Source organism: Dunckerocampus dactyliophorus, chromosome 13 (assembly GCF_027744805.1).
Source record: "Dunckerocampus dactyliophorus isolate RoL2022-P2 chromosome 13, RoL_Ddac_1.1, whole genome shotgun sequence".
In the NCBI taxonomy this organism is placed as follows: Eukaryota; Metazoa; Chordata; class Actinopteri; order Syngnathiformes; family Syngnathidae; genus Dunckerocampus; species Dunckerocampus dactyliophorus.
This window is the reverse complement of record NC_072831.1, coordinates 23,257,366-23,400,140: the sequence shown is the minus strand read 5'-3', so window position 1 is coordinate 23,400,140 and position 142,775 is coordinate 23,257,366. Positions and strand designations below refer to the sequence as shown.

The following is a 142,775-nucleotide window of genomic DNA, read 5'->3' as shown; positions in this document are numbered from 1 at the left end:
TCACCCAAACAGAAAGTGGGAACTAATTAGACCAAAGGTTGAAACACAAGTTGGACAAACAAGGTCAAACCAGGAGCTGATTGCTTGGACACAGACGGAGGCGGCAGGCTGTCTAGACTAATAATATAAACTAATCTATAGTGTGATTGCAGCAGCAGGACAGAGCTCATGGGTCTTAGGATTTGTGTTCCGCTCAAACAAACATTGATCAGGGAAGGTGACTCCTGGGAAGCAAATGACGTTGTTGCATTGACGCTGGATGTGGAATAAGCACTGTGTCAGCATCATAAATGACAGTGATGGAAGCACGAGTATGAGCCGCCTGGGACGCAAACCGCCAAGGTCAACCCTATTCCAACAAATCTCTGTGGTACTAACAAGTCATAGCAGCACAAACTAGAATCTTTTATTGAGAAAGAGCTGATTTAACCCGTTTCTTTGACTGGACTTCAAATGGTTAAGGCCGCAGAAGATGAAAGATTCAATGAAATTGGGAGATGTATTCAACTATTAATGGAAGTGAGTCTATGAATGACTTGGATTGGAAATATCAGGGGCACAGTGCTCGTCAGTGCATACACTATAATTGTAAATGATCACAACCTGTTTCACATCAAAAACTGGAAATACTGCGACCTGAAAACATTTCCATATGGAAAGGCCCTTACTCTATTGCTAACCAAAACAGCAGCACCTACTGAGGTGCGGAAACAGTCTCTCTGATTTTTTGGATCTGTCTACTAAATTAAACAAGCTACAGTGCAGCTACTTATTAAAAAAGCGCAACATGGACCCCAATGTTCTGTCCAATTATAGGCCAATCTCTCTCTTTCTCTTTCATTCTAAGGTGTTAGAGAAAGTTGTACACTCTCAGATACAGCCTTACTTTAATACTGACGACATTTCTGAAAAATTTCAATCAGGTTTTAAATCGGAGCATCGCACTGAGACTGCTCTTTTAAGGGTTTTTAACAATCTTTTAACTACAGATTCTGCCAGCTCTGCTGCCCTTTAATTGATGGACTTAACGGCAGCCTTCGATACAGTGGCCCATGATATCCTCCTGTCACGTTTGGACCTATATGTAGGTCTAAAAAGAACTGTTCACCAGTGGTTTCGGTCCTGTTTATCTGCAAGGTCATTTTCTGTCACAATAGGCCACTTTAGTAATTCAAAAGGGGCTAGTTTTGATTCTGGTGTGCCTCAAGGCTCCATTTTGGGCCCAGCCTTGTTTGCACTGTATATGTTGCCTTTGGGGTCAATTATTTCAAAATACGTTACATTCCATTGTTTTGCAGATGATCTGCAAATCTATCTGCCTTTGAAATCAGGTACAGACTCCTTTTCTGCTTTATTGAACTGTCTGAGGGTATTAAGCAGTGGATGTCTTTCACCTTCCTCAGGCTTAATGAGAAAAAAAAATGAAATTCTTATTTTTGGCAATCTAGCTCTTTTAGATGGTGTGTAAGGTGCACTTGGCCCATTATCTTCATACTGTCAACCATATGTAAAAAACCTTGGTGTGCTTTTAGACGGTTCTTTTAAACTGTGTGAACAAGTGAGTGCTGTGGTCCAGTCTTGTTTTTTCCACCTGAGACAGCGAAGGTAAAACCTCACCTTCCCGCTGACGTCTTTGAGCATGTTGTTCATTTATTTGTTACTTGCTGATTGGACTACTCTAATTCCCTATAATGTGGTTTGGATCAGTCAGCCATACATTGTCTCCAGCTTGTTCAAAATGCAGCTGCCCACCTGTTAAATGCCACCAAGAGATGAGAACATATAACCCCAATCCTGGCATCTTTACACTGGTTACCTGTTAATTACAGGATCCAATTCAAAATTCTTCTCTTGGTTTTCGCTGAATGGTCTGGCTGCCTCATACTTACTGACTGTTTATGAGGTCCAGCTCACAGCTCCTTTTAACCACTCCCAGATCTAATCTTAAATCTCTGGTTGATAGAGCCTCCTCTGTCACTGGCCCGAGACTTTGGAATGGCCTGCCCCTAAGCATAGATCTGCACAATCACTGGAGCATTTTAAATCTTTATTGTAATCTTACTTTTATGGACCGTCTTTTAGCACAGGTTAACCTGGGCATTGCGTTATTGTTTTTTATTAATTGTTTTTATTGTTTTTACTGTTTTATTAGTGTCATTAATTTTGTCCATTGTTTTTAGCTTTTGGTTGTACAATTTACTAGGTGTGTTGTGTAGTTTTGCGTTGTGTACAGCACATTGGGCAGTTAACTGTTGGAAATGTGCTATATACAGTAAATACATTTGACCTTGACCTTGACGAGCATTTTAGTTGTCTCTGTGCTCGCTTGTGGTATACGTCAGCACGGCTGGCCCATTAGGCAATACAGGCAGTTGCTCGGGGGCGGCAAAAAAACACAAATGTAAAGCTGTGTCCAATTAATATTACTACAAATGATGACAAGTCTCATCATTTTTGTACATAATTTAGCATATAGTTGTATGTGGGTACTTTATATAGCTTCTCTATGTCGTTTTTGTATATAGTTATTGCATAGAGTATATGTAGCTTATGGATACAGTTATTGTGTGCAAACCGTGTGGTTATTTAAATTGTTTGATGTTGATTACCAATATTAGTTATTCCCTTATTTACAGGATTTTACAGGGCATTTCTATTTCTAATTTTAGTATTTATGTGTAATTTGTTAACATGTAAATTGGGTGACCCAATAGCTGGAAAATGCAAGACAACAGTAAAAACAAAGCCATTAAATTTTTTTGCAACCCATGCTAAATCGGCGATGGACGGGGGCGCCGTATAAAATCTCGATTATGGCGCCAATTTGGGTAGGGCTGGCTCTGTTATACATCCATGTTTATGTTCCTGGGAGGTACTCAACTTCAGACTGGTCTGCATTTCCTCATTCTTTTTACTTTAGTTGCTTTTAACCTGCAGTTTCACGCGACACATACTGTAACATAATATTATTTTAAACAAAGCATCCTTATTTATTAGTGCTAACAATTGAGAATGTCTTGATGGTATTTGAATGTCATCACTTTCTTTAAGATTTTGTTTTTAATGATAAGAAAGCACAGATGTAGACGCCGGATGTTGAATATTTAAACCATTCTCGTGAAGTGCGTTTGTGTCAAGACTTTAAGTGGCAACTTTTTCCAATTGATTATTTCCACAGGTGGTGCCTCATTGATTTTAATTTCCCCCGGCTAGTTATCAGCGTTCCCACCTTTGCGCAAAGCCAGAATATTAATGTGGAACCTTGTCTGTTATGGATGTCTGGTCCTGACGCCCAAATGCAAAATAGCAGCAGGAAGCAGTTACATGAAAAATTCAAAATGTAACCAAACTCAAACTTTGGTGGGGGTAAAAAAAACAACAACAACAATAAAAGTACACTAATGAAAAGTCATTTTTAACATTCTGACTCCAAACAGAGACTCAAGAGAATGCAAATAACAAGTAAAAGTTTTTAAGATGAACTTTAAAAGGAAGATCAGAGTTTAGAGGGTTGCGGATTTTGATGTGGATCAGGATCTTCGGTGTCAATAAGGCACTATAGAAAACAATTACAGTGGCAGGTGAACTGGGTGAAAAAGTGCTGATTTATTGACAGGCTGTCAGGCAGCCCTTAAGTAGGAAGATTGAGAGTAGAGGAAGGAAAGAAAGAAAACCATTGTCTGGAACGAAGCAGCATCGCCCAATAAACAAAAAGGGATGCAGATGCAGATTGAATGAAGCGGAAAAAGCAGCACTTTCTCCCCTTGCCTTTGTTTATGTACTACATGCATATGAAGATGCACCGTATGTGTCGTCTTATCTGTAAATACAACTTGGTTAACATTTGACAGTTGTTCTTCTTCGTCTGTTTGTCCTCATGCTAAATTGTCTCGCAGTGAAATGCTAACAGGCAATTTGCAGATTAAGAAAATGGCATTGGAACAATACTCCATAATGGGCTTGAGCTGTGTGCTGCCGATGGGGTGACACCCCCATTATACAGACAAGTGAAGCAAATCGCAGGGCTGTGTCAGCATGATAACACGGCTTGGAGGTATAGAACTGCCACGTAATTATATTGTGATTTGATTTGATTCCTCCTTTTTGGCTTTTTCAAATGCTGGTGAAAAAGAAATATTTGGGTCCTATTGCAATGTAGGTATTTCGATACTGCAATCAGTCATATTGTATATCATACATATCATAGATAACTTATGATTCATATATATTGAGGAGGCAATTTCCTGTTTTATGTGCAAAAATAGAACTGTGGATTAAAACACTGAAACAGGCTGCTGAATGAACTTTGTTTTCATGTCAAGTAACTATGACAACAGAGGAAAAGTAGCTTGGTGAGCAAGAAGCCAACAATTCATTTATGAAGACATAATCCTGCAGAATTGCGTCCTGTAAAGCAGACGTTATGGCCTCGGTTTAGTGCTTCATTGTAGAACCACGTGGAAATTGCGAAAAGAACACAGCATCAGTCGAAATCAAACTCGAACAAACAACAAGAATGGAGGAGAGTCTTCTGGATCTACTTCCCAGCCTGTGGCTGTGGGTAAGGAGACAAATTGGAGACAAAAGAGGACCACTGCAGAAAAGTGGATACTGTGGAGTTTAATACAGCAGCGTTAGCGTATCCAATCCATATCCACTAGGCATGCAGGGGTACAGGTAACTCACGATACGGTCTGCACCTCAGTTTTTGGGCTACTGTTTCAGCTTGCTTTAATATATCTCATTAGAAAGAACAAAAAACAAGCTGCTGGCCGAAAATGGCACGCTTTGGACACCACAGTTTGTTTTTCGGAGGGTACAAGTACAACGTTAGTTTAAAAGGGTGATGATTATTTAATTTCTAGTAAGGTTCTTCACCTGAAGTGCAGCGTTAATAGTTGCAGCATGCGACACGAACACTGAACGCTGACAATGGCAGAACACTGCTTTCCTCTTATGCACTCATCTTTGTCCGTTTACAGAGGGGAAGTGTTCAAAAACAGGTACACCGCACCTCGACAATGAGTCCAGGAGGCGGGGTGAGATGATCCGCCGGGTCCGAGATGCCTCTGCACAAACGGCTGCTGTTGCTTGTACTCTCCAATATATACTCTGTCGTTGAATGCCTTGCCTTTTTGTCAAGTTTTAGGCAGACTGTCCCTCACTTGAAATATGTACAGTGTAGCAAATGGAATATGACGACGGACAGGCACGCGTGTGCACACATGCACATTGCAAAATACACACACATTGCAAAATGCATTGAAAAACAGCGTTCATCAGGGCGGATTGTCCCAAGCAAGGGGGACCGAATGGTACATGGTTTTAGTGTGTACCGTACCATCCTGAATACGCACATGGTATTAGGTATTCCTCGTTCAGGATGAATGATCATAAACCAGAGAGGTTCTGACCACAGAACAGCTAATCAGAATTTCTAGTCTAATTTCTATACCACTTGTCCTCATTAGGGCCTGGTCCCAGCTGATTTCGGGAGAGAGGTGGGGTACAACCTAAACAGATCGCCAGTCAATCATAAGGCACATATAGACAAACACTCACAGTCACACCTTCAGACAATTTAGAGTCTTCAATTATCATAACATGCATATTTTGGGCATCAAAGAGGACCCGGAGAAACCCCCCCCACACACGAGGACATACAACATGCACCCCAGTGAATATACGAGCATGGATTTCCTGACTGCGCAGCCAACATGCTAACCACTAGGCCACCGTGCGTCGAATTTCTCGCTGATCAACATTAAATTCCAAAGATGTAACCAGCCAGACCTCCTGGCTTTCTGCTAAGTCCTTATTTGGCCTATTAAGTTGTGCACCAAAATGTGCTGCAGTATCTACAATCTTCTTACAAAACACATTCCTATAACGTCAAAGGTCTCCAGGTGCAGTACTTTCAAAGCAGATGCACTGAATTGCTAAAATGTCAAGCTGATACCGCGAACAACTAATAATGTGAAAAATGTGCAAAAACCAAATCTCAAGGACAGTTGTGGGTCCAAATGAAATTGCGTGTTTATATCAACAGTAGGCTCGGGATAGAAGACAGGGCTAGCTAACCCTTGCAAACGATAAGAGGAAAAACAAAGCCTATAAGCTTGAGATTTATCACATCCCCACCATGTAAGCATGTTGTATTATGGGCTTTGTGAAGCAGAACGGCCTCTGCATCCCATCATGAAAGTGTGTACAGTATGCTTGGGTGCGTTCGTTTGTTTTTTTGTTTTGGTGGCCATCCAACACATTTATGCCGGCTCTCCCGCTTCAAACACTATTAAGTCCTTCTGAGCGTAGCTATTCATCATTTGTACGATTTCCACGGGGTGTTTTTTTTTCCTTTTTACTTTTTAATCACGGGCCGGATCCAGTGCTAGGGGGATAATTCAGCCGTGAAACAAGGCCCTGACGTCCCGGGCTAACGATGCAACTCCCTAACAGACTCTGAAAAATGAGCTTGACGCGCACATCATGAGGAGAGGCGGCCGTAAAATGAAGGGACAGACGTGAGAGGGGGGAATGACGACAGACAAACACCATGAAGGTCCAAATGGACCAGCGTTATCACGACCGTACACCACTTTAATGTATCCCTGTTGTAGTGGAAGAACTCCTGCGGGAAATAGTTTATCTTTACAAGGCTCCACTGCTTCTTAATGTACAAATACGGCAGCTTCCAGTGACTTGGGTTCTATCTTTAATATTGGATTCATGTTTATTGTGACATCAGATGACTGGGATCGGAGCCATTTGTACCATGTCAAAATTAGGTGTGATTCCCACTCGCTTCCCTGCGCTCACTTTGCTCGATAACAAGGGTGTTCAAACTTTTTGGGGGGGTTTTTCCAACAATTTCAACTTTCTTCTTTCCCATAACTTTGTGACTTTATTCCCATATTATAACTTGTTCCCCAACCTAATTGTCCTAGTTTGTTTCTCATAATATTACGACTTTTCAAAAAAATATTTTTTTCTCTGCTACTGAAATGACCTTATCTTTCCTCATGCCATTATGCGTTTATTCTCTTAAAATTGCAAATTTTTTTGTCATTAGAATACGACTTTTTTTCTCTTGACATTTTTACTAACTTTTCCCATTTCTGCTATTGTTTTTTTTTCAACTATTTCAACTTTCTTCTTGTAATTGTTTGAAATGATGACTTTATTTCCATATTACTTTAGCAACCTTATTTTCCAAAAATGAGAACCTTATTACTTATTACGTTTTGTTTGTTGTTCATAATATTACGGCATTAAAAAAAATATATTTTTCTTTAATATTTCAGCTTTATACGACTAAAATGGCATTATTTTACCTCATAATATTACAGTTATAATTATAATTAAATATTATAATTATTCTTGTAAAATGATGACATGTTCTCGTTAGGTTACAATTTTTTTCACTTAATATTTGTACTTTACTCTTGTAAAACTACTGCTAATAATTTTTGCTGTTGATTTTTTCTTTCAGTTTTCTTGTAAAATTCTATTTTTAGAATGGTTTGGTTTGGTTTGGTTTAGTTTATTTGAACATGAGGGTTACAATGGAATACATCTCGTGAATCATTCTTTGACAGTTCCACATGTCCAAAAGGAGTAGGAAGAAGCAAAGCTTATTTAATCCTACCCCCCATCCATTCTACATCTAGTACAGTAAATTATAAAAAAAAAAAATATAAATAAATAAATAAATAAAAATAAATAAATAAAAAATAAAATTTAATTAAATAAATAAAAAATAAAATAAAATAAAATAAAATAAAATAGAAAATAAAAAAATAAATAAAATAAAATAACAAACCTGACAGAACAATCAGGACTCTTCTGCCTTGTATTTAGCAAACATCAACTGCTTGTATTGTTTTTTGAATTTGCTCATCTCTGTACATTGTTTGAGTTCTTTACTCAATCCGTTCCATAATTTAATTCCACACACGGAAATGCTGTGGGTTTTCAGCGTTGTTCTCGCATATAAATGTTTTAGGTTTAATTTTCCTCTAAGATCATATTTCTCCTCTCTGATTGAGAAATACTTGATTAGATTTTTGGGTAACGAGTTATTATTAACTTTATACATTATTCTAGCGGTTTGAAAGTGTACTAAATCTGCGAATTTTAATATCTGTGATTTTAAAAATAAAGGGTTTGTATGTTCTCTATTCTTGGCATTATGAATTATCCTCACAGATCTTTTTTGCAGTACAGTGAGTGAGTGAAGATTGCTTTTGTAATTATTTCCCCATATCTCCACACAATACGTTAGATATGGTAATACTAAGGAACAGTACAGAGTGTGGAGTGATTTTTGGTCAAGAAGATACTTTGCTTTATTCAATATAGAGATATTTCTCGCCACCTTTTGTTGTATATATTTAATATGAGATTTCCAACTCATTTTTTCATCTATTATAACCCCAAGGAATTTATATTCTTCCACTTTTTCAATATCCGTTCCATTAATTTGTATTTGGTCGTACGTGTCCTTTCTACCATTACCAAATAACATTATTTTAGTTTTACTTAAATTCAGAGATAATCTATTCTTGTCAAACCATGACTTTAATATGACCATTTCATCCTTGACCTTTTTAATGAGTTCTTGTGTGCTTTCACCAGAACAGAAAGCAGTGGTATCATCGGCGAATAAGACCAATTTTAAGTTGTTAGTTACTTTGCAAATGTCGTTAATGTACAAGTTAAACAGTTTTGGTCCCAGTATGGACCCCTGTGGTACTCCACACGTATTGTGTAGACTCCCAGATGTATATTCTCCTAGCTTTACAAATTGTTTCCTCTTAGAATGTGCTGCGGAACAATACAAAACAGCACCCCCGGCCGCACTTTGGACAACCGAGCTCTACTGCATTTGGACGCAACGCTATACTGCTGCATCTTTCCTGACTTTGTGGGTTACTGTGATATAATGATTTATTTCTATCACGCGAGGTGGCAGAAGGTTCAGATTACATTAATTATGTGACAAGTGCAGTACATTATGCATGTGCATGTGCCGTTTGTGAGCTAGCGTACAATGGACCACTGACTTTGCGGAATATTCACATATTTTTACATTTCTATACATGAAAGATGGTTGTTATCATTAATGAACGAATGAGCGATCACATTCATTTTCCGACAATGTTGCAGTCACACCAGTCAAATTCAGTATAAAGTGAGTGGACTACATTGGACTACATTATCCTTGGTTCATCACATCCTCCCCTTGCTAATGTTGCTGATCATCATTCTCATTTAATTATCTTCAGGGACTCTTCAGTTTTACTCTTCTCGTTTTACAACATACCGTGTTACAAACCCTCTCCCATAAATTATTAATACAGTCCAAAAAGAACAAGTGAACTAGTCAGAAGAATACATAGGCGGAATAATGTTTAGTTTCGCATTGCTACACTGAGGAAAGACAACGTTCTTTATGTCCTTTTTAGTGAACCTATAACCTTATGTACCCCAAGCATGAGGCAGACACTTCCGGGTGCAGCGCGTGAAAGAAAAGGAAAGTGAAGGTGAAAAGCAAAGTGAAATTAGACATGTAAAAATGAATGCTAAGTGAAGGAGTGGAGAAATAAACAATGGATGCAAGCCCGGGCAAAGTCAACCACTTTCAAGGATACCAATGGCATCTTTGAACGTGTGAAAAGGTCTCCTCCTATAAAACTGACAGTGACAACTACATACAGTAATAGTGACCTCTTTATCCTCCCAAGAATCCTGTCTCTCCCTTGCTGCGCCCCTTACAGTGTGCAAGACAACCACAGGGATAAAAGAAAGGAGTTTTTCTCATTTTTTTTATTACAATTTCATTGAATTCTTTGATTTAATCTTTGTATTACTATATATATATATATATATATATATATATATATATATATATATATATATATATTATACACACAGTATATTTATATATATAAAGTTCCGACCTACACTAAAACTCAACTTACACCACAGATGTAGGAAAGGAACTCATTCGTAACCGAAGGACCACAGGCGCACAATAGCAAAAACACAAGAATCTTCATAATGAATAATGTATATCGCAATATGACGGTGGTCGTGCCGCTCAAAGAACAAACCAAGACGCAGTCTTGAATCTTCAGTCTTTCAGGGATTCTACTCCTTTGAATGTTAAAGCATGTTTGGACCCATGCCTAACCCCAAACCATTTGAAAGCTTCCATAAGCCATTTCAAGTCCTGGAGAATCCTTGTGGATTTATAAGATCCAAAAGAAAACTCAAGACACTATCAGTCCTACAGCTTCAAAGGCTATCAGGCTGGCTTCAGGTAATTATGATAAAATTCCAAGATAGTCGAGTCATCATCATGTTGAGCTTGAAAAATGAAGTCCGGGCCTTCAGTGAATGCTGACCATTAGTTATTCTCTGATGCTGAACCGTCTTCCTCATGTAAAACTAACGACCAGTGAGACATTTTCAACTGGTTCGTTGAATGACTGCACAATCAGAACTGACTGCGAGAGAACAGCATCAAGGGCAGCTTCGTTTTATGCAGCTACAAAAGTACACATTACACATTTATGGCAAAAAATTGACCAATATATGGCTGAGATTGTTGCTTGGGCAGCCATCCACCAGTCACTTGGACTCTTAAGACGACAAGGAGCTATCCTGCTACTTAGGACGGCCGCTCCTATTTCGGTTTCACCCCTGAACACTTAGTATTCATTTAAACTGTGGTTGTGTTGATGTGGCAGTGCACGCTGTATTACCAGGTGCCTGACAGGAAATTAACATCTGTGGACATCCGCAAAGCAAAGAGACGACTGGCTTATTAAAAATGTTCTGCAGGTGGGGAGTCGTAATGGTGTCAGGCTGAACTGAACGGACTCCACAGTTACAGCATTTAAATGTTTGCCCACAACAATTCCACGGCACAGGATGCAGAGTATAATAAAAAATATGAGTGGGGGGGGTTGCCTGTCAAATCACTTATTGCAACAGTTTTGGGATCCAAAGACATATTTGGGTTACATTACGAGCTGGAACCACCTCAGGTGAAAACAGGTTTAAATATAAACCAGCCATTTTCAGTCATTGTGCACTTCATTTTTGGTAAGAGGCGTACGGGTATTGTTCAGTGTTTTTCAACAAAATAAAATTGGAATATTGAAGGTGTATGCTGTCAGTTATTTTTTAAAAATCGGAAATTGGCCCGCCAGGCTTTTTAGTGATCAGTGATCGGCCCTAAAACTGGAACCGGTAGAGCCCTATTTTGTAGGCTTCTTCTTTTATGTGCCTTCTCCAGTCTCACAACTTGAAACTGCCCTCAACTTGAACCTTTGACTGCTAGAAAATACTCTGTGTAGTTAACCTCTCGCTCTTTGGAAATGGCACAGAGATGAGGCAGGATTTTAAATGCTGACTCTCCCTAAGCTGCTGCCAGACCGATACATCACTCAGTCAATCAGTGCCTTAAATCAGTGCCTTAAATGTTACTATGGACAGCAACTGCCAAGGATGTGGCAGTAAGTGTGATGCTTTTATGATGTATTTTCTATATTTTTTACAATTTGCATTGGATGCTTAGGTGAAAAAAAAACCCTTCCTTGATATTCGAGGGAAAGGCTTCTTGAGACGTCATCTGTACTTCTGTGAAGAAGGTGTCAGACGTTTCGCTCCTCATCCGAAGAGCTTCGTCAGCGAACTAATAAGTGCTGGTCGCCTAGGCCTTAAATACAGTAAGAGTGGGCGGAATTGGTGTGCCAACACCCTCCTTCTATTGGGTCCTTACACTAAGCCTGGGCGGAGTAGTGGTATAATGCTCTCCAGCTATTAACACCTCCGATAAAAGGGAAGTGTCGCTCCCTGAGTTGGGTATGAACGACTCTGATACTGGCTCGTTAGCATCTATTGTTCTGGCTCGGCCCTGGCTTCACCTCATTTGCAAGACTAAGAGCTGTGGGTTTTGGTCTCAGTAACCTGCTGAACACAGGGTCCAAATTAAACCTCAAACCACCATTCCGATTCAATGATGGGTTCTGTTGTTTGACAAAAATAGCTTCCTTTACTCCTCTTTCAAACCATCTGTTTTCTTTGGCCAAAATCTTTACATCGCTGTCCTGAAAAGAGTGATTGGTTGCTTTAAGTTGTACACCTTAAAGCCTTTCCCTCGATGGACAACTCCTGTACGACTGAGAGCCTACACAGACGCTTCCTTGATATTATTAGAAATCCACATGCTGACGGTGTTGATTGAACTCTGGGAGAAAACAGACAATTTCTCAAAAAGGGATTTGTTGTCATGTTGATCTAGGATTAAGAATTGTCCTTAATTCAAATTCTACCGCTGCTAGTGACCTTAACAAGGACAAATGAGTGCTTTTAAGTCGAATTATATTGGTTTTTACTGTCTCATAAGGAGATGTCAGAGTACGGCTGCATAAAACCTGCTGCAGGCGCAAGTGGCAACACTAGACCAAATTATGCAGACCTCAGTTGCATCTCTTCATGAAATAATGACTAAACCACTTAATTACCCCTTAAATGAGGGGTGCCCAAAGTCCCGACTATCAGTTATGTGCAGTCTTACACACCAATGAAAACATGGAGATAAGAGCTGTAGGGGACCACAGCTACTGTATGCAACAAACACTTAAGATCCTCCCATTGGTGCTAGATGTACCTCCTACACTATTTGCAATCCACCTGACTCTAAAGCGACTGTGGTGACTCAAAAGCATCAGCGCGTGTATAGTACGTTGACTTGGTGAGATTTCACGCCCACACTGTCTTTATCATGATACGTTTCATTTTTATGGTGGGGAGGAGGGGGTCAGAGAGAAAGCTATCGCATTCCATTACAGGACACAATCCCATTAACGTGTGGAATTTGTCATTGTTTGTCAAACTTAAACTAAAGTACCTCTAAACTCATCTTAACACAATGAAATCAACGTTGATGATACATTCCCACTTTATTCTTGTCAAATTTCAAATTTTTTATTACCATTTTGTTCTTGTAATATGACAAAATTCCAGTAAAATTTCTAGTAATAAAAATTACAGTAAAACTGTAATGCGATTTTTTTTTTTTTTGCAATAGTACCACTTTATTCTTGTCAATTTACAATTTACAATACAATTTGTTCTTGTAGAATTTAGGGGGGGTCCCCTAATAATACTACGATATTAATGTAAAATGACAAATTGTTTTCTTATATTACAACAGAAAGTTACCACTTCTTTCTTGTAAAATTGTGTTGTTTTTCTCATGACACTCCGGCTTTATTTGCATGAAATACAGAAGGCATTTTAGTTTGCATGTTCTGCCCGTGTGTGCGTGGGTTTTCTCCGGGTACTCCGGTTTCCTCCCACATTCCAAAAACATGCATGTTAGGTTAATTGGCGACTCTAAATTGTCCATAGGTATGAATGTGAGTGTGAATGGTTGTTTGTCTATATGTGCCCTGCGATTGGCTGGCGACCAGTCCATGGTGTACCCCGCCTGTCGCCCGAACTCAGCTGGGATAGGCTCCAGCATGCCCCCGTGACCCTAAAAAGGAGAAGCGGTATAGAAAATGGATGGATGAACAGAAGGCATTTTGTAATATTGTGACTTCATTCTTCTAAATTTATGATTTTTTTCTTGTAATTTTTTTCCCCTTTTTTCCAAATGTAATATTAAAACTTCATTCCCATAAACTGGAAAAAAGCAACGTTTTAATTACAGGTTTTTCTTTATCCTTATGACAGTCCTGTGAATTAGCATTTTTTTTAACGTTTTACTGGCGTTATTAAAATCAATGTGTGTAGATTTTTTTCCTTAGAAAATTGCTGGTTTTCCCCTTCGTAACGATTTTATTTGTAGTAAAGACGTCAGAATATTACAACTTTATTATTATAAAATTACAAGGTTTTCCTTGGAATATTATAACATTAATCTCATAAAATTACCAAATTTTGCAATTTTTCCCCTTCAAAATATTCAAACATTTTTCACATAAAATGAAAAATTATATTCAAAATATATACAAAATTTTGATTTTTTTTCTCTTAATTTCATCAGTTTATTCTCACAATTACAGCTTGACTGCACCTATTTTCAAAAGCAGGGCGTACTCATGTCAATCTTAGGGTTTCGCAAAAGCAATGTCACTTCGGTGTTGATCAATCCCAGAAAGGAATCGCCAGTAGATTGAACACAGAACCGATCATTTCCTGTATTCGTGAATAAAAATAAAGATGCCTTTCAGTCTCTCTAATTGTATATGTGATGTTGGCTTGCTCACAGTCGACCGGCTTTACCACCGTGAATGGAATGGAAAAAATACTGCTATATTTTTTATAAATATCACATGAAATTGAAAGTGCTGCAAAAAAAACAGGAATTCAGGAATCAGCAGTGTGAATAATTGATTATTCACAAAACACGTGTATTCATTTCATTTTGACATGCACACGTGATCTTACATAGATTACTTTACTATAATCCCATTCATTATGAATGGTTGGAGGCTCTCGTCAAATGATTTAGCTTGGCTATTAAAACCTCTGCATATTTGAATACTTGCCATCACAGCAGAACAGACAAATAAGAAACTGTACTGAAATATATTCAGACATCCATTCCAGGATGCTGGCCGACCTCCGATTTGTTCCAGATCTTTTCCTTATTCAGTAAATGTTTTCAAATGTAAAAAAGTAAAAAAAATATTTTGTTATTTTATGACTTTATTCTTCCACATGTACGTTTTTTTCCACCTTGTAATGTTAGCATAATTTAGGTCATACTTTAGTCATCATAGAGCTCACGATCCCATGGGAGGATTCCACCAAAATTGGCCTACAAAAGAAATAAACTGCGCTACACAGACCTGGCAGCAGATGCACAACGATGAGGATGGAAAGCTGAGGTCTATCCAGCTGAAGTAGCATGTAGAAGTATTGTGGCTTCCGCTACCATCGGGCTCATGAAAGACCTTGGCATTCATGGAGAGGCTCTGTGACAGACAATAAGATCATAGTCTCTGAAGCGGCCGAAACAAGCAGCCAGTGGCTATGGACCCTTGCTGGGCTCAAAGCAGAGGGAGGCACACCCGGGACTCCAAGTGTTGCCGATTAGCTCCCTGGAGGTGTCATGGGCCTATCAGTGGGCCTATCATCGAAACACCAATGAAGGAGGTTGCCCACCTGACAACCCCAATGAAGTTTGAAACCACCTCCTCCCTTCCTGCCATTACCCAAGAAAAGGGTGTGGGGGCAAGGGAGGAGACTGAGTGGTCCCAGGTCAGGATCTCACTGCCTAAATCACAGCCCCCTCCCACCTCTCCCCCCACCTTCCAGGCGCTACTCTATTCATGATTGGGCATAGTTCACCTTATAGTTGAGGGTGTCTAGTGTGGAAAGGCCAAAACACCCACTGATTCAAAGGTACACTCCTGAAGATGTGTCCCAAAATTTACATCCTTCCCATGGCTGAGGTAAAGTTCCCACGCCACCCTCAACATCCACACCTCATGTGATCATTGGCACTAAGGACAGTTTCCATCATGTCCCGTGTATTTACAAACCAGGTTGTTAAGCATTTCTTAATAAGAAAATGTTGATATTTCTCTATACTTGCAACATTTTTTCTCATAATATTACATACAAAAAATGACCACTTATTTGTTGTAAAATGTAATACACCGTAAATGTGAACGGCAACCTGTGCTACTTTACAGAATTCTTACCGAGCAGCAAAAACATTTTATTACACTCCTATATTCTGTGCGAGTAAGTCTTTTAAATAGCACTCTGTGGACAATCTTAGCTGGGGGTGTGTTATGATGCTTTTGGGATGCGTTATGATGCTCATGTTATGTTGTCCTTTTTGCCCTCTGGAATGTTAGTGTCACTGAATCATGCATGAGCTCATAAAACATGCACAGCCTTATTTTTCTGTAAGTATAAACAGGATTGGCACAGTAAAGCGTGATAATACTTGAAGACAGTCTGAATGATTGAGTGGTTCGCACATGCCATCGTGCGCCAGCCATTCCTTTATAATACTAAAGTCTATCACAAAAAAATAAAAATATTTCATTGTGCGTGCGCTGCCAGTCTTCACAGTGTTGAAACACACTTTCTCTCCTTTTAGAACGCCTCCAGCATGATTTAATGACACTGCATGATATCTTACGAACCTACAGGACGCCAATGAACATTTTCAGCCCTGCAAACTACGCATGCAACAAAGCATCATCAATTGGCAAGCGTGTAAATGTTTTGGTTAATGTAAACTGAATGTGTGCTTGTCCACAAAGGTTGTGTTTTTTGCGTAATCCTGCTAACTAATCACTCAATGCTTGTGGGAATGTCAGATATGAGTTTGATTTATGGGAGGTGGTTAAGGGTGGAGGGGGATCATGGTTTCATGAATACATACACTTTGCAGTTTAAAAAATGTTCTTTTCAAGTCTATACGCTCACACTAGGCTATCCATGCCGTGACTGGCTAGTGTGATGCTCTGATCTGCATTCAAGCATGGTACACTGACCCTGGCAGACTGAGAGGAGGTGGCCCACGGCCCGGCATGATTGGTCATGCACGCCTACAACCAAGACAAGTCTTATAATTAATGTGATCGCTCCACCAACCAGTTATTAATGATAAATGCCAACTTGGATCATAAAAATAAAAAAGCAGGTTCAAAAACAGGAACGTTGCAGTAATCGTATTATTGCGCCTGTTGTCAGATCATTTAAACCTGCAACAAATGCCTGTTCTGGTAATCACGTCTGGTGCTTGTCTCACCGAACAATTACTAACACCTTGTGGCCAATGTAGAATACTACATTTACAATTATAATGCTTCTTCTGCCTTGTATTTGTATTTTAATTGTCATTTAGTTAATTTATTTAGCCATTTTTATGCTTGAAAATGCTTACTTTAGGCCAGTGCTTCTCAAATAGTGGGGTGGGCACACTTGGCGGGGCACGGTGAACTGTCTGGGGGGCTGTGAGGACTTTCAGTATTAGTGCAGACCTGCCAACATGTATTAATTTGTAGTACTCAGCATGCAAGTTGACTCTTGAATACGCTTGTATGGTTCACTGCTCTCCATTTTGTTGCATTTCGCTGGTTTCAGTTTCAAATTCAGTCTGTACAGTACAGATAAATAAATAGATATTGTCAGTTTAAGTTCAATTTGCTTAAATATGCATTTTTTTTTTACTAATAATCGGCCCTATTCAAACCACGAAACAGGAATTATTTATTAATTATCTCATTTTTGAAAAACTGTAAAAGAGTGAGGGCTTGATGTTGGAACCGCGATGTAGCGAGGGACGACTGTATTCTGATCACGAGACAAGTGGCCATCAGTTTTGAATCACTGTTCTGTATTTAATATAAAATATGTATTTGCAAAATAGCACCGTCTGATGGGGCTTCCCATAGCCCACTCAAGGAAATTTGTGATTGCCCGATTATGATGCCTCATTTCCACCGCTAATTATTCTTAAACACATCAATCCAAATCACACAAATGTCCTATTTCAAATATTTTGTTCACATGCGTGGCGCGTTTCATGTCACACCCCCAAGGATAAAAACAATCCAAGCCAAGTGAGACAAATTTATCATATTTTGGCTCTGATCAGTTTCTCTTCTCCCACTGCATTGCAAAACAAGTCACATACGCCAAGAGGGGAACGAGGAGAGAACACTGAGAGACGGCCCGAGAGAGACAGACAAGACGGCATGGTGCTAATGAGAATGTCAGAGGCAGGGAAGCAATTAGACAAGTTCTGCTAAGAGACCACCATCAGCAGCCATGATTAATGGTCTGAATTTGTTTTTCCTCTCACCTCATTGCTCTTCCCTCCCTCTTAACTCCCATCATGTCTACAGCTCAAATAAATAAGCCACTCCACACAAATCCAACAAGTCAGCAAGTGAGAACCACCGCGGCGCTGTGTTATTTAATTTAAGGCGCGCATTGTGCTGCTCCTCCAACACAAAAATCTTTTTGTGACATGAAATCAACAGCAGCTGCTTTCACAGGCTCTTACTGCGACCTATTATTCTGAATGAGTTGATTTTTCAGGGGGGTGAAAGACTTCATTAGTCACCCTGAGTGGGAAAACCAATTTCTCCACTTTCTATTGAACATACTACTCACATGGACATGCACTTATAGAGATATAGTACATCACGAAGACGGGGCCGCATACAAACAGCAGGTAGGGTGTCTAATACTTGCTGAAGGGCACGGAAGCCATCCAGAAATCAATTCCAATTTTGATAAACTGAAGTATTATGGACTGTGGGAGACAAAAGCTGTAATTTTTGCTTACACCGCAAAGAAGATGGGGCGTTAACTGGATGTGACCTCAAAAACATGGCTCTCTTTCGCCACGTGGTCATTTATCAATAAGTGTATCATACACTGCGGCAGCAACAGTATCAAAACAGATGTCCTCGTGTCAAAGTACGGAAGAATCTGACGCGGCGAATGGCATCTTTTGGAAATGTGAACAGGCTTACTCCATCATTTTTTGCTTTGCAACTTGTTTACTTTGAAATGTTGCACCATTGTTACCTACCTCATTTTGAGTGTTGAAAACACTATGCTCAGTCTGAAATCTTGCACGCTTGCTATTGTTATGACATATTGAGTATGGGATTGTTTACCTTCCCAAGCGAACACAGCGTTTTCATTGAACCCATGTGACAAACACTTCTATTTACTTAGCTGTGCTCGGAAGAGATGTGTCATTATTTTGCACTATTTATTTATTTTGTATCATTGATTGAACTGAAGGTTAAAACTTCTGCAGGAGGACAATCAACATTTTAAAGTGCATGCAAAGGTAGATAAAACTGCTGAATGCTGAGCACTGACGATACTTCAAATGCAGCTACTGCCGTTTTGCGGAGTTATTTATGTTTTTTGACCTTGCGGTAATTAAAGCTGTAACTGTTTTTGTAGACCATGTACAGACCATGAACAACTAAGACGTGACTAATTAGATGTTGCTATTAAACCCAAGTAACTCCTCTCCTATGATTTTTTTTTTGCAACCTACATATAAAAATCTTCTGCGATTCAGTTAAGTCAGTCAGCACATACTACTCCTCTCACACTGTGACATGGGATTCTGTCTAAGTCTCGCCTCAATGGACAAAAAAGACGTCAATTAGTGGCAGCACCACTACATGATAAGCACGTTACACCTGGTAAATAAATGTTATCTATAGGTTTTGGGGCTTCATGTTAGTTTACTATTATTACCGCATTTTTCAGACTATGAATATGAAGTCGCTACACAATATGAGTCAAAAGATGTGTCATGGAGAGGGGGAAAAAAAAAAGTCATGTTGGACTATAAGTTGCAATTATTCAGAAATGTATTTCACAAAACTAAAGACAGAGAACAGACATTTAATCTGGAATGGCAAGTTATTCAAGTGCACAATAACACGACAGGTTGAATAGGTGTCATATAGCATAAAGAACATACAGTACCTTAATAGGCTAAATTAACATAAACCAGCAGTCCAAAACAAAGCAAGTTCATCAAGCTGCCATATTGTCACAAGCCTACAGCGCCCTCTCACTATTGTCGACGATAATGTTCACGCCTTGGTTCATGTCAGTTAGTATGAATTAACATTTTAAAACATGTTGATATACAAGTCGGCAAACTATACTTACAGTCCAGAAAATGCGTTATTTTATTTTTACATTTTTAGTAACCTTTTATTTAAGTGAAGCTATAAAAAAAACAGGTCATAGTAATTTAGTGAAAAAAATGAACACATAGGTTATGCATAGAGATTTAGAAACAGTATTAATTATTTGAATATAAGCCTATCATATGACATTAATATAAAACATAATACATTGTTGCCCAACCCTTTTAGTACGTGTACCTGCTCCAAATAAGATTGTGTTCCTGGTATCTCAATTACAAGCTAAGCAAATCTACGGTCACACTAACACAGATAGTAACAGTGAAATGTTTATCTCCTGATGAAAACATCTTCTCACCACCTTGTCTCTGACTGACAGCAGCAAATAATATGAATTATATATTCCGCACTGTGTTTTGGTTGTTTTCAGATAAGGCCAATGGCAGGGGCGGGGAGGGAGAGATAAATAGCACAAGAGAAAGAGAACCATAAAAGACAATTACCTGCTCCGGTTTGTCCACGCTGCAGAGGAACAATACATCTATTCAAGACCCTGCCTGAATTCCTGGCTCTGTTGCTGATGATTAAAGTCTCCTCTCATGCCAGAAGAACACTTCTTTCTCTCTATACCACTCAGCAATACATCCAAGCACAATGGCACCTCTCTTTCTCCCTTACCTTGGTGTTTGCAGCGGCCTTTCATGCAAGGAAAGTACACCCTCAGTTGAGTTCTTAGTGAATGCTGTGCTGGGAAATAAAGTTCACTTTTTTAAACAGTTCACTTCCTCACCCAGACAGAAGTTTTGTGATTAAGTTCCTCCATGCCAAGGTTACTGAAGCCGTTGATGCCACTGTCCGCCTGTTGATTTGTCGACCTGTGAAATGATGACAGACTGCAGTGAGCTTGTTATGTTGACTCTTTCTGTCTTAGTAGTTCAGGCTATGGCCCATATGTTCTTTTTCAATGAACGCAATCCATATTACATGAACGTAACAAAAGAAAAGGTTTTGTAAGCAATCTGGTTATAGGTCACAGAAATATGACACGTTCTCCAAAACTGCAGAAATCTTTGCATTCCTCCTCTATAGCAGCGTTTACACTTGCACGCATTTTGCCTCCGCGCTGTCCTGCGTGTCATTTATTTATTTGTGGCACGTCTGAAAAGCATGAAAACTAATTTGCGCACTGTTTGCATTCTGTTTAAGCATAAATGACACACTTGGCACACAATTCATAACAGAAAATGGTGTACATTGGCATTAAATGACCACTCTCCCACACGACTTATTTACACCTTGTCAAGTACAGTTTACGTCTAGTGCACGGCGACCATAGTACGCGCGCCGCGCATTGTTCCTGCATGGGTATACATTATCACCACCACTTTCTGCATCCCTAAAGCAGTCGAGGCAATATTTGATCTCGCTGTGTCCCACGTGATGCCATGCAACAGCAGGGATCACCCCAAATAGCTTCATTAATTCCTCTATTTGAGATAAGATATTGAACTCCAGAGAAGGAGCTCATGCAAAAAATAAGTCTACATTTTCTCGCAGTGACAGATAGAGAACGTGCAAAGAGCAGGAAGGAGGCAATAAACCCAAAAAAAAAAAAAAAACAGGCACATACAGCGTGGGAGAGGGAATTGCTGACTAGAAGTCATGGCTTTGGGCATTATGATCACTTACTAACAGAAAAACACAAGGACGATCCAAGAAGCTACAGAAATTACTTGAGAATTCCCCCTGACTTGCTCCAAGAGTTGGTGGAATAGTTAACGCATTCATGTGAATGAAACACGCTTTGTTTGTCAAGTTTTATTTCCTGTCTTACAAGTGTTCAATGTGGCCACCACCTGCAGCACAGGGCAACATCAATGCGATAAGAGAATTCCTCCCAGACACATCTGCATATCACTATCCTCTGAGTTGATCGCAGTTGTTATTCGATTTTTAAGGTCATCGAGGTTAACGGGTAGCTGTGGAACATGAATGAGCTCTTTTACATATCCCCGCAAGAAGCAAATGACACACTATAAGATCTAGGGATGTCACAGGCCAAGCACAAAGAGCAAGGTCTTGGGGCCCCTTCCAACCAACATTGCCAGAGGAACGTCATGACTGCAGCGCCCCTGTGGCAGCCATTCAAAACGTAGAAACTCCTCTTTCAAATGGTCACTGACTTATTCCAAGACAATGCTTGCGAACTGGATAATATTGTATATTAATATTACTTTAATACATTTAATATAACAGAATAGTAGATTCTGTTATAGTACACCATAGCATAGTTGTACAAGTAAAATACAAGTAACAGTATATCTGGTTTATTATAATGGCAGAAATGTATATTCTACCACAGTATATACAGTATGCTTAATAGTATAATATGCTTTGCAAATTTTTTTACAGCATAGCATAGTATTGTACCGTGCATAATAAAGTAAAGTACAAATAATGATATTTAGTTTAGTACAGCTGCAGAAAATTATATTTCAATACAGTAACGTATGCTTTATTTTATAGTATTTTGATATATATGGCTTGGTATATTAGCAGAATAGCATAGTCCGTTATAGCAGTGGTTTTCAATTACTTTCTGTCATGCCCAGCCTGGGGGACAGAATATTTTTCTCATCCTCCCCAAAAAGAAATTTCAGGATAGTATAGTGTAGTATATCAGGGGTCACCAACACAGTGCCCGCGGGCACCAGGTAGCCCCCCCACGACCACATGAGGCGCCCGCAGGCCTGCTTTTCATTCAGGTTTTCAGTTAATAATATGAGAACACAAGAAAGAAATGTATTCTGAAACATAAAATGTGAGTTGTGGATACCAGCATTTTGTGAATGTTTTGGTAAAACAAGCATATTTGATTTGTTTGGGATGAAATAAGGTATGAAAATCATTTCTACAAAAATGAGTAGCCGGTGGCCATTTTCATTTTCTAAAAGTAGCTCTCGCAAGAAAAAACTTTGGTGACCCCTGTAGTATAGTATAGTCCCCATGACACCTCGCCATGCCCGCCCTGGGGGCCCACCCTCATTATTTAAGTAATAATAAATTTGTTGTTATTGTATTTGAGCCTTTTTGAGTACAGTCCTTAGAAAAACACTCCCGCATTCTGTATGATGCATTATCATCATCATATGGTATGGCATAGCATAGTATAGTATGTAGAATAGTTTATTGTCCAATTTTTGTTCCTGTTTATTACTCATACACTTACAGTGTACTACAATTTTGCTATGATAAATAGTTGTGTAATCCCGCCACCTAATAAAACAACAAACATCAGACGTATTGTAACGGTATATAAGAATAAATAATAATAAAATAATATTCTAGTCATGTGCACTTATATAAATAATTGAGTATATATCATGTGGCTAATTCTGAGGAAGGGTTTAATTCTATTGGATTGATTTGAACAAATCCAACAAATAACCTGCATGGTGCCTCTGTGTCATATACATTATTTAACAACACTGTTCTGTTGATGCGCTCACAGCTGACAGCTAAGCTCATCTTTTTCAAAGCCAAAGAAAAGAGCAGATCTTCTTAGTTTCTGACCTCAGGCATCACCGGCCTGCAGGGAGCTTGGCGGACCTAGTGTACTGTAGCTTCTCTCTTGGTCTTTGTGTTTGCTTGAGGAAGGAATCTCTGCGGGGCTCGACTGGCAGCGGTAGAAGCAGAAAGCAACTGATGATATAAATGAGGAAAGACGAAGAATCACTAACAATCAATCTGCGGTAGGTTATTCGAGTGGGATGTCTACATTCTGGCAGAATCCGTTCTGAGAGGTTGGTAGACATCAGTTTCTCTCATAGAAAATGATGAAAATTTAAATATCTGTTCCAGATGTTCACTGCAGACATCCTGCCCAACCTGATTTGACTCTTTCAACTTTGGATCTTTTTTTGTGGACTTTATTTTGTTGGTCTCACACAGCTTCTAGACTTTCCTATTAGTGGAGAGAGTCTGTGTCAGACAGTGTTGGTAGTATCGGCGATAAAAATAGTGCCGTTAGTAACACCGTAATTGTTTTCCATTACAGGGTCATCTAATTCATCACTGTTTGAAACCTTATAGGACAGGTGACAAGTGGTGGCAAGCTGTGGTGAACTGTGATCTTTATGCTCTTTTGCTGTGCTTTGGTCTGCATTAACATAGAAAAAATCAGCAAAATGCAACTAATGTTACACAAAAACGTAATAATTATAAATAATGATGGAAAAAAGGGCACAAAACGTACAGAAATCAATAAGGAAATTAATTAAATACAAGGCTGATTACTGAGCCAAATGGACATATGAGCACATATAGGAGGAGATTATGCGCAGAAAATGCACAGCAGCACAGAGCTAACATTATTAAACCTCACCTCTGTGCATTTACGCACAGCATTAAAGGGATAGTTCGGATGTTGTATGACATCCCCATCAGCAGTGTAGTCCATTATGAGGCAATTACCCCACACTTGGTCTCCTAAGTCCAATTCTGGTCAGATTTCTGTGATGAAGAACGTAGTTCCGCTTAGTTGCTGTGGACAATTAAGTAAAGAGTTTGGCTTCTCAAAACAATATGTGTTCAAAAGATTAATACATTTGCATCACAAAAATGCCTTCTCAACTTCACAAAATGCTTGCCGTTATGTTTGTCTCCCCCGTATCCCTGCGCACTGTCACATGTGCATTCATGGGTGTGTGACGAAGACACTCGCATCTTCTTCCGCTGTGGAACACACACGTAAACAAGATGGCTGCGGCGCTCCGTCGCAGAAGTAGATGCGAGCATCTTCGTCAGATACACAAGAATGCACAGGCGAAGGTGCGCAGGAATGCGGCCAGAGACAAATACTAAGCCGAGCGTTTTGTGAGATCTTTCTTTTTGTGATGCAAATGCATAATGTTTTCAAAGCACATTGTTTGGAGAAACCAAACTCTTTACTTAAATGTCCCCAGCAACTAAGCAGAACTACGTCTGTGTAGGCTCTCAGTCGTACAGGAGTTGTCCATCGAGGAAAAGGCTTCTTGAGACGTCATCTGTACTTCTGTGTAGAAGGTGTCGGACGTTTCGCTCCTCATCCGAAGAGCTTCGTCAGCAAACTAATAAGTGCTGGTAGCTTAGGCCTTAAATACAGTAAGAGTGGGCGGAATTGGTGTGCCAACACCCTCCTCCTATTGGTTCGTTACACTAAGCCTGGGCGGAGCAGTGGTATAATCCTATCCTGTTATTCACACCTACGATAAAAGGGAAGTGTCGCTCCCTGAATTGGGTATGAACGACTCTGATACTGGCTTGTTAGCATCTATTGTTCTGGCTCGGCCCTGCCTTCACCTCATTTGCAAGACTAAGAGCTGTGGGTTTTGGTCTCAGTAACCTGCTGAACACAGGGTCCAAATTAAACCTCAAACCACCATTCCGATTCAATGATGGGTTCTGTTGTTTGACAAAAATAGCTTCCTTTACTCCTCTTTCAAACCATCTGTTTTCTTTGGCCAAAATCTTTACCTCGCTGTCCTGAAAAGAGTGATTGGTAGCTTTCAGGTGTAGATGTACTGCTGATTGAGGACCACTAGCATTGTCCCTGCGATGTTGATAAAGCCTTTTTTGGAGCATTTGCTTAGTTTCCCCAATGTAGTGCTCTTTGCATTCCTCATCTTTACAGTGGATGGAATAGACCACATTGCTCTGTTTCTGGTTTGGAGCCTTGTCTTTAGGATGCACTAATTTTTGTCTCAGGGTATTTACTGGTTTGAAATAGGTAGGAATTTTGTGTTGCCATAAGATCCTCTGGAGTTTTTCGGAGACCCCCGCTACATAAGGGACTACCACTCCTCTCCTTTTTGCTTCTGTGGGCTTTTGGGTTTCTTTCCCTACTCTCTTCTTTTGACATTTGTTAAAAGCCCACCGTGGGTACCCACAGGTTGAGAGCGCTCTCTGGACATGTTGTGTCTCCTTTTTCTTTCCCTCAGCACTAGTTGGTATTTGTTCCGCTCTATGTTGGAGGGTCCTAATAACCCCTAGTTTATGTTGTAGTGGATGGTTTGATTCAAAAAGCAGGTATTGGTCAGTGTGTGTGGCCTTTCTAAAGACCTCTGTAAGTAGCTGTCTGTCCTTTCCTATAATTACCTTGCAGTCTAAGAAGGCTAGTTGGTTTTCTTTAGTGTCCTCGCGAGTAAATTTGATATTGGTGTCCACCGCATTGATGTGATCTGTGAAAGACTGAATTTCTTGTTTTTTGATTATGACAAAGGTGTCATCCACGTAACTAAACCAGTGCCTTGGTTTTGTCCCTGAGAAGGATGTGAGAGCCTGTTTCTCCATCTCTTCCATGTACAGATTCGCCACTATGGGTGAGACTGGTGAGCCCATAGCACAACCATGAATTTGTCTGTAGAATTTCCCTCTAAACTGAAAATATGTGGTGTTAAGGCAAATTTCCAGTAATTGGCAGATGTGGTCAGCACTAAGTTTTGTTCTCCGATGCAGAGTTGAGTCCTCGAGCAGTCTCTTCCTCACCACCGAGACTGCTGCTGAGGTGGGGACAGATGTGAAAAGTGAAGTCACATCATAAGACACCAAAGTTTCCTCTGGCTCCAATCTGAGGTCTTTGATGCTCGCCACAAACCCTTTTGTGTTCTCTATATGATGATCAGTGTTGCCTACCAATGGGGATAAGACTGTTTTTACATATTTCGCTACATTGTACGTGGTAGAGTCAATGCTACAGACAATGGGTCTGAGGGGAAACCCTTCCTTGTGGATTTTTGGAAGGCCATAGATACATGGTGTAGCCTCCCCAGGGTATAACCTATGATACATCTGTCTGTCAATTAGTTCTTCCTTCTCTAACTTTTGGAGACAGTGTATGATTTCTTTCTTATACCTACTGGATGGGTCCCTTTTAAGTTGCTCATATGTGTTGGCATCACTAATTAGACTTGTTATTTTTTCTTCGTAGTCCAATGTGTTGAGAACCACTGTGCATCTGCCCTTATCAGCTGGTAAGATGGTGATGCTCTCATCTTTCTGCAGAGCCGCTAATGCTTTCCTCTCACCTAACGTGATATTGGACGGTGGTGGTTTGGCACTACTGAGAAGGGCCGATATTCTCAGACGAAGGTCCCCTGCCTCTGTTCTAGAAAGGTTATTGTTCCTGATGGCCGATTCAGCTGCTGTGATATAGTCTACTGTGGGTATCGTTTTAGGAGTCACTGAGAAGTTGAGACCCTTGGTTAATACTGCCTTCTCTGTCTCCGAGAGGCTTCTGTCTGACAGATTTTTGATCCAATTTTCTTTAGTATTGGTCTGATTCCCCCCATCCTTAGTGTTTACGACAAGCTGTGGTCGATTTTCCAATAGAAGTTTCTGGAATTTTCCCTTATGCCTTTCTTTGGTTTTGCTATGGTGCTTCATATAACCTGATTTGGTAAATTCACAAACCTCCTGATAGGTTTCGTGCGTAAGCTTGGTTTGCAATCTCTGATAGAAGGTTTCTACTTCAGACTGTTTATTTTTTATCTCTATGTTAAGTCTCCTAATTCTCAAATTCTGTATTTTTCTGATGTAGTTTTGTTGCATTTTCCTTGCCAAGTGTCCTTGCTCAAGGGACGCTTGCCTCATGCATTTGGGGATTAACCTACTCTGCCTGCATCTAAGATTGAATCTGAGGTGGTTCCTTAAATCTGCTAATTTAAGAGTGGCCTTTTCTAAGCTACGTACCAGCAGAAGGATGTCTCTCCCAAAGTTGGTCGCAATGCGTCTGTGTAGGCTCTCAGTCGTACAGGAGTTGTCCATCGAGGAAAAGGCTTCTTGAGACGTCATCTGTACTTCTGTGTAGAAGGTGTCGGACGTTTCGCTCCTCATCCGAAGAGCTTCGTCAGCAAACTAATAAGTGCTGGTAGCTTAGGCCTTAAATACAGTAAGAGTGGGCGGAATTGGTGTGCCAACACCCTCCTCCTATTGGTTCGTTACACTAAGCCTGGGCGGAGCAGTGGTATAATCCTATCCTGTTATTCACACCTACGATAAAAGGGAAGTGTCGCTCCCTGAATTGGGTATGAACGACTCTGATACTGGCTTGTTAGCATCTTGTTAGCATCTATTGTTAGCATCTATTCTACCAATATCAAATTTACTCGCGAGGACACTAAAGAAAACCAACTAGCCTTCTTAGACTGCAAGGTAATTATAGGAAAGGACAGACAGCTACTTACAGAGGTCTTTAGAAAGGCCACACACACTGACCAATACCTGCTTTTTGAATCAAACCATCCACTACAACATAAACTAGGGGTTATTAGGACCCTCCAACATAGAGCGGAACAAATACCAACTAGTGCTGAGGGAAAGAAAAAGGAGACACAACATGTCCAGAGAGCGCTCTCAACCTGTGGGTACCCACGGTGGGCTTTTAACAAATGTCAAAAGAAGAGAGTAGGGAAAGAAACCCAAAAGCCCACAGAAGCAAAAAGGAGAGGAGTGGTAGTCCCTTATGTAGCGGGGGTCTCCGAAAAACTCCAGAGGATCTTATGGCAACACAAAATTCCTACCTATTTCAAACCAGTAAATACCCTGAGACAAAAATTAGTGCATCCTAAAGACAAGGCTCCAAACCAGAAACAGAGCAATGTGGTCTATTCCATCCACTGTAAAGATGAGGAATGCAAAGAGCACTACATTGGGGAAACTAAGCAAATGCTCCAAAAAAGGCTTTATCAACATCGCAGGGACAATGCTAGTGGTCCTCAATCAGCAGTACATCTACACCTGAAAGCTACCAATCACTCTTTTCAGGACAGCGAGGTAAAGATTTTGGCCAAAGAAAACAGATGGTTTGAAAGAGGAGTAAAGGAAGCTATTTTTGTCAAACAACAGAACCCATCATTGAATCGGAATGGTGGTTTGAGGTTTAATTTGGACCCTGTGTTCAGCAGGTTACTGAGACCAAAACCCACAGCTCTTAGTCTTGCAAATGAGGTGAAGGCAGGGCCGAGCCAGAACAATAGATGCTAACAAGCCAGTATCAGAGTCGTTCATACCCAATTCAGGGAGCGACACTTCCCTTTTATCGTAGGTGTGAATAACAGGATAGGATTATACCACTGCTCCGCCCAGGCTTAGTGTAACGAACCAATAGGAGGAGGGTGTTGGCACACCAATTCCGCCCACTCTTACTGTATTTAAGGCCTAAGCTACCAGCACTTATTAGTTTGCTGACGAAGCTCTTCGGATGAGGAGCGAAACGTCCGACACCTTCTACACAGAAGTACAGATGACGTCTCAAGAAGCCTTTTCCTCGATAAGCAGAACTACCTTCTTCATCACAGAAAACTGACCAGAACTGGACTTAGGAGACCAAGTGGGGGGTAAGTTGCTGTTGGAGTACAATGCTGATGGGGATGTCATACAACTTCATGTCAAAAAATCCGAACTATCCCTTTAACATTTGTGAACAAGGACGAGGTGAAAGGAAGAATCTGCAGTCAAAAGTCTCAATCTGCGTCACCCATGGTGTGTTCAAGGACCGCCGAACAAAGTGGCCACAAGTGGACTTCAACACTGCAGAAGCTGTTGAACTCTGATGGAAAAAAATCAGCCACCCACCAGAGCAAAGAGGTGACGCTGGGGGCACCAAGTGCAGGTAGAATTGCAAGGTTTATAGTGTGCGTGAAGCACTTAATGTGCGGTTCCAATCCTACCTCGCGCACTGCCACATTACGTGTAGTATCATTCACAGTAGCAACACCATGGCTCACAGCCTCATAGGCTTCTGGCTGCCCTCTTACCGCGAGACAGCTGTTCTGTTAAACGAAAAATATCGCTACATTTTCATCTCACAATACCCGTAAAATGAACTGTTTCTGAACCCCATGTACCCAGCGAGTCCAAAAGGTCCATGGTCTATGGAGCTGTTCTACTCACACAGGACTCGGAGCGGTGGCAGTTAGTCAAGACTCTAGCTGTAGTCTGTAACAGGAAAAACACACTTCATGAATTTTCAGTTACATCGGCTTATCTTCTGCTATCTTTTAAAAACAAATCCTCAATATTGCCTTATTTATCTCTCGGACTTCCTCAGTCCTTGCTCAACTAACTACCAACTTCAATGTCCCAGGGTGGTAATTGGACCCAACAGTGTTAAGAGGTTCTGCTAGAATTAATGGTGCATTTTGGAGACTTCATATAATTGGATCTTGGGGATGTATCCCATATTAGTCCTGCGGACTATCTGGTCTTTGGAAGAAGGCACTAAAAGTCTACTGTCCTGTTAAAAGCTCTCTATGTGTTCCCTCTGAGAAGGATTTAACAGCAGTCAGGACTGACTCTCGTCCTTATTCATTCATGCATTTATGCAAATCAACCCAGGTGAGAATGCAACCAACATCCACCTGCAAACACACTGTACACTGTACAGTTAGATAAAGAATTCCTCCTTGGAGGGAAATACAAGTACAGTACAGTATGTTCACGCTCTCTCTCACTTGTGCCCTTTATCTCTCTCTTCCTTCCAGTTTCTCCTCCTCGGAGGAATGAGGGAAGAGGACAGAGGGCAACGGGAGGGTTCTGGGAAGAAGAAGTGATTTATTCCCAGGCATTTCCAGGGAGTGTCATGAATAAATTTTAGAGTTAGGTAAGCTCTTACACATGGCTGTCTGATTGTTTCCTTTTGTGCCTGCGGAGAGGCGGAGGAGGAGGCGGGTCTGTTCATACCAGTACATGAATAATTTCTGGAGATTCTACCAGAGATTTTCCAGCTTGTATTGTGCAGTACGTCCAGTTTATCTGCCCAGCGAATTATGTATAGTATAGACCAGAGGTGTCCAATGCCCGGCCTGGCAACTACCGGTATTTGCGGCCGGTATTTGTTTGTTATTGGTCTGTGGCATATTCTAAATATAAAATTATACACACATATGTACATATATATCTGTGTATTAAATTACTAAGATGTATAGTTTTTTCTTGTACTTTGCAATGTACAGTTGCAGTGTGTCATACTGACAAATTCCACTAATATTCGATATGCAGAAATTCAAATCCCCATTCAGTAGTTGTACAACCAGTATTATAAACCCATTGTGATGGTATTATTTACAATATTGAGCATTATTATCTTTGTAAAAGCAGCATTTTCCATACAGATGCTGTATAGGATCTCATTAGATTGTGCACTTGAACCGACCTATTGAACGGCAATACCGTATTATAATGAGGCATTAAGTAGCTTGCGGAACATTCCAGGCTGCTTCCTCAGATGATGAAGGTGAAAGGAAAGATGACCATGCAGAAAAACAGATTACTTACTGTATGAGCAAAATGAGATAATTAGTTTGTGGGTGTGTGTAAAAGAACTTTGAATCAATTTTCATTACTGTAGTTCTTCAAGTCTTGAATAAACTTCTCAACACAAAACAAAACGGTGTCCTGACTGGTTCACTGATATTGCTTACCACTCAAGTAAGGGTACGCTTATCTGCTCATTACGAGTATTCAACATCTAAAAGGCATTTTGGAGGACAACTTACTAATTACTACATCTTCATCAAAGCCCATTCCAGTATGTTCATTTAGGACTGGCTTTCTGAAACTTTAAGATTGGTTTGGATATCGATTACAATATTTCTTAGCTGCTCCACAGTCGTTTGATGACACTATTACCTTAGAATTACCGCCTCTATTGTTTGCTGACTTGCCCAACCTTTGAGATACTTCTATTACTCGCAGGGCTCTGTGTTGTCACGTCGTGTGTGTCTGAGTGACAGGAAGAAAAGCTCTGACTTGTTTGAGAAGTTGTTTGGCGTCACCTGTTAGTTTGCATGTGACGCCAAACATAAGATGGCTTGTGTTTTTAAGACTTTTTTACAGAAAAAATAAGTCAATATGGTACTACAGTCGTCCCTCATTTATCGCGGATAATTAATTCCAGACCTGACTGCCATAGGTGAATTTATGCCAAGTACGATTCAATATTAATAAACAGAATATTTTCGTAGTTACAGCATAGAAAACCCGTTTAAGACCTTCTTAATATGTTTTTTTTTTATCATTATTAGAGCCCTGTAGACATGAAATAACACCGCTGTAGTCACCTTTACATTCCTATTATTCTTTGTTTACACGTTACATAACACGACAGGATCACTGCAGGGACGGACACAAGAGACAGTTACCACTCATAGCATATAGCAAGCTACCAAACGAACTAGTTAGCCTCCAATGTATTTGTTCTAAACTTAAGAAAGTGTTTCAAACGGAGTGGGGAAGGAGGACAAAGTAAGAAGGCAAAAACGTACCACAGAATGGGAGAACTTTTTTTCCACTCTATCATGTCGGACATGCCATGGCTGACTCCATGCACTGTTGTATCTAAGACACTGTAATGTCTCAGCAACGTAACATTACTGACGCCGAGTCACCAGAATACTACATATGACTTGTCTTTCAATATTGTTTGACTAATAACAGGCCATAATCAACCACGATACAGCGCTCATTATTTTTGAAAAACCATAACAGAGCGAAGGAACGATGTTTAGACCACGATGTAGCGAGGGACGACTGCATATGCTGTTTTAAAAGAACGGTCTTGGTATTGCACTATAATGCGTATTTCAAAAGCTCCTCAAGAGACTAAGGAAATTAAAAAAGATTCACATTTGAGAGGCTGAAATCAAAGGATATTTACATGTTTAAATGAAAAAAACAATAATCGATTACCAAAATAGCTGACGATAAATTGGATAATCGATTAACCACCGATTAATCAATGACTTGTTGCAGCTCTAGTTCAAACAACTCCAAACGTAACCTGGAACAGTTCATAATCTAACAACATGTAAAAAATATTGAATATTTTAAATAAAATACATTTACACACCACAAATGTCAATTTCTCCTCCTCGGTCAGCCACAGTTTTGCTCTGATCAACCAATCAGAGGATGGAAAAATGCTGATGTTATTGCAGGTTAACTAGCTGGCCTTGAGAGGCAAATTTGAAATCTGATTGGTTAAAAAAACAGCCCCATTGCTAATATGTATGTGACATGGGCCAGCAATCCTGATTTTGAAGGCGCTGGGGAGATTACGCTGATATGGAAACACCCAGAAGCTGGAATCTGATTTCTGAAACAAACGCATATGCTACAGGAAGCAGTGCAGCCAAGAGACACACTACTAAATGCATATAATAAACTGATGCATTGATGCACTGATGCAATGATGCATTCACATTTTTAGGTTATTCCAGTGTGGCCTCATCTGTAACGTGTATCTTTCTAACAGTGTCAATCAACATTATCTCTGCAAAGACAGCTCTTTTGGATTGGATTGGATCGCATTACATTATGCAGGCAAACCTCATGATCCATCTCGTGAACAAGGGAGAAAGCAAATGAAAAGCTGAGTTGTGCAAAAATGATCACCATTGTACCCAAATGAACTATAGTGCACTAAAAAAAAACTTGCATTAAACTTAAAATCATATTCATATAAGTCATAGCCTGCAGCAATGAGTTCCATTTTTGCAGAAATGTGGACTCATCGACATGAGGACAAATGGATTGAATTCGTAATAGTAAAGTATGTTCAGGGTGGAGGTCCATGCTAGCTTTGCAGTAAGAAGAGCAGTTCCGTGAGGTGGATGGTGTCAATGGGTTCACAGAGCAGAAGCACATAAGTAGAAATAACTCTCCAGCGGCCAAAGGTACGTGACTGTCTGAGGCTGCAGGGACATGAGCTGAGTGTATATCGGAGAATTGATTAATGGAGCCAGCGGGAACGTGGAGAAAAAAGGCGAGGCTCCACCAGTGATTTGACTACGGCATGTGCACCTCGACCATGTATATAAAAAAGACACCTTATATTTGCCCCGCCAGCTATCAATGACTGTCAAAAGCGAGGATTGCATATGACTGTGGACAACTCTGTATGCTGCGTTACAGGAGAGAAAATCAATAGTGAATGGCGAAGTGAGTGGATTTCATTAGAGCTTATCATGATCAATTTACACTTCTGGCCACACACATTCGCGCTTTCTTATCTGGTCTTAGATGTCACGTAGCTAAGACAGTAACAAATCAGGGAAACCTGCTGGAAAACAATCTTGCAAAAAAATTACAGTAATTTCAAATGCTTGCAGGTTGCTTTGTGGGTACTGTCCAAAATGATGTTGTAATGTTTAGGGGCAGCTTATAGTTTATGAGTACATCTGCTTGCTATTGACCAAACCAGCTACATTGTTCCTGGTGGATAGCATAAACCAATGCTAACTGCTTGCTCATCATCTTGATGTTGTTTTGTATGTGGCCCTCTGTGGAAAAAACCCCTGATACACTGTCTCTATATGCATCCAAACGTTAGTCATTAAAGTTGGGCTTTTCATTGTTTTAAGGACAAAATGAATCAACCAATTTTTGGATTACACCAGGGTTCAGCAACCTTTACTATCTAAAGAGCCATTTTGCCCTCTCATATACTAAAGAAAAATAGTCTGGAGCCGCAAACGTAATGCGAGTTTTAGTCGTTTTTTTATTTTACCGGTTACAACAACAGAATACAACAAACAGAAGTGCAATTTGCGAGTACTTCCCGTATAAATCTGTGTAAAATTTTAAAAAGCTTTACAGTTTTTCTCTATTTACTCTCGGGCATAGGGACGGCGGTCATGCACTTTCCAGCGCCATGTTGAAAAGAATTCCCCAGTTGGATGTAGGAAAGGTGAATATGAAGGCGAGTTTACAACAGAAAAACTTGGATGATTGGCAAACCAATTTTGGACCAACTGAGAGCGATGAAATCTTACATCATCCCATGTCACCATATAGCTTGCCTGATCTGGGCTGTCTTTATTTGGAGCAAGAATTCTTGAAGAGAATCCAGAAATGTCAGGATATGTGCCGTGTTATAGGGGCCAACTGTTACCATTATTAGTTATGGCGGCACACATGGTAACATTTCCACCACATTGGCCCTGGACATTGATAATTGCCCTCTAGCCGATGATATTTCTCCCTCTCAGCCTTGACTAGGTGAAGTTGAATCCCACCTCATCCTCATAGTTGCATTCATGCAGAATGAGGTGGGCATCCATCTCCAATATTCTCTGTATTACACGGACAAAGGACTAGACCAGGATATGCACAATACAATAGTCTGTTTCAGCAGTTTAAAGTCTGATGTACTGGCCCTGATATGTACATACCTCCACATTCTCATGTTGTAGGTTCTTGACTCTGTCACTGTCCTTTCAAATGCGACATTGTACAGCTGCTTCATTCGGAACTGATTCCTCTGGAGGATACAATATATGTATTGTTGAAAGACCCCCATCACCAATATTGTTGAATATGGTTTCATATTGCAAAATCTGATTTTGAATCTCACAGATTCTAATTGCGTTATATGCCAAAACCATATTTACAATTACGGTCTACTGCTCTTGTGACAATATACGACTTCGTCCTCCATGATACTGTTGTCTTTCCACTCTGGAAAACATACAGTGTAGTGGAGTACGTACATTGGATGTTTTGAGCTACAATATTTTACAGCTATGCAGAAATGGCTATTACTGTACATGTATATTAGTGTTGATTGCTGCACACCTGTTCTCGTTTCGAAAGTTTCGAATTATGGCTGCCACTGTAAATCGAGTTGGGTTGGACTCGGAGTCCAGCCTCTCTCACAGTCAAGCCATGATTGATGACATAGTCAATCAGAGTAGCCCTAATATCATCAGAGACTACTCTCCTTGGTTCCTCTCTTTCCCTTACTCCCCCAAGTCGTCCTCTTCCTCTTCCTGCTCCCCTTCCAAACCGCCGTCTTCCTCTTCCAAAGTGTCCTCCACAAACTCGAACTCCTCGCCATCCTCTGCGTCCTCCTCTGACTCCCCTGTCTCTCTCTGAATTGTTGTTATCCATTGTTCAAGACAGGTAACTTGACCCTTAGCCTGTTTATAGGCCAGTGGCAGGCAGTGTTTGGTTGGTGTTCAGTAAAGCAACTATTGCTTGCACATGTGAGGGAAGAGACTGAGGCATTGATGTGTCTGAAATAGGAAATCAAGTTACTTCCTGATAGTTTGTTGTGTGTTGGATAGAGAATTGTGTGTACTGTATGCAATAAGTTAAAAGCTAAATTGACAACTGTGTCAAGGCTGAGAATTAGCTTATGGTTTTGCTGATTTGATGTGGAGTTGTGAAGTTTGAGTGAAAGGTTTTAGAAATTGTGCGCTACATAAAAGGTTTTGTGTGTAAGCAATTGGAAAAAGTGACAGCTGTGTTGAAACAGTGTCTGAATTTTTCCTTCTTGCGTTCACTTTTTGAAAAATGTGTCCTATGAGTGAAACGTTTGTTGAAATGAGCAAAATACGTGTTCAGTCTTTTGTAAAAAGAGTGCAAGAGTTTTGCAAACTGTATGTAAAGCATGAATGGGGTTCAAGGTTTTGACACCAGAGTCCTGTTTTTGAGAAATGTGTGCAGTGAGATGGTGGCTGTGTGCAGTGAATGGAATTTTGTGTCTTATCAATCGAGAGAAACTGTAATAAAATAAAAAAAAAACTATATATATATATATAGTTGCACTTCAGCAGTTTTTGTTTCTTGACTGGTCTGAAATCAATGTTTTTTTCCCTGAAACATAGCTGTCATTTGTGACAGATATCGATGAATTATTTATTTTTTTGTGTATTCATGGTTAGCTTACCACGGCGATTGCACGTTCAAGAAGCCGCCTGCTGGTAAAGGCAAGGGCCATAGACGTGCATGTGACGCATATTTTAACTGACTACTTTTAAACATTAACATATAAACATAACATATAACATATAAAATAAACCACAGTAAAATAATACAGATAGAGAGATAGATAATAATTACACTAATACATTTTTTTCTTTTGTCATGTCAGGCTGAAGCGCCACACGTGGCACCTGGACTGGGCCCATTATTCCACCTAGATCTTAATTCTTCATTTTAAAACATGCTGTTTACATAGCACTGTAATTCAAAGTATTGGAATCTGCCTATGTTAATATCGCCATAGATAACCCAGAAACACATACTGAGCCCACCCGGCTACAGATATTGGAGCTACCATTCATGGCTGACTAGAGAACAGATGGCTTATGAAGATCATTATATACTATACAGTATATATGAAGGGACTGTCTTTAGATAACCAGCACACTCTGGAGGAATGTTGCAGCTCCATAGCTTGATCATAGAATTCCCTATCATGCATGTTGAGTGAACAGGGAGGGAATCACTCCATAATGTTATGAATGCATCCCTGCAATTCCACCACAATGCTGACACAAGGCCAACATATTACAAACAGAAAACCTGAGCAACGGAAATACGATGGTAAACGATAAACATAATACTACTGTAATGGAGTCATCTATTAATTCAGAATGTGTTTGGTTGTGATTATGGGGGTGTTATTTCATGAAGCTCTTTGTTGAAGCAATTGTTCGTTAAAGCGGAGTTCACTAGCAGAGGTCCTGTTGATTCAGTCTCAACTATTCTGGTGTCAAAAGAAGCGCAGCATGAGAGAAATTGGAAGTTGAGCTGCAGCCGTACCACAACATACGTGACCTCTCCAAACAATGGACCAGGTTCATAAAGACATGAACACGTAGAAATTGTGAGGGGGGTTTTAACAGTGGTACATATTTGCTGTACATTTTACCTGTATTGTCACGTATTTATCGTATCAACTTTTAGGGTGAATGAAATGTGTTTTCTGCAAAAAAGGCCTGTTTTTGAGGGAAAAAAAATTATATTTTTGAACAAAAATCTGTTAAAGTGCAGGGATTGACTGTATTCTTGTATAGGGACTGTATTCTTTTTTGAATAGTACACACAATAATCGCTGTAAGGTATTTTTTAATGATTGGCCAACAGTGGCCAAATTTGGATGGAGACTTTGGCCTTTCAAAATAAAAGACCTGTGATTATGCCACATAATGCATACATGGACTGGTGGAATCACTGAGAAAAACAAAGGTGTAGATTTGCCACAATAATCAATAAATCAATTTACAATAATGATAAATAACAACGAACACTATAATTTTGCCCGCTTCGATATATCGACATGTACACACGTGTTTGTTTTCCTCCAGAGTGCTGCCCTAGCTGTGTGCGTCGTTTGCTACACGATCGAATACTTTCATCGTGCCTGTGGTTTATCAAACATCATCTGATGTCAATTTCAGCATCTCCTTGTGCACCAAATGCATTTTGCTGCATCTAAAACATGTGCTTTGACCAAGGTGTCGTTCAACGTAAACAGCGTAGTCCACACAGAATTCTATGCAAATGAGCTGACGTCTGCATTGACTGACAATGTGAACTTCAGAGTATTTACGGGTTATTTCTTCGTTTTTGTGTCAATATTCAGAAAATAATGAAAGTGACACTGTTTCGAAATCAGAAATATGGTGTAGTGTCCATGATACGCATTGTTTCATTTTTTGACTGATCTATTTTTTTCTAATCAATACAATTTAGGGAACTATTGTCTTACATCATGTTTCCGTACTTGTTTATTTTATTTAAAAGCTCTTGACATTCAAATTGCAATGTTAAATACACTTGAGAAATTCAAGTTTATTGCTTTCCATATGGTGTGCTTGCATTATTATGGCATATATTATCACTATATTGATGAAAAAAGTGTCTCAAAATAATGTTGACAATAATATTGCTTATTGGCAATAATTTGTAGGACAATTGCCGTCCAGAAAAATTTGTTATCGTGACAGGCCTTCAATGGCGCATCTCCATTTACCTCCCACCATTACATAAACAGGACAAGAACATCCCTCAGTGATGCGCTTAACTCTTGAGTTGTGTAAAAAAAAAAAAGACAAAGGGACAAGAGAATTAATCAGGAGAATAAATTGAACACAATGTTCACCTTTGTCCTATGAGAGGCGAAAAGAGCTTTGCGTTCTCGCTTTTTTCTCTCATCATTGATTTTTTTGTGTGCATGCTTACAAGTTGGCCCGCAGCGCCATTGATTGTGCAGCCTGACTTTGCACATGGGTAGTGGGGTTATCAAAATGTATAGAGAGAGGCTATTTTCAATACAGCTCTTCGAGAAACGCTAAACAACTGCCGAGGATCGATCGTCGCTTGTGCATTCATACGAGCGTGTATTATAATTGAAAACGCAGAAACGCCCCAGAGGATCTGTCACTTTCCGTTCAAATAAAGCGGGCGGGATTCGAAAGCGTCAGCCCCGGAGCTACATGATGCTAATGCATTTCACATGGAGTTAACGCTCTCACACGAGGATTTCCTGATGCATTTTCACTCCCCATCAGCATAAACAGGCCTTTAAAACTGGCGCCTGTTCAACCACTTTAGTTTGTCTCCTTGCTACACACACACACACACACACACGCACACACACATCTCCACAGCTCAGCACGGAGGCCATTAAGGGCTTCGGATGCAGCCATCCACCTCTGAAGACACACTCACACACACAGTTTACCTCATCTGATGGAGGTCACCTAGAACAAATGCATCCCTAATGAATCGATTTGACTGTATTATAGATTGATTGTCGTTTTTCAAATGCAACTTTGCCTGTGTGAAATGGCCTATAATGAGACAGCAATCCCGCTGCGGTTCAGCTTTCATTACGGATTGATTAACTAAGTTCAGGGACAGATGCAAGTCAGGGAAAAAAATGGAAAAAGAATTTCAGTGTTGACCCAAATACAAGACGACCGTGAATAAAAGCCAACCACTCTTTTGCTTTTTCAAGACCTGCTTGCGGAAGAATGAAGAAATCATGTTTTGAAAACCAGTGCAATAACAGAGGCCTAACTTGTGCAAGAACACAAACTGTGCACATTCACCTACTGTAGCTACGTGAACAACATGTGCAAAATATCAGAAGATCAGTCTGTTCCAGTGCAGTATGTCACACTCACTCACAACGTTCCTCCTAATTTTTCAAGTGTCTGAGCATACAGTACAATTAAACGACCTGAGCATTCCTTGGACCTCTGTGAGCGCCATCAGACGTGCACACTGCAGCATCACACCTGTCCAGAACCTGAGACCTGAAGTAGAACTGAACTTCCATTCTGTGGTGTTTTGTGTATGTGTGGGTTCAAAAGGGAGGCAAGGCGTATTTCACAGTGTAGCTTTCTTAATTGTCAACCTCAGACGGAATAAGCCATGAAAAAATCTCATCCAATTAATGTTCTGAATCTTGTAGGAAACGCGTAGTTTATCATTTCATTTTTCATTTCTTTTCTTGTTTGCCATTGATTTTGTTAATTATGTATACTTTAACTTCGTTCTTTCTGTTTTGCAGCAGCTTGTTGTGGCACTATTTCATCCTGGAAATGTACCTGAAATTGATGCAATTTTTGTTGGTTACTTTTGTCTAAATAAAAAAAAAATTAATAAAAAAATGGCAACAGAAATTAAAAAAAAAAAAATCTTCCGGTGCCTTTGGCAAAACTCGGCATAAAACTTCCTGTATCTGATAAGTTTGGCCATCAAAATAAAAGCACGCCAGTGCTACATGCATGGTTAGGCCACACATTCAGGCAACACTTTTTACTCAGAAAACTGACTTGCTACTTCGGCTTTGCAGGAGGGATGTCCCGATCCGATCTTCAAGATCGGGATCGGCTGCCGATTTTTAAGATCGGATAATATCGGCTTCCGCCACGAGACCGGGCCGGTTGCCGTGTAACATTCGTAACTCAAGCATGGTAGGTGCAGTAATGCGCCTCAAAGCTGGTTGCCACTCGACTCCTGCCACCCGCAAGAAGAAGAACTGTTATGTATTTATTTTAAGGTTCCGGTTAGATTTGATTTTGTGCGCTGCATAGATTTGCTGTGCACTGAGAACATTGGAGAGGTGCGCAATTGCGCAGGCGCAGACCTTAGAGGGAACATTGCTCACTCGGTAAGATTATGTTTCTTAGCTACTGGACAGTTGTTTGATGACTCACTATTGATCACTATTATCTTAGCATTAGCAATTACAGTCGTCCCTTGTAGTATCGCGCTATTTTGCGTTTTTCCAGAAATGAATGAATTCATAAATGATCGCTGTTTCATGGTAGACTATGGTCTATTATTAGTATTGAAATACAAGTGATATCGCTAATTGGTTAGCTGGTTAGCGAGCGGCCGTCTCATAAGAGTTGCAATGTGGTGTAAACAATGAATAATAGGAGTGTAAAGGGGACTATAGGGGTGTTATTTCATGTTTACAGGGCTCTAATAATGTTAAAAACTGTATTTAGAAAGCCATAAACATGTTTCATATGCTCTAACTAAGAAAATATTCCATTTATTAACATTGAATCCTATATCATCCAGAAATCCATTTAACGTGGTTGAGTCTGGAGCCAATTAACCCCTATAAACGAGGGACGACTCTACCCTGTGTCTTTTGCTAACAATCTTTAGAGACAATACAAATGATAGAGGACAGATATTCAATAGAAATTACATAAATCGGGCCTGTGATAGATGATTTTAATTCTGGTTCTGGCAAAGGATCTACGAAGACTACATGGCAGGGACACAGCATCCCAGCCTCACCTTCACTTTGCTTATTGGGTGTCCTCTGGGAAGCTAACATAGAGGGCACATCATTCTCAAGCTCACATCATTCTCACTGCGTTATGCATCGCAAAGATGACGTTCCTCGTCGATTGGAAAAGTACAAGGCTCTTGGGTCCAGGGGGCCCTGCCAGTGGAGACGATGGGGTGCGGGATTGGGCGCTCTCCCCTCCCTCTTCTTTATAAAATGGTTACATTTTTATTGAATCTAGCGCATTGGTAAATCATTATTCATAGGTTATGGTTTCATCTGCTTTCAGCATTTTTTTAAATCAATAATTTCATTTCCTATTCATGTATTAATTCAAACTTTAGTTCTTTTATTTACCCTTATTATGTACGTAACCTATTGTTTATTTTTATTTGGTCTTTTATCCTTTTTTTTTCTTTTCTTTTCCTTTCTCACTGGACAAGTTATATTCCGTCAGTTTTTCCTATTCCCATTCGATTCTTTTGTAATTCATTTTTCCACCACTTTTATCACTGCATCCACACGCTTCACAATCTCGCTTCTTTTCTTGACTGATTTCAGAACGGTGACACCTAAACACAGGAAGTGAACAAACTTTTTAGTGACAAATTAAAAACACAAATAATTGTAAGTGTCAACATGTTAAACAAATGTAAGTGAATAATTGGGAATAGACATGGAGAAGGGGTGGGATTAAATAAGGTCTGCATCTTCCTACCCGTTTTTCGGCATATGATGTTCCACAATGTAACTCGTTAAGCAAATAAATAAACCATACCACAGACAAAGACTTTAAGTACTATGAAATTGCAAAGGGCAATAACGTAAAATGTCCAGTATTTATCCAGAAAGACGCTACGGAAGTATCTTTATGGTGGAAGACACGCTATCATGCAAGAAAATCAATAGAATGAATGAGAGCATGGATCATTTAGTGCGATGGTTATACTGTGTGAACACCTGAGGCTTTCATACGAGACAAAGTGCTTGTGAGACGTCATGAAAATGCTTGTAGTGTCATCACGTCTAAAGACGATAGAGACATTTCTCATTTCTGCCATTTGTGCATGGCGGCGGTGTTTTGGGAGCCGAAAAACACCAACGGAAAGAATATGAACTTCCTATCCTTCAAGGCACCCGTACGTCAGGTGAATGCTTCACACTGGTATTCATACATTGTCATTAATTAAAATGTACTGTGTGCATGCAAATGGGTGACATTTGGGAGATTTACATGCCATCATTATACACTCGCTGATTGGGTCTTAGACTGCGTAGTGTAACACACTATGAAAAATTCCTAATTTGAGACATAATTACATTTTAGGGTCGGTGATATTCAGTAAATGTCCTTGTTTGATTATTGGGAAAATAAACCATTTGGCTAATTGTTATTTTTTTAAGTATTTTTTTCAATTTTCACATTTGGAAGTAAACTACTTTATGTGTGCATGTGCATGCGTTAAAATTTCCCTATAATGCATAACCTTCTGCAAGCTCCTCCTTCACGCTCTCTCACTTCCTCCTTCCTGTCATGTATGTTGTTTCCATCCACACAATCTCTGCCGAGCTCTTATCAAATGCACTTTTGCCACCTTGTGGCCGTGTTTATGCCTTAAAATTGCTCGGAAGTGAAGTTCATTTAGCGTGGACTTGCGTCATCACCTCTTTTTGTCTCTCGCGCAAAAAAACATAAAGGGTGTATAAATATGTTGCTGGGATCGGGCATTCGGGTTTATAAAAACGTATAACTACGTCTTTGGTATTGAACGAGTTAACATTTTCTCAAGTAAAAAACATGGACAAGTAGCTCGTGATCGACCCCTGGTTTGAGTGCTCTCAGTGAGTTGGTACATGGCGCCTGCCAGTTTCTGTCTGTCAGCATGTCGTCAAAAATACAATGTTGCAGCAACAATTATTATACACTATGACTTTCTACAGCCCATGTAAAGTCTTTAATGTAAGTGTGACATCATTATTCTTGCTAATCAGACCATAAAATACGCAGAAGTGTCATACACTGAGGTGCTGCAGTACTCGCCTCATCCTGAAGGAATGGGGGCGTGCGTGAGCTAGAAAGTGCTTGTCTCTGCCGTCCTTCCATAGAGAGGAAAACCAGTGCTCACCAGCAAGTGAAATGCATTAAAGATATTTTTATGCTCTACTGAATGAATTAATGAATTTGTCTGCAAATATGAAGAATTATATGTCCAAACTCAACAGAAGGTGATCAGACATTTTACAAGTAAGTATCAGAACTTTTCCTGGAGAAGGACAGGGTGCACGAACTTCACCTTCTTTAGACAGCAAACTAGTTGAAACTGCGCCTCTGCTGGTTGCAGCCATTTTTGCATCAATTGTGTGAATCGCCAATCAATTCTACACAAAAGAGAGAATTGTTAAGCATCAATTAATCGGCTGACTGCTCAAAATTCCACGCATCCCTCGTTGAATGTATTATTTATAAAGTGCAAAGGCGATGATAGGTATTAATTTCCACATTCATGCTGACATGTGTGTCTTCCATATGGCTTCATTAAATAATTGAAGACCAATGTAAGTCATAGTAACCGTATTGCTAGAGTGAGTCACATGGCAGTATACTCAATGCTAACAATACTGCAATGGTATTTACTGCCACTGATTGTCATGTTTCATTTCATTCTTACACTTGTTATTTAGTCTTAGTCGCATGTGACAGGATTTGCTCTCTTGACACACTCCCCAGAGACGCACGTGGCCGACAGCATGTTTCTTTGTGAAGGTTGCACTCTCAAGGACACTTCTGGCGATCGCGCATGATGCCGATGCACACAAATACGTGTGACATTTCACAGAGCAGCTGATAATGGCTTGATTAGTGGTCCTCGAAGCAATCTTCTGCGCCTCGTGGAGGTGCCTCACTCACAGTCATTTTTTAAATCGTTTCAATTATGCTTGGAGGTCAAGGAAAATTAAACAAAGATACAAGCATGCACAACTCCGTGTCATGATTGCGTGCATAGACAAAGAAGAGGATTTCTACTATATTATCTTTGAGAAGACAACAGTGCCAGTCAATTGTTTTGACACACTTTCTCATTCTATTGAATGCTAAAATGTGTCCAAACTTTTGACTGGTCACAGCAAGGCAACTTTAAATGTAAAAAGTCTTGTTTTATTGTTTATTGTTCCATTTACTAATACTAAAACTACACTAATAACGAGTCACAGAGAGAAACGTACGAATTGCTAGTTTTGCTCTTACCTTTCCTTGTAAATGAAGTCCATATAGACAAAAATGTAGGAATAAACTAATACTTTTTGTTAAAATCTTGTTCTTCATTTAGGTTTAAAATTCCATCCATCTTAACGGTAATTATTACCAGCAAATGCATGTAATTGTTCGACGAAATGCTACTGCTAGCGTAGAAGAAGCGCGTCAGTGCAAGAATAAAGCTGTAGGGTTGATGGGCGCCCCCCTCAGTGATGTATAGGTACTGCCAGCCTCACAAGATGAAATACACTTGTGAAATATGATTCGACGATGAAAACGGAGTATACTGTATATAATGAAAGCTTTACAGCGAGAAATGACATATTTGTGAAGAGGTAATTTTATTTGCGGAGCAAGCTCTAAGCAATGTGATGTACTGTTCTAAATCTCACATGGAAAGCCTTATGTAAACATGTAGCATGTGCAGTTTACCATGTCACTCATTTTATATGCAGCTGGTAAACCTAATTGCTTTCCAGGTTGGTTGGACCACTGGTGGTTAAACTAAAGAGTTAAGCTTATTTTTAATAGTTCAAATTTCAGCAAGAGCACAAAATGAATACTGCCCTTCTGGAATACAGTTGTTTCAGCCCAACACATCGATTGCATCAAGCTATGAATTTATTCACAAGAGAGCCAATCGAAAAAACAGCATGTGCGTTTTATTACATATTTGATCAACTTAGCTTCTGTGGTATCTGCAGTGCGAAAAATCTGGCATATGACGGTCAATTTAAAATGTGTGCGAACTGTCCATCGATGGCAAATGAAGTGTAACACTGCCCTCTGTCGGCGAAGCATATGGGCAGACGGGTTCAAAACTTACTGCTACATCTTTTTAATACAAGTGTACACATGTATGGGGTCTTGAATTTATTTTTAGTAAATGTGAACGCCTGTATACATTGCACTGCACTGCTGTCACAAAGGACAACAAACTGAACCCTTTAATCTTTGTTGATCAAAGACAAACAATTTATAAACATCGACTTCGATTTATTAGACAATATGCTCAAACAAGAACTCCGTACTGTTTAAGAACATCTGTGTATTTTGCAATTTTGCTCTCGACGTTCTTCTCTGCCTGTTTGGTCAGCTTGATGGTGGTCTTTTTCTTGGCATAACGGAGCTTTGCCTTCTCTTTCCTCTTCTCTTCCAGTGTGGCTGTGATAGCCTGGTACTTCCAGCCCACCTCATGGGCCAAACGTCCAAGGAGGGCAAACTTTAGAGAGAAAATACCGGTAAAATCAAAATGAGGAGAAATGTCAAGTTCATAAGGAGGTGTACATTTTAGGCTTCAAAATGTAGGTACATGGTTCTTGACAACTCAGACCCGCAAAATGTGGCTTCATCAATGCATTGTCACATTTTGGGACACGAGTAATGTCTGATGTTGACTCACCTTACGAGTGGGCTTCAGACGCACAATCTTAAGAGCAGCTGGGACCACCACGCGCTTCCTCTGATTAAAAGAGAAGAACCCAAAAATCAGACACCAAAGAACCACACCATGCAGGTGCAAATATGAAGATGAGTCTCAGATGTTGTGTTTTTATTTCAAACCTTAGTCAAACAAGGCGGTAAGGTTAATGGCATCATTGACAAAGTATCGTAAAGTATACAATGTATCGGTCAAAATGTTGTGCAATGACATCACCTTGTCGTAGGGCGGGGGGATTCCATCAAACACCTTCAGCCTCTCCAGGGCAGCCTGGCCTCTCTTGGTTTTGTGGGGTAGCATGCCTAGTAAGTACAGTTCTAATTTAATAACCGTTCACACAAGAAGAATTACAGAATCACCACTACTGCAGAGCCAAGTTTCTCAGAGCACAAATTTGCATCCCATCTTAACTCAGAAGTCAGATCCGTAAAGAGTTTATCATCAATAGATGCTCAGATTCAGGATGTATAGAAGTCATCATTGCTGTTAAGAAGGGGCAAGATGTGCTTTGGTGAAATGAAAAGTTTCAGAAACCTTCTCTCCCAACAGATATTTTGTACCATTAAGGAAAAGGGACACCCACACCATGTACATTTCAGAAAAGGTCCTCCCATATTTGGCCTTCAGTCTCACCTCTGACAGTCCTCCAGAAGATCCTGCTGGGAGCTCTGAAGTGGTAAGGTCCACGAGAGGGGTTGGTGTTCATCCTCTTGCGCAGGAATGCCAGGTACTTCACTGCAAAGACAATGCTTTCACATCACTACAACAAAATGCCATTTAAAATCATAGCTCTGATGGTAGTGCATGTAAGGTTTTCTCATGGCCATTTAAAACTCAAAATACAGTTGTTCAATATCACAGAAATATGCTGCACTCCTTAATCTATTCACTCATGGCGGTTAAGATTGTCACCGATAATTTTCCCAAAGCCAGTTTAAGTTGCAACAAATGTGGGTAATGGAGTTGCAAAAAAGAAACAAAACAAAAACGTATGAACTAAGAAAACTCATCCTAAGCACCTGTCGAAAAAGGAACGCTTTTTTGTCAGATTGAAAAAAATAATTGGGTCCACACAATATCAAATCAGTAAATAGTCACATCCACACATGAATTTACTTCTGGGTGAAAACTACATGTGGCGCTGTAAACAGACAGCCACGTGACACCAAAATGAAGACATGCACAAGGTCCGTCTTCCCCTTGTCCAGCTTGTCTAGACATACAAGTGGAATTACTTCTGCGGGTCACTTTGGAGCAAAAAACAATGAGAATGTTGAAATATCGTAGCAGATTGTAGCGGCCTGCTTGTCCATACGGCAACAAGAGGGCAGTATAAAACTTTCCCACCCTGGAAGCCGTTTTCAAAAAAATAGCATTCCAGGGCATCCAGAATGCTGTTGCCATGTGGATGAAAGGCTGTAACACTGATACTTTACCAAATCGATCTGAAAATGTTCCCGTGTGAACAGTAAGATGTGGCACAGTATAGTATTTGGTGCATAGTATTTAGTTTGTTGCTCACCACACACGGTTTACTCATTCACTGTAGGAGCTATTACTACATATTGTTTTTACCATTAAATTATTTCTTTCATGCTTTCACCAGCCACAGAAATGCCGATTTATGAATGAGGTCATATCCTACTTACGTTTGTTACGGTAGAAGTTCCCAGAGATGTTGATACCTTCACATCTCACCACCACAACTTTGTGTCCTTGAATAAAATAAAATTTGACAATTAGAGAACCAGATAATAGATTTTAAAACTTAAAAAGCAAAGTCTCATTTGTAGTACTTTGTCTCAGATGGTAGTGCATGTGAGTTTTTTCATGGTCGTTAAACTCAAGCTTTGGTCAAGTAAATCATCAAGGACAATAAAGCAGATATCAAATCTTCAATGTCACATTCGTCTTGAAACATTCTGACACCTACCCAGCAAGGTCTGCTTAGCCACAATGGCAGCCAGCCGACCAAGCAGATGGCCCCTGCCATCCAGTAGCAGAACCTGCAACATTAAACACGGTTTAACCCAAAAGGTCTGAATATAAGACAAAGTGCAAAAGGGTTTAAAATGTAGACCAGCAAATCGCTTACGATTGCTTCGAGAAGACATGTAATGAGCACATGGCCGCTATGCCGGCAACATGTCAAGTTTTAAACCATGCTCCTGAAATATCCACTAGCACAGGCTGGCTTCAGTTGATAAATACTTATTGAAATATTTAGTGACTTTCCAACCATTAAAAAAAATTACTAACCCGAGACTTAAAATTTATGCAAGCTAGCTGTTAGCCATCAGAATTGGCTTCCTAGCAAAGCTGCCATGATGTCCACTCGGAGAAGCTAGCTAAAATCACAACGCGTTAAACTACATTTTAAAAGCAAACGTCGCCCCTGTTTTCACACTGTGGCCTAATGAAGTCATCGAGTACGTATTCACACACACGTATGCACGCAAAATCAGCGGACAATGGCTCAAATACGAATATATTCCCCCAACAGTTGCCCACCTTATTGAAGCGGTCCGCCATGGTGTGCGAAAAGAAAGATAAACGGGGACACCCGTGCTAAAAGGCAGGGGCGGACGGAAGTGACGCCACAGTTATAGCCTCGCTTGTTGGAGGTGTTGAAAATGTTATATCACCCCCTGCAGGCATTTATTATTAGCTACGCATGCATAATGCAATGTGAGAGGTAAATACGGTTTAAAAAAAGGCAAAAGTTATTTGTATAATAATTAAATTAATGGCCGCACGGTGGCCACACAGTCAGGAGATTAGGGTTCGAATCTCCGCTTGGGCATCTCTGTGTGGACTTCGCATATTATCCCCATGCGTGTGGGTTTTCCCCGGGTACTCCAGTTTCCTCCAACATTCCAAAAATATGCATGTTAGGCTACGTGGCGACTCTAAATTGTCCATAGGAGTGAATGAGAGGGTGAGTGGTTGTTTTGTCTATGCGTCCTACATTTTGGCTGGCAACCAGTCCAGGGTTCCAACTCACCTCTCGCCCAAAGTCAGCTGGGATAGGCTCCAGAATACCCCGTGACCCTAATGAGGATTAAGCAGCATAAAAAACAAATAAAATAAACAAAAAGCAAGGCTTTGCATTATCAGTTCCTTTATTTATCACACAAAGTGTTTATTTGCTGTATAAACATACAACAGTTCATACAAATCATGTCACACTGTTCCATGGAAACAACAATATTTTTGTGAACATTTTTAATTGCTTTTTAGCGTTTAAGCAACAATCCACCACACAATCATGCCTGGCCAGTTATGCAATCTTACTGCAGAAGAAAATTATTTTAAAAAAAAAAAGGAGCAGTGCATTTCTTTAGATGCAATAATACAGCAGTGATTAAAGATGCCTGGCGGAAGCTTGTTTCAAGTACTCTGAAGGTTTCTCTCAGTCGTCGTGCTTCAGCTTCCTGATCTTTCCCTTATGGCGGTCGATCTCTCGCTGCAGGCGTTCAATCTCCTTTTTGTGGTGGTCGATTTCCTCCTGGTGGTGTTGCTTGAGTGCAGCCAGCTGCTCCTGCTCCTTACGCCTTTTTATGCAGGTAAGGTGGTAAGCATACAACAGGTGAGGTGGGAGAGAACACTCGCAAAGGTCAATGCTGCAAAAAAAAAAAAACACACTTACTTGAAGTACATTTCCTCCTCTGCAGCCTGTTTCTTTCCCATTGCTCCACCTGCCTCACGGATGGACCCGCCGGCTCCTCCGCCTTTTCCTGCACCTTTGCCCAGCTCACCCAGCTGCAATGGAGAGGGGCCAGCCCAGAGGAAACAAAGTTGAATGACAACAATAGAAGGGAGTTAAACTAGCAGCCAAGTCGCAAGGACAAAGTAATTTATAATAAAATATAAATCATAGTCCTCATTATACCTTGCGTTTGTTGACAATAAGGTTATTATAGCGGGGATTTGCATTAAAAGTGTCCCCTCAGTTACTACTTTGATAAAAGTTACATGTTTATTAATCAGTCACACATGGCTAGCCAAATGTCAATTCATTATAATAGCAGCACCACAACGACAGAATCCACCTTAAATGTTAACGTGGGCCCGAGGGACACATTTTACCTGATCTGATGACATTCTCAGCTGTACGTTGAGCAAGCTGCGGATGTTAGGCCTTAAAAACCTCGCCATGCTAGCTAATGTCAGCGCAACACAACGACAGCAGCCTCTGTTGGTTTGCCCTTGTCCATAAATAAATACAAATAGAGGACGACGCCATTATTGGCAAAACGGCAGGGGTGCACAGACATCACCATGGGTTACGTGACTTCCGAAAACGTGGACAAATATCACAAACGCTACTTTGAATTTTACATAAGTCCATAAACTACTCAAAGTTATTGGCAGAATTTCTTTATCATATGTGCAGTCAGGGTTTATAGTAAAATACAGTCACCTCCTATCGACCAATGGAACGTCTCATACGTGCAAAGTGACGCTACACGTTTACGTACACTTTGACCTGACGTTTTTAAATTACGGTTTAAATTGATTTGTTATTAGAAAAAAATGTTTATTAGAAAAAAAAAGTTATTCAAAGATCTCATGTTATAAAATATAAAGAACATTTAAATAATTCACGTCTTCATATTTTTGGTCAATTTATATTTCTTTGTTAATTCTGATTGTTTTTGAAATATGTGACATGCTAAATGTACTAAAGACTTGATTTTTCTCATGGTCAATGTACTAAAGACTTTAATTTTTTTCGTTGTTTGATAAGGTGAAGTAGATACAGCATTGTTTTGTATCCCAATGCAAATGCATTTTTTCTGTTAATTTATGTGATGTGTTTTATGTTTTACAATACTTTCAAAATGTCTCTGTTTAAATGGTAGGCTTACTTATATTGTGTAAATATGAGCTATAATAAGGTGGAAGACCTAGATACTGTTTGACATTTTGCAAATATGTGACATGCAAAAATATAATGTAACTCCAATATTATTGGCATTAATACAAGACAACTCCGTGACCTTTGCATTTGATTTGTTGTAATCCTTATGAATAATGCATTACCTGGAAGAGATGCTTGAAATAATTTTATTAAGCAAAAAAAAAAGTTGACACTGTCTTTACAAGGAACATCGCAGACCCTCACCACCTCTAAAGTCCCCTATAAATACATTGCCATGCAACACTGGGCTTGTTCCAGCCTCCCAAAATTAAAAAAAACAAAAAACACTATCAACTTCAAAATTTAAACCTCATTCAATTTTTTTCCCCACAAGATGCTGGTTATCAGTTACATATGTACAGATACATTGGACCCCTGTTAGCAAACAGGTGCTTGAGCAGACACCGTCACCCATCCAAAAAAAAATACTTTCATTCGACTCCAAATGAAATTTCCAGCACTGCTGTGTCTCTAACAGGGTGAAGTATCAGAACAATGACAATTAAGAGGCACATTTTTTGATATGACACAGCAAGTACCAACGTTTCAGTATTGTTACTATTGTTGATCTGGTCAACAAATAAGAGGCAACAAAAGCAAAGAGGTGCGCTCTAAGAACTTGTATAGAGTATGTGGCTGTGTGTCTATGAAAAACAAAGACAGAAGTCATTTGCCACATCCATCTGTTGAACACACTTTGCCGTACACACGTACTGTTCCCAAACTGCGCTCACTCAATTCTTCTGTGCTCTTGCAGTTACGCAGGCTGCCTTGTGCTGATGTATTTGCCGTTTAAAACAACAAAGAAACATAAATCCTGTCATTAAATGAAGTTACTAAAACAAGAACGCAAGGAAGGAGACAAAAAGGGATGCGTCACAGGGCCAAGAGAGGTCTGCGGAGGCCCTTGGAAGGAGGAGGTAATGCTCGCCGCTCCCCCTTTCGGCCCCGTCAGTCCTGTTTGACGTTGCCCAGCGCTCTGAGGCGCTCCAGGAGGGGCGGGTGCGAGTAGTGCCACATGGAATACAACCAGTCGGCCACCGGGAAGCCCAGGTTGTCCTTGTTGAGCTTGATGAGGGCTGAGGAGAGCTCGGAGGCTTTGCCCATGTTGCGAGCAAAAGCGTCAGCCTGGAACTCGAATCGGCGGCTGAGGACAGTCAGGCAGAAGGACAGGAGCTGCAAACAAGGACATTTGTATAAGTCATGTGTCTGGAGTGGGGATTTCACTTCTAATAGCAGTACTTAGTGGCACATTGCAGTTTTTTGTAGTGTCGTGCCATGTGTACTAGATGTACAGTACATACGTCCAATGTTCCTAGTAATGTATTTAGTTGTAATGTGATATATTGCATTTTCTGAAAGCAGCTACCTTGTTACATAAAATTTACCTTAGTCCCTTGTATTAAGCCAATGTCTTGCATATTGTGATTATGCCTTACTTTGTTTGTAGTCAACTTTTTTTCCCCACTTTTTAATGTTTGCTTCAGCATTTGATTTTGAGCCGTTTGCAAATAGTGGCTGCAGATAAGTCATATTTACCAGCTATTGAAGTTCTAATTGATATTGGTAAGATGTTTTTGTGAAAAAGCCTTTTACAAACACATCATATTCATTTAAAAACACCTCACATGAGCCTGTGTATTATCACTTTCATAATTTAAAAACAGCTCACATTAGCTTTTGTATTATCACTTTCATAAACGCATCATATTCGTTTAAAAACACCTCACATGAGCCTGTGTATCATCACTTTCATAAACGCATCATATTCGTTTAAAAACAGCTCACGTTAGCCTGTGTATCATCACTTTCATAAACGCATCATATTCGTTTAAAAACAGCTCACGTTAGCCTGTGTATTATTGCTTTCAGCCCAATGCAGCCACTTGTTTTTTTTTTATTTAAAAATGATAAAACATTAGTATCACATTTTGGGCTAATTAGCAAAATGCACTAAATGTATACGTTTTCATTTGACTGGCAGAGGGGAAGAGTAAGGTGTGGAGGCGTTACGTTAGATGTAACGTACAGTGTGCAAGTTAGGCCAGGGTTCCAGCACCAGCAAAGCAAAGAACACTACGAACGGATGGCAACACCTAAAAGTAAACCACAAAGAGGCACGTCCTTATGTTGACCTTCTTACTAATGAAACTTCCTTGTTTTACTTTGGTAGTCTTCTGCTTCTTTGCATTGAATCATATTTTGAGTATTATAAGAACTGATGTTCATGTACAGCATATATCCTGTGTATATCAAAGCTCTTATTTTATATATCAGCTGATATATCGGTTATTGGCTTTTTTCAGCCCCCAATATCGGTATAGGCTCCAAAAATCCCATATCGGTCGGGCTCTATTTCCTTCTATTTCCTATGGGATGAATTGTATTGAAATTGGAAAAACTTAGAAGTCAACCAGTGTCACGGAAGGACTTTTGTGGAGGGTTGACTAAAATAAAGACAAAAAGTCACCTCATTGTATGGAGAAAAAATGAACTGGAATATAATCATCAAGCCAATGAGGGTGGGCTGGCTGTCGTTGAAGCCAAAAGCCACAAACAGCTCCTTACGTCCGATAAGGGCAGCAAATAGGGAGAAACACAGGAAAGAATTCATCTGCAGGGAGAATAAAGAGCAGATTTGAGTGCCACGCCAATAGAACAAAAATGAGCTAGGAGGTTCATTCATCACCTGACTGATGACAATGTTTTTGACCGTATGACCGAGCTTCCAGTGACCCAGCTCGTGACCCAAAACGGCAAGGATCTCAGGGTTGTTGCATCCTTGTTTCTTGATCTGTAATAAAACCCTATTCATTCATTCATTCATTCATTCATTACTTTACATATTCCTTGATGACCTCAGGTGTCATTCATATATGCAAGCCTTGTAACCTTGGGCTTGACTTTTGGTTCACTGTGAACGTCGTCGTTCTCTGCCTGCTCTGGCTTCGTCTCCTCAGCCTTGTTCAGGGGGGAGTAGTCCTCCAGCAGAGTGTCAAAGAGCACGATGCGTTTGTTCTTGAAGAAGCCATAGAAGTACGCGTTGCTGTGCGAAGAACGCTTGGAACCTGGAAACAAGGATGACTCTTAAAAACGACTTGTCAGACGCAAAAACATTGCCAATCACATAAACACTCAATGTCTGTCATCCATTTACCTTCAACAACATAAACCTTAGTGAGGGGGAAGTCTATACTTTTGGCCATGACCTCAATGTCTGTCTTGAGCACTCCTTCTGGCAAAGGAGTGAATTTGTCAAACAAGGGGGCAATGTAGTCAGCGTAGATGGTGACGAGTACCTAAGAGCAGAGAGAGAAAAGTGTTTTAAAAAACGTAATAAAAACGAAAAGTAAAAAATCCCTGTCCGAATGACTGCATAAAATAGGGGTGTAACTGTAAGCCGCCATCACAATGCGGTGTGTACCTCGGTTTTACGGTGACGGTCCGGTTCGTCTTCGGTTCAGTAACAGAACAAAATGTGTTGTGGTAACTGCAAACGAGCATTTTAAGATGCTTGCTGACATCATGCAAGCTCTGAGTGAAACACGTTTATTCTTGCTCCCTTTCCCATTCTCAACACACACACGCCTCCGACCTTCAAAATAAGAGTGCTGTTCACCATACAATAATTGTGTAAACAAAATAAGAGTGTCATAAAAAAATATTTTCCATTAATAACACAACTGGAATTTCATTGGTGACTACGTCTTCCTTAACCACAAGCACAAACATTAGAGTTTGTTCAGGGTTTTTATAAAAATGTGGGGGAGAGGCTGACATCCCATTAAAAAAAGTTAGTCAAGCTACATCAGTTTCTGAAATACTGGGAAAAATTGGCCAATGATGTATCGCATCAATAAATGAAAGGATTTTTGCATTTAATTCATGGACATTTTATTTACTGTCACAAAAGTACACACTCTATGCTGGTAAAAGCACTAAGAATTTTGGCATCACAGTCAAAGAAGCATCATGTGTTCATTTATTACACAAGATGGTGACCTGACAGTTTCAGAGGGAGTTGCTGCCTACATTACGTAGAGGGAATAAAGTGCTGGACAGCGTTTAAAATATACAATGTCTAGAAATGTATACATGCAAACCAACATGGGGCGCCAAAACAAGTTCTCCCCAAGGGAGTCAGCGCTTTTATGTTTTGATGCTAATTTTAAGATAATAGTGAATGAATGAACGAAGAAGCAGAAGTCATCAAACAACTTTTGAGCAACAAAGACATATGATATCCTGTTTACTGCAATCTACCAGTTGGTAAAACCTGATCAGAAAAATATATATATTTTTGCCTTTTTTGAGTTTGACGGCGTCTTAAGAATGTTTTCCCCAATTTTGAAAAAGGGTGGCTGTCTTAAATTATGGTCAATTTGTTGCATTAAAAACGACGGACTCACCAGAGAAACAGCAAAGGTGAAGAGCCAGGCGTAGATGAAAAAGTAGTCACCCCCGATCTTGATGATGTACAGGAGCAGCGATGTCACAGGCAGCAGAATGCACTGAGTCACCGCAAACTTCTTCACAGCATCTTTGATGAAGAATCCCAGCGTCTATGAGCAAAATCAAGCCATTAATACAGTCCAACTGCCATTAGGTGATAGAATTTGGTATATAGCTTATTTAAAGCTTACTTAATCCTACCCCTTCTCTGTTTCACATCAATTGCGCTGCATTTGTTCAATTCCTCTATTCCAAATGTACTCTTTGCCAATTTTAAAATACATAAAAAATGACAAGGCAGTATAACAATGTGGTACAATAGGAGTCAAGGTTTATAATCACTGTAAATAAAGTATATAACAGTCATAATAAATAATAATAAATATACAATTATAACTGGTGAAATGGTTAATAGTTGACAGAAACATAGTTGGATGATGAGTGAGTACAATGTAATACAGTAGTTGAAGAAGTCCTAAGAAATGAAGAGCTAGTAGTTAGTGCAAGAGTGGTTAGACATAACATTGTAAGTACACAGTGGTTCAGGACTCTTCGTCGTCGTGCTTTGTAAACATAAACTTCCTGTACTGTTTCTTGAAATCCCTCATTTTAGCATACACAAGGAGTATAGAAGAGTGTAATGTAGTAGAAATTATATTAGTAAATTATAGAATATATATTAGAATTTATTGCCATATTTTTTTCATTGTACTTTTCTTAAAAGTAAAGTTAAAATCTTGCCTCGTCACGTTCTCGTACACCCAATCTCGTGTATCATCTTGTCTCACGAACTGACTGTCTCGTGACCCCCCTAGTTATGTTACTCTTTTATTGTGTAAAACGCAATTTTCACACATTTTATGAGTTTGTCCTGTTTTTTTCTGTTGTTTTATATTAGCTTGGCTATATTGTAAATCACACCACTATCTCAACATACTTCTGAGTTAAAAATAGATAAATGAAATACATATTGTTTATGCTATGGAAGTATACCAGACTCATTAAGTGTAATAGCACAAAGTATTGGTATCAATCGGTGTTGCCGATACCAGCCTAAATTTTAGTCAGCATCCGATCTGAAGGGAAATCAGTGGCACTACACATAGCAAACTACTTGTGACGTTGTCAACAGCACCTCTAGTGGCTGCAGCTAAGTAGTGCACCACAGTTTGCCTTAATTGTCTCGCCCAGTTGTGCCCATGCAGCATTGATACTGTTTTGAAGTTTTTGTGCAGTGAGTGGTTCACTTATTTTTACGGTTGTATGACATATAAAAAGCTTACTTAAAACATTGCCTGTACAGTAAGTGTCCCAAAACGGAACAGTACCTGTTGGTTGAACCCATGCTTCTCCTCAATGACAAAGGTGTTGTACGCACTCCAGGGAAGGCCAGTTAAGGCACTGAACAGGGTGGCGAGGGTCAAAAAGACAAGCGACTGTGTGATCTCGTACTCTGGGCCAAATCCAAAGTGCTTTGTCACAGTACCGGCGACGCCCCACAGAAAAGGGATTCCACCCAGCAGCAGGATCAGCTTGATGGGAAAAAAAAATGCAGAAGCACAACATTCTTGTAAGTAATTAAGTAATATGCATACACACACATACACACGTATATGCATAAACATATATATGCAGATATATATAGACAGACAGACAATGTATAGATATAGTACATAATAAGTCTTACCGTTCCTTCTGTTTCGGAATAGAGTCCAGACCAAAAGCTGAAGTTGCTTTTATCCAGTTGATAAAGTCGTGACTTCTCAAAGGTTTCAGAGTCTATAATCTTTTCTAGCTCGTGAGGCACATGTGTCGTTGACCTGTATATCTTTCGCTGCAGGGGTGACAGAATTAATAATACCTGTAGGAAATATCTAATGCCCTATCATAGAAAAGGCTTAAATTACCAATGAAAATATCAACATATTTTCAACAGCGTTTTGTTGGTAAGGTGATTTGTATAGTTACAATAAAAACAGCACGCATTTTATTGATAACAAAATATAAACTCGTGTCTAAATGTCAATTGCACGTATGGATAAACAAGTAACTTACCTGTCTATGTGCAAGATAGTCCTCCCACAGATAAACCAACCCCGAAAACACCAAAACACCATAAAATATCTGCTTTTCCACGGGGAGGTCACTTATTATTTCAAACATATTTGCTTTTTCTTGGTATGATGGCTTGGATAAGGTCTCGCTAGCCTGGCAAGCTAACAGCTACGTTACCACTGCGACTCTCCTTTAGCCCTGGCTAGCTGCTAACGTGCTTCCGCGTTGCGCATTAAACTACGTGCTAGTTTAATCGACGGTTATAGACATAAAGCGACTAAAACATATACCACGATTTTTGTTCCGTTTGTCCTTTTAAAAACAAAAACAGGTTCTGCCACTAATGAGGTTCCATTCATAGAAACGAATCGGCCTATGCAACATCTATTATGTTCGGATAGCAACATGTTTCAAAACAATTGTTCCACATTTGGGTTTCCAAACACATGCATGGGGCGTAATAAAGCACTCATAATTATTTTATAATAATTAATGGTAGTATCAGTATGCTTTTATTATATGCGTTGTTGTGTTTGTAGTTTGTACAGGTGTAAAACTACACTGGACAATACCTGAGTACAACTCTACTAACCAAAATAATACAATATAATGTATTGTTTAATACCTCCGGAAGTGTCAATCAAACCTTGGCCGTTAGCCGTACTTTTTTTTTTTTTTTTTATCATTTTGAATAGTCATCTCTGCTCCTTATATGGCAAAACTACCAGCACATTTGTTCCAAAACGGCATTCTTTTTTGACACCACTTTTCTATTAATATAAATGAATGTTAAGTTTATATTTTAATTTGTCCACCAGATCGCACTTTTTTTCCCATTCAAAACATGCAGCGAAAGTTGGCACCTTGGTTTTCTGCAGTGTCTTTACTATAGAACTAAGTCGCTATTGATTTTGGTTAATGTTGTCAGGGTCGCTGTATGAAGGGGAAAAGTTAGGGGAAAAAAACATAGGTACTTGTGTAAAAAAAATTAAAAAAAAAAAAAGGGGTACCCAACATGATTTATTTGCAACAGTTTTCATTCTAGGGCAAAATATATGTTTACTTTCTTTGAAAACCAATACTTTTGCCAGTCATTGACTCATCTCAGGGTCAAATAACACAGTCGTCCCTCGCTCCATACCAGTTCGAAACAAAACTAATTAGTAAATGGTTGCTGTTTCATGGTTGACTACGGCCTTTAATTAGTCTTAAAATGGTTAAGCAAATGTTATGTATTCATGGCCTAAATTAAGCATTTCAAGCATAACAATGTTCAACTGTAATAGTTTAAAGCAATACAAGACTGAGCTGTAGTTTACACTGGCCACTCGGTGTCACGAGTAACACGCACCAGATCAGGGACAGGCGTTTATTATTTTATAATTATCTCAGGTGGAACATAATCATCATGAGCGTAAAGGTGACTTTCAGGGTGTTAATTCATGTCTAGAGGCCTCTTGTATTGGTAAAAATCTTAAAAAGTTAGAAAACAGGTTTCCTATGAAAATATTCAGTTTATTAATATTGAACCCTACTTTGCTGAAACTCACATCGCAGTCGGTTGTGGAATAAATTCAGTGCGATAAATGCATGCCAATATAAGGAAGTCTGGGCGGCACTGACGTCAATGGAACTGTTTAATAAAACCCTCTGTAAAACACAGCGTGCAGTGCCGTCTAAAACTGCTTTCAGGGCTCGCTTCCAAATGTGCAAACCTCATTATCTGACATGCTGGCATTGTTTAACACAAGAATACAACATTGTAATAACATTTATAGGTCAGAATAGGGGAGAAGCATAATAGGTCCCCTAAGGACTTCTTAAGGGTTTATCACAATTCCTCCAATAGAGTTACTGTACACTCCACAGCTTTCATGTCAGCCTGTTCCTTAGTTTATTTATGAAAGAACACTGTGTATGCCGATATTTAAAGACAAAACACTTTTAATACTTTTTACATTTATTAGAAAGTTACACACAGGTTTATCTACAGTAGCTCTGTCCACTGCAATGCCACGCTGATGTAATATGAACTTAGGTGAGAAAGTACCAAACATTCTTTGAGATTTTTCAGGGGTTTTTGTCCATCACATTTTCACACAGGCCATTTCTAACAATCTGTAAATCTGTACATGTATTGAAGCACTACTGTATATACACAAGCCAATACGATTTATAAGTGGAAGACTTCCTTAAAATAAAAAATCAAAACAATTTCTTGCATTTGATATGCAACACTGAAGCTTACATTTTATTGTGCTGCAAATCTGCAGGAGTCTTCCATTTGGCAACCTAAGCAACAAAAAATCATGACATTGTCAATTCAGAGAGGAAGAAAAACACTTGAACTTAATTTAAAAAAACAAGGTGGGCAGTTAAACTTTGCTTCCTAGAAGCAGTTTGCCGTTGTTGGGGTCTGATGTGAAGAGGTGAGGCAGGGTGGCAGTGCAAACAGGCTTACCCAGGACCACCACAGGTCTGAGGTACTGGAGCTGCTTAATGGCCAGATCCCCACACCCAGTGAGGGCTTTGTCCAGGATGGACTTCAAGTTTCTGACTGACGGCAAGTCCTTGGTAGTACCTTGGGACTTGTGCGATGAGGAATGACAGCGCTTGCTGCGGGTGAGCTTGATTCCCAGCTGGTTGTTCTCTTTGACAGAACAACTGTGTCTGAACGAGTCTCGCCGTTTTACGGTCGTCGGGCTTTTGTCTTTAGGGGTCGTCTCTTCGATGAACTTAAGGAATGACACCTCGAAGCCAATGGGCTTGTAAGTGGTGATGTCGAAAGATCGAGGAGAGGAGGAAAGCAGCTGGGGCTCTTTTACATTTGATGGCTGCACAGAGAGCTCATTTTTGCGTTTAAGAGGCTGCCGGACGGGCAGGGGCAAAGATGAAGACTCGTCTACAGTTTTACCAGCCTCTTTGCTGCTTGATGTGTCTTGGAGGCTGTCGGTGGTGGTCAGGAGTACAGAGCACGGCAGTGAGAGATCTATGGTAAGAGGACGAAGGAGGGCTTTGGTCTTGTCCAAGGACAACTTCTCCATTTGTGTGTGACCGCTCTGTGCTGCGACAACAGAGTCCTCAGCGTGACCGCCAGTACTCGGTTCTCCGTACAACACATCATCTGCCCCCACGAGGACACCATTTCTCTCAAGTGGTGGCGGCTCCTCCACCTCCTCTGGGAATGCCAGAGGATCAGGATGAGCAGCTTCCTTCTCCTCCTCCTCCTCCTCCTCCTCCTCCTGGGCCTTGACAGAGTGCAGGCTCACAGGCGCAGGCAACCCCTCTGACTTGTCCAGCTCTGGCTGATACTCCATTTTGCAAACTCCGTTAGGGTTCTCCGCTCCTGTGACCGTCGGCCTGGCTGACTTTCTCTGAATCAGTTCCTCCAGCTGCTCTGCATTGGAAAGGAGCTTATTGGTGTTTTCTTGGACATCTTTCCGACCTATGTGGTGGACGACTTCATAGTGGCGGATCAAGCTCCTCACGTACATGACGACAGAGTCACAGTCTTGAATCATGCACGGGTATGCCGCACGCAAACAGCGGTCCTGGCACATCTGTAGCGCTTCTTCGTGAGATTTGAAAACGCAAGTGCTCAACGGTTTTCTCTTTTTAGGCCTAGACTCTTTCTTTTCCGCTTTAACGTTCTTGGACGCTTCTTCTGATTTAGGTTGGGTACGTTTTGTCGCAGATGTTGGATGTGGAACCAGCTCTTTGACAGGATTTTTAGGTGTGACAATAAGCTTCTTTTGGCATCCTGTAACAGACTTCTTGTGGGTGCTCTGGAGCCGAACCACCAGCGAGTCGTAGTATTGGCAGTGTCGATAAAAGGTGTGTTTTCTCAGTGAATCGTTGCTGCCGAACACTTTTGTGCAGCCTTCATACTTGCACCTAATCATCCCCGGCATTTGAGAGTGCACCATGCGCGTGTGACGGGCCAGGCTGCTTTTGAGGTGGTAGGAGGCGTTGCATTTGGCAAATTGACATTTGAATTGAGGTTTAGGTTCATCCGAGTTTGAGTAAGGGCTGCTTTTCTTACTGTTCTCCTTTTTCACTTCAGGATTGTGCTGTTGCATTTCGAGATCTTTCTCCAACAAGAGCTGAGAACGTTTGTAGTGGTGCACGAGTTGCAGGTGGCGCACGAGACCTCCCTGTGTGGAAAAGGCTGCCTCGCAGTTTTTTGCCACACAATGAAAGGGTTTGCCTAACTTATCGAGTATGTAACAGAGATTACTTTTGGCTACCAAGCGTCTTGTTCTGAGCTGGGGTGTAGCCCCATCCTCACTTTCTCCCTTGTCTTCTTGAGTGCCATTCACAGCCAAAGATGGAGAAGCAATACATGGGTTTTGCTCACTGTCACTGTTTTTCTTCTCCTCACGTTCCAAACTCGGGACTTCTAGCTTGATCTTTGGGTTAAAGCTCTGTGGGACTGTGGATTTTGCAGATTTACTCTTTAATTTGTCCACCAAACTGGCACTGAGCTTATGAATGTGAATATAATGGGCCCTCAAGCCTTGTTTTTCTCGGTGACACTTGGAGCACAGCTGACATATAAAGGGCTTAAAGGATGTGCTCTTCAAACAAGTCATCGCTTTGGCCTGTTCCTGTGTGCGGCCATGTATGGAGACATAGTGGCGCAGCAAGCTGTAACTCTGCGCACTCCTGAACCTACACTTCCCAATCTCGCAAGTGTAGGGCTTAGCGTTGGCTAGTGTTTCCACGACAACACTTTCTACTTTGTGAGCAGCGCTATTTTCCGCTAAACTAGTTATATTTTCATTGGATGCTTTAGTAAGCAAAACAACAGGTTGATTTTCTACAACAGATCGGTGAAGGGATGCGTTTGCTTCTTGGGTGGACTGATACAGCTTATTTGGTACACTTGGCGGGGACAACGAATTGAGGTCTAGCTTATTGAACCTGATGAGAATGTCTTTCAGAAGATCATTTTTGGCCAGGCTTGTTTTGTTGTTTTTAGAGGGAGCATTCCCGTTTTCCACAGGCGAGCACTGAGCTGAGAGTTGGTTTTGATCTTCCTCGTTGTCCGACTCAATTTCAATCTTGATCTTTTTGGACTTGGAGCCCTGCTCCTTGTCGTGTTTGTGCTCTTTGTTCTCCAGTTTAAGGTGATCTGGGTGGGCATGCTTCAGGTGCCTTTGGACATCTCGAGCTCGAGAGAAAGTCATACCACACTTCTCAAATCCGCAGGTGAACTTGCTTCCATCGAAACACATTGCTACCAGAGTCACTACCGCTTTGGCCTCTGCGCTGGCAGATGGTTGATGGGAAGGAGTGCAACTACCCAAGGAAGTTTTCTGGGTATCTCCATTGACGCTGTCTTCTGTAATACCTGGCTTATTAGCCCAAGCTACCCTTTCCAAATCAGCCTGGAAGATCATTTGTTTTGCTTTCCTCTGAGCTTCGAAGTCTTTTTCAGAGAAAGTAATGTCATGTGTGGATAAATGCTCAATGAATTCCCTTTTGGAAAAGTAGAACTTTTTACATTTGGGGCTGGTGCATGTGAATGCAGCATCCCTGAAATGCTGTGCCTCATGGTGATAAAGTTGCCCCAGGTCAGAGTAAGCCAGGTAGCAACCTGTGAGCTCACACTGGAAGTTAAGCTGATAGCCGTGGACCTGTTTGTGCATCAAAAGTTCAGTGGAAGAACGAAATCGGGCGCCGCAATCCTTCATCACACACATGTAAGGGTGCTCGCCGTAGTGAATCTTTCGATGTTTGCGGTGATGGTATGCAGAGACAAAATGGCGCCGACAGAAGACACACTTCTCCCGCTTCTCTCTCATCTGATGAAAATGCGTCACATTCTCATCGCTTTTGTGGTGGGACTTTAAGTGCACGTATAAGTACTTGGAATGTTGAAAAACCTTAGTGCACCCGGTTGCGGGACAAAAGTACTCCTCGCGGTTCTGCAGACTGAAGTGTTGGGTCATGTAATCAAATGTGATGAACTCGTCCTCATCCACGTGCTTGTCTTGGACAGTTTTGGCCTGCTGCACGATGTGCTGCAGCACGTTGGGATCATGCGTGGATCTGTAATACAAGATTAAAGACGGGTCGATGGTGATCTCACCCGGTTCCATCTCGTCATCCTCATTCAGCGGTTTCTGCACCTCCTCGTTCTTTACAACGACACTATTGTTGTCAAGGAGCGTCTCGTTTTGAATGTGTTGTTTTAAGTGGGGAATAAGCTCCTTTCTGCTCTTCCACTTCTGCAAGCATATGGGGCACTGGTGTCTGTCGTCCACTATGTGCCTTTTAGAGTGGTGTATAATACGAGTTTCGCTAAATGACCTGTTACAAATTCGACAACAGAGCTTCATTCGTCTCAGGCCTGCTTCTCCTGAATCGAAGTGAGAAGGTTCCTTTTTGAGACCTCCGTTTAAAATGTTTCTGTGCTCAATTTCATCCACCAGTAGTTTCTCGCTTTCTTGATTGCCTGACGCCTCGTCCTCATCTTCAGACTCGGCCTTCAACCCAAGAAGGGAGATACAGTGATACTTAATGGCTTTCCAGTCCCAAAATTCAGGGTCAAAGGGCCAGTGGGCCTTCAGTGCTAAAAACAGTTCACAACGTAACGAGTTGGGAATGACGCCGTTCTCCTGGTCATACTTTTGATCTGGGCGAAGATAGAGGTCCTGGAGGCAGCTCAAGACCTGCTGGTTGGGGCCGAGTAGGAACTCTGTGAGTTGGCAGGCACGCAATACTTCCAGATCGTTGAGGAGGAGGCCCGACACCACTTTACAGATGCCGATTCTAGTTTCCGAGTCATCTTGCTTCGGAAGTCTGAGAGCTTTGACACTAAGCTCAACTGAAGCAGCAGTCCCCATTTCCTCTGCCTGAAACAGACAAAGGTGTGTGAAAAAAATTAGCACAACCTATGGCGTAAAGTCTTCCACTCCTGAATCGTTGCACACAAGAGTGAAAGATTTGAGCAAGATCGGTTGAAAAACATGACTGCCATCAAGCAACATCTGCAAGGTCACAGGCGAGACTTAGAAACCAATTGTCCTTAAGTCATTATGTCTTATGTTCCCCAAACTTTGGGTATATCTGTATTATATGTATGCTAGCATGTCTTCCAAAGCATTTTCGGCACAGATCTTACCTCTGTCTGAATAACACGAACAAGGTAAAGCAAATGTTGCACTGTTTTGGCAATGGCGCCAAGTTGAAGGCATCTTTCGATAAGAGACACAAGCGAGGGGTCGATCTTCCTCTGCAGTTTACTCCACACAAGAGTCAGCTCCCTTTGGATGAAATTAATAAACGCATTTAAATGGGAGGTTATCAGAAGCCAACACACGCACGTTCTCCCCAAAGGCCCGTTTTGACTCACCAGGACTGGTCAAGGCTGGCCTGCTGGAGCTGCTGTGTCAGGAACGTTGTGCACAAGATAAACCCCGTGTTCTCCTCCCCTTCAGTCTCTAGGTTTGACGTGATCTCAAGGACATCCTTACAGTTCAGCCGGGATATCTTTCAGAGGCATGAAGTGCAGTATTATTATCAGCAGAGGACGGTTGAAAGCAAACGAGGAGCTAACGGGACAGCTTCCCTTTAAGTTGCATAGGAAATTATGTGACAGAATGGAATGGAAACAAAAGGACTGGAGGTCACCAACGCCACAAAGACGGAGGTATTGATGAGCAGTAGAGGAAGCAAAAAAAAAACAAAAAACAAAACAAAACAGAAACAATGTCAGTTTGAAGCTAGTGGACAAGTGTTTGGGGATGACAATGGATGAGAAGAAGGGATCAGAGGCTTAAGGTAACTGCAGCTTGGGAAAAATGGAGAGAGCTGTCAGGAGGAAACTGTATAACACCATCATACAGTACGACCAATCCTTTGGTGTGGTGCAGTGTCATGGGCACTAGCTGGAAGGAAGGAAGAAAGGCTGTTGGAAGTAACTGAGATGAGGATGTTATGGGAATGAAAGGCAGAACACTGAGGGAGGAGGAGTGAAGACATTAGGAAGGTGTTAGGGGTTAATGACATAAATGAGAGCGTGAGCGAGGTCAGGATGGGGTGTTATGATGGGCATGTGATAAACATTGATGATGAAAACCCTGGGAAGGATGTAATGAACATCACTATAGAAGGTGAAAGACCAAAGAATTGGTGGAAAGAATGTTAAAAAAAACCAACACTTGGAGCACTTCACAACTGACACTGGAGGTAGCCATAAACCCCTTTTCCACCACAAGTCCAGGAACTTTTAGTTCCAATTAAATACAGTTCTTGGAACTAAAGCCGCACACGGTCTGGAACATGACAGCTGAGTATTGTTTTTTATTACCGTAATTTCCAGTGTATAAGCCTCTACTTTTTTCTCACGCTTTGAACCCTGCCGCTTGTACAGCTCATTGATGCGGCTCATTGATGGCTCAAAGAACGACAGTTTCCATGATGCTGAGAGTACAGCTTCAGGAAGTATTGAAGCGGATGAGTGAAGTGGACGATATTATTACGTTTTGAAGTCTTCGGGTTTTTATCTGACACATCTTAAGTAAGATTGATCAAGTGTAGAATTACTACAGCGTCTGTTTGCACTGCTCGGACCGCCAACCGTCCACTATCACCAACGGGTTCTGAAAGGCTGGACTACTGCGTGATGAACAGGATAGCTAATTTGCCTAGAGACAAAAGAGACACCGAGACAGACAATGAAAAAGAGAGAGAGAGAAAGAGAGAGAGAGACAGAGAGAGATAGACAGACAGACAGAGAGACTGACAAAGTCTGTGATGAAGGAATTATGAGGCTGTTCAATGGTGACGCTGAAGAAGATGGCTTTAATGGTTTTAGTTCACAAGGAGGATGAGGACGGTGGTGAATGACTTCTGGTAGGCTACTGTTTAACTAGCCATATTACACGCACTGTTCAGCACTGTTTGGAAAAAGGCATTTATTTAAATCAAAAGTTTAAAAGTATTTCTGTGTAACATCTTTCTGTACTAAATATCCTTTGTTATGACGTGGACACCTGCATCCTATATATGTACAAATCTTTTTTTCCTCTTTAAATTTAGTGGGTGCATCTTAGGACACGCTGGAGGGATTATGTCTCACAGCTGGCCTGGGAACGCCTTGGTGTCCTCCCGGTGGAGCTGGAGGAGGTGGCCGGGGACCGGGAAGTCTGTGCTTCCCTACTGAGACCGCTGCCCCCGTGACTCGGATAAGCGGAGGAAAATGGATGGATGGACGCATGGGTGCAGCTTACATACCGGAGTGCTCTATAACCCAGAAATTACGGTACTCTTATTTTCATAAGAGTTTTAATATTGTACTGACGAGCCACATGCATCTTTGTGTTGCAGTAAGTTTCATTTCCTGTTCTGTCGTTAAACAAAACACACACAAACAAAAACAAAAATAAACATCTACAATTAATACTTGAATACCAGGTTTTGGCAATTCAGGCTTGTTTTTCCAGAAAATATAGGTTAAACTTCACTGAACTGTATGACTTGAGGTGTTCAACGTTGAATATTCCACTTGTATTCATTGCTTGACCCAGTGGTCAGAAAGAGAGACATCATTCACATTGTAACTGTTGATTGATGGCTTGAGTGACTGACAGGAAACACACATTACAAAGTTAAGCAGAGCTCAATTTTAACTTCTATTTGCCGTGAAGTTGCTGTGTGTGAAAATAGGTTTCTTTGATTTTTTTTTTTGTTGCAAAATATATACATAGCTTCAGTTACCTCCATTATGGCTTCTTCATTGGGGAGCAGTTGGCAAAGCAGAGCGATGTATGTTTGGCGAAAGGTAGCTTGGTTGGAGATGGCACTGCATTCAGTGCATGCTTTGGCCAGCACCACAGCCTTGGCCACTTCGCCCATCTTCTCCAGGTGCTTCACTCGCATCTCCATGAAGCCGTCGCCCTCCAAGCTGATGTAGGTGTCAACTGAACAAAGAATAAACACAAGATGATCAAACTACAACAATAGGCAGGCACATATGATGCTAAAATGTCACTTTTGTGTAGTTTTAATAAAGGCTTTGATGAAAAAGTAACCTTCTTGTTGGACGGTGGGCTGGCCGGTGAGGAGGGCCGAGAGGACTGGATTGCTCCATGCTCCCCCCTCTCCTGTTATCTGAAGTAAAGCTTGGAGGTCTGTGCTCCCATACTCTAACAAAATATCATGAGCAATCTGAAAGGAAACAAATTGTAAGCATGACTTTTTAACCACAATTTACACAGAGTAAAAGTTCAGAGCACTTAACGATATTTCCTTAAATAAACGCTGCTTTAGTAGACACCGTTCCTTAATTGATAAATGCATGCCACACCCAAAAGACTTTATTTATTTGATTTTTGTGAGTAAATCCAAAATAGACAGTAATCCGGTCTACAATTGATGTCATTATGCACATTGCTAATAATTATATTATTGTGATTTACAATACATTTATAATATTTATTATACTGAATTTTGTTAGATATTTTTATCAATATTATCTCCTGGTGGAAAAGTATTTTATAACAGATACATATTACCATTATTAAATATAGCTTTAAAAAATGCATTTATGCCTCGCTGCTATTCTTACCCCGAATGAAAGCCTGGTACTTTCAGCAGTTTAGTAAATAAACAGCACTGGCCACGAGTCAAGGAAATACGCTATATACACTCACTGGTCAAACCATTAGGTACACCTGCGTAGGGCTGTCCACAGTGTGGCCCCCAAGGAATGCAAAAAAAAAAGTCAACATGAAACCATATGAAGCAGGATTAGGGACAAAATGAAAAGACAAAATGTTCTGAACACTAACATCATAAGTATTGAATGTTACAGTATGAAGTAAGTAACTCAGTTATTTTAAAAAATAAATAAAATAAAGAAAACTGAATAATTTCAAAAGTGGCGCCGACATCTTTTCATTTTCCTCTACGCGGGCCCTCTGCAAAAATATTTGGAACAATAAATCTGCTAATAAGCCACGCCAACTCCCTGCAAAAGCGCCCCGTCTTCTTACCTGAACTGAGTGGTGGAATTGAATCCAGGCTTCATATGGAATTTCATTATCAGGAACTGACAGGAATAGTTCAAAGCAGCTCCTGCGTGAAGAACAAGACAAGACTGGTGTAAATGATCGTAAAGAAGAACAGTAACACATGCATGCGTCATCAACTATTGCCATGCCACATAATCAAACTGAGTAGGGCTGGGCGATATGGAGTAAAACTCATATTTATGTTGAATATCAATATAGCTCTGAAGTTGTTTTGTAAAATTAAAAAAAAAAAAATCTTAGAGGAAAAATAGCTGCTAAAATAAAATAGTCAATTTTCTTCTTGAAACATAGAAAAAGTAAAATATAATCAATCTTCTTTATAGCAAACTTTTAGCTATGCTCAAATCCTCAGCTAAAACCAAAAGCACAAAAGATGAAATAAAGTGTCCCGTTTAAGAGGACATTTATTTAGTTTGTTCATTTAAAATTGCCCATCCATCTTCTATGCCGCTTATCCATTCTGGATGGGTCGCGGACAACAAGTCAAACACTTAATGAAAGGGAAAGTGTGGGTCCCAGGATGTGATAAGTTGAGAACCCCTGGTTTAGAGTATCACAAATAAGCTATTTCATGGCTTTTTAAGGGTGCGTCCATTCATCGTTTTTCGCCATGTTTTGTAACCCCCACAACTAGCGGGGAATGTACTGTTCCCTTAACAGTTACAAAGAAATGATACTTCATATTAAATGGGTTTCAACTGTGAAAATTTGAGCAGAGCAGTGGCGAGCAGTGAAAAAGGGGCACTACTTGTGCAGCCTAGAAGATAATATGCTCGAACACAATCACAACAACAGAAACTTTCTCCCCCCCCATTGGAACACTTGTACTCACAAAGCTAGTCTCTTCAAAACGAGTGTCACTTTGTCGGACTCCACGGTGAGGTGCGAGCGGGCCGCTGCAAAGCAGTTTATTGAAAGGCAGTAGACTTCGAGAAGAGGAAGTCCGTGGTCAATGGAGTTCCTGGTGCCAGCATAATGCATGAGTGCCTACAAACACACATAAGATCAGAGCTTTTTTTTCTTCTCCACAATTTGAGAGGTAGGATCAGGTGAGATGCACAGGGGCTTTTCCACTTGGGGGATGCAGAGGTGGGGCGCTGCACCTGAGTGATCCCACCTGACACTGTCTGGTTTGAGGTGATACTGATTGGGCGGGGGACTTGGCAGGACAAGAACACGGATTGTGATGAGCTGCAAACATGATTTCAATAGGGACAAATGTAATTCATACAGAATAGTTAACTTACCATGTCATAGGTAGACATTGAAATTAATGTACAGCCTTTAAAATGTGTGTCACATTCATTCCCAGCAGGTTGCCGAGCTCATTATATTATATCATCACGGCGCTATCAAACGTCCCAAGACACCTAAAGTGCCAGACACCTTTGCAGGTCGGGTCTCCACAGAGACCCTTGATTAATTCCCTTCAGTCTATTTACAGCACACTCAATTCGGGGGGGGGCATTTCAAAAAAGCACTTCCACCCATGAGACCCGTGTTGGTATACTAAATTACAGCTAGGCTACTATTGCATCATCTTAGCAATAAAATGAACTGATGTGTTAAGGTTTAAACTGACACTTTGTGTAATGACACTTGGTAGCACGCTGTTCCTCCGCCACTACTCCTCCCAGCTAGCTAGCTGGCTAAACCATTTAAACACACCTACATCGCCGCGCCCCTTGTCATTAACCACCACTGCTAAATGCTGTACAAACTATTGCAATCTTATTGGCGCGTCCACAACACAAAATAATCGACAATAATTTGTCTATTCTTTTGAGTGCAAATGCTGAACATGACAGCAACTGAAGCAGCTAATATAACACCCATTTATGCAGCGTTAGTATAATTTAGGATTGGTTGGAGGAAACGCACCAATATATATTTATGCACAAATTATGTTTTTAATTGCAGCCCATCCGTCAAAGGCTATCTTGCAGACTCAATAGGGCGAAAACAACCCTAGCCGAGCTGAGCTAACGTTATGCTAATAGTAGCACTAATGGTGCACGTACTCCTTACCTGACAGAAGTTGTCGCAGTACTCAGATGACGACGCTGCCGATAATTCTTGTTGCCTGAGCACGTCTTCGAAGGCTTTCAGTGTGGCCAGTAGGGTTTCCATTGCGACCAGTGTGTCCTCGGCCGTGTCCAGGCCCCGTTCGCTCCATTCGTGCTCTGGTTCGACATTACTCTCCGCCATCTTCCCTCTCCTCCACCGCGCGTATGCAGTGCAGACTGACGCCGCCTCTAAGTGTTGTCGGAATATTTAAAGAACACTGAGACGCTTTTCATGGACTGGCGAAATCAAATGACTTTAAGCGTCTCATATCAATATAAACAAACTATACTTAATGTGTAGATACAGTTGAGTGATTAGTCTGGCAATTTCTGCTATGAGTTTCAGTATTCTGACAAAAAAACAACTTAAACCTTTGCTATTTGAAGTAGGAGCGTCACAAAGACCACAGGTCATTTGTCGTCATGTGATCACCTGATTATCGCATTTAACAAAAAAAAACAAATAAATTAGATTTTTAGATTATATTCCACACATTGTAGAGGTAATGGGGATGCTTTTTATTTTAGAATCGATCGATGTTATTGTTTTGGTTTTGCTAATGTTTGGCGGTCTCTATAGGTAGTTAGTGGTACTGTACACTCTCGCCCCTTTCGCCTGACCCGGAAGTAGATTGGTCCTTCCGGGCTGCACATATCCGAGGTAAGCAAACACGATGCGACGAAAGCAAGGGGCAAATGAGTTGAATTGAAAAACGAAAAACGTTGCTGAGCGTTGTTTTTATGTTGTGTTATGAAGCAGTCGCCACCATGTAGCGTTTGGAAACTTGAAGGATGACGTGGTTTGAATTTACAGCCACAATAAATAACCCTTATTACTTCCAATCGCATCTGCTCAGTTTCTATATCCGTCATTGCAGCCCGTCGTCAAGTCTACCATGGGGAAGTCCAAACAAACAAGAAACCACAATAATGGCAGAAAGAAGAACATTGCAAAGACGTGGAAAACCAAGCGCAGGACCAAAGACCTAGACCAGATCCATTCAGATATGAAACCAGAGACTGCAGCCAAACTGCTCAATCAGGAAGTGGACTATGACGTAACAGGATGTGCCCAGCACTACTGTTTACACTGCGCGTAAGTTTACAACTATTGATACAGCTTGTGGACGGTTCCATTTAATTTGGCTGATGATAGAAAATGTACAGTGGTCAGTTGCATTTATTTACTTACTGCAGGTAGTGAGCAAGGTTTATTGGGGGTTGCTTTGATTATACTAATCCATACTTTTAGTAATTACATATTTTATACTTACTAAAACAACATTTCTCATCTTTCAGGAGATATTTTGTGGATATGAAATCTTTGAAAGACCACTTCAAGAGTAAAGTCCACAAGAAACGGTAAGGCAACAGTTTTGTGTACATTCATATAATAACAATAACGATATTTTGGACTCTTTCTTCAACCAGCTTGAAAGAGCTCAGGGAAGAACCCTACACCCAGGAAGAGGCGGAAAGAGCAGCAGGGATGGGCTCTTACATCCCTCCCAAAACAGTGGTGGTGAAGACGCAAGATGTGGAAGAAGACATGAGCTAAAAGCTGCATGAACTGACACATGATTAAAACAAAAAAAAACTACAATTCTCCAGGACTCAAATTTGGTCAGTCATTTTTTTTGTGGGACTAACATATTTTTGCAGCCAGTTGTTGCAAAAACTGGCTAATAATCAGGCACGTACTATATTATCCTGGATATAATGCAGTGTTGTTGCTAATAAACTCAGATTGTTTTTAAACAGGTAACAAGGAATTGATAAACCAGTCTTCTCTGTCACACGTTTTATCTGGATTGTAGCCTTGCCGCTAGTTCTGATCACACAAACAAAACACTGAAACACGAGTGTTTTTTTAACCATTGAATCCAATAGCCCACCTGGCAAGCTAACGTATAATTTAAGTTACTTTACAGAGATTCCTGAGGTGAAAAAAACTAAATACCCTTCCCCTTTAACATCAAAGAAAGGCTTTTGGAACACGTTTCCGGTTGTCACGATCAAAATAAAACTGTTTGGCTACGGGGGGCTATTGACGTTGCGGATGTAGCGACTTTTACTTTGAATCCATAAACGTGTAATTTCCGGGTTGCGCATTCACTTGATTTCTTGACATACTCGACCAGACTTACCATGGTGCGTTGCTTATTAGCTAGCGGTAGTCTAGGAATTCAAACCATCCAGATAAGGACGCCCCTCTCAGGCGTCTGAGATAGCACAACAGCCGGTAGTTAGCACTTGAAGAGACCAACTCGACATTGAATGAAGAGCGTGGGAGTGTTTTTCTGGACGAATATGTCTTCGTGTAAATAGAAGCGACGCCGAGACCGAGGATGGCGGCAGATGTGGACAAAAAGACCCGCCAGGAGGAGCGCAACGATGGGCAGAGCAGGCAGCAGGATCGGGGCTCTGAATCCTGTAGATCCACACGGATGTGCACCCTGCTCCTGGTCCTTGCTGTTCCACTTCTGGCTTGGGGGGTCAAGTATTATCAAGATGCACAGCTCCTGAAGCGTAATGTAAGATGTAACGTCAAAGTAATCTAGAGGAAAATGTATTTTTACTGGTAGTCACAATTAACGTGTGCCTAAAGCAAAGTAAACACTGTGCACATGTGAATGCAACGTAGTTTCAACCCCCAAAAAGGCACACATTTTCTCTAGCTCCAGCATTATGGGTTTACAAGCAGCCAGGGTGTGTCTTCAGTAGTTCCAGCTGTTCAAACTCCTCCTCGTCCCCGCCACCCATTGTCTAGCTGGCAGTCAGCATCTGTCTGGAACTGACTGGGTGGAACACATGCAATCTCTGGCCTCCAGGCACATCTTCTCCACAATTCCACAATGCATGCGGCGTGCCTGACACAAAAAGCACACACAAAAGCTTGTCTAATGGTTGTGCCCTCCCCGTTAGGAAGAATGCGTTCAAACTCTGGGTCCAGAAGGGCTTTTTCTCTTTTCCTCCTTGGACACCAACCATGATCTCTATCTCAGCCCAGATGAGTTTAAACCAATTGTGGAGAAACTCACAGGTAAATCAGGATGGACTCGGATGTTATACCTTGTAATGATCGATGACACCACCCTCTCTCCCTTTCCACAGGGGTTACTCCCCCAGGGGACTTTGATGAGAATGTGATTGAAGACCCCAATGGAGAGACTTTAACGCTAGAGGCCAAAATGGAGCCTCTACTTATGGACTCGATGACAAAAAGCAAGGATGGCTTCCTTGGGGTAAGAGACAATTACCGTAATCTACTAGAATATTTTTACTGATATGAACCCAGTTACTACTTGTTTTTCTTGAAATCAAATGTGTTTCAAAAATGGTGTACTGTAGTTTGACATGTTTATTCATGTAATGCACTTAATGCACCAAGCTAATTCAGTGTGTTTTTACCGGAGTAAATATCTACAGCCACAAAAAAAAAATCCCTGTAGATTAAATAGAATTCTGCCCAAAATTAAGGTAATATTAAAATATTGAGATGTATAAATAGATGAGAAATAGACCATTTCTTATTTTCATTAGTGTATATCTTGACTTGATAAATATCATTTAATTCTATTATATTTTATTTTATTCCCATTATTGATATGTTATATTCATATAGTTCTGACTATTTTAAATTAATTTCATTTTTAAAATATGTAACAGTCGAGAAAAAAAGTCTAGACTATATCAGAAAATATATTATTATTTATATTTTCATATTATTTTAAGATAAAATAAATTTTATTTCTTTAAATTATTCATTAGTATTTTATCACTTAAAAAGTAGTCACAAATATTGAAGTTCTAAAAACATGCAATGAAGTACACGCAAACATGATTTATTACGATTGCTAGAGATAAATTAAAGAAGCAGGGTCCTTGACGTGTGAAGGTTTGTTTACAAGGAGCATGTATGTTCTTGCAGGTCTCTCACAGCTGCCTGAGTGGTCTGCGCTCATGGAAGAGTCCAACCGTGCCTTCCTCGTCCTTCTTCGCTAGCCAGTTCAGGGTCTTCCTCCCCCCTAAGAGCAAGATGGAGGTTGGAGACACATGGTGGGTGATCCCCAGTGAGCTCAACATCTTCACGGGGTACCTGCCCAACAATCGCTACCACCCTCCCACACCGAAAGGCAAAGAGGTATCTAAAAAAAACATGATCCTCAACAAGGTAGACTGAATGTTATCAAGTGTCTTCTTCTCCCGATGCAGGTTTTCATCCACTCGCTGCTGAGTATGTTTCACCCCCGCCCCTTTATCAAGTCACGCTTTGCACCTCAGGGCACTGTTGCGTGCATTCGTGCCAGCAATGACTTTTATTACGACATCGTATTCAGGTGAAGAGACACCACGAACCTACAAATTCGACCTTTAAACCTGAGCTACTTTAGCTTTTTTTCGTGCAAATCTGTATCATCTTTTAATATTTACAGGATTCATGCAGAGTTTCAGCTCAATGACGTCCCAAACTTTCCCTTTTGGTTCACGCCGGGCCAATTCACCGGTAACGTTGTGATCTCTAAAGACGCCTCTCACGTGCGACACTTCCACCTCTACGTCCCTAGTGACAGGTAAACCCTCAATACTGTACTAACATGCCGAGTGGCGTACCACACCGAACAAAAGTTTGGATGCTCCTTCTCATTGAGTAACATGAGAAAGTGTCTATATACTTTTGACTGGTCCTGTAACATGCTGAGTGACGTATAGTACCGGTCAAAAGTTTGGACACACCTTCTCATTGAGTAACATGAGATAATGTCTCTTTACTTTTGACTGGCACCGTGTGGCGTTTGCATGTTCTCCCTGTGCGTGCGTGGGTTTTCTACTCCGGCTTCCTCCCACATTCCAAAAACATGCATGTTTGGTTAATTGGTGACTCTAAATTGTCCATTTGTATGAATGTGAGTGTGAATGCTTGTTTGTCTGTATGTGCCCTGCGATTGGCTGGCGACCAGTCCAGGTTGTACCCCGCCTCTCGCCCGAAGTCAGCTGGGATAGACTCCAGCATACCCCTCCCCCCGGATTCTAGTGCGGTCAAGCAGCTTAGAGGATGGATGGATGGATGGTACTGTAAGGCTGAGTGACATACAGTGCCGGTCAAAAGTTTGGACACACTTTCTCATTGGGTACCATGAGAAAGTGTCTCTATAAATTTGACTTATACAGTAACGTGCTGAGTGGCGCACAGTACAAGTCAAATGTTTGGACGCACCTTCTCATTGAGTAACATGAGAAAGTCTCTCTTTACTTTTTGACTGAGTGACGTACAGTACCAGTCAAAAGTTTGAGCGGTCATAATTCTGCACCTTCTCATGGAATAACATGAGAAAGTGTCTCTAGTCCATACTAGACTCATACTGGAACATGCTGTGGTGGGGTGCAGTACAAGTCAAATGTTTGGTTGCATCTTCTCAACGACTAACATGAGAAAGTGTCTCTTTTACTTTTGACTGCTATTGTGCGCAATTCAGCCTGTTAGCACAACAGTTCCAGTGGGACTTGTCTTTCCTTGGCGCAGGTCTCTGAATGTGGATATGGAGTGGCTGTACGGTGCCAGCGAGAGCAGCAACATGGAGGTGGACATTGGGTACCTACCGCAGGTCTTCTTGTCTTCTTGTTAACATCACATTTCCGCATGTTTACCTCTACTACAGTCTGACCTCTACCTGTGTGTTCCAGCTGGAGCTGCAGTCCACTGGCCCGTCGACTCCCTCCATCATCACGGACGAGGAGGGCAACATCATCGACAGCCGAGGCGGCAACACTGAACCCATCCAGTTCGTCTTTGAGGACATTATCTGGACCACAGAGATCAATCGTCCAGAAGCCGCACGTCGCCTGGAGGTCACCCTTTACCCCTTCAAGAAGGTAAATACAATGTTGCGTACATGAGCTCCACTCAACATGCTACAGACCTGATCAGTTTTCCCACCGTGTCCACAGGTATCCTACTTGCCTTTTTCTGAGGCCTTCCAGCGAGCCGAGGCAGAGAACAAGTTGGTGCACTCAATTCTGCTTTGGGGAGCATTAGATGACCAGTCCTGCTGAGGTGAGGGTACTGCATAAAAACACGGCATTGCCAGAAACACGAATGCTCGGATGTCATTCCTATCCTGCTAACAGCCCGTAGTAGAACAGAATTTAACCAAAATACACGCGCATCTCCACAAATGAGAATATCATGCCAACGTTTTTTGATAAGTTTCACTTTTTTGCAATAATTTTGCAAGATATTCAGTTTATTGAGACAGTATACCTCTAAAGCAGAGACTTTCAAGTCAGTCGTTTAGGATGTCGTGCGAGACCTCAGCAAGCATTCTGGGCGCGGGTTTGGCTTTGTCTTCGGCTTCTGAGGCGTTATTTTTGCACAGCAGGAATACACAGTAGCAGTCAAAGGTTTGGACACACCTTGTCATTGAGTAACATGCTTAAGTGTCGCCATACTTTTGCCTGTCACTGTACATGTGACGTCATGTGAAGCAATCGGAATTGTATTCAAAGCGGTGTCCGTCATGACCTCAAGTGTTAACTTCTTTTTCCACATGTATGACCATTAAAAAAAAAAAAGTTCCTGTATAATTTTAGAAAGGTGGCAACTGTTTAACCCTGGAACAGACGATTTGCCTTCTTTGAGAAATGTTCTATGGAAAAAAAATCCATGAAATAGCTTGGAGGTTGAGGAGCATCTGAACTGCTGATATCTGGGGATTACGACGATATGCTGTGATGTCAACTCAGCAACAGTCTCTTTGAGAATTCAGTTTTAGAGAAGTGCAGTTGGCTAGCTGACGGATCTCTGACGTGCGTCTCTTTCGTCTTGCAGGTTCCGGGCGAACTCTCCGGGAGACAGTCCTGGAAAGTTCGCCCGTACTGGCTCTGCTCAACCGGAGCTTTGTGAGCAGCTGGTCTCTGGTCAAAGAGCTGGAGAACATGCAGGTGGGAATACAGCCGGGAGAAGAAAGCAGATGATTTGAATAAAGCCACGTCTTCACTGCATTTAATTCAGTGCGTTTGCTTCTCCGATCCAGGCTGATGAGCGTCGCTCTGCACTGAGTGAAAAAGCTCGCTTGCACCTTGAGAAGTACACGTTCCCTGTGGAGATGATGGTTGCACTGCCAAATGGAACTATTGTAAGTCGAACCTTGGAGGACAAGTCATTTTTAGACATTTCCTGTCACCACTAGTTGGCACTTGGGGCACATGAATCTCTCCAGGGCAGGGCCGTCATCGCATACGAGACGTTCGGTTTAGAGCTGACCGCACGGGGCTGACTTATTTGAGTTTTATGCGGGTTTCTTTTGTCGTTTTTAGCGAGGCAAATTGTCACCACACTCCACGGCGAAAAGTCATTTCACAATTTAGTATCGCCACACGTGTCACATGTACGTGGTTCAAATCTGGGCACCTAGGCCCGGAATTGATCGAAACAACGTTCAACATGGCATCTGCTAAACCAAATGGCCGACTTCCTGTGTGTTTGCAGGCGTGGCTTCTCCAGACTGCAGAATAAAGTCGTTCCTTGCTGCATTGCAGTTCAAATTTTGCGGCCTCGCTCTACCACGGTTTTTCAAACATACAGTACATTAATAAACACATATAAGTAAATATATTATTAATTATTATTAATAAATAATGTTTTGTGGCTGAATACAGCCCATTATTTAAAAAAAAAAGCATATTTAAGCAAATTGTACATATTTTTTCAAGCATAAACATGACTAAATGAACTAAAATACAAATATAAGCCATTAAGAAGACCCAATCTAATTGTGAATGTAGTAAACTACATTGGTCACAAGGTGTCAGTCAAGCAGACTTTTATTGCAGGTTTAAATCATCTCACAACAGGCACAGTAATAACATAATAATAATAACTCATTCAATACCAAAGACGTAGTTTTACGTGTTTCTAAACCTGAACATCCGATCCCAGCAAACAAGGCTAAAGGAGATGGTGATGCAACTCCTCACCAATTGTTTTGGCTTGAGAGCAATTTTAACGCCATCAAAACGGCCACTAGGTGGCAGAAGTGCATCACGGGAGGAAGGAGAAACACATGACAGGAAGAGGAAGCCCTTGCATAAAGGCAGCTGTTACATTGCAGTACTGCACATTGTCAGGAAATTTTAAGGCATGCACACACGAACGCACACGTGCACACACACACACATGCACACACACAGTTCAATTCCTACTCACATGGTTTAGTTCCAAATGTTAAAATTCTTATTATTTTGATGTAAAATAAATAAGTTGTGGTATAATTGTTGAGATATTTTAGTTGTCACAAAAGCAAAAAATATTTGCGTCAAAGTTATGCTTGAAATGTATCTTTCTACAAAAAGCCGTTTTTGTCCTTCCTTTTATTGGGAACTGATATTTTCCTGAAACGTTCCTGTGATCTACTGCTGATTACTCAGAAACGAAAAAAAGGCAGAAACAAACTTTTTTTCTGATGAAAGACGGGAGTGTTATCTTTCCTTTGGTAGGTTCTATATCTGCTATCTTAGGTAATACAGATGTAAATGTGACTATAGTGGCGTTACTTCACGTTTAGAGAGTTCTAATAATGTTAAAAAAACGTATTTAGAAAATCGTAAACAGGTTTTCAATGTCGTAACTACAAACATATCCCATTTACAGAGAAGAAGATATCCTATTTCGTGAAATCAATTAACCATGATTACTCTACTTTTTCCTTGTACTGTTTTCAGGGGGCGCTATTGAGTTATGTTTTAGGAGGTTACGTTCCTTAACATACTGTACGTATATTTTCACCAGGATATTCGCACTTGGAAAATTTGCTGGCATTTTAAAGGTGACTCATCAGGACTGAAGGGAAATGTCAGGCTGCTTCTACCTTTCTGCTGCTTCTTTAGGTCCATCACATCAATGCTAACTTCTTCCTGGACCAGACGGCCATGAAGCCCGATGAAGAGGGGGAGGGAACCACTTTCAGCTTCTCTGGAGGGTTTGAAGATCCCTCGACGTCCACTTACATTAGCTTCCTGAAGGAGGGGCTGGAGAGGGCCAAGCAGTACCTGGCACAGTAGAGTGTCATTCCTGTGGCTATTGAACTGAGATAAGGGAAGAGAAGGCCTCCAAGACTTAAGTGGAGAGGCATGGAGAGCTGCTATTCATTTGGGTTATTACTATTATACAAGCACACATAAATGAGGAGCTATGACCTTTTCTGTGTATCTCACGCACCATTCCGCCATCTTTCCTACTGCGTCACCCAGTGGCGGGCCAGCCTCCTCCGGGGCGCGTCTCAGCCGTTTGTGACGGTTCTGTCTGAAAGCTCTCCCTGGGGCCGGGCAGCGCCTGATGATGATGATGATGATGATGATGTTGCTGATGAAGCGTCCTGGAGGAAACGCCCGCTTACGTTCAATCTCTGGGGGACAGAAGCAGCAGGAAATGTGTTTTTAATCGGTTTGCGGCGCACAAGCAAGAGCGTTAAATGTTGGAAGGTCGGTCGACCGTGAGAGTTCAGTGTAATGCGCATAAGCAAATGTTAAATAGAGCTCTCGCGGGCCACCGTAGTTTGTTGACTTGGAGGACAATGCACTACACCAAAGAATGCTTGTTATAATGCATAAGAGCTGATTTTGACTCCCAAGTGCAACAAGCTGCCTGCTTCAGCTAAAGGTAACACACTAGCTGTTGTCTTTGTTTTCTCTGTACGACGTGACAACTGCAATCTATGACAGTTCTAAACTACGTCATTTGTCATGAAACACTGTGATTCTGGTTTTTTTTTGTGTACAGGACAAAATAAAGGGTTTTTTTGACACATTTAACGTGCGATCTTTGACGCAACACACTGTTGGCTGTAATCATGTTACACCAGGGGCGTCCACAGTTTTCTAGCAAGGGCTACATACTGAAATATATATATATATATATATATATATATACACAGTATATATATACACATGTTTATATGTATATATATACATGTGTATATATATATATATATATATATATCAGATTTGTGATATAGGTAAAAAAAAAAAAGTGTAAATGATTTTTGCAATTTTTTTTTTTGGTTCCAAATATTTTAATTTTCTTAAATAATCCCTATCAGTTTTCTTCAATATTCTAACTTTTCCCCCAACCTAATTTTCCAAAAATTACGTTTGTTTCTCATAATATTCTTAACTTCTAAAAAAAATAAAAAATAGTATTCAATATTTCAACTCCATGCTCCTAAAATGGCATCATTTTTCCAAGTTTATTCTCATAAAATGGAAGCTTTTTTCTTGTTAGAATATGTTGTTTAGCTTTATATTCGTATTCATCTTTTTCAATGACTGCCATTCTGTCTTTCCATCATTCCTTTTCTCCAACATTTTTGACTTGCTTCCTGTAAACTTTCTTCTCTATATATTATGACTTTATTCCCATAATATTTTAACGTTATTCCCATATTACAACCTTTTCCCCCAACAAGTTTAATAAACTTTTTTTAGTTGACTTCTCACATTACAACATTAAAATGTCTTTCTTTCTGTAATATTTCAACTTTATGCAACTAAAATGACATTTTTCCTCGTAATAGTACGACTTTATTCTCGTAAAATTACAGCTTTTCTCATCAGCCTTTTTTCTCTTCATATTTTCTCTTTATTCTTGTAAAATCACTGCTGATTTGTCCATTTTTTTTTCTTGGTGTTCTTGTTAAATTGTATTTTTAGAATGTGCTGCGGGACGCCCCTGTATTACACATATTGGAGCGGACACTACATTAGGTACAGCTGAGAGATTCAGCTCAAATGCTGTATGAAAAATCATTTTCGGTAGAGAGGTGTTAACAGCTGACAGCGGTTATACCTTACATTTTGGAGAATATTTTAGGTGCATTTCTCTCTAAAAGGCAGAATTTGTACCAAATGCAGTACATTTGTTTTAGGAATTAATCCACAATAATATAGATTTTAGCAAGTGACCAATTAGTGCACTTGAAGATTAGTCTACACCCGTAAATGAAGACAAATGGGATCTATATTTGGTACAGATGATTATCAAGCGTCAAGCTTTATTGTATGCACATCCACTGTATTGATGACAAGCTGTCAAGAAGGCAGCAATAGCATACATGATACTCTGTATGCTAAATATAACACTATCTGTGAGTGTCTTTGCTAACTTCCTACAGGAAGGATGAGGATGCAGAGCTGTTCACATGCTAAATGACGACATCATCACCGATTCACAAATGAAGCAAAGTGCAAAAGTCTCTTGTGTTCACAGGAATCAATCACCCATTAAAACGTCCCTTCAGGCAGCGAGCGCTCCAAAGTCCGAATCGTCCAAGTCTGACCTGACCGGTACAGCGTGGAATCACGGCCGTGCTCGTTCAGTCCGACGCCACAGAGGCTCCCTCTCAGCTGAACGTCCACACTTCCAGCTCCATGATTCGGAAGTCGTCGGTTTCCGAAAGGGAACAGTTATTGAAGGTGTAACAGGGGCTGCTGCGGCCCAGGTACAGATTCTCATCCACCCACAGACCAAAGTGACCACTGTGGAGAAAGATGGTAACTCAGATAAATATTCATACCTTTTTTTTTTATAGCCTTTCTACAAAATAAAAAATAAATTAAAATATCAGAAAACACACATACCTGCAAGGGAGAAAATGTTAAAAAAATAAATAAATAAAAATGAAATATATAAGAAAAACTATATATACGCCTATAGCCACCCTTATACTTGTATTACTCAATAAAGTAGATATGATAACAGAAAATAAGACTCGTGCTTGTGTGTGTTGCTATAAATGTGTTCCTAAGGGGAGCAGAGTGAGTGGCAGACAGGAAGTGACATCGGTGGGTCTGAGTTGAGTTTCATCTTGCCGTGGGTTATGGCCGTGTTTTATAAGGGATTATTATGCCTGTTGTGAGATAATTCAATAATTTAATACAAGCCTGTTGTTCCGGTGAGCAAGGATGTGTTTGCGTGTGCGTGCGCGTGTGTGTGTGTGTCTCTCACCAACATTACAGTCACATTACTGACACCTAGAGACTAGTGTAGAATACTGCAATAGCGTCTTTGAATGCATCTTCTGAATGCTTTATATTTGTCTTATTTGAGGCAGCAGACCAGAAACCGGAAGGTCGGTTGTTCGATCCTCGCTTCCTCCACCCAGCCACTGTTGTTGTGACCCTGGGCAACACACTTCAACCACCTCGCCCCCAGTGCTGCCCACGCTGCCCCGTAGGCGTGAATCGGCAGTAACGTTTCCGTCGGTCTACCCCATGGCAGCTGTGGCTACAGATGTAGATAACCACCATCATCAGTGTGTGACTGAATAATGGGTTCACTTGAAATTGAATTGGATAACTTGAAAAGAGCTATAGAAAATCTAATCTATTATTATTATTTGGCTTCATTTAGCCATTTTTATGCTTGAAAATGCTTCATTTAGACAAGAATTTCAGAAAAACCTGATATTACATACAGTATCCAAAGTGCAGCCCGGGGGCCATTTACTGTCCGCAGTGTTTATTTATTGGCTCTCGGCACACAAGAATAAAAAATTTAAAAATGTAAAAAAAAAAACAACCCAGCATCAAATAGGAAAAGAAAGATTAGTAATTTCACAAGAATTACAAGAAAAAAAAAAAAGATGAATTGCCAGAAGAAAGATGCGGGCGTTTTCTTTAATATAAAAACCCTGTCAGCATATCTGCACGGGTCGGCATCTTTTCCGTATGCGGCCCCCTGTGGAAAAAGTTTGCGCACCCCTGCCTTGTGTTAATGATTTACTTTTGTCCTTTTATTTTTCAGATAAAAAGAAAACAAACGTGCTTTTGCCTGCTTGCGTGTCACTGAGCAGTGAAAAAAATGCATATCCATATGTGAAATATGTGAAAAAGTACGCTTCGTGACGGTGCAAGACATTTAAACCTTACCTCCCGCCACCAATGGCAAAGGAGTCCAGGTCCCCTTTAATGAAAAAGGAGTTCTCTCCAGTCCACCTGAAGCACTGTAGACGGAGGGACAGTAAAACCATTTTTGTGAGTGACAGGAAGAAAAGCTCCGACGCCTGACAACTGATTTTTTTCAGACTTTTTTCCGAGGGAAGAAATACCATCTGATAGCATATTTGGGTCAACACAGTCCATCATCCCATCACACAACATTCCTGAAGCATCCCTTTTGTTTGTCACCGACCTTGAATCGCGGATGCAACATGAAGAGAAAGGTTTCCCCCGTGCCGTAAAACGCCTCGCTGAGCCTCAGCGGGTGCGACAGGAATGCACCGAATATCTGAGGAAGGAAAGGTCGTTGGAAGGACACCTTGTAGGACAAGCGCCCACCGGCTCGGTTCTTACAAACTTTACCTCGTCCAGCGCATCCTTGATGACGACGAGCGCCGGCGAATCCGTAGCGCTCAGTTTTCGGTAAAGGGACTTGAGGCTGGCGCCGTGGCGGGACGTGCTGTACGCCGGCTGCCAGGTATGACCCACCGTCTTGGGGGGCAGCTCCTTGCATAGCTTTAAAGGAAAAGATACCTGTGCATGTCACGCCTCTCACCCTGTTCACCAATGTTGGTGGTGATTAAGTGATATTTTTGTGCCAATCTGGTAAGATTGTCTGTCAAATTTACAAACTTTTGGGCTCAATTAACACATTCAATCCCAGCCGTTTTTCAGAAGACAACCCCTTTTAAAAGGACACTCGTTTTAGATGATTTTGACCGATCTTTCAAGGCACACAGACTACTGTGTTCTACGGCTATATAAACACGGAACCTACCAAAAGAAACCAAAAGTTTCCACCTTTTTCCGTTCTTTACTCTTCAGGAAAATATCAGAAAAACAGCTTTTTGTGAAAAGATACATTTCAAGCATAACTTTCACTGACAGCTCAAATATCCAAGCGACTACAGTATACCACCATGTGAACAACACAAAAAAGAGACGGATTGGCTAAAAAGTAATAGCACCGTCAATGCAGTGGGTTTACATCGTTTTTTTTTTTGTTTTTTTTTACATTTCTGCATGCGATGGCTCAGGACGAGAAACAGTTACAAAACTGGTAAGCCGAAAACAGTAACGCAGTAATCCCTTGTTTATCGCGCTGAACTCGTTTCAGACACGACCGTGATAAGTGAATTTCAGTCGGATTAGATTGCTTTTTTATAAAAGGAATATTTTTGTAGTTAGAGCATAAAACACCTATTTACGGCCCTCTAAATAAGTTTTTAACATTATTAGAGCCCCGTAAACATGAAATAACACCCCTACAGTCACCTTTACAGTTGCACAATCATGCAATGTAGTAGACATAAAGAAGACATAATGTAGACTCCCACATGTTCGGAATGGGGGTGTTGCTTGTTGTTCTTTTTTTGCTTCTACTTCCTGCAGTGGCTATCGTCTCATCAGTGTAACATTACTGACACCTAGTGACCAGTGTAGTGGAGTGTAGTGTACATATCATCACAAAGTCTTTGAACGCCTCTTCTTGTATTTTAGTTGATTTAGCCATTTTCATGCTTGAAAATGCTTAATTTATGCAAAAAAAAACCCCATAAAAATTCCTTAAATATGCCCATTTTTGGACTCATCATAGGTCCTATTCAACCACTAAACAGTGATGATTCATGAATTAATATGTTTTGGAAAAATCATGATTGAGTGAATCTGTGAAGTTCAAAAAAGTGAAGGAGCAACGGTTTACTATTGATTACAAAAATCCCCAAAACGTTTAACCCACAAATGCTCATAATAAACATTTGTTGGATCATAAGACTTTATAAAAACCGACACGGCTACAGATGGGTGGGACTAAACCCTTTCGTCCCCCATGAAACTTGATTCTTCATTTTCGCAAGATATTTTGGACAATTTCATGCTTCCAGTGCCATGGGAACAGTTAGGGAAGGCCGTTTTTGGTGCATCAAAGGTATGATTGGAGGAGTCTTCTGTGGAAGAACTAACCTGAACCCCGTTAAACACCATCGGGATGTACGAGAGCAGAAATATGTGCTCTTGAATGCCCAGTGTGTCAGTGATATTTCACCTCACGCATGCCCACTGAATGGACGTAATTCGCAAACGTGTAAAAAGTCTACAACCAGGTGTCCCAATACCTTTGCCCACATATGAGTGAAAGGCGAGTCAAGGCTATGTGCTCCACTGACCTCTCTGACATGTGAAGCTTCCAAAATGTGGCTGTTCTCTACAATATTCTGTAGTCCTTCAGGGTCCTTGTCAGCAGTGAGCAGGGCTGGCTTGTCCCCACCGCTGTCCTCCATCAACACCATCTGCAATTGAACACTTCCACAAGGTCAAAGACGACTCCTGGCCTTCAAAGACTCTTCACAAACAAACCTCTCACCTCCCAGTCTTCCCCGGAGCTGTGCTGTTTCTCTGACACTTCCTCCTCTTCTTCCTCCACCTCCTCGTCTTTGTCCTCCACCAGTACGAACTCCTCTTCTTGGCGATCTCCTTCCACTTCTCCGCCCTTGAGTAGACACAAGTCTGGTCGCCGGTGCGTAAGGAAGGCATACAGCTCGTCGGAGCTGGCGGGAGGAGTAAAGAAAGCAGCCATTCAGGAATGTCTGAACGCACAAACAAGGCCTGCAGCTGCGTCAACACGCTGATCAGCCAGAGGGTAAATGGACAACCTGGCTCTTGAAAGCGCCACGTGATTGTCCTGGTGGTTATCTCATAAAGTAGAAGTAGTATTGATAGTACTGAGATACTAAATGTTAAACCTTGACATTTCGAGTACATTACAGTACAATTTGAAATACATTACGCTAAAATGCCACCTCGCATCATGACATAAAGGTAAGGAACAAAATTTGGAGGATGTGGCTCTTCCTCATTATTTTGGACAAAACATGTTTACTAGAAAGAATATGTGTTTCTGTGATGTGATGTGAGCAATACTAACATGAAGCCATCATGCATTATGACAAAACAGTGAAGATCGGCATCCTTCGGAGGTTTTGTTTCTCAAATTGTTGGAGGAACACAGGAATGCTAACCTAGCAAAATGCTTGAGCGCCATATTTAACAAGGGTGGATGTTCATTCATCTGCACAACGGAGGTGGGGACCAAATTTCACAACAAAAAGTGTTTAACAATTTTTAACAATACAATTTTTACTTCTTGCAGGAGTGAGAGCCCACTTCTGACACCAGATTCATCACATCTCGAGGTGGGCCCATGTCCAACACAGGTGCCCCGGTCCCAACGTTGTAGTCCTTTCTAGTACTGCCCAAGGGTCTTTCTATCCAGGCCACAGATGGCCTCTTGACGAACCATCCCATTTCCGACGCCATTTGTCAAAGAACACTTCATCATACCATCTCCTCCTTCCCGAGGTGGGTTCATGTCACCCATTTCTGACACCATTTGTCACAGAAATCTTTGGAGTAGTATGCTAGTGATCCGAGTGGCTTACCCATTTCTGGAGTCTATCACATAGGGGTCCACCTGTCCCAAGGGTTAGCCATCCCACTTCTGACACCGTTTGTCACACAACTTTAAGTAGTTGCCTCAACCCCGATTTCAAGAAACTCTATACAGTTGAAACACCTGTCCACTGACCACAACAAGAGTTGCATGATGGGAATTTATGCCCACAATGGGGCCGAAAAGCTAGTACAGTGGAACTCGCTTAAGCCACTTCCGTCTGCGTTGACAACTCATCTATGTAAACCAACTCATCAAATCCCGGTCTACCTTGTTGTTATTCCTAAAAAGTGCGACATACAAGCTTGACCGCTTTAGTCAACATAAAATATGAGAACCAAACGGCTCATTTCTATGAAAAATTGGACGTCAAATTAACGAATAACGAATTAACGTCATCATCATGGCTAAGCAGCTTGAAACGACAACAGCAACATAACTACTGCCTAGTTACACGGCATTAAAACGTGCACACAATAAGCAGTATGGCAGTATTAAAACGTATTCTACCACAGCAACTAACAAAATGCACCAATTTTTTAGTGCAACATTCGCACAATATGAAAGCTTTATTAACGCAATTAGCGCAGCAGCTCTGCTCGATAAAAGGATAAAATATCTTACGGAAACTGAAGACTCAAAATAAAAATATGCATAACTAGAGGAAAACATTGTTAACAAACTGCTATAGGTTCAAAAATCTTTTATCATCGCCCATTCTCCTTATGTCTCTGGCAAAGTCACAAGTAAATGTGCAAGCGACGGCTAGTTTTGGTTATGTCGACGCAAGTAAGCCATTCCCAGGGACGTCGGCTTAAACAGGTTCCGCTGTAAGTGGACTTTAAGGGAGTATTAAACTGTACCTCTCTTGTGAGAGGGCAAGCCAAGCTTCCCTTCTAGCTGCAGTGGCTTGGTTCATCCCAAACTGAAAGCCTCCTGCACTTTTTGTCTTTCCTGCAGGCGACTGAACCCGCAGACGCACAAACATGACACTTCCTGGACTTCCTGCTGACGACCTTCCAGGCACTGGAGATTTACAGAAAAAGAGAATTTATTATTTATGACGCAAAGTGTACACACACACACTACTGAAGACCATTTAGGTACCTGTAGTCGAACTCTCCACTGACTCTACACTCTTGACTTGATTTGTCAAATCTGAAGCTCCACAGCAGAAGGTGGCCGCCATGCCAAGAGCTCCTCCAGATGCTTCTGACAACACCTCATTCTGGCTGCTAGCAAACTCCTCCGACACCCTTGTGGTCGTCTTACTTCCCGCAGCCTCTTCTTTAAGACTCAGACTGGACAAAGCTGCAAGTGTCAAAGCGGAACCTGATTCCCCCTTTCTAGTTTTTAGCCTTTGGAAAATTTTCTTCCCTCTTCTCCTAAAAACGAAAGAAGTTCACATTAAGCTCTGACGGCGTTCACAAAAGTTGCTGCGTTTTCAAGCAGTGACCTCTGCTGGGAGTAGTGGGAGAAGTGAACGTGTGAGATGTCCGAGAAGAAGGAGAGCGACGCCAGGTTGTCCACGGAGCATGAGAGGAGGTACTCCTCACAGCCGTGTTCCTTCACTAGGGAGTGAGTCTTGCACGGATCAAAGAAGATCTTGTTTGTCGTCACCAGGAGGATACCAGAAACCACACCCTAAACAAGGACAAAGAAAATTAGTTTACAGTGGAACCGCAAAAATTAATAACCAGATTTTTCAAAAAAAAAAAAATCTTATGCCGAATTGCCATTAGAGAAGATTTTAACTCGCACTGACTCACATTCAAAGTCCAGGCACAGGAGGCATGGGAGTGAACCGCTAACATTAGCAGCAGGTGTATTGTGTCGTGAGTGAACAATAGCAATTGAAAAGAAAAAGGGAGGGTTCTGTAGCCGAATCTAATATAATTATTACACTTTTAAATAGTAGAGTCCTTCCTTGTTCATCACGGTGAATTGGTTGTAGACCTCACCGTGATAAGTGAATTCCCGTAAAGTAGGATGCAATATTAATAAATTGAATATTTTTGTAGTTAAGAGTATAGAAAACCTGTTTATGGCTTTCTAAATTTTTTGCCATTATTAGAGCCCTGTACACATGAAATAACATCCTTACGGTCACCTTTTCAGTCCTACTATTTATTTGTTTACAGCACATTGTTCAACTGTCACGCGCAGGCTACGCCGCTAGCATAGCAAGCTACCGAGCTAACTAGTTAGCCTCTCCAATTTACTTTTCTAAACTTGTGTGTTTCAAACAGACTGAGAAAAGAATAACAGAGCAAGGAGCCAAAAATGGACCACTTCCACACAGAATGGGAGGAGATCTGTCGGACATGCCGTGCACTATGAAGGTAATCTTACCTAATGTCATGTAACATTACTGACGCCCAGTGGCCAGAATACTCCATTGTTTTTCAATATTTTTTGACTAATAATAGTCCGTAGTCAAAAATGAAACATTAATTCGGAAAAAAAGGTTTATGATTTTAAGTGTGCAGGAGTAGGGGGTACATGGCTTCAGGTCAAATGTCCAAAGGGTTACGCCACTGTAAAAAGTTTGGGAACCACTGATCTACTGTATTCCCAACGGGAAATACTGTCAACCATGTGTACTTGTGAATGTTCTTCATCACCCCCACCTTGCGGTCAGTGATGTGGCGGCAGAACAATTTTAGGTAAGGTGTGGCATCTGGCCCCTCCCCCTCACAGCATTCCGGTGGAAGAGCCAAAAGGCAGAGCTGCCCATCAGGCATCGGTACCGCCTCCACATCCTGTTTGCATCAAAAAGACATTGCTCAGTGAATCTTTTGAAATCTTTAAACAGCCGCTTAGACATTTCACAGCAGATTATGCACCACATCATTTTACATTAGCAAGCTCATAGCATGCTTAACGTGAACCCTTACTGTGCTGCCTGTGTTATTATTTTTACATTATCACGATTATTATTATTAGTGTTATTGACTTGAGGTTTCTCACACTGCTCAATGCGCTCTACAAAAACACCCACGGTAACTTTAGGGTGCTTAGTCAAATCACCACAAAATTTGTCACACACCTTCAGGGGACTGAGTAGCACGTGAGTAAAATTTGACCGAGATTAGCTGAAAAACCACCATCTACTGAAACATCTTAGCAGGTGCGGAACAAAGCACCTAACTGTACAAAAGTCATTGACCGTTTATCTAATGATTATAAAACTTTGAGGATATCTGTATTACATGTTTGTTGGCATGTATTCCAATGCATTTTGAGCACGACCCACAGGGGGCGCCACAATTGTAATTTACTCTCAGGTGAAGAAAATGACAAATTTATGGTCAAAGACAACCATGATATATCACACCGGACACTTTCTGAGCAGCATTATGCATTTCAATGCACAAATGAACGTACAATTAACATTGCAGTGCTGCCTAGTGGCCAAGTTCTTAAATTCCAGTTTCACTGCCCATTTAGTGCAAGTATTAAGACTACAAAACAATGGGTATATTTACGTTCATGTCACTTTGCCTTATTTTTGTGAACCATCTCAAATTAAAGTAGAAAGTCCACATTTCAATCACATATTTTATGTTTTATTTCTACTTCACTTTATAGAGGGCAACAATTGCCAATGTCCAAAAAGTTGTGGTTTATTTTGGTTCACGAAGACATGTCTAACTCAGCCCGACTGTAGCATGTAAAAAAATACCACGAGTCATACCATTTCCTGCTTATTTGTGTCATTTATTACAGAGGTATTTTTCAATGTAATCATTTCCCTCACACTGATGAGCACTTTGTATTTGCTGTAATGCAATAAAACTCTATACAAATGCTGTCAGGCCTGCAGATGAACCTCCAAATATGTATTATAAAAGGTCCAAAAGTGTCTTATGAAATGTAAATACAGTCAATAGATGAAACAAGTACATTTGCAATATGACAATATAGGAAAAAGTACTATTTACCAGTAGTTTGTCGTATTCTGCTTCTGGCAAGGGTGACTGAGCCGGAGCTGAGATGAGATCCAAAGAATCTGCATCCATCTTCTGTCTACAATGATCTTGAAGTGATCCTTGTTCAGTAAACGTGTCCTTTCCTGCTCCAACCTGCTGCTGCTTCCAAACAGAGGCCATGTTAGGAGGACTGACATTGACTACAACCCAGCAACGGCAAAGCACTTCCTCTTTCGGCTTGCATTTCTCTTCCCTCCTGCCTCCTCCTCCTCTTTGTTTGTAGTCATATCTGAGGCCCGCGTGACACGTAAACGCCTGTGTGACACCGTTTTCACACATTCAAGCGACCATAAATGGAGAATGCATATACATTCGTGCATACGTCTGTTTCCACTTTCAATTCATGCATTCATATGAGCACATGCAGCTGCGGTCGCACACGTGTTGCTTTGCATGACAAATCATGTCACCAACAACAACATGTGTATCATGTGACAAGAGCTGAGTCGTACCTCTGTGTGGACCAAGGCAGCACACAAAGGTGATGATTGTGACGAGGAATGGGGAGCTGTGTCACTGCTGCTGAAGCGCGATGAGATGCTGAACACTGACTCATCCTGTGTGGGGTGGGAAAAAACAGCATTAGGTACATCTAGATAGATACGTTACAAAATGTGATGACAGATAGATATAAAAGTGTCATGATAAGCATAGAACAGAACATATTGACACAAAAATAACTGTTTTTTTTCCCTAGGAAAGAGTCGAAAAAAACACGAGTCGTCTTATATTGAGTGTAAAGGTTTAAAGGCGCACATGTGAAGAGATGCACCATGACAATACCATACAATACAATTGTACAATATGGGCAACACAATTATTTAAATATCAGTTAGCAACACAACTTTATTTTACCAGGCTGATACAATTAGCATATTGACCCCAATATACCATGACCACTCTTTTTGAAGACCAGTTCAAATTTAACCTGAAGATATTTAAATATATATATATATATAGATTAAATATTATACAATAAATAAATAAATAGAGTTTGAAATATATAAATTACATGTATCTTACAAAAATTATTTATAAAAACTTTTTCTCTAGCCCCCAAATATCAGACAACTCGCCTTTGTTTGACTGTTGCTAGGGAAAAAGTGTCTCATATTCGATACTTATGTCCATAATTTTCAGCGTGCAAGCTGCTATTTTTCTCATGCTTTAAACGCTACAGCTTATAGAGTGATGCGGCTAGTTTATGGCTAAAAGAACTACAGTTCCCATGATGCTTGGAGTGCAGCTTGTGGAAGTACTAAATTGGACGCTGATACCACAAATTGAAGCCTTGTGCAGTGATATCATGTTTTGATCTGGCAAATCTTAAGTACGATCAAGAGCAGAATTACTACAGCTTCTGCAGATGTTGAAAAAAAGCATCTCACGTCTCATCATCGGTGCTAACGAGTGACCCTGGCAGCATCGACTGGAGGTAAGATTGCAAGGTTTATAGTGTGTCAAAAAATTCCCTATCACCAAAGAGTTTCAAAAAGGCTGGACTACTGGCAGCGCCTCTGCTCTGTTCTCGTCAACAAAAGTGACAAGAGCGATAACGAAAGAGAGAGCGAGAGACTGACAAAGCGTGTGACGAAGGAATTATGAGGTTGTTCAATTCTGACGCTGAAGAGGACATCTTTAGTGGTTTTAGTTTCCAGGATGAGGATGAAGACGGCCATTGATGACTTTTCTGGTAGGCTACGGTTTAACTAGCCGTATTAGCATTGTTCAGTGCTGTTTGATATTTAATCAAAAGTTTAAAAAAAAATCTTTGTGTACTAAATATCTCATGTAACGACTCCTGCGGTTGTGCAAATCTTTTTTTCTCTTTCTGCCTGTCTTCAAACAACCAGAATTACAGCAATACCTACAAAGTGCCACGAGGTGCCGCTACAAACCATCCTGTTCCCTCTCCATTATGTATCTGGCAAGTAGTTTAATACTTTATTTTAGTTTCATATACAGTAGTTAACATCTCTTTACACTTAAAAATGTTAATTATAACACCGTCTATACATCAAGGCTTTATGGTAGCGACAGTTTGTGTAGGTTGTGCAGATGTACCCAACGGTTTGTCCTGACTATAAATAATGGATTTCCTTATCATGTGTGGTTTATGGTCAACGTTCTTATGAAGAATCCCTAGTTTTTCCCCTCAATAAAAGACCTATTTATCAACTTTAAAACAGGCAGAAATACAGAAATACTATGTTTCCGTGCAAAGGTCAATGCAGATCAGCCACGTCGCTGTTTAGTCTTAAAGACACAGAGAAAAACTTAATTCCCATTCAAGAGCTTTGCTTTCAATCAAAAACAGCATACCTTAGAATAAACACGAGATACATTCCTCCAGTTGGATTTGCTGTAGAGGCTTTGAAACAGATCCAGTTTACCCATGTTGAGTCAAACACTCAGATCTAAACTTTGGACCTTTAGACCTTCTTTCTTTATCAGTCCACAAGCGTACAAAGCTCCAATTAGCATACCATACACTTCGTATACATAAGAAAGCGTGCAACTGTGATAAACATTAAAAAGCCAGACAATCGCCCGTGACTGACCGTGCGGATTTTGCCATCATGCGATGCGTGTCGGCCCGTGTGCTCTTGTTTCACAGCAGTGTTCACATCCCATGAGGTTCCTGTGAGGGGGAACCAAAAAGTCAAGCCTTTAACATCATCCCCCTGCTAAAGAAAAAAAAAAACATAATATAGTAAATTTGACCTGCAGGATTGACATCACCAAGATTGTGAGAAACCGTGCCTCTGAAGTCGCACAAAATATTTGGAGCGTTCGTTATACATGATATCACACGCTTTTTGCAACACTTATTCCAAAAGATGGAGCAGTGAGAAGATTATATAAAAAAGAACTTTTCTTTTACATTTTGCTATTAACGGCGGTTAACTTCTTTTTACACTTGTTAACAATGTTAAAAAAAAATGTCACCTGTAAATTCAATAAAAGGTTTTATGATCATCTTTGTTTCCATTCATTCCGACGGGAAGAATTGTTTCAAAACACACTTGTGCAACATTTTTTTAATTTATTAACAGTTTTATGATGCCAACAGATGCATGACATCTAAGAATGTTAATGAAATGTCATTGATTCAGTCAATAAAAGTTTTAGGATTATTTTTATTTCCATTAATTGCTATGGGAAGAATTGCTTGAAAACATGAATGTTTACTCGCAACAGTGGTTAACTTCTTTTTACACTTGTGTGGCCGTGAAGTACATATTACTTAAAATATATATATTTAAACGGTTTTATGATGCCAACAGATTATTTCTATTTTCATTATTTCTTTGGGGAATTTTTTGGTTTTTTTAAACTGAATCAGTGATTTGTCCTTTTTGTGTGTCTTCCTATTAAGTGGTGAACTTCTTTTTGTACTTGCATGACAGTTAATAATGTTTTCATGTAAACAAAGTGTGTCCCCTGTACAGTCAATACAGCTTTTAGGATTATTTGTATTTCCATGAATTCCAATGGAAAGAATTGTTTGAAAACACAAACATTTACTACCAACAGTAGATAACTTCTTTTTACACTTGTGTGGCAGTTAAATCAAATATTTTTAAAAAGGTTATATGATGCCAACAGATGATTTCAATTTTCGTTATTTCCTACAGGGCTTTTTTTTTTTTTAAACCTGAACAACATAGTATTTTTCCATTTCTCTGTTTTATCATGAAGTGGTAACTTCTTTTTACACGTGTATGACAATTAACAATGTTAAAATGTGACTTTAAAAAGGGGTTTTATGATACCAGCAGATTGTTTTTTTTGTTTTTTTGTTTGTTTTGAAATGCAGTTTTGTTGTTTTAACAGTCTACATGGTTAACTTCTTTTTACACTTGTATGACTGTTAAAACATCGCTTGTGCAAGGCTTTATGAAGGCGTCCTTCCATTAACTCCACAGTACCTTGCAGGTAATACTGTCGCAGTATAGGGTTTCTGATGTGAGGGATGTGGTCCAGAGGTCGACCAAGGGGGGGTTGGTATTGATGATGACAATACTGTTGGTTGCTGGCTAAAGGCTCCTGTAAACCTCGGGCCTGAGGTTGAGTGTCCCAGGACCGCTTAGCAAACTGTGGCGGCTGAGACACACCGAGAGGCAGCTTGGAGCCCAGCCTGAAGACCACAAAGAACAAAATCTGTCATGTTGAAGCCCTTGAGGAACTATTTTGTAAACATGTCATATGTGACAACATGAATGAAGTAAAAACTGTATTTGGGTGATGTTACTAGTATTGTTTTTTTTTTTTAAATGTGCCAACAAATAGCATACAAACACAGTACCTTCCTGCCTATTATATATATTTGCAAATGTATTTCTCTGTTTGAAATTGTAAATTATTTTTAATGGAAAGTTAAATAAGCTCAATATCTGGCGACCAGTCCAGGGTGTACCCCGCCTGTCGCCCGAAGTCAGCTGGGATAGGCTCCAGCATGCCCCCCGCGACCCTAAAGAGGAGAAGCGGTATAGAAAATGGATGGATGGATGGATCTGCAGAGGCAAAAACAGTGCTGCAGCTACAAGTCCAACAGAGGATGCTGTTTCACACGTCATTCAATACTTTCCAGCAGGAAGATGCTTTGACAAGACATGATATTGTGTAACTGAATGTCTCTCAAGTACAATACTGCGTCGTGATGTGTAAAACTGAATTTTAAATGCATTTAATAACTGTCAGGGGCATCAAAAACATGCATTTTTATTGCTTTTTTTAATGTGTGTGTCCTTTGCTCGTGTTTTTTTCGCTATTCGCACGAGTTAAGTGTATGTCCTGATATTTTCGCATGACCATAAATAACATTCGTGGCGCCCCCTCTGGGTTGTACTCAAGATGCTTTGAAAGACATGTTAGCATGTACATGTACTATAGATGCGCTCAATGACTTACATGGACATTGAGTTGCTAAGTCCTCCCTGTGCTCCTGCAAAAACATTTTGTTTGATGGCAGCCAACCAATGTTACTCAAATTGTCAGTCCCTTAAAGGAGTCTACTAACATTTAAGCTAAAAACCTTCAAGGTACAGTGGGTGTCTCATAGAGCATGTTGAGCTTCCATCCATCCATCTATTTTCTATTCCGCTTCTCCTCATTAGGGTCGCGGAGGCATGCTGGAGCCTATCCCAGCTGACTTCGGGCAACAGGCGGGGTACACCCTGGACTGGTCGCCAGCCTTGTGTGAGAAATTTCAAGTCAATCTGATTTATGGGGTCAAACACTGATGTTTAATCTGACCGCCACCACTTTGTTCAACTGTACGTGAATACGAGCTTCCACAATATGAAATAAATCGTTCATGTTTTTAGTACAATACCGCATCTAAGATTGTTTACTTGTAGCGCAGCCGTCTAAAGGACCGCCATACTCTGTTGGAGAACATTCTGTGGTGAAAATGAGCATGTTTCGTGCTAAAAAACATTGTTTTTCATGCTCTAATCTGGCACAACTCCTTCTTTGTGTCGACCTAAATCTCCCTCCTCCTCTCTTCACATAAACAGGCATGAATGAAAGGCTCAATTGTGGCACATTTATATAAACCTGAGAGGCAAAAGGCAGCCAAGCGTGTCACATGTTGTGCTTTTATGTCCTTGCCAAGTATTCTCGCATACTGACCTGGACTTAACATTGCCAAAGTAGCCGGTTCGGCTCTTGTCCCTCTGAGGCTTGCAGTCCATGGTCCCGACAATGTCCATCCTCCTCACAGACTGAGCCATTCTCTCCGTGTCTTTAGTTTGATGCTGGCTGCGGTCTTGTTGCTGGTGATAAAGGGATGAGGGGCTCAATTGGCATCCTTCCTCCTTTTATTCCCCATGACTGTCTTTTGGCCCACTTTACAGCGTCTGCAGTTCAATACAAGGCATAAACTTAGCCATGGTGCAGAGGGGTCGGGTTGCATGCATGTATGGATTTCTGCATAGGAAAGGTGATCTTACTAGACTAATGGAGTCAGTTATCCAATCCAATAAGCATGTCAATCTGTCATTTCTATCACTAGCATAAAGGCCTGCATCCTTCCGGGTGGTGATTTGTTTGTTTATCTAATGGATTTGTATTAAGACGCTTGACAAGTAAATCACATTAATACAAATAGTCACAGTGTGCATACTAGAAGTGCTACTGAACGTGTATTGGCAGTGCTACCGGACGTGCATTCGTCTCCAAAGAGGAAGTACAATAATAGACAGTTTATCCATAAAGCAATGACCGGACGAATACAGCAGTTACTACGTAGGTGAAGTACTCGTATTAGCGGTGAGAGAGGCTTCACTTACCGGTCACTCGAGCAGGGATGCAGAAGGGCGCCGTCCTCTCATTGCAGTGTTATGATATCATCGCAAGACAGGTCAACATTGAAGCTCCGCCCAGTGGTTAATTCCCCCACGATGAATCTGAGCCACTTCCGCTCCATCAGGGGCGACGTCCTGTAAAGGCGGAAATAGATTAGGGGGACTCATCTTGACTCGTTCGACTCGCTCCGTTGTGTTTGTAAGTTTTTTTTTTTTTTTTTTTGTTTTAGTCCCAGGTGCTTAAATTTTAATTGGGATAATACCAACACGTTAGCCAAGGAAGTTATGTTTTCGTTCTGCGGGTAGGGCTTTTATTGTTTGTTTGTGTGCAACTTCCTGTTTACCGTATAGACTTACCTAAATACATTTTTTAAAGATCATAATGAAAATGTGGCCCGACAATTTAGCGGAATAGTCCTGCATTAAAGTGTTGAATGTGTGTTGGAATTTGGAATTTGGAAAAGGTCTTAATGTTGGTACATCTGCATTCTGCAACATTGAGTTCAAACTTTGGGGGCGCTGTGATACAAAACTCAACTCCAGACAGGTCACCGGTTTCCGGTTTCCGCTAAACAACGTCAACAGTGAAAGACGAAGAGGAGAAATACCTTCAATGGTATAAATCAGCGCGTCCATTGTTGTACTTCCTGTAAATTGTACTGTTTTATTTCTTTTAGTGTCTTTAAGTCTATAGGAAGCGCCCTGCGAATTGTGTTGAACAGTTTTGAGGGTCACACTCGGTGCTACCTAAGCTAACACCTGGCCTTGTGTGTTTATTTGATACTGTTAGCCGCCGGTGCTAATCATCACACCGCCGCTATTGATTGAGTGCAAGCATAATCTCGTACTTCATCTGGCCGGCCTTCGAAGTAACGTATTGACATAGTGTATTTAATTTCTGTTGGTGACGTCATGACTCGAAAAGGTTATCTTGACTTGTCTCATTGCACTGACTGGGAACTAATTTAATTGATTTTTGTTTTCGTTTTATCAAGCGTTAGAATTCAATAACCAAGTCGTTTATTCACATTAAACCATCGTTATTTTCGTTTGAGCCATTTCATCAAATTAATTGTTAAAGTTGATGGCTGAAGCGGTGATGTGACCAGTTTCTTTGTATTGTGTCTCCCCAGCAGATGCTCTGTGTAATCTCTAATTTACATCCCAAGAGTGACTTGTCAGATTAACGTGGCATCTGTTCAGTGAACTGCTCAGTCTTGAGCCACTACAGCACCATAGCAGTGGTGCTCCCCTGAACTGAGCCATCACCATGGAAACGGACACAGTAAGATGGCATTCTGTCCATTTTTTAAGACGCTATCAATTAACGCTGCAATTTTCTTACATGATTTTGCTGGCATGCACAGATTATACTACGTGGAGAGGTCTATGCATTTGTCTTTCATTTGTTACAGGATGTTATACCGATCTGGCAGAACAAGCCTCATGGGTCCACTCGGAGTGTTGTGAGAAGAATAGGCTCAACTCTTCCACTTAGACCTCCACAAAGAGCATGTTTTCAGGTATTATTCCCAAATAGTTCAAATATGAAATGGTTTCATACCATGTGATACATGAATTTAGTCTGTTATGTATCAGGAACTGCCAGGTCTACCGTCTCTTCGCCCTATGGATGGGCCCATGGTTCCCACCTTAGCAGATATCGCTTGGATTGTTGCGGATGAAGAGGAGACGTATGCCAGAGTGCGGTAAAGAAACCGTCCACCCTCAAATTGCAACACAATTTCTACATTGGGAATTGGGGTGATCGTACCAGTGAAAGTGAGCCTTTCTCACATAGGTAGGAGGACACAACTTTAAAAGAATTGTGTGTAATCACGCTTGTCCTTCCAGGAGTGATTCTCGCCCTCTTAAGCACGAATGGAGGCCCACGCCTCTACTGGTGCTCCACAGGAACTCATCCGTGCCCAACTTCCGCCGTGAGGGCAAGCGAGTGGAAGGGCTGAAGAAGCCTGGTGTGACGGCGCTCAACCGCACCACCGCCCTGCAGGATGAGCTGAGCAGGCTCCGAGCGCAGATCGCAAAGATTGTGGCCGGTGATACTGGTAAGTTCAATATACAGTAATGGTCAGGAATGTTGATAGCGAAAGTGTAACGTGCTGATTCTCTTAGAGCCCTTTAATGCTAAGTTGTGTCTTGGCATCAATTTGTGGGTCAGTGGCTAAAGCTAATCTACTCCTCAGTTGGGCTTTGGTTGTTTACATGCGTGTATAGACAGTATGGGGTGTCTGGTACAGATTTTGTTTGTAACATTTTATTAGATACGGCAGGAGTCATCTAATAAGATCCACTGCTGGAGAAGCTTGTATAAATAAAGTGTTGTAACAATATGTTTATGTATTATGGTTGTAGTTCGCATTGACGTACAACTGCTTTGCATCGTACCAAGAGGTACATGAGGGGGCTAAATATCACTAATACCTCTTATATGCAGTCCTGTTGGTAAATAAATACCTCTCAAAACTGATATCTTATCTACAGCTCTTGTATTGGATCTTCTTACAATGTGCAAGTGCACCTAATGTTGTGCAAACCAGCAGTGGGTTGTTGTATTCTTGGTTCTTTCCAGGCTCCAACCCTTTAACCCCTGACCTTCTTTCCCCCGACGACACCACCATGAGCTTCTCCATGGCGCCCTTCGAGACCGCCCCGTACCAACCAGCCGCCACGGCCGCCGCCTCTTTTGTCATCAGCGATGTCACCGAAGAAGAGGAGGAGGAAGAAGAAGACGAGGACAAGGACATGGTCTCCGTGGTGTCAGAGCTCGTCCCCGACCCAATGCCGCCGGTGTCGATGACGGCGTCGGCGACATTTGACCTGGACAGACCCAGCATGGACTACCGCGAGGCGGAAGAGGACACGGTGTCGCTGTCCAAGTCCACCAGCTTTGCAGATGTGATGGACATCCTGAAGGACATGAACCGCATGAAGATGAGCAAGGACAGGTACACGCTTTTTAGTGCATTTGCAGCTCTATTCCGATACCTTCAACGCTCGTTTACATTGGTGTAAGTCGGATCTTATACCTCAGGTATTCCGAAATTAACTCCTAAGTCGCTCACACTATACGCAGGACACATGAAGGACATACCAAATAAAGTAAAAGACACTAAATAAAAGTATTAAATGAAAGACTCATAAAAAAAAGAATTCCTTTTATCCGTGCGGTTGTCTTGCACACTGGATGGTGTTACATGGACTAAGAGACACACTTATTGTGTCAATACTGAGAGCACGACACTGCTTATGCTGTCATCACTGTCCATTTCATAGGAGCAGATCCTTTCACGTGTTCAACAATACCATCTATAAACTTAATGATTGTCGCTGCGTTTCAGCAGCTCGGACTTGGCATGCAGTCAAAGATGGTTTCTCCACTGAGCGTCTTACGATTTCTAATTTGACTTTCACTTTCACACGCTGCCACCAGACGAGTCTGCTTCACTTCCGCGGGAGTCACAATGAAGATTAAATTTCAATGGTTAACTAAAAAGAAATTAGCCTTCCTCTCAGTGTAGTCACACGACTACGTGTTACTCCGCCAGTCCACCAATGTATTCATCCGCCTACGTATTACTCCACCGCTCACGCGTTACGGGTTTTCCTTTTCTTTTTGCACAATATTAATAAAGAATGACTGAGCACGTAACCACACAACGGCGAAACTCGGAACACCGTAAACCGAGGCCCACCTGTACTCTGTCAAACTGTCGCCATTATAAAACATTAATACACTGTAGAAAATGTTTTAAATTAACATAACATCCTTTACTCAAGTTTAAAAATAAGTTAACCACTGTGTAATTAAACAACGACACCCTTTCATGACACCTGACATATGCGTTGCATTTAAGAAGTGGAAACTGAGCATCTTTTTACATTAACACTCAAAAACAGCTGACTTTGAGGTGTACACTTTATTTTTATTATGGACTTGGTCACTTCAGCCATTTTGCATTGAGCAGCCAAGACCAAGATGTGTGTGCCACTTTCACTGCCATTTCCTGTTCTGTAGCTATTGTTTTCTCCCCGTTTTTCCCCTGACATTTAGTAGGCTTCCAAATGGAGTTCACCATTCATCACTCTCAGCTTGTTTTCATGCATGTCAGGTACAACAGAGGCTGCACATCGCTGAGAGAGGAGGACTCCGCCTCTCTGATCTCAGAAGCTCTGAGGAAAAAGTTTGTCCTAAAGGAAGAAGACACCTTGTCCGTGAAGCGGAAGTAGCCTGCCTTCCCACGTTCATCCTCACCTTACTACCCCATGTAAGTCATTAGGCATGTTTTCATCCACGTGTTATACAAACTAACATTGTCCACATACTTAGTGGTTCTTTCTCCTTCTCTCTTTCTGGTTATTTTTAGGCCTTTCCCATGAACTATCATGGACCACAACCTTGCTCCTCAGACCTCAGTGCAGTAGTGGCCTGCCAGACTTAGAAACAGAAAACACATGTGAACTGTATCACATAATATATTTATCTTTTTTTTACATTTCAGTGTGTACAGAATGGACCGGTTCATCTGAGGACTGACTAAACGGCCCTTTAAGAAGCATTTTTACCCCTCCAGCTTTGAAAAGGAGCCTTTTTGCATTTTGTTGAAGGGTTTTTAATTGGGAAATTCAGTTCTGTACCATACTTGAAAATGACAACACTACGGGCATGCACTGCATCTCGTGTTAACACAAGCTATATTAAGATTTGAAGAGTGTGATATCTTCGGCCTGTGTGAGTTACATAGTATGCAACAGATTTAAGCTTGTGCCAGCCTATGACATGAAGAAAAGTCAGCTGTATGTGTGTTTTACATCATTTTGTACAGTAACCTGCAAGTTGCGACTTTGAATATTCCTAGTGACGCCTTACCGCACGTCTGTTGCCTGATTTTACTCCCCCTACTGTGCCATGGCTTTTCATTTTAATCAGTCCACCCCTCGTTGCCTAACATTTTAGGTTCCCATTCTCAATGTATCACATTTGCCATTGAGCAAAATTAGCATCTCTTGCTTTGAAAAACAATGGGTTACCTTTGTCCTTCTTAAAAGTCTCCTTTTTTCCAGTCATTCGCTTGCTTATTGTTGGAAAGACAAGATGAATTCCGTTATGTTGGAAAAAACCTTTCCACAGATTTTTGTCTTTACCTCGTAGGGTTGAACCCAGCACTGCATTGTATCACTTGTAAGGTTTTTTTTTTGTCATGTAAGGATTTGTAAATAAAGTTGGACAGATGTTTTGAAACAGCGTCAATTAACGGCGTATTTGCGCCCCATGCAGTGTGAGATGTTGCCACAAGGAGGCACTGTTACATAAATTCCCAGTTACACTTTAATAAATGACCTGTTCCCTTTCCAAATTAGAGATAATCTACTGCGCCTAACGCATATTTCAAAGATCATTGTTAATATACCTTTCCCTCTTTTGTTTCCCCAATTGATGCTGTCCCTAAGTGAGCCAAAGTCTATTTTCTGAGAGAGTCCTTGGCCTACTTCATCCACACCATTGTCTGTGGAGGCTTTCATTAATAAGACTTCCTGTCAAAATTAGGTTCAGGTTAAATATAGACTAGGACGGCACACTTTCCTCTGATGAGACTGGTTTAGTTAATGGACTGATGCACCACTTTTGTATTGTGTGTTAAATGACCTGACCTGATCACCCCTGCAGTTTCAATTGCTTTACCTGTTAGGATTACGCCCCTGTGTCGTTTCACATTACCTGCGAGGATTACCCACCTATTTCAATTGTTCTACCCATGGTTTTCACACTTGAGTCGCCTTATTGACCTGTGTTGATTTTCCTGCCTTTGTCTGCTTGTGTTGATGACCCTTGTGATGATTTTGACGTTGATGTCACTTACCACTATCTTTGCGGATTACCCCACCTGTTTCACTTTCCTCCGCGACTGTATGTTGACTGCGATGTCCCCCGCCCCCCACCTGTCATTTGCCACGACTTGTGTTGATTACCACGTCATTTTCAACTGAATCACCTACAGTAATTAATTTTCCCACCTGTTTCAGTTGCTCTGTATGTGTTGATTACCTCACTCGTGTCGATCGCCTTGCCTCGGTGTCATGATCACTCCCACATGTTCCAATTGCCTTACCTGTGCTTACGGTCCACCTGTTTCCCTTTCTCTACCAGTGGTTTTTACCGCACCTGTGTCGATTACCTTACCCACGCTGATTTTTCGCACTTGTTTTAATTGCTCTACCTATGTCACTTACCCAATCACCTGTGTCGATAGCTTTACCTTACAAGTGTCACTTGCCTTACTTTAGTTGCTCTACCTTTTTATTGCGTCACTGCCGCTGTGTTGATTATCCCACTCGTGGGTCACTTACCACTACCAGAGCTGATTACCTTCCTCGATTAGTTTTGCCCCACCTGTGTCCATTGCATGACTTTATTTACTCTTACGACGTTTCCTTGTGCGCTTCCAGGCACACTGTACAGTGATTATATGTATTTTTGATTTATTTGGCCCGTAGTATTTGCTGATGTGCTTCACTGTTGCTTTGTTTCACCCAATTCTGCACAACCGCAGCGCAAAAGCAAAGCTAAGCGAAGACAAATCATTCCAGCAGCTGTCGGACTGCAAATCCTTCCACAGTTAAAGGTCTTGAATGCAGCATTTACCCTCCTGGGTTGCGAAAAGAAATATCTTAGCTCTTGGGTCCTAACATTGCTTATACATTTCCAGCCCAAACAAGAAACGAAATGTTAGGAAATGAAACAGAAGGACAAGCTGCGAGATTAAGTGAAAATGTGAAATATCTTGGCACCAGGTAGTGACTCACATTTCCAGGCTGAGTAACCTTCCACTTTGGAAAAAAAAGGCAAAGGAAATACCAGAGCAGAGTGCTCCATTGATCCGACCAGGCAGCTCTCAAAGTCTGCATGAAGCTTGTGACAACATGACATGCTGTCATGCAGTCATAGGTAATACATGTCAGTGCAGTGTGTTAGTTTGATTGTCATCTCCCATTTTGTATCGTAGCAACAGCCATCTGATTTAAGTTGAGCGAATGACAAAGGGAGTGGGGGGGGCATGCCCTAATCACCCACTCCACACACCCAGATGTCGCCCACGCATCCGCCCGCGTCATCCAGACACAAAAGTAACACATGACTCACACACAATAAGATTGGCGACTGGATTGAATTGGCTTTCTATTTTTGCCTCGGTAGTGATTGTGGTTTATTAGTAGTGGGGCGGCCACCCCCCCGAAAGCACGGTTACTTTCTGATGCAAAGTAAATTACGTGCACAAGTGGGGCTGTTAATAGCACTTAAGTGGCGCTCGGTATTGTCGCGCTCTCTCGAGGTGAAAGTGTGTTCAGCAGCTGTGCCCCAGCCTTCCATGGGTGGCCTTTGTTAAAGACAGATGCATAATTAAATGTTGCACCGCCTCACATTGCGAATTCGCCAAGGTAGAGCGTTAGATTAGCGTAAAAGACCCGTCAAGTGTGACAAAATCCCATTTGTTAATCCTTATAAAACATAACAAATACATTTTTCATCTGCAAGGTACTACTAAGTGCTTCTCGAATAGTTCTATGTTATAACAGTTATATGTTTGTGCTTCACAGCTCTCCCATTTTGTTGAATTTTCCTGTTTTCGGTTTCGAGTTCACTCTGTAGAGTACAGATAAATAGATATCAGCCTCTCAACAGTATTTCAAATAGGGGTGGGGCGTGACAAAATAATTGAGAAGCACTGATTTAGAGCAACAGTAGTACTCCTACTTATTGTTCCTGGTTACGCCACGTCTGCCTGATCACTTGTGGGCACCGAAAAAAACGGGAAGTGAATGACTTGGAACTAAAACAATCACTTTTAAAATACGGCACATAAGGACACACATTTTTTATGACATTGTTTTTTAAAATTATTATTCAAATATGTTTTATTATTATTACTTGTATATTACTGTCGTCCCTTAATTGCCACAGCGCGGTTTGAATTAGGCGGATTCACTCTCACGATTTTTCAAACATATATTAATAAATTATGCTGTTTTGTGGTTGAATAAGACCTATTATTAGAAAAAAAAATGCATATTTAAGCACATTTTTCTGCCTAAACTCAGCATTTTCAAGCATTAAAAATGGCTAAATGAGCTAAAATACAAATACACAGCACATTCAAATTGTGAATGCAGTATTCTACACTGGTCACTAGGTGTCAGTAATTGTTCAGTGAGACAATCACCAGACTTGATCGCCGGAACAGGCTTTTGTTGCAGGTTGAAACGATCTCACAACAGGCACAATAATAATAACTTTATCATGATAATAAGACGGGCTACTGTTGCGGCCATAACCCACGACAAGCTAAAACTCAACTTTGAACCCTTAACGTCACTTCTTGTCCGCCACCAATTCTGCTCCCCTACTAGCATTGGAACCCATTTACTGCGACACACATGAGTTTTATTCATGTCTTAAATGGCTTAGGAATCCTACTTAGCGGAAAATCACTCATCATGGACGGGCCTGGAGCCAAAAAGGAGGGATTACGGTATTTTTATTTTTGCAATTATATCACTGCTCTGTATTAAATATAAAATAAACATCGCTGGGGGAAAAAGACGTTAATGGACGCAACACAGCCTGCCAATCTGTACATACAGTATATGAATAAATAAATAAATATTGGCTTAAAGTGATAAAATAAATAAAAGCTTTCCTCGGACAAAAAAATGATCATGAAGCTTAAAGTCCTTTTTTAAATTTATTTCATAGTTTTGTCTCTGTACTGTAAAGAGTTGTGTAAAACTATCACACTACTGTATATGTATTGCTTTCCATACTGTATATATTTGTGCCGTTATTAGGAAGTGCATTGATTATTTCCACAGTACACATACAGCATAGAAAGCAAAGCGGCCATACTGCCATTCAGTGGATTAGGAGCCCTGTTGGAAGCCATCTTTAATAAATCAGACTCATGCTATGAATAAAACATCAACATGTGCACTTAAGAGCAGTAAGTATGAATGTAATTTCAGTTGTTTTTAATTAGAACGTGTCGATAATTATCATTAGCTTTCTTTGCTGTATGTTATCCATCCAACTTTTTGGTTCCTCAACCTTCTGGAGCAGGAACCAAGTTGGACAAAAAAGCAGACTTAAATGAAGCTAATTGGACGCAAAAGCCGTCTGCTTACCGACCTGAGTGCTGCTCGCAGAGTGGCCGGCTACTCACCCGGCGGCTTTTTTTAGCCACCGTCGTCGCAGCCTCATTAGTGCCTACCGCCACACGCCGAGGGTCCGAGATGACCAGCTGGAGACCAGTTAAGGGTTGCAAGCGGGGTCAGCAGCATCACTCCATCAAATAGGAAACGCCATGAAAGATTGATGCACTCACTTTTGAGCGTCGGCGTGCTCCAGTCACTGCAGGAGGAAAGTGTTTGGCATTTCAATCAGTTTTTTACACCTTTGGAGTGTGACATTCGGATATGTGCTTAAGATTCATGAATTAGTTGAGAGAAGTCGGCTCACAAGAATGATCATCACTGTGCAGTGGTGTGATTATAAGTGAACCACCACAGCACATTTGAAATAAAACAACCAGCATGTGATTCTGCCAAATATGCAAACAAACATATTACAGTGGTGCCTCGTCACATCACGCTTCAAATTTCGCGGCTTCACTCGATCACGGTTTTTCAAAAATATATTAATTAATGAGTCATGCTGTAAACGGCATCATTTCTCAGATTCAGTGGTTATTAGCAGCTGTCAAACCTCAATGGTGACACTTTGCGTTAGATACTAAAACATTTAGGAGGTACAAATGCTGCTGCGTCAACGTCAGATAGTAGCGGATGTTGACTCTTCAAATTAAGAGCAGCCCATTTGTTGAGTTTCTGACATGACGCTATTTACTTATAGGACAAGCAGTGCACACAAGTGAAAGAATCCGATGTATGGCTAATCAGTGTATTTCCTTTCGAGTACCGGTACTCAAAGAGATGTTTCCAGCAACACTAGCTTGGACCGGATGTTAGCATTTTATTTCCAAAAGACGAGCCGAGCAACCGTCACCGATCATTGAAAACTTTTTCCTGTAGTTATAATATCACTTTCTACCTCAACTGTTGTGCAGGAAGGGATGCGAAAATGCTGAGGATGGAAATTAAATGACTCATTTCCAACCAATTTTTGTTATGTGGAGGCAAGCTGTTACCGGAAGTGTGCATGGTACCGTAGCTTCACATAATTTAGAACTTTAAACGCAAACGTAACAAAAGCAAAGGTTTCAATAGCATTGCGTTATCTTGCAAAAGTCATTGCGTTATCTCGAAAAAAATATGCTTATTTATGCAAAGTTTAAGCATTTTTTTTTGCCTAAATTAAGCATTTTCAAGCATAAAAACAGCTAAATGAGCTAAAATACAAATATAAGGCATTCAGAAAACGCGTTCAAAAATGTGATGATATGTAGTCAGCAATGTTATATTGATGAGACAATAGCCTAAGATAAAAAAGGAACAACAAGGAACTCTCCTAATGCTAACGTGTGAGTGGACGCTATGTCTTATTTTGTCTTATTATGTCTGCTGTATTGGGTAATGTGAGTGTAAAGGTGACTATGGGGTGTTATGTCATGTCTAGAGGGCTCTCACGTTTAAAAAAAAAACGTACTAAGAAGGTTGTAAACAGGTTTTCAATGTTCTAACTACGAAAATATTCCATTTAGAAATAAGGAATCCTACTTTGCAGAAATGTACGCATCACGGTCGGGTTTGGAATCAATTGACTGCGATAAAGTGCGATTACTGAAACTTCAAATTAAAACCATACCACAGTCAAACTTGGGTTTTTGTGTGCCCTACTTTTTGGACAGTTTGGTTTTCGTACAGCCAAACATTGCACATAGCAAACGAGTCCATTTGCCAAACTCGAGTGCCCAAACAAAGCATCTGACGCATCTCGTTTGTTTCGTGTTGAGTGGGCATCACCCAGCGTGTTCATCCAAAACTTTGTGTCATCTATTAGGGTGTTTTAAAATTGTTTCTATTGAGTGCGACTGCTAAACGACCCACCGTGAGGCCAAAGAAAGTTATGAGTTCCAGCACTTGGTGAGAAAACACCATTGAGTTCAAGAAAGAACTCGTAGCACAGCACAAAAGTGGCGTAGGTGTGGCACAGGAAGTCCGCATTAACGATTTCCTTCTTTATCACCAACAAGAGTCTGTCAAGTGATGTTAAATTTATTATAAATGTACGTGTATTTCGCATTGTCTTCTATATGTAAAACTACAATTATTCTCTATAAAATGTATTTTCTTTGTTCATCTATGGGTGTCTGGAACTGATTGATTAGATTTAAATTAACACTTTTGGAAAAAATTGCTTCTGTTTTTGTCAGACTTTTAGGAACGGATTACTAATGAAAACCGAGGTTTGACTGACAAAATTTGGACATTTTCATTTTCATACTCACTTTTGTTGCCAGCGGTTTAGACATTAATGGCTGCATTTTGAGTTATTTTGAGGGGGCAGTCGATTCAAGCTGTACACTGACTACTTTACTATGTGGAGTCAAAGTGACATTTCTGCAGTATTGTCCCATGAAAAGATATAATATTTGCAGAAATGTGGGCCTGCTAGAGCAATTTTTCTCTTGAGTACTACGGGTGGTACACACAGGAACAGATTTTCTTTCAATTAAAAAAAAAAAATTATATTAGAAATATATATTTAAAAAATATGTATAAACTATTTGTACAAATACAAAGGTATCAACCAAAAAAATTGCTGTAATTTTATTTAAATTGCATTTTCCTTTTATATTATGCTATTTTATTACTACATGATGTAAATGGTATAAACTCTCGTCATACGCCGCATTAGAGAGTACAAAAAATCAAAAAAAGCTAAATCGTCAGTACAAAAACTTTGAGAACCACTGTGAGAACATTGTTTTTAAAAACAAAACCCAAGAGGAGCCATCATAATCTATCATGACACATTGTATAATATTTTTGCCTTAATGTAGTCTGATCCCTTTTTTTTTCCCCATCACAACGCACATTTGCTGGATCTGGTGATGCACGTGCTCCTGTGCCCTTCATGTAATATCATCACTGTGAACTCGAAAAAAAACATTACGTAGCATTCTGTGCAAAGGTTAAAGGTGCAGAAGGAAACCTCATGGGTCCTGGCGTTTAATTCAGCAACCATAATATGTTGAACACACACACACACACACACACATGCAAAAGAACCTCTCATTACTTTGTCACATGCCCTGCAGAGACTATTCCTAGGACAACATATAATAAGATCGCCTAATTAGCCTTGGTTCTTAGGGAATCTATTTGCCCATTGCTGTAACACATGCTCTGTGTGGGTGTGTGTGTGTGTGTGTGTGTGTGTGTGTGTGTGTAGTCCACAGTAACCTGCAATTCTTCTACAGCAGCGCAACAGACTTCAACCCTTCACTAGTGTAAAATTATACTATGTTTGAGGTCCCGTTTTAGCGTCATACACTATGATGTACTGTATGTGGACAAGTCAAATCTTTCGACTGTAGAGGTTACACTGTACCATACGTCATCTCATTAAACTCCCCAAATGCTTTTTGTTTAGCTTTAACACATAAATTCTAGCAGTAAGGACTACAGATGGAAATGAGCTGAATGCGGAATCTGGTGCATCCATGGATTCTATGTTAATAATGTAGTAGTAATAAAGTGGTAGTAAAGTGCACACTGTCCTTTTATAGAACTTGCTCTGCAAACTGTCAGGCGTCTTCCAAGGGTGAGTAGTTTTACTTTATGTTACTTGTATTGTACAAGTGGTTTGTTTCACTCTATGATGCGTATAAAAACGGAGCTTTTGGAAAACTCCGGCTTCAGCGTATGTGTGTGGACGGCGAAGATGGAGCTTTTGGCTTGTCGCGCCGACAGATGACTTAACAATTACTTGTGGTCATTTCCACGCCGGATAAGTATACAGTCGTCCCTCGCAATATTGGAGTTTGATTATCGCTTCCTCACTATGTGGCGTTTTTTCAGAAATTAGTGAATGAATGATCGCTGTTTTGTGGCAGACTATGGTCTATTGTGAGTCAAAACATATTGAAATGCAAGTGATATGTGGTATTCTGGCCATGAGGCAGCAGTAAATGTGTGTTTTTGAAAATGTCCGCGCTCATGTGGACGTGGTTTAAAACCGCACAAACGTGGGTGAGTAGTTTCACTTGATTTTAGTTGGTTTACTTCTCTTTATACATTTGAATGGCAGTGAGGAATGTTCAAAGTTACAACACTGGATGTGTGTACAGTCATCCCTCGTTTGTCGTTTATTAATTGATTCCTGACCGTGAAAAGGATTCAATGTTAATAAATGGAACATTTACGTAGATAGAGCATAGAAAACCTTCTTATGACTTTCTAAATACAATCTTTACCATTATTAGAGCCCTGTAGACATGAAATAACACCCCTACAGTCACCGTGACACTCCTTTTACCCTTTTTTTCTAACACATTGCTCACCTGTAATGCGCTGTCTACGGGATCACTGCAAGGACACAAGGGATGGCCTTGGCTTTAATCATCAGCAAGCTAGCAAGCTAACTAGGTAGCCTCCGCTTTATTCACTGTATTCTAAACTTAAGAAAAGGGTTAAAGCGGAGTGAGGAAGAAGGACAAAGACGGCAAAAACTTAGCACTTCCACACGGAATGGGAGGAGAACTTCTTTTCACTCTACCACGTCGGACATGCTATGGAGACGGTGAGACGGTAATCTAACGCCATGTCTCGAAAATGGAACATTACTGACGCCTAGTGGCCAGAATACTACATATACCGTACCTTTGTCTTCCAATAGTTTTGACTAATAATACACCATAGTCAACCACAAAACAGTGATCATTTATTAATTAGTAAACTGTTGAAAAACAACGATGGAGCGATAATCAAGCTGCGATATTGTGAGGGACGACTGTCCTGTAGAATTAATTAAGGTTTTAAGATGCCGACGGTTTGACCCTGGAACAGATGGACTGACCTTGCATGATGATAATATTTACCACCATCAAGAATGCATTTTCTTCAACTTGAAAATGATACTTTCTCATTCAATTCATTCCCATGTTCCGAAACGAACACTCCAGTTTTGTCTTCCAAGGATCCGCTAACAATCCATCCCACCGATTTTTTTTTTTTTTACACACTGATTTCAACATCTGGAGGAGTCCAAAGATAGCAGGCTGTGACGTCACTGTGAACAAAACAATGTGTAAGGCGGTTGGATATATAAAAAAAAGAGGATCCTTAGTCACACACTTCCCAAAATACACAGCGTCATCTACGCATCTGCGGACGGGGAAAAATGTGTGAATTCCGGGTGTCAATCTAAAATTCATTGTGTTGTTTTGTTAAAGTCTATTTGGCGCGGTCGCCTGTTCATGTTTCCTCATCATATTGTCCCGGGGACAATATGACCACGTGACCCTCCACCCCCACGCCCCATGGGAACAATTAGCAAGGCTGGAATATTCTTTCTTTTTTGTTTTTCCACTCATTGCCGTATTTGCTACAGACCGCTGTGCTCATATCTCTCCAGTCTAAGGAATTAGTCATTGTAAGGGGGGGGGGGGGGGGGGGGGGGGGGGGGGGGCACAGCATGTGTGATGAAACCTTCCATTTGGAACAAATAACCCCTTGTTGCTCCTGCCCTCTCATCCGTATTTTTTTTTTAAATATCCCCCCCTTTTTCCACTGTAGCCAAAGAAGAAAAAAATAAGACAATTTCTGTCTCTCGCACGTGCGCCCTCGCCTCCTTTCTGACTCAAGCGCTCGTCCTTTTTCGCCGACACTATTAACACGCTGACACAACATCACACATGCTGTACATGCAACATTGACTCACTCCATGTTTTTTTTTTTTTTTTTTGTCGACTGCTGGCGTGATGACGGCTCACGCTTTTCTTTTGTCACATTTCACTTTGTCTTGAAGACTGCATGTGCACGTTATTTGGAAATGTCAGTTGCTATTCGCCTACTTGGGATCATCGTTTACAGCCGTTTTTTGCTACTGTACTGTATGTCTTCTCAAGGCAAAATACTATAGAAATGAAACTTTAGAGTAGTCAATGTTCAGCAGGGGTGTCCATACTTGGATGCGTGGGCCAACACGTGTAGATAGGCTAAGAAGTTCTATATATTTCAAGGAAAAAAATGCATCTCAGTTTTGTGAGACAGGTGAAAAAGCGTATTATTAGTATGAATTTCAGTCTTTGCTCTTTTTTCCCAATTTGTGCTGTTTTTTTTTTTAAACATTTCCATTTATTCGAACGTTCTTCTTAAATAATGTTTATAAATGTTGTTCTTGTAATAGTATGAGTTTACTCACATAGTATTGTAACTTAGTTTTCTTGTTAAATTCTATTATTAGAATGTGCAGCGGGCCAAGTCACAAACGAACACCCTGTTTTTGTATCAATCCAAACGTACGACGTTCTGTAAAATCAAATAGGATTCTTGCTGACAATGAACAGTAATCAAAATGTTTTACCTAAACAGGCAGTTGTCTCTGACATCTTCAGTGTAACTTCCTTCAAAGCCCACAGGGTTCTTTCTCTGACACAGAACAAAAACACAAAATGTTTTAAAATGATTTTAGAACGGTGATTGGCGGAGCACTGACAAGAAATATCTACTTCCTGGTCTTCAGCTTAGACATACTCGGTGTTAAAATCACTAGCGTTCTTGATCTGTCAATCAAGAAAATGAGTAGAGAACATTGCGTCTTGGCAGAATGTTAACAAGGCACATTCATGTGTGCATCACATCACACCTTGGGTATTATGTCATTTATAATATGAGGGGAATCCCTGGAAACTGAACAGAATGCCACTGTGTTGGTGGGTGTTTGAATCCTCATCAGAGTGAGGAGGCTGCAGTCTGGCACCTTCCTCCTCCACCTCCTCCTCCTCCTGTGTCCCACAATGCAACTTCAAGGACATTGCATCACAGGGGGGGAGCCTGTGCAGCGTGACGTCTTATTCCAACGGACGGGTCTTGGGTTTATTCTTGGGAATAACATACACTTGTCAATTTAGGACATATTTTGTATGACAGTTTAGAGTGGTTGTGCTGTCATTCACAGAGAATAGCAGTAGAAGTAGTACTTATTATATTATTACAGCCATAAAGGGGCTTATTTACATATATCATATCATATATACCTTACCATGCCATCATTAGAATAGAATTAGAATATCGTACCATATTAACATCATGTCATAATATCGTCACATAATACCGTTATTATAGTATACCATGTAATATACAGTGGTATATTATTTGACGATATTTTTTTGCATGTTTTTCAAACTTAAATGTTTCAGATCATCAAACAAATTTAAATATTAGTCAATGACAACACAACTGAACACAAAATTCAGTTTTTAAATGAAGCTTTTTATTATTAAGAGAGAAAAAAATCAGTCTGGAAAAGGTTATAAAGCCATTTCTAAAGCTTTGGGACTCCAGCGAACCACGGTGAGAGCCATTATCCACAAATGGCGAAAACATGGAACAGTGGTGAACCTTCCCAGGAGTGGCCGGCCGACCAAAATTACCCCAAGAGCGCAGCGACGACCCATCCAGGAGGTCACAAAAGACCCCACAACAACATCCAAAGAACTGCAGGCCTCACTTGCCTCCGTTAAGGTCAGTGTTCATGACTCCACCATAAGAAAGACACTGTGCAAAAAACGGCCTGCATGGCAGAGTTCCAAGACAAAAACCATTGCTGAACAAAAAGAAGGCTCATCTGAAACACCTTTATGATCCCCAAGACCAGACCCAAGAAGATATCATACACTATTTTATTGTACAACACAATCATAGCCTATCATCCAGTATCATCTAATCATGCCGTATTATCTTCTCATATCAGAGTATACCATATCTTTCACTCACATCATATGTGTGTGTAGCCACTTTTTGCTAGGCAGAATCTACCGGGCTCAATCATGACTGCCCCATAGGCCAATTAAAAAAATAAAATGATGCTATACTGGAACAAAGAAGGAAATTACAGGCCAAACTGCACTATAAGCATTAACAGACATTCATTTTATCATCGAGTCACTGCTCTGTATGGGATATAAAATAAGAATGGGAAAACGGAGCCACCAGCTGGATCTGGCACAAAACTGACTGTATGACCGAAAAGATCCTCCCATCTCCTCCCTCCCTCTTGTCCTCCCTCTCTTCCTCATGGTGGCGCGAAGGCAGCGTGCATGTGGAGGAGTCTGCTCTTCCAGCACAAAGGAAGAAGACTCTCTCTCAAGCAGCCCTCCACAGTTTTTCCCTTCACTTTCAGTTTGGACTTGTTGAAGACACCTTCTTTTGTGTTCCAATGAGATTTTGACCTCCTCCTCCTCCTCAGACGTTCTGGATGACTTGGCAGAACTTGCCCAGGTCACGGTGACTTTCAAGGCATGGACACGATGTAAACATTGGAAGATAAGACTGAGGGGAAGAAGAAAGAAGAGGAGGAGGAAACAAAGTCTACTTGTTATTTTTAGAGATAGACACAGGATGATCCCACCAGCCAACACTCAGGCTCAGGATGAAAGTGGGGGGAAAGAGGAAGAGCGGGACCAGAATGAGACTCCCAAATCTCCAACCAGCACCACCAACCAGGAGACCAAGGTAAGGAAGGTCAGGGTTCCCAACCAAAGATTCTTGAAAAATGCAAGAATGTTTAGAGAAAGTGATTTAAAGTGTTGAAAATTGTAATTCTGTGTTTTGACTACTTATACTTAATTAACGATTTATTTTGTATTTATTAAATATATTTGTATATTTCTTATCTATGAAATATATTAGTGCTTATTTAAAATAATTTTTGAAGACATAATTATTTTTTTTGGAAACAAAACTTGTGTATTTTTTTAAAACAATGGTTTCATTAATAGGATGACTTTGATATGATGAAGTAAAATAATATAGATTTTTAATTTTAGCTGTAGGTTGCTATAATGCTTATAAAGTGAGCTTGAAAATTCTTCAAAAGTGCTTTCATACACGCCCTCGGAGCTGCTTTCTTATTTTTCTGCACAAATAACCAACATCCTTACACCTACATTATCATAAAAAAGTGCATTATTGTACTCTACTGCACTTGTACCATTGATACTTAATAGGAGTATAACAATTAGCACTGTTGGGTGCATTAGTGTAGACGCTCGGTCAGAAATGGACTCCAACTCCCTGTTAATGTGGTAACCAAAATACAATACATTTTTATTATGACCCAAAACGGGTCCTGAACCTCACTTTGGGAACACCGGCGCGAAAGCAATATAGCATCAGGGGTAGCTTTACCTCTTTGCAAGGCTGTATGTCATAGATATGGGGTTACACTGTCCGAAAAGGTTCCCTTTGTAGAGACATGAAGTAAAGCTGTATTTGTTTTGTTTTTTAATCCTTCCTGTAAGACTGTGAGGCCCGAACACCCCAAACGGAAGGTGAGGCGTCATACTTGTGCATGTTGTAGCAGATTATTTGATGCATTGCAACATATTACATGACATACTGTATAAGAAACCTCTTTGGTATAGTAAATGTGATCAGCCATTGCAATGCATTGGCTATTACTGTAATAAGGGCTTATGTTGATTTGTTTGTGTGTCGGCACCTGCAGGATTATTAATTACATTTTATTTAATTCATTCATTTAATTGATTTTGCATTGCCTGGGTGATTTGTCATGAAGCTTCCATGCTTGACATATACAGAGCTGCACTTTGTGTCATTTAGTTCATTTAATAATCATTTAAGGGCTTTTGTAGATAAGATTATTTTTTTAAATTGTATTTAATTGTATTTATTTATTGTAATTTCATTCAATAATTTTTTAAAATGTCATTTAATTTTTATTTGATTTTATTTCATATTTGTATTGATTATTATTAAGGGCTTTTGTAGCTTACGTGTTGCATGTCTGCACCGACAGGTTTTGCATTCTATTTGATTTTATTTGTCATGCTTTATATAGCATATACTATAAAACTGCATTTGTCTATATACAGAAAAAAATGTACTTCTTATATCCAGTACATACTAACACTTCAGGGCTCATCTAAAACCAATTGTTTAGTATTAATAATATGTTTTTTCACTGGTAAAAGTGTGTGTGTGCAAGTGAAGTAAATTGAGGACAATATGTTGTGTATGTGTGTGTGCCAAATCGATTATTTGTGACCCACACAGCTTATTGATCGTCACCAACCCCAACACTGCAATAAAAGCAGTCAAATAGTTTGTTAGTTGCAGTATTAACAGGCAAAAATAATCATTTACATGAAAACATGAGCGACCATCTTCTGTGTATACGTTTGGAGAGCGGTTTGTGCAGCCTAAGTAGGACATAAAGACTCATTAGGACTTCTCCTCCACTCTTCAATTGCTTCAGAACAGAATCAATTCCCCACATAAGAGCCCTTACAGTGTTATTACAGCACCGCTGGGATTCTTTAGAGCGAGTGCAGGAGGATGAGATGAAATGAGAGGTTGTCAATGTTGGACGTAATGAGATTGATCGATGCTGTGGCTGGGAAGCAGGCAGTGGGCATCTCACTGTGTGACAAATAGTACTGATGCGATGATGTCACCTGCACAGCACATCTTCCAGGTGGGGGACTATAGACCTCACACAAAAGACATCAATGCATAAGGCAATTAATGATGCTGATGCATGTGCTCCATATGGACAAAAGTACCGGACGGTACCGGCAGGGGGTGAAAGTGGAAGAAAATATGGAGCAAAGGCAACTATTCTGTAAAGAATAGCAAGTTTTGACTTTTGATCCAGAAGGACATTTGTGTGGCAAGCAGTCACTGATGTTGGACCTGGGGTTAAGTTCTTCCACAATAAAACTCATCCAAGCCTTTATGGGCCTCCTGGACACTGGAAGCTTCCCCAAAACTGTTATCAACTAATTGGACACATAGAATTAACATCCAGGGGGTACCTAAAGAGTCAAGGCCAACCCCTGATTGATTGAATTATTGTGGAAACCCAAAAGTTGAACACAATTCATTCCAACAATTTTGCCATAGGAAACAATGGAAAGAGAAGTCATCTTTACCAATGCTGAACTGTCCCCATCATAAAACCTTGATGAACAGTTTTAAGTAACATTTTAGCATTCTTTGTCATGCAAGGGTAAACAGACGTTAGCCACTGTTGCTAGTTAAAGGTAAAAACGAAGTCTTAACTTAAATGACAAATTTGAAATGAGTTTTGTCACAGATGCTCGTCGTGGTTCACACTTGAAAACATTCTTAGTTGTGATACGAGTGTAAGAAGAAGTTAAACACTGAATAGTAGAAATCACCGCTCAATGACAAGCAGCGACCCAAATTGTGGAATTCTTTTCAACTCAAACTTCTCACATATCTTATATTTAAATGGTTTAAAGGTTCCACTCCAATTGACTGACCAAGACTTGTGTTTCCGTTTCTTTCAGCTACAGAAGCTCAAGCGCTCTTTGTCCTTCAAGACCAAGAGCATCCGCAGCAAGAGCGCCGACAACTTCTTCCGGAGCAGTGGCGAAAACAAGACCGAGCTGCTCTCCGACGTGAGCAGCAGCACGGGCCACCTCTACAACATCGGGATGGCGCCGCCGCACACCACCAGTCTGCCCATCCCGCCTGTGCCTCCCGCCATCCCCTGCGCTCCTCCTCCCACGTCACGCTCACAGACGCGCAACCCTCTGCAGGTGGACTCGGCCGGGCACTGCTTCATGGAGCACATCTTCAAGAAGCCCACCTTCTGTGACGTCTGCAATCACATGATCGTAGGTACGGGGTTGATGTGTGTGTCTGTGATAGGCTTTTATTGTTACTAGGACTTCTAAAGGGGCACAAAAGTTACATTTGAACATCCGTCGTACATCCAGCCAGTAAAACGTGCAAGTGAGCATCCAAAGCACACCAAAGGAGAGTGCTTTACTTTATCTTAGGTTTCCACAACATCAAATGTACCAGTCATGGCCAAGAGGAAAAACATGATAATGCTGGAACAGATTCATTCAATTTCCACTATTTCCCTTGATAAAAATGTATTGTAAAGATGAATAAATTGGGGTAGACCAGAGTCCTGCTACGGAGTGTGTTTGACCTTCACGGTTCCACTGTATGTCCTTATACTTACTAAACAGTGGTGCCCCAAGGTCGTATAATGTGGAATTTAACCAAAGTTTTAGAAAAATATGCTTCAAAACTCATCATAATGCAATTCCGTGGGCATTCAAAGGAATAGCTCCATAAGTGTGTTTTGCTCTTTCGGAGTGTGCCGACACAGAAGGGTACCGGTGATGACAGAGTGAAAAATTGAGAAGAAATTAGACTGCTTTACCCGAGAACAGATTCGTCGAATGACATTGAATGACGTGTTTTCAGCGTAAAAAAGGCCCATTTCGGAAGAAAAAAATTTTTTTTTACCAAAAATCCCTGAAATCGCAAAGCCGTGAATATGCGGGGATCCACTGTTCAACACCCAAAAGAAGGTGAAATTCGGACTTTGACGGATTAAATGAATCAAAAGTCACACTCAAGTCGCCAAACCACCGTAAATGTGGTCAATAAATGGTTTGCTTTTTTTTTTTAAATGGCATCACCACAAAAGGGTACCGATGACAATGGAGAGGAAAATTGTACAACGACAGATTCTCTTAGTATGACACCAGTTTGAATCTGGAGCACATTAATTCAGATTAAGTTTCAAATGGGAAATTCTAAATTTGAACAAATCTTGGGCAATTGTAGGGAAGCCTGTTTCCGCTACTGAAAGAAAACAAATATCCCAGTTGTGAGTCATAATTATGAGCTAAAATGTCAAAATTATGAGATAAAAATTTAATATTATGAGCTAAAAAGCCAAAATTCTGAGAAAAAAAATGCCATAATTATGAGATAAGAAAGTCATAATTATGAGATAAAAGTCTGCCACACACCTAGTGGTTAGCATGTTGGCCACACAGTCAGGAGATCGGGAAGATCTGGGTTCAAATCGCCGTTGGGCATCTCTGTGTGGAGTTTGCATGTTCACGTGGGTTTTCTCCGGGTACTCCGGTTTCCTCCCACATTCCAAAAACATGCATGTTAGGTTAATTGGCGACTCTAAATTGTCCATAGGTATGAATGTGAGCGTGAATGGTTGTTTGTCTATATCTTTCCTGCGATTGGCTGGCGACCAATCCAGGGTGTACCTCGCCTCTCGCCCGGAGTCAGCTGGGATCGGCTCCAGCATACCCCCGCGACCCTAATGAGGATAAGCGGCATAGAAAATGGATGGATGGATGGATGGAAAGTCCAAATTATGAGTTAAAGTCATGAGTATGGGATAAAAAGTCGAAATGATGAAGTAGAAAGTTATAATTATGGGATAAGAAGACAAAATTATGCGATAAGAAAGTCATAATTATGACATAAAAAGTTGAAAGTTGAAATTATGAAATAAAAATTTTGAATTATGAGATAATAAGTAGAAATTATGGGAAAAGAAAGTCATAATTATGAAATTAAAAGTCACAATTATGAGATAGGAAAGTCATAATTATTACATAAAAAGTTGAAATGATGAGACAAAAATGTGCCGAGTGCCATGTGACAAAGGCGCCAGTAAAGAAGGCGGCCTCTCATAACTATGACTTTTTATCTCATAATTATGACTTTTTATCTCATCATTTCAACTTTTTATCTCGGAATTCTGACTTAGCATTGGGATATTTTCTTTCTTTCAGCAGTAGAAACGGGCTTCCATGCAATTGGCAAATCCTACTTGTCAAACCTTTTTTCTCTTCACTATTTGAGGCATGTGTCATCATCATCATCATCAACCGTATACGAATCATTATTAATTCAGTCAACATTCTGTTACAAGATGCAGACGGGCGACACTAAACACCCACGTGCTTCTTGCATCATTGTATGAAATGTCTGATGTGCCAGCCGTACTGTACAAACAGGCTTGAGTTATATTGCAGCACATGCACTCTTTCATGAAATAAACAAGAGGAAAGCTAAATCAAAAGTATAAACATTTAAAGTCATTTAAAGAGACACTGCACATGCCTGAGCATTACTCTTTTTTTACTCAAGCTTCTGGAGAATGTAAACCGGTGCTTTATAAAAGTGAATTAGATTCAGTGGTATATAAAAATACCTGTGCGCCGACTGTGTTGGTGATTGCAGCGAGTTGCTAATTAAGTAAACACCTACGTGGGCGAAAGGAAGCGTGTCTGACAGAGGGTGAAATGTAATTTACACTTGGAAAAAGAGTATTTTAACAGCTTCCGGTGTAATAAATGTCCTAAATTTGTCTTTTTAAAAAGTTTTTTTTAGTTATCAGTGACTTGAATAAGATGAAAGGTACTGCTTTTGTACTTTGGACACTTTTCAGGATAAAAGACATACAAGGTTAATCTGGCCCTGTAATTCAGTCCTATTACAGTAATTCGCCTAATGGGGAGTATTTGTGGCTTTGTATTTTAATAGCAAACCTGATGTGTTTGAAAGTCTGCTGCAAAGGTCAGAGTGTAAATAGAGGAGGAGGCGGAGGAGTTATTGTCAGGAAGTAAGGACGTGTAGACTCAATTAGTGGATCAATGTGTAGCTATTCTAAGAGGAAATGAATAGAGGTTTGTTTAGAGGGTTATCCAAGACCGTTCCCGAAAGAGCAGTAACCTCACAGATGTGTCACTGTGTAGTAGAAAGACACCTACACACACACACACACACACACGTCAGCGCCCGCCATTGCCCAACTGTCAGTTTGTGATGCGCTAAGCTGCTAGTATGGAGGCGTCCCATTCTGCTCCCTACGTTGGAGTGAGTCAGACCAAACGAGTCGATGGACAGCAGCTTGAGAAGGACATTAGCGTGTGTGTGCAGTGAGACAGAACTGGACATTAGTTACAGTCGTTAACTAGAATGACACTCACTAGAGCGTAGCAAATGACATAAATGACATAGTGCTGTGTTTGTTTGATGGTATCGTGGCCAGGTTCCGCAACCAGCAGCCTGTGTTCTGACAAGAACGAGGCAGTAGTTGGCATTGGATTAAGGAAAATGCAACATAAGTCAAAAGACATATTTCAACATAAGCAATAGCAAATCCAGCTCAGTCCATGTGTGAGGATGCGTCAAGTATCGGAGTACGTCGATATAGGCATTATTCTGCTTTGATGAAATCATCTTGTTTGTTGATTGGCTGGAATTAATCATGTGTTCCTTTTGCCGACTGTTTTGTAAACCCACTGAAGTCACCCAAAATGGATCCCCATAAAAAGCTACTTTTGTGTGCAGTTTCTCCCTTGCATGCTAGCTGTCAACTTTAATGAAAGAGGTCAGTCTGTTGCTCAGCGCTGTCAGCTTTGCTTCTCTATTGATTGGTCAGTAAACACATGCTGTGGCCCCGCCCACACTGTGTGCATGTGAAAATGTGCAAAAGAGCCATTGATTACTGGGGTCTGTTTAGTAGAACAAGGATGGGCCATCTTTTTTCTATTATTAGCCAGTTCTTGTAATGTCCTTCAAGGGCCATGCTAAAATTATGAAAAAAAAAAGGTTTTTAGATTGAATGTAATTTTTTTTTTTTTCTTTGAGGATTTTTTTGTTTTATACTTGCATTGCAGGCTGGATTAAATGCTCTTGCACGGCCCATAGAAAGAAGAATTGACAAAGCAGGAGCAGTAAATGTGAAACCACCTGGGAACACCTGATCCTTGAACATGACAGCAAACCCAAGCAGACGCTGTGTACTTAAGACTTTCTCTACACGTGTGGAGTGTAATGGGAGCCAATACTGGAAGCTGGAACTTGACCCATTGGTTACAGTGAGAGGGTAAAACGTGAGAAACGTGATCTTGACCCAAACCTCGTCGAGCGGCCGCAGATCACCATGACAGAGTATCAGCATCATTAAAGGGAGAACCCGATATGCTCCTTTAACTTGATTTAGATCTCGCTTTGTATTATCAACCACGCAACGACAAAAAGGTATTGTTATGTGTGTAGCTCGCTAGCAGGATTCAGAAAAAACTACGCAGCTGATTCACGTAAAACGTCCCAGGAATATTGGGGTGTCAATGGAATCATCTATTGTAGTAATTCTCAACTGGTTTGGCTGCGGGACCCACCATCACCCTTCAATGACACGTGGCAACCCAAATTGTGGAATTTTTTTCGACTCACATTTCTCGTCTTATAGTTAAATGGAATGTTTGCAACACAACATGAGCTGCAGCGGTGAGACGCTGTCCTCTCTTTATGGCGTGCTGTTCTCCAGCAGATGTCTGTAACTGTGTGTCGGATGGATAGCACGTTAAAGCCCCACTCAATTTCTTTGCCCTCTCACTCAAATTGGACAAAGTCACCCATACAGTAAATACGGCACGAACCCTGTGGCGGCGTAGCAAGCGAACAGCACAGACAAGAACGTGAGGTGCATTCACGGACATTGGGTCATTACATATATATATTTTTTTCCCAGGCATAGACCCGCGACCCACTTTGGGGTCCTGACCCACCAATTGAGAATGACTGATCTATGGAGTTCAGAAAATAAGGCACCGTCCATCCATTAGTTATTTCTTACGCCATCCTCCCCCTGAAGCAAGAAGTAGCTCACTAACTAACAGTCAAGTCTTAGGGACATCTCTTGAGGTGAACAACTTTAAAGTCTCTTTCAAGTGAAACGTCTTTTTTCTGTTAAAGCCAAGCGTGATTGGTCAAAATAACACCACATAAAACACACTGCTCGCAGCCCCCCAGGGACATAATATCTTGGGAGGGTTTTTCTCAGAACGTTTCTACATAATAAGATAATAGTAATAATAATAATAGTAATGATAATCAGAATTATGAGTGCCACACATGACGTTGCCGCTAGTCCAATCATTTTCAATGGAACGTATGTGACAGGGCGATTATCGCAAGTATCTGTCCTGGCACGCAACAAGCAAAATTTTGTGCTCGTGCATGTCATCGTGCACATCCGAGGAAATTGAAAAATGTTCAACTTTTCATCGCCGTCGCCCAGACGAGGACCAATCAGCGGGAGTTCCATTGACCGACCAATGAGTGGACAGGATACTATTCAGTATTCTCTCGCAGGTAAACATGAAGGAAAAAATAACACTTGCCGTCAGATTTCCCGGAGCTAAAGTATTTCACATTTCTAAAAAAAGGATATAGAGCTATAAAGAAAAAAGCAGCAGCATGAGAACATGGGAACAGTATCTTCAGTACTAGCAAGATTGGGTACTAGCACACAAGTACACAATCAACAATGGCCGCTTTTCCGCCTCTGAACTGCTTTGATACCCCCAAATTCCCTCCACATCTGATAGATAATCAAAACCGTGGGCGACTCGTAATTCACTGCGTATGTGAGGGCGTCGCTCACCAGTGTAGCTGGCCAGAGCCGCTCGTCGCCTCCTGTGTGCAGGGCTCGCTACGCGTTGGCGATGAGTTTCGCCATTCACAGTCATTTGTTGCGTCCTGTGTGTGGGCCCCATTAAAGACTACGTGCTGGAAAAATAGGAAAATGAGTGGCAGGAAACAAACGTTGATGTACTTTGTGGTTTGTATCTACCAATCTTCAGTAAAGACTAGGAAAACTGTTACCTGGATTCTAGTATCTATCTTTTTCTTTTAGTAAATAGTTGATTTACGAACAATACACACAATCAGAGATTGGACCTTTTGGTTTAATTGAGATAGGCCTTTGTTTTTGGATTCATTTTTTTTTGCCCTGCGATTGGCTGGTGACCAGTCCAGGGTGTACCTTACCTTTCGCCTGAAGTCAGCTGGGATAGGCTCCAGCATACCCCTGCGACCCTCGTGAGGACAAGCAGCATGGAAAATGAATGAATGACGGATAAATATATTTTTTTTTGTCGCAATCTGTTACATGTTGAGCATATAAATAAAGCAATATAAATAATTATATTTTTTTATATTAAAGGTTTTTTTAACACAATACTTTTCCAAGATGTCGCAAAACTTTCTAAACTATGTGAAGCCACCACCAAGCGTTGGTGGTGGTGGTGGTATAAAGTGATATTGTTTTTAATGATCCGTGATGGTTGTTTGGCTCGTCTTTTGAAAAAACATGCCAGCCAAATCCTAGCTAGTGTAAAAATCTCTTTGAGTACCGGTACTCGAAAGGAAATACGTTGATTAGCCATACATCGTATTCTCTCACTTGTGTGCACTGCTTGTCTATACTGTAAGTAAACATTGTCATGTCAGAAACTCCCTGCTCCTAATGTGAAGATTCCACACAAGCATCCGCTACTAGCTGACATTGACGCAGCAGCATTTTAATCACAATTTTTCCTTTCAACCAAATGTTATAGCATGTAATGTAATTCCTGATCAAAGTGTCACCATTGAGGTTTAACAGCTGATAATGGCCACTGAATCTGAGAAATTATGTTTCTTAGAGCATGGCTTCCTGTTTGTGATGCATGGCGGAAGTCCATGACCAATTTTGGTTGCAAAAGTTATTGCGTTATATAAAATGTGCCTTTTTTTTTAACCCATCCAAATTATTTTCATACCCATGCCATCCTAGTGAGGACAAGCGCCATAGAAAATGAATGAAAATTATTTTCACACACGTCCCCTCCGGGGCTCCATACAAAAGAACCCTTAAAAGATGAAATTCCCATCACAACTAATGCATTTTACAGTTTGGCCATTTTGGTCTGTGTGCAGCTGAGTAACGTTCCAGTGACCTTAGCGTGGGTTTTATGCTGAACTAGCCATGAAAGTGTGAATTGTGGTGATTTCAATGTAAAATTGTTTTGAGGCAGCATGTTGTTTTACGTTGTTACCCAATGATATCAGCCGTTATTACATTTACGCATACTGTATGTCTTCACATAAGTCCACAAGGCCTGCGAAAACACAGATAAAAAATGTGACGTACAATACGCAAAAAATATTTGAAGTCTTTGTATGTATACCAGGTACCACAGCCAAGCACGTGGTGTTCCTGGCGGGCAACACGGCGAAGCACGGCCTGCGCTGCAAAGCCTGCAAGATGAGCCTCCACCACAAATGTGAGAACGGCGTGGGACAGCAGCGCTGCATGGGCAAACTGGTGAGCACCTTCCTCGTGCAAAGCTGAGATTGTGTTGTCTAGGCCATGTCCTTCCTCTGTGGGACAGACAGCTAACTACTTTAGTCTGAATCAGTAGTCACATCCAAGTAGTGCACTCCATCATTTGTTTCAAGACCCGATTACTCACCACTCAATTCCACATAATCAACCAAATTCTTTATAATGGACAGTTAAGGATTTGCCACCAGAATGCGCTTATTCAGATATCACACTCTACTGTGAGTGTGAGTGTGTCAGTACATCTGTGACTCTCTCTAGCCACCCGTCCTCGTCATCCTCCTCCTCCTCCTCCTCCCCCTCCTCCTCATCATCATTATATCATTCCCCTGCCCGTCAGTCGGCTAACTAATTGTCACACAGCACGCCACTGATAAAAATAACACTGACCTCCGCCTTGGATTGCTGTCACCATGAGCCTATGACGGCTGCAGGATCGATAGGCTTGCAAGCGGCTTTGTTAGAGTCATGTGATTATGACACGGCAACAGATATGTTGGCCTCATTCTAGAGGGTCATTTGCAATTTTACAATGCCAACTGTAGCATTCATAAAAGAGAAGCAAAACATTTTAATATGCATTGAATAGGAAATATCATTGTGGGTTTTCTTTTGTTGTTTTTCTGTGGGCTAAGAACAATTTAATAATTTAAGTGATCAATATTTACAATTAATCCTGAACTATATATATGATATTATTATGATAATATTATATTTTGTACATTTGTAAATAATAATAAATCCTTTTAATTGTAGTCCTATGAATCCATCTTTATGTGGCACTGGAGAATATAGTCGAACATGGGAAATTAAGCAAAATTTTGTTGTGTAACTTCACCATTATAAAGACCAATATACAGTACCGTGTGTAGGATGAGCCTTTGGAATGTTCCTGGAACCTTGTTTATCTCACCTACTATTGTGTGCATGGGGTGTCTAAAATACAGCCCGGGGGCTGTTTATGGCCCTTTATTCTTTATTTATTTCTAAAAATATAATTTCACAATAAAACAAAAAAAAACATCAAAACAACAACAAAAATGAAAAAATTCAGCAGTCATTTTATAAAAATAAAGTCTAAATATGAAGAGAAAAAAGTGGTAATCTAACAAGGAAAAGTTGTAATTTTACATAAATAACGTCATAATATCATGAGGAAAAATAATGTCATTTTAGCAGCATAAAGTTTAGATTTTAAAGAGAACAGATGTTATTTTAAGTCGTAATATTACAAGAAACAAAAAAATGAATAAAGTTGTAATTTTGGGAAAATTAGGCTCCAGAAAATGTCTAAATATTATGGGAATAAAGTCATAATTACAAGAAGAACTTTTACAAAAAGGAAGTTGAAATAGTTGGAAAATTAAAAAGCAGAAATGGAAAAAACAGATGAAGAAAACAAAAACAAGCAAAAATTTTAAAAAACAGCAGGAATTTTACGAGAATAAAGCCAAAATATCAAGACAAAAAAGTTGGATTCTATATTATGAAGAAAAATAATGTCATTTTAGTAGTGTAGTGGTGAAATATTAAAGAAAAAAACATAAAAGTCATAATATTATGAGAAACAAAACAAATAAAGTTGTAATTTTTGAAAAATTAGGTTGGGGAACAAGTTAGAATATGATGGGAATAAAGTGAAAATATTATGGGAATAAAGCCATAATATTATGAAAAGAAAAAAGTTGAAATATTTGGAAAATAAAAAACAAAAACAGCAAATATATGAAAAAAAGAGCAAAGAGCAAAAGTAATGGACTTTTTCCACCTATCACAAATATAAGATGCAGTTTTTTCTTGAACTACAGTATATATTACTTCTTAGCATATCTTAGGTACATGTGTCACTTTACAAAATAAAGTGGCAAAGTTGCATGCTTTCATTTTTCAGTATGTGACCCTCGGTAGAAGAATTTTGGACACCCCTGCACTAAAGGTTAATAATTGCAATTATATCAGTGGAATTATTATTATTATTTTAATCATTTTTTTAAAGTTCATTCATGGCAAAAGAAGTGATACTCGCTGATCCAGTATATCCTGTCAAGACATCTCTCCAGTAAAGTGATGAGCGGAAGGGCCCTATGATGTGATCGGCTCTCAGGAGTGGAAAATGAGGTCGAGAGGTCAGAGCTGACAAAAATTTCCCCAGTGGGACGCAGCTCTAAATTCAACTCTAAACTTGGACGCATCTGCAGGCATGCTTGTTACTCTTCTGCCTGAGAACCCTCCCCGTCATTACACTCCACAGGCCACAACATGAAGTACACCTGCAACAAGCTAATGAGCTCCAACGCGAGACACATTGGTGCAGGAAAACACTGCATCATAATGAGAGCTGTTTCTACAGCAACCACAGCATGAAGCGTATGGTAATACAATAACCCAAATGAAACAGCTGACAAATCTGTCATCATTGTTGTTCACTATGATTCTAGCTATGGAAGCTGCTGCCAAAACACATGCACTGATATGACCCCAGCTACTCAGATATCAAACACGTAAATAATAGATGAAAACCTTGACTAAAGACATGAAAAAGGATCCCGACCCTCAGTCGCAACTTTAGTCTCCCACTTTTTCCACTGCTGAATGTCATCCGTGGAATAAGCTGATGATTTATGACGGTCATGCATGATTTAAGACCGTAATCGCTCTCATTCTTTTAATTCAGATGTAAAGCAATTTCAGGAGGTGGAATTCTGTGTGCTCATCCACATCATTTTTCCATTATCTTGCTCAGTAAGTGAGACTATTTCTATGACTACATTTGCACCGTGGTCTTGGTGTGCAGCTATACCCATTAGTGAAGAGTTAAGGCGTGCTCTGTTTGTCTCTGTTGCTCTTTGTTTTAGTTACAGTTGACTTTTTCTGACCCGAACAAATCTCTCATCTCTGAAAAGTCACAGCAACTTAACACAGCAACAAGGTATACCTAATAAATATACATACATGTACCAATATGAGTTTAAAATGAAAATATGTATATTTTAAAGTGTTCCCATAATGCATTGCGTCTGAGCAAAGCATTCCATTGGACAACAAGCAGCATAGAAAATGGATGGATGGATGGATTGATGGTGCTGCAAAGGTGCCTCTGTCCACCAGAGGGAGCCAGAGGAGCCGAGAGCCCAGATGGAAGCTGACGTTATTGCAGTGCCCTGGAAGACACCAATGAATGCATTGCTCGGACGCACTGCAGGATGGGAAAACTTTAAAAGACTTGAGTTTTTAAAATGTTAAACTCATATTGGTACATGTTTGTATAATTCTAAGGTATAATTTTTGAGTGTTAAGTTGTCGTGAGTGCACTTACAGCTCGTGATTGGCTCCTGCCAAAGAAAGAGCTACCTTTTCCTCATTGACTTGTGAGCGCCACAGTATTTAAACAATACAAATAGTTCTGAAGTAAAGGAGATGTCACGCTCACAAGATTAGAACTTAGCTATGAATAAGCCGCACCGCTGTATAAACTGCAGGGATCAAAGTTTGAGAAAAAAGTAGCGGCTTATACAAAGGGAATGATGGTACTTTTGTAAGTAATCTGCTTCACGGTGGTACTGTCTTAGGCTCCACAGTTACAAAGTCTGAGAGGCCACACCGGTCAACTCTCGAGCATGCAGAAGAATTTGGAGTAAATTTGCATAAACTATTTACTTTCCACTCAATCACCACCAAAGTTGATGCACAGTTGGTGGGGTGACACACACAAGCCTGTAATGTTTGAGCAAGATCGGTCAAGAAATACAGCAGCCATCCACCAAAACATCACACAGTAACCAGTTACACTTCTTCCAATTATCCAAAACTTGAAGGCTAGACACTCAACATGTGATCCTAACCTGTCCTCCAAAGATTGCCACTCATTTTCTCGCTGTTTCTCCATGTCGTCTTAGCCAAAAGGATTTAGGCGCTACTACAGCTCCCCATTACTGATCCAGGAACAGTACGGCTGCATCAAAGAAGTCATGCCCATTGGTGAGTAGCTTCATTCTTTCCAATACCTTACATGTCCAGTATTAACATGGCTGTCTCCCCAGCCTTTATCATTTTTGTGCTCCCCTACAGCTTGTGGCAATAAGGTGGACCCCGTCTATGAAGCCCTGAGGTTCGGGACGTCGTTGGCTCAGAAGGCCAAGAGGGCCAGTGGCTCGGACTCTCCCCAAAGAAATTCAGTAAGAACGGACTCCAAGTTTGTCTTTTGCAATGAAATTCAGACATTTTGTGTTGATTTTCAAAAAAGAAGTTAGTTTGAAGTTGCTAACTTGTTCCTTCCAAGATAACTAATGATTACCGTAAATGCCGGTGTGTAAGCCGCACCGGAATATGAGCCGCACATGTCCACTTCATAAAATGGCATATTGTGGCGCGAGTCCGTGAGGACCAGACAGCTCTTTTGACAGGAGCTAATCATGAGATATGAAAAAAAACTTGCAACAGGCTAGTCACCCCCCCCAAGACTAGCTCGGACAACTCAAGTCTGAGGGAATGGCGCAACCTATCTCCCTACCCACCTACCTTAGAGGATAAATCTTTGGATCCTGCACCATCCCCTCGGACTAGAGCTGTCCTGTCTAGTCATGAGCATGAACTGATGAAGCCTGCTCTGATGAGAGGCGAAACGTCTCAACCCAACCTCAACAATTCAGTTGCGATCGATTCAATGCCCCGAGCATACATTTACCTGGATGAATGACAATATTTGCATTCGCATCTGTCGCAAAACACTTTTGTTTTACGCCTTTGTCATTAAAGGCAAGACTGTTTTGTTTTAAAGTCTTTGTAATGGCAATTTTGCTGCATTGCTACGCTGAATAAAACTGGAAAACACCAAAGCATTGTCTTTATGGATTTAATCTTGCACTAGAAGAGAAAGAAGCACTGATTTCATGAGGTTCGTACAAACTGGTTACTTAGTTAACTCATACTGGGGATCAAAAAAATTTCCATTACAGTCTTACAATAATCTTCTGATCCAAATCCACACAAATCAGATATGTTACCTTTCATCTGCCCTTTCAATTTACCAAATAAGCATTCCAAATGCATGCCAGAGAACACATCTCCACTCAGTGTGGAGCATTAAACTCCAGGTAGCACGTCCATGGACTCATAATGCTACACATACCACAGTACAATTATGTCATATGTTGTTATTAAACATCCCATTTGTCCTTCTACTAACCTAACACTACGATCTCGAGCCCCCATACATCCGACTGTTGGTCCACCTTGGACACTTTGTTTATTTGGTCCCGCTGTCTCTGACATGTTGTAGCTGATGGAGCAAATAGATACCAACTCTGCCGAGCCATAAACACTACCAATAAAGGCATTCTGGTCCAAGCAGTCAAGAAGGGAGCCGTTGTGCAAACGCTCATGTTACAACCTTCAAGATGAATTGGACTGATTATAAGAGCTGTGCACTCTCAGGCCACTTCTGCATCTCTGCATTCGACGGTGGCATGTTTATATGAAAGAGCACTAATCACTTTGGATGGTACACACCGGTAAAACTTGGTTTGATGTGCTTTTTAAAATCTTTTTCTCTTGCACAGACAACACAAATATAGCACAGCCCTGCTTTTCACGCAGTTACCGTCTGGGACCACCAGTGAATGGTGAAAATTCCCAAGTAATTGAGACGCCCTACCCCTATAAACCGTTCTGCTAGCTTGATGTGGGCATTCTCCTCTGATTTCAGATCAACATTTGCAATATGAGTGACGGTGGTAATTATTAGATTGGATTCAGCTCTAGAATCCTCATCTTCTCTCTCTTCAATATGCCTCACACACTTAGCATTTACAATAATGAAATGTATAGGTACTCACAACTAATGACAGATAACGTAAGATGATCGATGAACAAAATGGCGTCTCACAGCAACTATGGTGCATTCAAGGACCGCCTTAGTGAAAATCTCAACACTTGATGAAAAAACATTATGAGTGAAGCATTTTTAAATGTAGGCTGCACATTGTACCTGTATTATCAGGGACCTGGGGTGAATGGGAATATTTTTGGTGAAAAAAGAAAAAAAAAGATCAAATTTGCAGGGCCGTGAATGCTGAATCGTGAATGTGCGGGGATCTACTGTAATAATAAAACATCCGTTCAACAGAATTGCTTGTATTCTTTTTCCTGTTGCTGTCAGGCTTTTGTTGCTAGGCAGATTTCAAAGGATTCAAGTATAACTGCCAAATAGAGTAATGAAAATGATCTTTGACATCCCACCTTTATTGTGGGGAAATGTTTTCTTTGTGTGGACATTTTTGCTTGTGCACACATGCGAAATGATAGGATGAATTGCTTTTGTACTGTTACCCTGTATGTGTGTACATGTGTCAAAATGCTTTGGACGACATGCTAACATGTAATATAGATAACCTCAAAGTTTTATAATCATTAGACAAATGGTCAAAGACTCATGGACAGTTACTTGCTAAGTCCCGACCATGCCCGTGCAAAGACACCTTGCTTGATGGCAGCCATCTTTTTCAACCAATCCTGCTCAAATTTTACATTTTTGCAAAATTTTGAAATTTAGCTTGTCGGTCCTCTAAAGCAGGGGTCCCCAACCACCAGGATGGGAAACTTTCAGGTGCAATATAAAAAAAATAAATAAATACACAAAAAAAAAAGTAAATAATTACATCAAATTTTCTGTAAATATACATTTTGGAAATATATGAGGCATTATTTTATTCAAAACATAATATACAGTTAGAAATCCCACAGTTTTTGCATGTTTATGTTTTGTTTTATTGTGTTTCAGAGAGCGGCGACCTGTCCCACTTTGTTCGACTGTCCTTGAATGCACCATAGTTGTGCGCGTGCTACCTTTCTCCCACGCTGCACAGATAAGACTACTATACTGTATTTTTTCCCGTTTTTCTTTCACTTCATATTTGGTCCCAAATGCTGATACTGTTTGGAAATGCATAAATAAGGTTTGATTACGTTATTGAGTGCTAATGTGCATATTTGTTCTGTGTACATAAATTCATGCTAGTGTGGATGTGTGTGCTGCTACCACACACATCGACGTTATCATCTTCTCTTTGAAAAACAAACTCCAAGCTCATACATGAGCCGGTCTGTGGGTCTAAAGCGGTTGGGGACCACTGCTCTAAAGTTCTGTACCAAATTTTGTCGTGATTCGGCTAAACACCCTGAAGATACAGTGGGTGTTTTGTAAAGTGCTTTGAGCTGTGTGAGAAATTTCAAGTCAAGTCAAGGGTCAAGCTCTGGGATTTAATTACAGCGCCACCAGGTGGGATATTTGGCAGAAAAATAATAGCACAGGAAACACAGTATAGGGACACGTTTTGACAATTTGTTACCCTTTTGTGTGTAGCCGCTCAGAAGTAGAAGAGTCCTACCTTACGCACACAAATTCTTATTTCTGTCTGTCTTTGTGTGGAGATTTTTGGCTTCATACCTGTTTTTTTTCTTTTTGCCGTGCCTTTGCAGACCAGTGACTTGGATAATGTTCCAGAGGAAGCGGTGGCTCACAGCAGCAGACAGGAGCTGTCAAGAAAGCACAGTGATGATGGTGAGTCGCCGTTGGGTCTGAGCCATGTAGTGACACAGCGGCGAAAAACTTCCCACAAGGAGTTGTATGATCCATCAAACAAGCGTTTTCCCTTTTCTTTTTTTTTTTCTCCCACTGAGCTGAATATGTAACATTTTTGGTTGGTGGTGCGAATGTGAAAAACGGGGAAAAACTAAAAATACAGATCGACTGCTCACAGCCATGTTGTCAGAGAAGTGCCTTTTTGCCTAGGAAATAATGTAAATCCACTGAGCCCGTTTCAGACACCCACATTTATTAACAAAAAGCACATTTTATAGAGACTATTAAAAGCTTTACATGCAGAAAACAATGTGAAATAATTACTTAATAATTACTTACTGTTGATGCGCACTTTCCGTACATCCTGGAAAGACTGAATTCTAGAGTGTTTTCCACCTTCTTTCTCAAAGTGCTGGCACTTGCAACTTTCTTTGACCCCATGGCGGCTTATTTAGTAGTCGCACCTAATAAGAAATAAACGGACAGTGATTCAGCAACACACAGGGTGTTTTGTTTGGGCATACAATTTCACGGAACGATACAGTACAAGGCAAACAGACTAGTTTGTTATGTGAAATACTGCACAACAACCAAGACAGAGGCAAATTTTTTTGTGAAAATCTATGAAAACCGAAAACTGCGGTGTAGGTTTGACTGTGTCGATTTAATTTAGTTTTGTATTTATTTTCCCTCAGTTTTCACGGTTATGGAGAACGGGGCAGAGCATTACCACCAACCTGAGAGAACGTCCCACAACTCTGAGGTGAGAAACATTTGGAGATATGATCTATTGTTTGGTTTTATGCCGACAGACTTTGCCAGTTGGATACTGTTGTTGTAAATGCTTTAAATGCCCGGTGCCATTACCGCTTCAGTTCCCAGGAATTGGAAGGAAAACTTCTTTTTTTCCTGCAGGAATAAATCAAATTGGAGCTGACATAAGCACTGGCCTGCACTGATAGAGCCAAGCCTTGACCTCACTGTTTGGATCTCTGCTGCTATTCTCTCTCTTCAGAGAACTAAAGTAAGACAGGAAAAAAAAGGTTGAATCTCGATTATCCAAAATCACCCTTTTCTGCTTAATGGAATTCATGTACGAGATTCTACGAAAGCACAGATTTTGCTTACTTTTTTAGTTCAACATGTTTATCTCTGTGGTCTGTGAGAAAATAGACCACAGATACTAGGACAAACACCAACCACCCGAACAAATAACCATACAAGGCAAGTACACAACTCTCTACTCTCCTCTCCTCGGGCAGGCGATGGAGCAGTGCAGCTGTCAAAATGGGAAGTGACTTTAATGCATCACGTTGCAGCGTTTAGTGGGTCGAGCACAGCTGGCGGCGGAGCTGTTAACGTGTCCTCCGACAGGTTTATTAGCTCCGCCTAATGGACAGACTGATGGAGCTCGCTGCAGGAAAAAACAACAGACATGGGGGCGCTCAATTTCAGAGTCAAGTGGGAACCCCGGATATCAAATAAACTGTGATTACACTCACCCAATCAGCAAAGAAAAACAATAAGATTGAAAATATATATATACTGTATATATTTTCTTTCTGCCTGTGTGTACAGCATTTAGAGGTGAAAACAACGTGAAAGCCAGAGAGCTGTCTATAAACAAACAATTGTGAATTTGAAAGCAGATAAAAAAAAAAAAAAATCAATGGTTGATGAGACAGTAGCCACTGCAAGAAGTACACTAACGCTAACACTTGAGTCTGGTCTGTGTTTTATTTATGTCTAATATGGCTTATTTTCTGTTATTATGTCTACCATATTGGGTAATACGAGCGTAAAGGTGACTGTAGCGGTGTAATTTCATGTCTAGAGGGCTCTAATGATGTTAAAATACATATTTAGAAGGTTGTAAACAGGTTTTCTATCCTCTAATTATGAAAATATTCAATTTATAAATAAGGAATTCCACTTCTTCCTAGGCAAAACCAGACACTACTTAAACGTAGGCCACAACCGGACGTACGATTTTTTTGGCCATGTGATTTTTGGTGTTCCCCAATTTGCAGTGTTATTTTGTTTGGAGAGAACATAGTTGAGGTGACCAGGAAGGAGTACGATCTCGACACGCATGGAGGACATACAAAATAACTGAACGTGCATTGGCTGCACTAATTACGTATGTGGGGTGTACGTGTGGTGCATGTGTGGTGCATGACACACATAGGAGTCCGCAAGTGCGACGTAGAAAAAAAGTGACATTTTTCCCATGCATAACACAAGCAAAACATACAAAAGACACACGTTGGCCGTATGGATGATGCACAAAGACATAGGAAGTGCGTAAGTATGTCTTGCAACCTGAAAAAAACATAAGCGCCCATATACAGTAGTTTGTTTGACATGACAAAGAGACCTCTGCGGCCGGTCTGCAGACCATGGCTCTACAATCAACACGTCACACGCGTGCCATCGGGGCGTTTCTTGTGTTTTTTTGCACGTAGACCGGCCGTAGGAGCTCGTACGACCAGTTGTGGCCTAGGCTTTAAAGGAAAACTACGCTTTTAAAAACAAAGTGCCCATCTTCCACAATTTTTATGTGACACGTGAACACACGTCTCTCTTTTCTGCACGTTCTAAATAAAGAAAAACTGCTAACACAAGGCAGCTAACAATGCAGGTAATGGGGTTCACCTATTCCGCCTAAAAAGCCCTCTATTAAAACACCTTCAAGTACCTGCAACAATATTTTATCTTTATATACACATGCTGTGACCATGTAGTAACAGGCACATTTACGACAACGTGCAATACTTAAAATATTTTGCCGTATTTCGTTCATTTTAAGCATTACTGCAACTTCCTTCCCGGGCACATTGATTTCACAGAGTCCAACGAACGCGACTTCCTTCAACAACAGCAGCATAGAGAGATTTGTTACCACTAATCATGGCAGACTTTTTCAGAGCCGACAACTACTACCACTACTTTTTACTTTTTAGTCCCTCCAGGCAGAGAATATCGTTGCTGCGATCCAGCTGTACTGAAACACTAAGCCATTCTCACAGCATTATCATGTAGCACTAGTGCTAAACGTTTCAAAACAGTCACTTGCGATGTCTGCTCTCACTGGGATGCCCACTGATGCGATGGATGTATCTTTCACTACAAGACCCGTGCTGCCCGTTGAGCTGGTAAAATCAGCATCGTCCTCGGGTAAGAAATGCTGAGAGCAAACAATCGTTGAGCTGAGTCTTCCTAGCGATGTCGTCAGGTCTGAGTCGAGAGCCAGTATCCACTGCTTCAGTCTGTTTAGTTGGTGCCGCGTGGAATCCCAAAGTCGACCAACTTGTCATCTTATTGCCACAACCTTCTACAATAACACGTGAGGCGTAATTCTTACCTAGCATTAACTTTTCCAAACTCACAGGCGATGCAGCTCCAGGAGCTAACGTTACCTCTCAGCTGTGAACGAGGTCACTACGAGCTGTCACTGCACCAGAAAAATAGTTCTTCTGTGTTTGCTTCTGCAATAACAATGCCGCTGTAGCTTGGTTAATATGCAGGTCACGTTATGTAAAAGGAACATTGTTGAACATGTGGAACATTGTTGAACATAGATTTTCTTTTTTTTTTTTTAGTAGGCTTTATAGTCAAAATAGGCAAGTCCCATTACTTGCATCGTTAGCTGCCTCGCGCCAGCTGTTTTTCTTGCAGAAAAGGGAAAGACGTGTGTTCATGTCTCATAAGTATTGTGGATGATGGGCAAAATTCCCCAAAAAGTGCAGTTTTCCTTTAAGCAGATTCGTCTGGCAGATCCGTCTGGCTTTGTAACATTTGAATTAACGACATATACACACATGCCAACGTTAGCTTATTAGCTTAGCTTATTATTATATTATGTTATACTCCAGCTTCCATTTTGCTGCAGCGAGTTTTCTTGCTGCCTTCAGTCGCCTCTTGAATATTTCTTCTCCATTGTTGTTGTTGTTTTTTAGCATGTCTCGTAGCGTGGATTTCGCAGTTCTGTGAGGTGCTATTTTGAAGTGGAGAACTGAGCTAAAATGAGGCAAATAGTCTATAGGAGAGTCAGAAAAGTGGCACAAGTACTGATCAATGTTGCTAGCAGTGTTCAGACTTCAAGAGCATCACTTTGTTACTTGTAATAAATTATCGCCATTTTTATTTTTGTCCCCAAAGGCCCACAAAGGCAGTCCTTGTGGATGGTTTCATTACAACACGACGGCTTGAAAAATGCAGGCTTGTGTATTTTCTAAATTCAACAGCCATGTCCTCGAGGAAAAACTTTCCCTGCAAGGAGTGTGATATGTAGCAAGCAGGATCCACACGCAAACTGACAAAAAAAGGACACCCACCAGTTTTGGCGCCAACACTTCTCCATCAACTTCCCGTTTTAACTTCAGCGGTGAAACCCGGACCCCGTTTTTCACACTTTTGTTGATAGTGGATTCAAAGGAACAGATTGCAGTTCAACTTTCGCAGCTCCTCGGTTTATTGGCGGAGCGTAAACAAGACGCTGTGTGCTTTGTCGGAATGCCAAGGCTATATTTACATTTGGAAAAATCACGATATAAAGGCATTCAGAAGGTTGGGATTTCAACAGTGTGGGTTTGTTGAAAGAATAACTTAATACAGGGTTTCCCCAATTTAGGTTCGGGATCCACAATGAGTCACAGCTCAACTGAGTCAATTAGGAGCAGGATGTTGTGTATTATTGACATTCTTGGCACATTACTTTCGGATTTATTTTTATGTTTGTTGTTATAAATTCATGTGTTCTGATTTGTACATCGTTAGTTGATAGCAGGGGTGTCCCAAGTGTGACCCGGGGTAAATTTTGACCTGCGGCTGTTATTTTTTATTGGCCTCCTGCACATTCATACAATTTAAAATACAATTTATTGAAATAATAATAAATGTTGGCCACAGTCAGGAGATATGGAAGATCTGGTTTGAATCGCCGCTCCACATCGTTGTGTGGAGTTTGCATGTTCTCCCGGTGCGTGGGCACATAAATTCAGAGTAGTTACTGAGGAACTAATGCAGAACTAATAAAGACCTAATGAGGAACTAATGGCTAAGGCACATCAATTTAGACTTGTTACTGAGCAACTAATGCAGAACTAATAAAGAATTAATGAGGAACTAATGACTAAGGCACATAAATGTAGAGTAGTTACTGAGGAACTGAGGCACATAAATTCAGAGTAGTTACTGAGGAACTAAGGCAGAACGAATAAAGACCTAATGAGGAACTAATGACTAAGGCACATCAATTCAGACTTGTTACTGAGGAACTAATGCAGAACTAATAAAGAACTAATGAGGAATTAATTACTAAAGCACATAAATTTAGACTAGTTACTGAGGAACTAATGAAGAACTAATGAGGAACTAATGAGTGGAGTAGTTGCTGAGGAACTAATGCAGAACTAATAAAGACCTAATGAGGAACTAAGGACTAAGGCACATAAATTTAGACTAGCTACTGAGGAACTAATAAAGACCTAATGAGGAACTAATGACTAAGGCACATACATTTAGACTAGTTACTGAGGAACTAATAAAGACCGAATGAGGAACTAATGACTAAGGCACATACATTTAGACTAGTTACTGAGGAACTAATAAAGACCTAATGAGGAACTAATGACTAAAGCACATAAATGTAGACCAGTTACTGAGGAACTAATGAGTAGAGTAATTACTGAGGAACCGAGGCACATAAATTCAGAGTAGTTACTGAGGAACTAATGAACTAATGAGTAGTGGTTAGTGTTAGGTAGGTTCGTTCCTCGTTAACTACTGTAATTTTGCATACCTTATTGTAAAGTGTTTCCATATTATGTTTAATAATCTTGATGTTTCGTAATCAGTGATATCTTTAAAATGTCTGTCAGGTCAACAGATCAATCCAAGTATAGATCAGTCGCCTGAGAAAAATCAAGCTAAACTGTTTTTAAAACCTACTAAGCAAAGTCATATTTAAAGGCAAAAATAAAACATTTTTAGTTCCTACAGTAAGAGCATAAACACAGTCTGGGATGTGCAGAGAACTCACAAATATATGCTCCAGAAAAAAAAATTTCGGGAGTAGGGGAGGCCCCAACTGTATTTGTGAGTGGAAGCTCACCGTGCCGCACGTTGAAGATTTCTGAGCTATTAGGCTTAAGACTAGACCGGTCTCATGTTGTGGTCGTGTTCCATGGAGTGCTGCGTTGAAATCACCTCTAAAAGCAAACTGCCGTGTTGTTTGTTTGTGTTCGCCGTCTAGCTGGAGGAGAGCCAGCTTCACAAAAATGCACTCAAGCTCAACACCTACGTGGCCTTGTACAGCTTCACTCCTCAAGAGAGCCATGACCTGGAGATGAGGTTAGTTTGCAAACACAACAAACACCAACACACCCACAGTGGGCTCCCATAATGACAATACACGGTGCCATTAGCACGTGCAGCAGCTGCACCGGGGCTGCAGATGACGCTCAGGTTGAGCCAGGCTGACCTACATTTACTTCTATGGTTGTTTTGTTTTGCAAACAAGCTTGATGGTTTGTCCGATTGATTATTGTGGCTCTCATCAGATAATCAGCCCGCAAATATTTGGTTAGTAGTTTTGCAAAATCGGCTGCAGGCTGTTTTCACAAGGATTTGGCATATAAGGCAAGTGTTTTTTTCCGTAGAAAAAAAGTCTCTCCCTAAGCTTGCTTTTCTTCCTGTCACTCATATAAAAGTGTCTTAAAAAGGCATTTTCAAGTTAGCAAAAAACAAAGTAAGAGTTATGATGCTAATTTTAAGATAACGGTGAAAAATTAAACCTGATTGGACGTTATTAGATGCATTCAATGACGCAGATTCGGTGGGAAAATATGTTGTCTTGCTGGAAATTACATAACAATCACGTTAGTTGAATACTTTGAATGTGGGACACATTTTGCTCAGCACACTCACGGAAAATCTCAAGTATTTTCAAGTCATCAGACTAAAGTCCAAGTCGAGCTGCAAGTCTTTGACGATATTGTTAATTCGATCCAAAGTCATCAAAATTGTGACTCAATTGTGACCGGAATCCACACTTCTGATTATCAGGGAAGCATAAAGACGTATCAGGGAAGCATAAAGACATAAACACGTAAAAATTGTGAACTTTCTAACAGTGGTACATGTATGCTGCACATTTTACCGTACCTGTATTATCACCCATCCATCTTCTTCCGCTTATCCGAGGTCAGGCCATGGGGGCAGCAGCCTTCCCTCTCCCCGGCGACTTCGTCCAGCTCGTCCCGGTGGATCCCGGGGCGTTCTCAGGCCAGTTGAGAGACCCAGTCTCTCCAACGTACCCTGAGTTTTCCCTAAGGCCTCCTACCGGTCAGATGTGCCCTGAACACCTCCCCGGAGAAGCGTCCGGGAGGCATCCTGACCAGATGCCGGAGCCGCCTCATCCGGCTCCTCTCAATGCGGAGCTATCACATATTTATAAATTATTATCAGTGAATGAGATGAGCTTCCCATGGAACAAATGGCCCATTTTTAGAAAAAAAAAATTATTAAAACATGCTTTTTCGCCCAAAATCTGTGGGCTGTGGATGCTGAACTGCAAATGTGCAGGGATCCACTGCATAGACCGACAATGGTGGAGAATAATTCCGATTACCGTCACTTTATTTTTCCCGTCCGATTTTATTGAAATATAGCCTTCATTTTCAAAGTGCATGCATGTTGCCTGCCTCTATTAAAACTAGTCTCAGCCACATCTACTTTATTATCGCCACTCCGACAAACGAAGAATAATTATGATTGATGAGTAATAATTTGCGACATACTTTGGAGCAGGCTCTGAAGACAGGAAGTAGTAGTCATCATGTGCGGTCCTTCAGCTCAAGCACCCATTTGTTCTCCAAATTACTCTGAGGATTTAAGGATAAGAGAGCACACTCTGAAACTTACCAAGTCTTCCCCTTTGATGAAAAATATGCAATTTCTTCCTCCGTTAGTCCATGTTTTGCTCTTCCATCTTCCTGCTTTAATCAGCACACAAAAAAGAAGAAAATCTTCACCAAATGATTGAATTTTACTTTGAAGTGAGGAAAACAGGTTTGAGAATACTTCCAGTTTGGCATGCCCTGTTTACATGATGGGGATTATGGTGATAATAAGTACTGCAGTTTTTTTCTTTCTTTTTTAGAGCCCTCTGTTGTATTCACTTGCTGCCCGTTTTCTCACTTTTTTGCAGCACGGGAGAAGATCTTTTTAGATGTGGAAATGTTGTGTGTTTCATCAGAGTTGAACAGTGTTTTCTGAGAAATGGTGATCACTACCAGGATAACAGCACACTCTTGATCGAACCAAAAGAGGTGGAAATGAGGGGAAATTACGTAAACCCACATTTTGTTCAGTGGAGAGATGGCCCTTTTCTTTTTTTTTTTTTTTTTTTGGCCAAACATTGCAAACGTGGCTTTCGACAGATGCTTCCAATTACTTTACAGAACTGCGGTACTGTGATTGATGTTTTTCCTGGAACGAAAGAATTACTCACAGTAAAATAGACTGGTGCGAATGACATGTTATAAAAGTGATAAACACCTTTTTTTTTTCCTGCCGTTTGCTACTTGCATTGCTAGCAGGGTAGTTTAGTTGATGAGTTTATCCTTTAAGGTGATTTTTTTTTTTTATCACATATTACAATTTCTAATTGTTCTTTTAAGCAGTTTAGCAGTTTCAGCTATGTGGAGCCATGAAAGCTACTGTGAAATCAATTTTAGCATAGTCGCTTACTGTCTGTGCTAACACTGTCGTTCAGGGGCGTCAAACTCGCGTTCACTGTGGGCCACATTGCCGTTATGGCCGTCGGTGAAACCATATAAATGGATAATCACCTCATGAAACACATTTGGTTATGATCATATTCATTTGGTATTGTTTTAACAACAAACATAATATATATGTATATATTTTTACATACACACACATGCACTTACACACACACATATATATATATATATATACACACACACATATACACAATTTTAAAACATAAAAAAAATCAAAATAATAAATGTCTTTTTAATGTGCATTATTTGTAGACATATATATTTTCACATCTCGCAAGTATTTAGTAGTCTACAATTGTAAAATACACAATAAAATTTAAACTAGGTTTTGCTATTATAGCTACTGTAAAAGGAAAGCTCGCTTAGCCTATCTAGCGGCCATAAACTTATCTTAACCCCCCCCAAAAAAGAGTGGAACATTCTTTCATACTAGCTATTGTTAAAAAGCACAATTTCAAACTTTAAATTGATATTTTTTATTTTATTTTTACTTATTGCAAGTATTTATTTGTAGATTTAAAAAAAATATGCTGAACAACAAAGTCCAGAAATTTTGAACCAGATTACGCTATTAAAGCGACTGTGAAAGCAATGTTAGCCTAGCGTATCTAGCGCCCATACATGTAAGTTTAGCACAACAATAAGATTCAAGAGAGTTTTATTGTCATGTGCATGGTAAAACAGCAGTTATACCATGCAATGAAAATCTTATTCTGTTCATTCTCCCAAGGAAAAGAAAGAAAAACACAAGAAAGAATAAGAACATAAGAAACATAAACACATATAATAATGATTGAAAATTGTAGCCATTCTAAACTAGCCACTGTTAAAAACAAAACAACTGAACAAAAAAGTCCAGAAATTCTGAACTAGGTTACGCTACTATGAAAGCAATGTTAGTTTAGCCTATTTAGCACCCATAAACTTACATTAACACAACCAGAAA

At 40.6% G+C, this 142,775-nt stretch overlaps 9 protein-coding genes, 1 long non-coding RNA gene and 3 other non-coding genes across 22 annotated transcripts in view; 4 read left to right on the top strand and 9 right to left on the bottom strand.

Moving 5' to 3' along the window:
- Positions 1–45,493: 45,493 nt before the first annotated feature.
- Positions 45,494–48,538, bottom strand: rpl13a (ribosomal protein L13a). The gene is made up of 7 exons (XM_054796453.1): positions 48,471–48,538; positions 47,893–47,965; positions 47,609–47,674; positions 46,593–46,694; positions 46,176–46,261; positions 45,921–45,980; positions 45,494–45,740 (listed from the first exon to the last, which is right to left on the bottom strand). The coding sequence occupies exons 1-7, from the start codon at positions 48,489–48,491 to the stop codon at positions 45,531–45,533; spliced, it is 618 nt and encodes a 205-aa protein (XP_054652428.1). The 5' UTR covers positions 48,492–48,538; the 3' UTR covers positions 45,494–45,530.
- Positions 46,368–46,445, bottom strand: LOC129193114 (small nucleolar RNA SNORD50). Its single transcript, XR_008573550.1, has one exon. It is a non-coding gene; the product is annotated as a small nucleolar RNA SNORD50 (small nucleolar RNA).
- LOC129193120 (small nucleolar RNA Z195/SNORD33/SNORD32 family) lies at positions 46,744–46,825 on the bottom strand. Its single transcript, XR_008573554.1, has one exon. It is a non-coding gene; the product is annotated as a small nucleolar RNA Z195/SNORD33/SNORD32 family (small nucleolar RNA).
- On the bottom strand, positions 47,756–47,836 carry LOC129193119 (small nucleolar RNA Z195/SNORD33/SNORD32 family). Its single transcript, XR_008573553.1, has one exon. It is a non-coding gene; the product is annotated as a small nucleolar RNA Z195/SNORD33/SNORD32 family (small nucleolar RNA).
- A 525-nt stretch (positions 48,539–49,063) lies between the features above and the next one.
- On the bottom strand, positions 49,064–50,168 carry atp5if1b (ATP synthase inhibitory factor subunit 1b). The gene is made up of 3 exons (XM_054796772.1): positions 50,049–50,168; positions 49,609–49,721; positions 49,064–49,513 (listed from the first exon to the last, which is right to left on the bottom strand). The coding sequence occupies exons 1-3, from the start codon at positions 50,115–50,117 to the stop codon at positions 49,372–49,374; spliced, it is 324 nt and encodes a 107-aa protein (XP_054652747.1). The 5' UTR covers positions 50,118–50,168; the 3' UTR covers positions 49,064–49,371.
- An 845-nt stretch (positions 50,169–51,013) lies between these two features.
- Positions 51,014–57,776, bottom strand: zmpste24 (zinc metallopeptidase, STE24 homolog). The gene is made up of 9 exons (XM_054796471.1): positions 57,391–57,776; positions 57,023–57,169; positions 56,664–56,867; positions 55,293–55,445; positions 54,041–54,182; positions 53,776–53,951; positions 53,573–53,677; positions 53,354–53,497; positions 51,014–52,059 (listed from the first exon to the last, which is right to left on the bottom strand). Exons 1-9 carry the CDS (start codon positions 57,496–57,498, stop codon positions 51,835–51,837), a joined length of 1,404 nt encoding a protein of 467 aa, XP_054652446.1. The 5' UTR covers positions 57,499–57,776; the 3' UTR covers positions 51,014–51,834.
- Positions 57,777–58,962: 1,186 nt separating this feature from the next.
- rlf (RLF zinc finger) lies at positions 58,963–70,821 on the bottom strand. Its single transcript, XM_054797419.1, has 8 exons — positions 70,461–70,821; positions 69,265–69,419; positions 68,394–68,475; positions 67,431–67,566; positions 67,117–67,319; positions 64,751–64,887; positions 64,520–64,661; positions 58,963–64,250 (listed from the first exon to the last, which is right to left on the bottom strand). The coding sequence occupies exons 1-8, from the start codon at positions 70,638–70,640 to the stop codon at positions 59,766–59,768; spliced, it is 5,520 nt and encodes a 1,839-aa protein (XP_054653394.1). The 5' UTR covers positions 70,641–70,821; the 3' UTR covers positions 58,963–59,765.
- A 291-nt stretch (positions 70,822–71,112) lies between these two features.
- On the top strand, positions 71,113–72,117 carry znf593 (zinc finger protein 593). Its single transcript, XM_054795520.1, has 4 exons — positions 71,113–71,159; positions 71,377–71,594; positions 71,798–71,860; positions 71,930–72,117. Exons 2-4 carry the CDS (start codon positions 71,395–71,397, stop codon positions 72,054–72,056), a joined length of 390 nt encoding a protein of 129 aa, XP_054651495.1. The 5' UTR covers positions 71,113–71,159; positions 71,377–71,394; the 3' UTR covers positions 72,057–72,117.
- A 158-nt stretch (positions 72,118–72,275) lies between these two features.
- selenon (selenoprotein N) lies at positions 72,276–80,316 on the top strand. The gene is made up of 12 exons (XM_054795514.1): positions 72,276–73,032; positions 73,424–73,541; positions 73,613–73,743; positions 74,430–74,642; positions 74,714–74,838; positions 74,935–75,072; positions 76,023–76,104; positions 76,184–76,372; positions 76,448–76,553; positions 77,328–77,440; positions 77,533–77,634; positions 79,385–80,316. Exons 1-12 carry the CDS (start codon positions 72,847–72,849, stop codon positions 79,556–79,558), a joined length of 1,677 nt encoding a protein of 558 aa, XP_054651489.1. The 5' UTR covers positions 72,276–72,846; the 3' UTR covers positions 79,559–80,316.
- si:ch211-15d5.11 (oxidation resistance protein 1) lies at positions 74,362–97,392 on the bottom strand. 5 transcript variants are annotated; one of them, XR_008573320.1, is made up of 18 exons: positions 97,231–97,380; positions 96,572–96,798; positions 94,867–95,075; positions 93,496–93,575; positions 91,387–91,491; positions 90,887–91,033; positions 89,573–89,704; positions 88,399–88,586; positions 88,050–88,327; positions 87,806–87,968; positions 85,857–86,040; positions 85,660–85,782; positions 83,855–84,007; positions 83,685–83,780; positions 83,423–83,496; positions 81,773–82,030; positions 76,171–79,902; positions 74,362–74,526 (listed from the first exon to the last, which is right to left on the bottom strand). XR_008573320.1 is itself a non-coding variant. In XM_054795509.1 (16 exons), the coding sequence occupies exons 2-16, from the start codon at positions 96,670–96,672 to the stop codon at positions 81,895–81,897; spliced, it is 2,169 nt and encodes a 722-aa protein (XP_054651484.1). In that variant the 5' UTR covers positions 96,673–96,798; positions 97,231–97,392; the 3' UTR covers positions 81,516–81,894. The 5 variants fall into 5 exon arrangements, 4 of the variants coding, with proteins under 4 accessions (XP_054651484.1, XP_054651485.1, XP_054651486.1 ...); XM_054795509.1 differs by lacking the exons at positions 74,362–74,526; positions 76,171–79,902 and having other exon boundaries at positions 81,516–82,030; positions 97,231–97,392; XM_054795510.1 differs by lacking the exons at positions 74,362–74,526; positions 76,171–79,902 and having other exon boundaries at positions 81,516–82,030; positions 96,572–96,714; positions 97,231–97,343.
- A 321-nt stretch (positions 97,393–97,713) lies between these two features.
- Positions 97,714–102,505, top strand: mtfr1l (mitochondrial fission regulator 1-like). Of its 3 annotated transcripts, none has more exons than XM_054795519.1 (8): positions 97,714–97,861; positions 98,379–98,530; positions 98,661–98,768; positions 98,845–98,954; positions 99,100–99,311; positions 99,836–100,211; positions 101,376–101,531; positions 101,766–102,505. In XM_054795519.1, the coding sequence occupies exons 2-7, from the start codon at positions 98,516–98,518 to the stop codon at positions 101,491–101,493; spliced, it is 939 nt and encodes a 312-aa protein (XP_054651494.1). In that variant the 5' UTR covers positions 97,714–97,861; positions 98,379–98,515; the 3' UTR covers positions 101,494–101,531; positions 101,766–102,505. The 3 variants fall into 3 exon arrangements, with proteins under 3 accessions (XP_054651494.1, XP_054651492.1, XP_054651493.1); XM_054795517.1 differs by having other exon boundaries at positions 97,764–97,861; positions 101,631–102,505; XM_054795518.1 differs by having other exon boundaries at positions 97,771–97,861; positions 98,382–98,530; positions 101,631–102,505.
- Positions 102,506–114,559: 12,054 nt separating this feature from the next.
- Positions 114,560–142,775, top strand: part of stac (SH3 and cysteine rich domain) — a 33,488-nt gene continuing 5,272 nt past the window's right edge. Inside the window, exons 1-10 of one of the 4 annotated variants that reach the window (XR_008573322.1) lie at positions 114,560–114,954; positions 115,743–115,772; positions 117,777–118,110; positions 125,289–125,422; positions 129,337–129,418; positions 129,509–129,615; positions 132,917–132,998; positions 133,715–133,782; positions 139,276–139,373; positions 140,231–142,775. The exon at positions 140,231–142,775 is cut by the window's right edge and continues 300 nt beyond it. Coding sequence is in view for 2 of the 4 variants with exons in the window: in XM_054795515.1 (XP_054651490.1) it covers positions 114,841–114,954; positions 115,743–115,772; positions 117,777–118,110; positions 125,289–125,422; positions 129,337–129,418; positions 129,509–129,615; positions 132,917–132,998; positions 133,715–133,782; positions 139,276–139,373 (1,049 nt within the window). In the remaining 2 variants the exon portion in view is untranslated. Of the gene's footprint in view, positions 114,955–115,742; positions 115,773–117,776; positions 118,111–125,288; positions 125,423–129,336; positions 129,419–129,508; positions 129,616–132,916; positions 132,999–133,714; positions 133,783–139,275; positions 139,374–140,225 lie in introns of all 4 variants that reach the window. The other 3 variants (XR_008573321.1, XM_054795515.1, XM_054795516.1) reach the window with 3 other exon arrangements.
- The window catches only part of LOC129192056 (uncharacterized), a 4,600-nt gene continuing 3,475 nt past the window's right edge, over positions 141,651–142,775 (bottom strand). Inside the window, exon 4 of the long non-coding RNA XR_008573323.1 lies at positions 141,651–142,775. This exon is cut by the window's right edge and continues 436 nt beyond it. This is a non-coding gene — a long non-coding RNA (uncharacterized LOC129192056).

Excerpts from the sequence above, each read along its gene's own strand:
- rpl13a (XM_054796453.1), bottom strand. The coding sequence starts at position 48,491 with ATGGCGGACCGCTTCAATAAG. Across the intron at positions 47,675-47,892 it reads GGCTAAGCAGACCTTGCTGG|GACACAAAGTTGTGGTGGTG; the intron begins GTAGGTGTCAGA and ends ATTTTATTCAAG. Across the intron at positions 46,695-47,608 it reads GAACTTCTACCGTAACAAAC|TGAAGTACCTGGCATTCCTG; the intron begins GTAAGTAGGATA and ends TTGTCTTTGCAG.
- atp5if1b (XM_054796772.1), bottom strand. The coding sequence starts at position 50,117 with ATGGCGAGGTTTTTAAGGCCTAACATCCGCAGCTTGCTCAACGTACAG. Across the intron at positions 49,722-50,048 it reads TGAGAATGTCATCAGATCAG|CTGGGTGAGCTGGGCAAAGG; the intron begins GTAAAATGTGTC and ends TCTCCATTGCAG. Across the intron at positions 49,514-49,608 it reads GAGGAGGAAATGTACTTCAA|GCGTAAGGAGCAGGAGCAGC; the intron begins GTAAGTGTGTTT and ends CTGCATAAAAAG.
- zmpste24 (XM_054796471.1), bottom strand. The coding sequence starts at position 57,498 with ATGTTTGAAATAATAAGTGACCTCCCCGTGGAAAAGCAGATATTTTAT. Across the intron at positions 56,868-57,022 it reads ATTCCGAAACAGAAGGAACG|CTGATCCTGCTGCTGGGTGG; the intron begins GTAAGACTTATT and ends TTTCCCATCAAG. Across the intron at positions 55,446-56,663 it reads AGCATGGGTTCAACCAACAG|ACGCTGGGATTCTTCATCAA; the intron begins GTACTGTTCCGT and ends TTTTGCTCATAG.
- rlf (XM_054797419.1), bottom strand. The coding sequence starts at position 70,640 with ATGGCGGAGAGTAATGTCGAACCAGAGCACGAATGGAGCGAACGGGGC. Across the intron at positions 69,420-70,460 it reads ACTGCGACAACTTCTGTCAG|GCACTCATGCATTATGCTGG; the intron begins GTAAGGAGTACG and ends GTGTGTTTGTAG. Across the intron at positions 68,476-69,264 it reads GTTTTGAAGAGACTAGCTTT|GAGCTGCTTTGAACTATTCC; the intron begins GTGAGTACAAGT and ends TTCTTCACGCAG.
- znf593 (XM_054795520.1), top strand. The coding sequence starts at position 71,395 with ATGGGGAAGTCCAAACAAACAAGAAACCACAATAATGGCAGAAAGAAG. Across the intron at positions 71,595-71,797 it reads CACTACTGTTTACACTGCGC|GAGATATTTTGTGGATATGA; the intron begins GTAAGTTTACAA and ends CTCATCTTTCAG. Across the intron at positions 71,861-71,929 it reads AGTAAAGTCCACAAGAAACG|CTTGAAAGAGCTCAGGGAAG; the intron begins GTAAGGCAACAG and ends TTCTTCAACCAG.
- si:ch211-15d5.11 (XM_054795509.1), bottom strand. The coding sequence starts at position 96,672 with ATGGCTCAGTCTGTGAGGAGGATGGACATTGTCGGGACCATGGACTGC. Across the intron at positions 93,576-94,866 it reads GCGACAGTATTACCTGCAAG|GAACCTCATGGGATGTGAAC; the intron begins GTACTGTGGAGT and ends TCCCCCTCACAG. Across the intron at positions 85,783-85,856 it reads GCTCCGGGGAAGACTGGGAG|ATGGTGTTGATGGAGGACAG; the intron begins GTGAGAGGTTTG and ends GTTCAATTGCAG.
- mtfr1l (XM_054795519.1), top strand. Across the intron at positions 98,769-98,844 it reads CACAAAGAGCATGTTTTCAG|GAACTGCCAGGTCTACCGTC; the intron begins GTATTATTCCCA and ends GTTATGTATCAG. Across the intron at positions 100,212-101,375 it reads ATGAAGATGAGCAAGGACAG|GTACAACAGAGGCTGCACAT; the intron begins GTACACGCTTTT and ends CATGCATGTCAG.